Here is a 144,179-nt window from a genome sequence, read left to right as displayed (position 1 = left end):
CTGCATAATTTGTTCTTGCAAACCTTCCAGATAAAAAACAACATTGACCACTACATTAGCATAGCAGTTGACACCAGAACTATTTTCAAACTGATAACCAACAATCTCTTCAACAGTGTCCAATTTCTTTTTACCTGCAATCACAACATTATCTTGCTCTTTTCCCTTCTTGACACCTTCAGAACAGATATTCTCTAACCTTCTTTTTCGACCAACCACACGCTTTTCAAATACAGGATATTGACCTAAATTTGGAGCATACACCCTTCTTAACCTATTATACTCTTTTACACAGTTTGCATCTGCAGTAACCTTTGTCTCATCAAAATCAATCAAAAACAAACCAGATAATATTCTGACTCGCGACAAAGCAACATATGCCATACCCTCTTTAAATACAGTAGATCCAATGTTCACCAATGCACTGTCTACACTTAATCCTTGAGATTTATGAATAGTCACTGCATATACTAGAGAAAATGGAAATTGTTTCCTACGGACATATAAATCTTTAACAAGCAAAAAACGAACTGAACAACGACCAATTTTTTTAACTTCATCAATCTGATCAAATTTTATTTTTAAAAATTCAATTCCTTCTTTTTTCTGATAATTCACAAAATCCACCACTTTACCCATTGCACCAATAACTAAACCTTTCTCTACATCAAAATTACGCCTCAAAATTACCCGACAGTTTACACACGCATATAGTGTCTTTTCTAAACCAGCAGTTTTAGATATTTTTTTTCTAAACAATCCAGTTTTGATCTCAACTTTCCCGTCAAAATAATAGTGATTCCTTCATGCAGTATTTTATCGATGGTTTCCATTTTTACAATTTCTTCATTTTCCAGTTTCAACAATTCTTCGTTGAATATGGAACACTCGCGCAGTGTTGGCATTAAGCAAATCACAGACTTATTTTTAGCAATTTCCACATACACGTTTGCAGGAACTGCATTTTCATTTGGAAAGACATTGCAAAGTAATCGACTCTCCAAAGCTTGTTTGCCTTGTCTTGAAAGAATTCCAATTCTTATATCTTGAAGAATACTTAAATATTCAGCATCATTTGCCTGTCGCATATTTGTTGTCAGTTCTTTGTATTCAAAATTACTCCAAATGTTCACATTACCAACACTGCCAAGAGACTTTCTGGTATGTTCATGGGCAAGTGTTTTAAATACCGGTTGCAGTAGATCTCCAAAAACTATGACGTGTTTTCCTCCAAATAACACGTCATACTCTGTTTTAAGAATTTGCTGCATTCTTAAATGCACAAAGGCAAGCATCAAGTTTGAGACCATGCTCACCTCATCAATAATGAGAAGTTTCATTTTCTTCAGAACTCTTGAAACTTCACAACAAGCTTCTCCAGATAGCTTGTGGTATTCCAATTTGTTTTCATGCTCTACTGGCAGCATTAGTAAACGATGTAAAGTAATTCCTTTAATGTTATGTGCTGCCAACCCAGTTGGAGCAGTGACAACACAAGACAAATGCGAATCAGTTGTTTTCTGCAGATAACTTGTAATTTCTTTAATTAGGAAACTTTTTCCTGTTCCAGCTTGACCACTCACATACATTCGGATAGGTTGAAATGATGTACATGAGCACCCTTTCTTTTCATAAAGTAATCCATGGCCAATCTGCTCTTTCACTTGCTGATATATTTGTTTCTGTTCAACATTTAGTTGTTCTTCCAAGTTTCCTAACTGTATTGCATCTTCTTGAGCTTGATACATTGCTGTTTCCACCTCATTCATTGCAATCACTGCTTCATTTTCAACAATTGGTTGTCCTAGTGGATCTTGACTCAGTGCAGCAGAACTTTTACTGTCTTGAGAACTGTCTCTAGCAATCTCAGCTGCAATTGTAGCTTCTTGATCAATTTCATCATCCAACATTTTGACATAATTTGCGAAAGCACTGCATTGTATGCTATCTTTAGAAGCATTAAATTAATCTAGCTGGGAAAATCTCCAAGCAATTCCAGTTCTGAAAGCCATGGTTTGAACATTTGCAAAAGGGCTAAATAGTAAAATTCCCTTTTGTCAGCAGTGTCGCAACTCAGTTTCTTGTGATTAATTACATTTCCTTTCCTTTGTTTCACCAGACATCCTTCGGAACAGATCACTCCATATTTTCCATCGTTGATGTTCTCTGTAGTATTCCGTTTAAAAGTCTAGTTTTGCAGCACTTCATAGAGACACATGTTCTCAAGATGATGACTTCTATTTGGGTAGTACGTGTCCAACATATTCGTTTTCAAAATATCTGTACTTTCTGGTTCATTTTCTGCTGAATATTCAATTTCTTGAACAGATTTCAGTCCCCGATTTCGCATTCCTGCAAGACCTAGACTCACCCAAATGATTCTTCTACTTTTGGAATATAGACTTGGAGATGATAACCGATCTGAACATTCATATGCTCCAATTTCATGATGCATTAACATCTTCAAACTGAAACTGTATAATTTCTTACTTAGAGTCTTCTCGTGAGAAATCTCTTCCCACATTTCTTTCAATTCAGTCTTTTCTGATTTAGTAATGTAAGATGTTACATATCGAGCAACAGCAATGGAATTGTCCGCAACATACTGAATATCCATGTTAGCGTTCCACATGGATAAAATAACTGGATTGTAGTCATTTATGTATTTCGATTCTTCGCTTCTTCTTAAGTTGTAGGTGTTTTTCGTAGACTTTCTTGTGATGGTATGTCGAATAGCTGACATAAAACTGTTCACTCTTCCTTTGGATAATACAGGACGTGGAAATCCAAAATGACATTTGGTATAGAACTTATCCTTTGACTTGTACTTTCATCGACAGTATTTTCCACACCTGAGGCTTTGAAATCGTAAGACTTGTTTTTTTAAGTTTTTATACTCTCTGCTATTGGGAAGAGCATATGTAGCATAATCTTCACTGAAAGACAAAACAGTTTCATCTGAATCTGTTCCAAATTTGGGGGCGTCCTTGATCCATAACAACATATGTATGTGAGGAGCACCTCTTGCTTGATACTCTTCTGTCCAAAAGAAATCCACAACTTCTCCAAGAGGAGGATTCTTTTTATTGCAGATGAAATACATCATAGCTTCAAATCTATGATTGAAATATCTGCATACACTGACAGGATCCAAAGAGCACAATTCTCCAGGTGTCTTGTATTCAATATTTTTTATATTGGAATTTGCCTCTCGAAAAAATTCAAGTAAATCATCCCAAGCATACTCAGCACAGCTTAGTGTAGCAAACCATGTAGGAGTTCCCAAGTTCCGTAGCATATATTTCAGTTCTCCATGTCGACGGTACCAATATTCATTAGTCCCACGCTGACATGCCATCAGATTAATCAACTGAGATTCTAAATGATCATCTCTCTGATGCACTTTATCCATAAAATCCTTTGCAGTTACATTTTGAAGATGCATTCCAGTTTTTAAAATGTGATTTACTGCATATGAAAGTCCAGACAAGTCACTTTCAAACAGAAGATGAAACATATAAGGGATACATTGTCGAAATCTTGGATCTTCTGCATATAATCTTGTTGTCCGATATTCAGATGCAGGAATCTGCACAGGACGTTCATCATATCGTCCACCTTTTCCAGTTGGAAACAACTGCGGGAAACAACGAGCTTCCAAGCTCTCTTCCCATACACTCATGGGACTTCCTGCTCCTTTTTTCATTTGAAACAACTCAATTGTATTCCCCATCACCTCTTTGGAATGAAGTGGATGTACACTGTAATGTTCATAGATCTCTTCACATCTGGACATGTCCACTTTTTCTATTCGTCCACTTAATGTTTCAGTATCTTCTGCTAAATCTATTTCTTCTTCTCCTACAAACACATTTCTAAAGTACTTATTATTTTTTAACAGATACAATGATGCCTTTTGCACTTTTCTAACATCCACTAACTCTTGCCAAATTTTCTTATTCTTAGTATGAACACCATTAACTAGAATGACTAGTGGCTCATTTTCTGCATGGTCTACACCAATAGTTTCAACATTTTTCCTTAAATCTAACAGTAAATACACAACTCTTCCTTTCCATCCTCTTTGCAACTCTGATGGAGGTAATTTACCTGTTTTGGGCTCCATACGAACAATAGCCTGAAACGGGTGAACACATTGTATGAGAATAGACTCATACGTATTTAAATCTATCAGCTCTGGAGGAATAGCGACCAACTCTAGATTATTATGAACAGCTCTAGCAGGTATTTTATTCTCATCTAATTTGTTATAACAATATTTGCAAATACGCTGCTCACATCCCAAATCAAAACAATCCTCTACCAGCAAATAAGTGGCAAATTCCATCCACTTATCATTATCTTCTATTTCACTTTTTAAATACAGATTGACACCCCTAGTCTGAATTTTATAGTGACTTCACCGACAACAAATACAAGAAACTTTTGGTCTTTCACCTGAAATTACCTTAAACTTTGTGATTTCATCCTCAAATGTTTCTGTAATTACGGTTTGTACATTGTCTTCAACATTCTTTCTACTAATGTGTCAGTTTCTTCACTCTCTTGCTGAGTACCAAAGTAACAAAACTCAATATCATCACAGACCTGCTTCACATCTGATACTGACCCACGCAAAAGAGCACTGTTCAACTCACTTAACTTTAGTGCTGGACTTTTTGCATAATACAACCTTCTCACTAACTTCTGCATTTGAGTATGATGTACTGCCAGCATTCTTAAATGGTGAAAAACACTTTGACAAACTTTCCTAGAAAGACAAGCCAGAGAATGACCTTGCAAACCAGTATGTTTTCTCACTCTGCAAGGGTCTAGTCCTTGCAACAGCTTAATCTTTTGTTTTATACTTTTTTTAGTATAGGCTTGTAAAAAACTACATAATTTTTCAATAGATTCCTGTCGTGCACTGCAAATACTACTGCAATCCCAAGTGTACACAGGGATTTTAGCACGTCACCCTAAAACTTCATCAGCTATCACTCCTGCATTTCTTTCAACCATTTTCTCTTTCTCAATTGGACAACCGTCGCTAACCTCATAACCTCTACCACTGGTGTCAACTGCATACAATAATTTTTCGCTCAGTGAATAACTCTCTTCGTTAAAAAAAGGCTCTGAACTGGAACTGTGTTTCCATTCTCCCAAAAAAACATCACACATTTTTTTTTTATTAATAACTCTTTTCCTCCTACTTTTGGCCTTCATTACATGGATTGGTTTATCTAGTGATCGAAATCTGTTTAATACTAAAATTAACAGTTTCCTTTTTACTTCAAAAGCCTTTTCCACAATTTTTTCAATATGCTTCCTCTTTTTATAAAATAAAGCTCTCTTTTTATATTTCTTCACATCTTTCAGCAAATTATGCACTACTCTCTTGTAAAATATTTTTTTGCGTAATTCCTTATACTGATTTTGCCTTCTATTACCATACTTTATCTCCTTTGACTGACCATTTGCTTTTTTACTTTTCCTCTTATTTTGAATTTTTTTCTTACTTGAAGAATTCTCAGTAGTTCCAGCATTATCTACATTCTGTTTGCTCCTACAAACATTTTTAATAAATTGCTTCGTGATCTTACCAGAAGATTTTTTCCTTTTATCCACATTATCTTGTACATTCAATACTTGTGGTTGATGTTTCTTCAAATAATCCTGCTGTCTCTGTTCTTTTCTTTTTCTTTTTTTTCTGGCATGAGTTCTCTATTTTAACGTTGAAAAACAGTATCTGTAAAAAAGAATCACAAATAAATGTATATTAATAACTTTCAAATTTATACTATTCCATTACTGTACAAACACATTTTATTTAAAAACTGACTAAGAAACTATAGCCCTGAACCACAAGTGTGACGATGGTTAAAACACCATGCATAGTGCATACTACTTTGAAGCAGTTCATGCCCTAAAGCCTACCTCACTAAAAGACTACATGCTAACTGACTGAATTCCCCCAATCTGCCTTCTGCCCGTTACCATAGAAACAGGTCATGGAACACTGTACTGAGCACACAGGTCACAAGTTCAGCACACAATGTTGCTAATCAAGACAGCAAGTGTGCTTGACTTTTCAACATATCAGCTTATCATATATAATGTTCCTTACAATCAATTTTTGTTAACCAATAAGAATCATGCGTTTAAAAAACAGAAATATACACCCTACCTTTCAGTGTAGAAGGTTGTCAAACAACCAATGATTTCTTGTCTTTTTTCAAAACTGCATCTTAGACACCATTTTAGAAACATCTTACTTTCCAAACTGCCATTTCATTTACAGAGACCATCTGAGTGCACCCAGACCTCCTTTAAAGATGCGTTGAGTGTGGATTGTGGGACACAGCTATATTTTCTGGAGCCAAAGGTATGCAGAAAACAAAGGCATTCACAAAGACCTAGGTTTGCCAAATGTAGACATTAAATGGATTGGACAGAGAGGGTTAAAGTGGCACCAATTGATGCCATTGGTGAAATCCTTCATGCATATCCAACGCCCTGACCTCATAATAGTGCACTGTGGTGGCAATGACCTACGCACTTTGACTGGGGTAGGTCTGGAAATCCTTATGAAGGACACCTTTGCAGAACTGATTTCACTTTTCCCCAAAACTACCTTTGTGTATTCTAACATATGCCAAAGGCAGAAACGAAACTGGTCCAATCATTTTTATCCACAAATTGAGAAAGCTAGGAAACATGTGAATAAATCTGTTTCTGCTTTTCTCCTAGACTATAGAATGGGGTCCATTTACAATAACAATCTGCGCTTTCATATGCAAGAGATGTATAGGAGAGATGGAGTACACTTTACTGATGAAGGAAACAGAGTCTTCCTCAACAACTTTAGACTCTGTATAGGTACTTACTTATAAGTACCAAAAACTCTCAATGAACACAACGGCTCTTTTTAGAGCCACTCAAGAACAAAACACTTAAGCTTGATCCCTATCTCCCAAAAATGTCAATTTTTTTTCCCCTGGATCCGCGCACCCAACGCGAGAGAATCCGTGCACCCAACGCGGTAGGATGCGTGCACCCTGCGCGCATTTCGCCGTTTAAAAAAAAAGGGGGCCCCAGGGGTCCTTCTGGGACCCCCTAAGCACCTCTAGAGGGTCAGAGTATTTCCACTCTGCCCCCTTTAGATGTTTTACACACTTATTTCCCGTGCTTCTTTAGCCTTGCTTCTACCAAGGCAGAAAATGGCCGCCAACAGTGCCTGCTTTCGAATGTAGACAGACAATCGACAGCCAATTAGCATTCAGTGCGCGATCGGGAGGGTTCACGCTCGGTTCGGGGAGGGTGCGCTTACGGTGCGGGTAGGGTGCGCGGATCCTCTCCGGCCATTGATATCACTAACTTTTTTACCCTAATTTTCTCAGGAACTACTGAACAGATTCACACCATTTATACAAAAGGCACGAGTCTGAACTGAGGACTACCTCTTTGCCAAATTTGGTGTCATTCCGTTCAGCGGTTCGGGCTGTAGCTGCGACAACAGATCCTATGGGAAATTGCATGGGGAAAACACGTTTAGGGACCCCCCTTTTTTCTCAGCCCCCGCTTGACGAATCACCACAAAACTTTCAGGGTAGTAGCGGAGCGAAGCTGGCCAAAACTTTGGAGAATTTCGGGAAGATTCGTCAACCGGTGCCAGACTTATTGGGAATAGAATGTTGTGGATTTCCTATGGAAAATAGGTCCTAACTATAACTATCTACTGGTGACCGCCAGTAGATAATATATATATATATATTCACTGAAAAAAACATAGGTTTCAGGCACGTTATAGTTAGGAATTATCATTTTAAAAAACTTAGAAATTCACTGAAAAAACCATAGGTTTCAGGGGCGTTATAGTTAGCTGGACTTTTCACTCGTATAAAACCATTGAAATTCCCCAGTTATAGTTAGTTCAGCTAACTATAACTCACGCGCCCGCAATGCACTGCTGATGACGTCACATATTACATCCCTCATGTCATCGGTCAGTGACATCACTGATGACATTCTTAAATGATATCACTGATGACATCATCCTTGTGATAGAGTGGCAGCCCTCCTCTCCCCTAATATAACCTTTGGTACACACATTCAAAAATAGAAACTAACATTTTCAAAACAATGGACATACCAATATCAGTTACAACAACCTATTCAGTAATTCTAAGATCCACATATACAACCACTCATTCACCAACAGTCCTATACTGTCACTCATACATGTACTCACTCATCATATGTACTCATACACCTATACATCCTGTTACACGACGCCACTCATCCATAGAGTTACCCACACACATAGTCACTCATGCTAATAAAGAATCAAACATCCATTTACTTGCATATACAGTTAAACACACACCACCACACTTACTTCTACAGAAACTTACACATACTTAGTCTTTTAAACAATCACTTATAGAAACATTCAAACATACATTCAAACAGGAACTCTTTCAATCTCTCAATCTCACATATACTCACTTATATACACCAATAGTCACATATACTAGTTTAAAACATATGTAGTTACTCATTAAGACACTATTGAGATAGTCATTCACTCACCAACACACCAATGCACACACTCATCCACCCATACAGTCCTGCACACATGCTGTCTTCAACACATACAAACAGTGAGTCACTCATTCATGCACCTATGCACTAAGTAATACCCCCCACCGAACCATACAGACACTCAGACACTCATACTGATATTCAAAAAAACAACTAATAACCTATATAGACACTCACTACTCACCAACCCATGCAGCCACTTATACACAAAGTGAGAGACTGATACAGTTATTTACATTTTTAAACATTACTCACTAAGCCATGTATTCACTAAGATACACTTAATCAGTCAGTTATACAATCAATTTTTCAAAAACAAATCATTCATTTAGACACTTATATACCCATTTATTCTTCCATCGACCTTGAGATATACATATATAAAACATGTAATTTTCAGAAAAACACACATTCACTGGATGATGTCATCAGTGATGTCATTTGAGATGTCATCAGTGATGTCATGAGTGATGTCACTGACCATGTCATGAGTGATGTAATATGTGATGTCATCAGCAGTGCATTGCGGGTGCGCGAGTTATAGTTAGCTGAACTAACTATAACGGGGGAATTTCAATGTTTTTGTACGAGTGAAAAGTCCAGCTAACTATAATGCCCCTGAAACCTATGGTTTTTTCAGTGAATTTCTAAGGTTTTTTAAATGCTAATTCCTAACTATAACGTGCCTGATACTTATGGTTTTTTCAGTGAATTTCAAAGGTTTTTTAAATGCTAATTTCTAACTATGCCTACAGAGATAGGACATGTGAAGAAAGAAGAAAAAACACACAGAAAGAAAAAAAGGAAATGCAGAAAGAAGCTACAGAAGTCCTCAAAGATGAAGAAAAGTGCAGGAAGAAGGATAACGTGCAGAAATAACAAACAGAAGAGAAGAAAGAAGCCTTGTTGCAAAATCATCCTGTACCCTCAACTTTTTCAGATGGATACTGGTGTTAACTGAGTCTGACTAACCAGTCCTAGAGCCAGTGCTATGTTAAAAGACACTCAGAATACAGTGAAAACACCTACATACACTAGGGAACACTATGCATTGGGGTCCCCCTGTGATCAGCATGACCTCCTCTGTAAGCCCCTAGTATATAATAGGGCAGGGGATTAAAACTACCTCTTAAAACGCGCCACAGGGCGTGTTCGCACACGTCACCTCAGGCCCCGTCCCCTCACTTCCCCACTGTGTAAACATGCCCTGTGGCCGTTTTAAGATGGGAGATTAAGTCCCCTTGATCCCGAGGGTCCCTAGGGTCCAACTAGACCACTAGGTACCTCCAGTAAGCGCCACAGAGCTGCGTTGCAGAGAGATGTAAAAAGGGGCACGGCCTAAAACACCTCTCTGCAACGCAGTGCAGAGGCACTTACTGGAAGCACCTGGTGGGCTAGTTGGCCCCCAGGGTCCCTCAGGATTGAAGGGGAATTATTTCCCCAACTTAAAACGCGCCACAGGGCTTGTTTGCACATGTTAACTCAGGCCCTGTCCCCTCACTTCACCACTGTGTAAACACGCCCTGTGGCCATTTTTAGTTGGGAGATTAAGTTTATTTGAATCCTGAGGGTCCCTAGGGCCCAACTAGCCCACTAGGTACCTCCAGTAAGTACCACAGAGCTGCATTGCAGAGAGGTGTAAAAAGTGGCATGGCCTGGACCACCTCTCTGCAACGCAGCTCAGTGGCGCTTACTGGAAGCACCTGGTGGGCTAGTTAGCCCCCAGGGGCCCTCAGGATTAAAGGGGAATTATTTCCCCAACTTACAACGTGCCATAGGGCGTGTTTGCACACGTCACCTCAGGCCCCGTCCCCTCACTTCACCACTGTGTAAACGCGCCCTGTGGCCGTTCTAAGTTGAGAGATTAAGTCCCCTTGAATCCTAAGGGTCCCTAGGGTCAAACTAGCCCACTAGGTACCTCCAGTAAGCGCCACAGAGCTGCGTTGCATAGAGGTGTAAAAAGGGGGTGGCCTCAGAACACCTGTCTGCAACGCAGCTCCCTGGCACATACTGGAGATACCTGTTGGGCTAGTTGGCCCTCAGGGACCCTCAGTATTGAAGGGGAATTAATTCCCCAACATACAACTGGCCAGGGGTCGCGTTTGCAGAGTGCTGCAAGGAGGGGGCGTGGCCTCCGGCACGATGCCGGTCTTTTATTTATTTTATTTTTTTAAGAAGGAGGGCTGTGTGGCCCCCCTTCTTTTTCTAATTTACTGGCCCTGGGCACCCCATCCCCCAGGGCCTGCACCTGAATTTTTTTGTTGAAAAAAATAAATTTGGCCCTCCCAAGGCCTTAATCGGCCCCGGGGACCCCAACCCCCTAGTCAATGCCTTTTTATTTTTTAATTCTTTAGGAGGGGGCTGCGTTGCCCCCCTCCTCAGGCCACTCATGGCCCCGGGGACCCCATCCCCAGGGGCGGGCCTTTGTTTTTTATTATTTTTAAAAAATATATATTTATAGAAACACCTAGGACATGCTGGACAAACCGTATGTACCCGCCGGTGGGTACTCTCCAAGTAGACACCCTTGTCGTTTATTTATACAAACATGGGTAGCTATTGACGGGCACATTTAATATACATGCACACCAAGCCATTCAAAGGGGATTCGACAAAAATTCGACCAAACTATGCGAGAAAACCCCCTCATGGTTAATAAAACACACATCCACCGCCGGATGTGTAATACTTTTTATTTTACTCTCTGGAAAGGAGACAAACCTCACTTGAGGGTCAGAGCGTGTTCCTGGCTGAGCCCAATGCTGTGTTACACCCACCAGTGCCCGCCGAGTGCCTCACACCTCTGTGTTGTATTCCACCAGCTAGTGCGTATGCTATGACACTCTCTAGCCCATGTGCACTGTAACACCACCCCGTGAATATGTCATGCCATACTTGCCTTTGCACGAGTTGTATTTCCCCATCTAACGTGCCTTCCTCGATGCCTATGTTATAACGCACAGCGCTATGCCATACATATTACAATCTGGGATCCATATCTTTGTCACAGTGCATATGCAACATTACACTCCCCAGCACATATTTTATATTACAACTTTAGAGACTAGTTAGGTTACACAACACTGCCCTGTGCATTTTAAACTCCAAGCCGCATATCGCATAGCATGTGCTAGTGCCTGTGCTATCTCGCGCTCTCCAATGAATCTGTCATTGCGCAAAATGTATTGCATATTATATTTCACGCCCCGGTTCATCTTATATCACACTTTTTGGTGCATTTATACCATATACTATATCCAGTTTTCATTTTCAATCGTGCTCTCAGGACTATGTTCTATATAACACTGAGTCCACCTACCCTTTTCACGGGCATTACATTTTGCGATGGGGGTGGAGGGTCAGGGGGTGTTTCTGCCAAGTGAGCCCGGAGTCACAGTCACAAACGTCCTCTTCTTCCTGAATAAAAGTGAGATTATGCTGCATACTTGTTCATATTTTAGGTAGTTCGCACAGACACACATTTTAAAAACAATAAAGTTCCTAATACCCCCCTTCTCTGAACAGTTAGCTTGCTGCCCCATCCACCTCCTCCCTATCCTCTGTTGTCTGAATCCATGGACTAGCCTCCTCTCTCCTGCCATGCATGGTCTGATGTGCTGCCACTGCCCTCCATTTAGCATGATGTACAAGTCCACTCCTCCTGCCCTCCATTGCCCAATTCTAAGGCCCATCATTGACCTCCTGCTTAGCCTCTGTGCTTAGCTTGCTGCCCCTATTCTCCTTCCCCCTGCCCTCCGATGTCTTTGTGCATGCCCCTGCTCCATCCTTTTTGCCCACCATGTTCCATGGACCTGCCACTCCTATCTACTCTGAGTGTTCTGTTGAGCTGCCACTCCCCTCCCGCCTGCCTTGCATTGTCAGATGACTGTAACCTGTCCCTGCCACCTCCACCCTGCCTGTCCACATGCCATGCCCCTATCCCCTTCCTCCTGTCCTCCATGGTCCATTTTACTGCCACACCCTTCTGTCCTCCCTGGTCTGTTGTGCTGCAACTGCTCCTCCTGCCTGCCCCACGCTGTCTGTTATGAGGCCCCTTCTCCTGAACTCTCTTGTCTGTGCCCAGGTCCTGACCCTCCCTTCTATCCTCCATGGTCCTGTGTGCATGCCCCTGCACCCTTCTTCTTGTCCATCATAGCCATTGTGCTGCCACTAACCCTCCCGCTTGCCATGCATGGTCTTCTGTGCTACCATGGCCCCTCCCACCTTCCCTGTGTGGTCAGCTAGCTGCTCCTGACCCCCTCCCACCTTCCCTCCATGGTCTGTGTGTATGCCATCATAGTCTCATTGTTGCTCTCCATGGTGTGTCTTGTTTCTAGTGCCCATCCTGCCTGACCTCCATGGTAATCTTGCTGCTCCTGCCCTGCCCCCTTGCCCCCAGCCCTCTGTTTCCATGTACAGACCCCTATTCCCTCCTTCCTGGCTTGTCTGTTCCATTGTAATGCCCCTGATCCGTCCCTCCTGCCCCTTATGGTCAGTTATGCTGCAGCTTTCTCTCCTGGTTGTCCATTATGGTCAGCTAGCTACCATTGCCTCTTTCCTCTCTGTTCTCTGTTGTCCATGTGCATGGTCCTGTCCCCTCCCTATTGCTTACTATGGATTTTTGTGCTGCACTCCCGTCCCGCATGCGCTGTGTGGTGTATTGTGCTGCTGCAAACCCTGATGCCTGCCCTGTAGGGTCAGTTTGGGGCACCTCTCCATGTGCCTCCTGTCCTCTGTTATCAGAGTCCATGTCCCTACCCCAATTCCTCCTTCCTACCATGATCCAATGTACCATACCTGCGAACATTTTGAGCTTGGTAAGAGGGAGATTTTGAAAAAAGAACTGGGTTATTGATTTTCCCCTTTGAGTTACATTGCAAAAGAGGAGATTGTAGACAGGAGACAGATTAAATAAAGCCCATTTGAGCTTAAAAATATTGGCCGTTTCCTGGCTGAAACGGGTCTGTTGGCATGTATGGTTGTACTACCACAGCCTCTTCCTTCTGCCCACAATGGTCTATTATATTGCCACAGCCTCTCTTGCCAGTCCTGTATTGTTGGTTTGATGCCCCTGTCCCCTTTCCACTGCCCTCCATAGTCTGTTGTGCTGCCTCTGCCCTTCCTGCCTGCCCAGTGTGGTCAAATTGTTGCCTCTGCACTCTCTGACCTGCCTTCAATTTTCAGAGTCCGTGCCCCTGGCCTCTGCCTCTCAACAGTATCCCAATGAACAACTAGATCACTAACATTCTATATTTATTACAAAAATGTGGAACGCCTGACATCATCTTGATGTAATCACAACTGTAATACCTAGAGTATTTCCTTTAGAAATTACATATATGAGAGGGTCTTATTTGCATCAAAATTATGGTTAGTGCTCTAAAAAACAAAAATGAGGACATATTTTCTGAGTTTTCAAATAGCGACAAAGAACTTTTAAATTATTTGTAATCTTTATGTTTTTTTATCCAGTTGACCACTTGATTAAATGTTGCACCTAGGGGAGAGGATATGGTGTTACTTCCAGAGCTGCAGACTTTGCAACTGGGGAACCAGGTTGGAGTTTCTGCTTCAGCTCAACATTCTGTGATTCTGGTCAAATCGCTTAATCTCCCTATGTCTACAACCAAAATGAATTTGATTTTGTGTGATGTAACCAATGCTCATGTAAAGCACTCCAATACCTGACAAGTCTGCACTATATAAAACTGCAAATACACAAAAAATAAGTGTTTTGCACACTTCTGTCATTGGGTTACATGTGGGCTACATCTGGGTGATATTTGTGCTGCATTTGGGCGCTTTTGTCTCTGGTGGCCATCTTGGGAGATTTATTTGTTATGAAGTTTACTAATTTCCTCATTTACTGCAGTCTCCTCAGTAGGAAATGCGTTCAGTTTTTTACTTTGATTCCATCAAGAAGGTATTCAGATATGTCACACATTTGCCATCAATTCTGAATGTTAGCACTCTAGTTGCTCATTAGATCACGGTAGTAAAGCTACTGTTCACCATGGAAGTCTGCTGCTGGTATTAAGAGTGTATGTTTCAGTCTGCATGTCAGAATTTTTTTATGAAATAGAAGAGGATTTGAGAAGTCAAAATGTGCTCTAATTTTTCTTTCTGCAGAACTAATCATAATTTCTATGGGAAAATGAACCCCCTCATTGTGTTCCTTTGTAAATTAAATGTTTTAAGTGTTACCACTTTATTCCAATCAAGATGGCTTCAGGTGTGCCATACTTTTGTCATAAGTAAGATTGTTAACGCTCTAGTTGTTCGTTAGAACACTCTGGGACATTCTGTCATTGGGCTATACTTGGGCTACATCTGGGTGATATTTGGGCTACATTTGGGCTCTTTTGTCTCTAGTGGCCATCTTGGCAGATTTATTTCTTATGAACTTTCCTAATTTCCTCATTTACTGCAGTCTCCTAAGTAGGAAATACGTTCAGTTTTTTACTTTGGTTCCATCAAGAAGGCATTCAGATGTGTCACACATTTGCCATACATTCTGAATGTTAGCACTCTAGTTGCTCATTAGATCACTGTAGTAAAGCTACTGCTCACCAGGGAAGTCTGCTGCTGGTATTCAAAATTCATGTTTCAGTCTGAATGTCAGAATTTTTCTATGAAATAGAAGAGGATTTGAGAAGTCAAAATGTGCCCTAATTTTTCTTTCTGCAGCACTAATCATAATTTCTATGGCAAAAGGAACCCCCTCATTTTGTTCCTTTGTAAATTAAATGTTTTAAGTGTTACCACTTTATTCCAATCAAGATGGCTTCAGGTGTGCCATACTTTTGTCATAAGTAAGATTGTTAGCGCTCTAGTTGTTCGTTAGAACACTCTGGGACATTCTGTCATTGGGCTATACTTGGGCTACATCTGGGTGATATTTGGGCTGCATTTGGGCTCTTTTGTCTCTGGTGGCCATCTTGGGAGATTTATTTCTTATGAAGTTTCCTAATTTCCTCATTTACTGCAGTCTCCTCAGTAGGAAGTACTTTCAGTTTTTTACTTTGATTCCATCAAGAAGGCATTCAGATGTGTCACACATTTGCCATATATTCAGAATGTTAGCACTCTAGTTGCTTATTAGATCACTGTGGTAAAGCTACTGCTCACCAGGGAAGTCTGCTGCAGGTATTGAAAGTGCATGTTTCAGTCTGCATGTCAGAATTTTTTAATGAAATAGAAGAGGATTTGAGAAGTCACTCAAAATGTGCCCTAATTTTTCTTTCTGCAGCACTAATCATACTTTCTATGGGAAAATGAACCCCCTCATTTTGTTCCTTTTTAAATTAAATGTTTTAAGAGTTACCACTTTATTCCAACCAAGATGGCTTCAGGTGTGCCATACGTTTGTCATAAGTAGGACTGTTAGCGCTCTAGTTGTTCTTTAGAACACTCTGGGAAGCTGCAGTAGAACACAAAGGAATCAACTGACAGTCTCTGCCCTTGTTGGATGTACATGTTTTACTGAGAATGTCAGGCTTCATTCTCACATTACTGAAAAAGATAATGTGAATGTACAGAAAATATGCTCTCAGTTTAGCTTATAGATCACCTTCCAAACCTCTGTGGGAAAAGCATGAGAAAATTGTTTTCTCTCAAACATGATTCATGATATCACAGCAGAAGGCTTTTTCACATGGTAAAATCACCTTAGAACACACCACAATTCCTAAAATGAGTATGGTACCATCAACAAATGATTGAGAATGTAACTAAAGTCTTAAAACCTTCTAATAACTGCAATGCTTTTTAATGAGGTGCTATCATGTATATTGGTCCCAAGATGGCTGCCAACACTTCTCGGATGAAGTGCTGACAGCCAATCAGATCTCACGATGAGATGTGTGGTTAGGCTCCGCCCAGATATATATGTGATTTTACTTTTGATTTTCTCAGGAACTACTGAACGGATTTATACCATTTAAGCAAAAGGCACGAGTCTGAACAGAGGACTACCTCTTTGCCAAATTTGGTGTAATTCCGTTCAGTACTTCGAGCTGTAGCTGCGTCAACAGGTCCTATGAGTAAATGCATGGGGAAAATGCGTTTTGGGACCCCCTTTTTTCTCGGCCCCCGCTTGACGAATCACCGTGAAATTTTGAGGATAGGAGCGGACCGGAGCTGGCCAAAAGTTTGGAAAATTTCGCGAAGATTCATCAATCGACGCCAACGTTATTCCAAATAGAATGTCAGGCTTCATTCTCACATTACTGAAAAAGATAATGTGAATGTACAGAAAATATGCTCTCAGTTTAGCTTATAGATCACCTTCTAAACCTCTGTGGGAAAAGCATGAGAAAATAGTTTTCTCTCAAACATGATTCATGATATCACAGCAGAAGGCTTTTTCACATGGTAAAATCACCTTAGAACACACCACAATTCCTAAAATGAGTATGGTACCATCAACAAATGATTGAGAATGTAACTAAAGTCTTAAAACCTTCTAATAACTGCAATGCGTTTTAATGAGGTGCTATCATGTATATTGGTCCCATGATGGCTGCCAACACTTCTTGGATGAAGTGCTGACAGCCAATCAGATCTCACGATGAGATGTGTGGTTAGGCTCCGCCCAGATATATATGTGATTTTACTTTTGATTTTCTCAGGAACTACTGAACGGATTTATACCATTTAAGCAAAAGGCACGAGTCTGAACTGAGGACTACCTCTTTGCCAAATTTGGTGTAATTCCGTTCAGTACTTCGGGCTGTAGCTGCGTCAACAGGTCCTATGAGAAAATGCATGGGGAAAACGCGTTTTGGGACCCCCTTTTTTCTCGGCCCCCGCTTGACGAATCACCGTGAAATTTTGAGGATAGGAGCGGACCGGAGCTGGCCAAAAGTTTGGAAAATTTCGCGAAGATTCATCAATCGACGCCAACGTTATTCCAAATAGAATGTTGCGGATTTCCTATGGAAAATAGGTCCTAACTATAACTACCTACTGGCGACTATATATATATATATAGTCGCCAGTAGGTAGTTATAGTTAGCACCTATTTTCCATAGGAAATCCACAACATTCTATTCCCAATAACTTTGGCGCCGGTTGACGAAACTTCGCAAAATTTTCAAAACTATTGGCCAGCTCTGGTCCGCTCCTATCCTAAAAGTCTCGGGGTGATTTGTCAAGTGGGGACCGAGAAAAAATGGGGGTCCCAAAACATGTTTTCCCCATGCAATTTTCCATAGGAACCTTTAGTCGCAGCTACAGCCCGAACTGCTGAACAGAATTACACCAAATTAGGCAAAAAGGTAGCCCTTGGTTCAGAGTCATGCCTTTTGGTTAAATGGTGTAAATCCGTTCAGTAGTTCTTGAGAAAATCAAAACTAAAATCAGATATATATCTATGGCTGTGCTGGATCCAGTCACCCTCCTGATCACAAGCTTCATGTTAATCGGCTGTCAACACTCCAAACTAGGAAGTGTTGGCAGCCATCTTGTGCCTCGGTAGAACCGAGGCACAAGAAAACAGAAAAAGTAATGCGCAAAATGCAAAAAGGGGGACGGGTAGAAACACTCTGACACCCTAGGCCTGCTCAGGGGGTCCCACAAGAACCCCCAGGGCCCAAAAAGCATTTTCTTTTTTTTTTAAACGCCGAGATTGGTGCACCCAGCGCGAATTTTGGCCGAAATTTTTTTAAAAAACAGAGCGCAGACTCCCACGCTTCGTTAATATTCAGCCCCTGGGGGGCCAAATCCAGAGGGCAATATTTTTATGTAATGGGGGCGCAATATGTACAAATGAGACCCGAGCACACAAGACCCTTGCTGCATGGAGATAGGCAAACAAGGTCTTTGTACTAGGCAATGGTGTGCACGTGTGCAGGTGGGGCTCTGTTAAAATCCATCAATATAAACAGAGGCTGCAGGAGAGCTTGCCCTGCACAAGTGGTGCGACCTGCAGGCAACACACAGGTCACGAGCACGAATCTCGGCACAGCCAGTCATCCTTCGTGGCCTCCAAGTCAATACATTTCGAACCAGTGAACTGGATGTATGCCATTATACCTAAATGAGGTGCATTGTGTTTAAAACAGAGGTACACATGAACCTTCGGGAGGGAGGCACTGCATATATGTGTGCAACATAGGCTATGGTACACGGATTTACATACAGAAAGTTAACGCTCATTCAGATATGTGCGCATGCATGAAAATGTGTGCTGTTTGAAAACTCAGACATGCACATTTAGGAGCTGCACAACGTGAACATCGCATATCGGGAGATGATTTTACGCATTTGTAAACAAATGCAAACATGGGGTACACTCCGTTGATGCGCGTATATAGACATATGTACACAACAAGCCAGAGTGCGTTTATTCATGAATATGCACACACATGTAGATAAGAGTCACTACGTGCACGCGCAGGGTGAATATCGTGCACATGCACATACTTTCAGACGGCATAAAATGTGTAAGTGTAGAAGGGTCGTATTAGAACCCACTACGCCTGACTGGTTGTAAAAACCCGTATGTGGCACACCACTTTTAGACTTACTGGTGCGCGCTGGTGTGTCCGCGAAGTTCACCGTAGGCAAATACGAGCACATACAAAACACAAAGTGCACCACATGCTACTGTGACATTGCCCACTTTCAGGTGCATGCGCATGTGCCGTGCAGTGTGTACACTTTGAACACAGCATAAACACACACACATCTGTGTCAAAAACTATCCGACACCCTCTCCAACATGGAGCACCTGCCAGAAGAAAGGGGGAGTTTGGCTAAACGGGCCTACTGTTATCACCAGAGGAACAAAGTACAACACGGGTGAAATGCGTGTCCAGACTGTGCCAACAAAAATTTAAATGCACGTACTTCATGACAAACACAGCCTTCTTGACTGGCAGGGGGTTTGGGGATGCACTTCCGCTGCTCCGACGGTATGTGACCTGCGCTTGTGATCTGTGGTGCAATTTGATGCATTGATCACAAAACTGTCCTGAGATCGAGGAAGTACGATCGATAATAAAGAAATGTTTCAGAACTGTGGGGAGCAACTTCTGTGGTATAAACGTGAACTCTGTATGCGCCAGGCTGCACCTTCTGTTCAATAAATGTGAGGCAGTAAGCGCCAGGCCTCAACCCTTGTGACATAAATGTGGCCAAGTAAACGCTGGCTCCACCTTCTGTGGAAGAAATGTGAGGTAGTGCGCACAGGGCTGCAACTTCTCAAACTGCAACTCCTGTGCAATGAATGTGAGCGCGGTAAGCGCCAGGTTCCACCTTCAATGGAATAAATGTGAACTAAAGTGACCTCGGTTGGCACCAGGATCTAAATTGTGTGGAATAATTGTGAGCTCAGTAAGCGCCAGACTCCACCTTCTGTGGAATAAATGTGAGCACAGTAAGCGCCAGGCTCCACCTTCTGTGGAATAAATGTGAGCGCAGTAAGCGCCAGGCTCCATCTTCTGTGAAATAAATGTGAGCCAGTAAGCGCCAGGCTCCACATTATATAGAATAAATGTGAGCTAAAGTGAACTCGGTTGGGACCAGTATCCAAATTGTGTGGCATAATTGTGAGCGTAGTAAGCAACAAGCTCCACATTATGTGGAATAAATGTGAGGGAGTAAACGCCAGGCCGCAACCTTTCTGACATAAATGTGAGCAAAGTAAATGCCGGTTCCACCTTTTGTTGAATATATTTAAGATTCCAACTTCTATGGAATTAATGTGAGAGTAGTATAAACTCCAGGCTTGTGTGGAAGAAATGTGAGGTAGTGGGCACCAGGCTCCACCTTCCCAAACTTTAACTCCTGTGCAATGAATGTGATCGCAGTAAGACCCCCACCTTTTGTGAAATAAATGTGAGCTAATGTGAACTCAGTAGGCATGACATTCTGTGAGGCAATAAATGCCATCTCCCCCATGTGTGGCATAAATGTGAGGCCAGTAAGTGCCAGGCTCCACCTTATGTGGCATGAATGTGAGGTTGAATGAATGAATGAATGAATGAAGCGGAACTTGTAACGCGCAAACTTAGCCCAATGGGCGTCAAGGCGCCTAACATAAAAGCTGACTGGAAGAGCACATGAGAGCTTACTGATATGCCTTTATAAAGAACCAGGTTTTAAGCGCTTTTCTAAACAAAGACAAAGAGGGAAGCGCCTTAATCTCTAGAGGAAGGCCATTCCAGAGTAGAGGCGCAACGGTGGAAAAAGCTCTGCTCCCCCATCTGGATTTTTTAGAGCGAGGGACCACAAGCTTGTTGGAGTCTGCAGAACGCAAAGACCTGCCAGGAATATATCGAGTGAGCAGAGACCCCAACGCATTTGAGGGGCCAGCCTGCACGGCTCTATAAGTGAGACAGAGGAGTTTGAATGAAATTCTGAATCTGATAGGGAGCCAATGCAAGTTCCTCCTGGCCATCGTCGCCGAAGAATCCCTGGGGAGTGCTAAAACAAATCTATCGGCAGCGTTCTGTACTACCTGCAGACGTTGTATCAGATATTTATTAGACTCCGCGTATAGTGCATTGCAGTAATCTAATCTGGAGCCCACGAGGGCCGTGACTGTATGTTTTCGTGCCTGCGGGGACAGATAATGAATGATGCGTTTTAGAATTTTAATAATTCCCCAGCAAGTGGCCACGGTCCTGTTAGTCTGGCTATTCATGGCAAGTGAGGTATCGAAAATGACACCGAGATTCCTAGCCGTAGAGGAGGGAATAGGGCAGGTTCCTAAGGAAGGAGGCCACCACTCCTTGGACCAGATGTTTTGATCTTTGCCGAACACAAGAACCTCCGTTTTGTCGGCATTGAGTTTTAATGAAAGGTTAGTAAGTGCCAGGATCCACCTTCTGTGGAATACATTTGATCACACTACCTTCCAAGCTACATTAACAAATACATTGTCTGAATAAAAATCTCTGCACGTGAGTTTTTCTTCCCTGTCAGGGATAACACGTACTTGATCCGTAATTCGCAGACGTGTCTCTTCCCATCTGCATAAATACATCTACTATTTACAATAAGAAATTGTATTAAATTTCTATATTTCTGACTTTGTTTTATTAAATGGAAAGATAAAACATGGACGTTTTAAGCACGTAAGTGGGCAGTAAATCTAATATTGGCATTGATTTTTGGAGTATTAAGTGGCAAGGCCAGTATCTGTGTCTGTCTTCATTGAAAAACAAAGTGCGCTTTGCTTCTCCATGCAGACGTGCTTATCAAAGACAGCTACGAAAAATGCGCTATTAATTGCCCATTTTTGTGGTGAGTGTGATGCATCACACATTAACATTGTAAAACACGGAGGGGCAGATTTACAAGCCCCTTGCGCCACTTTTGCGTCACTTTTCCCATGTTAAAAGTGACGCAAAAGTGGCGCAAGGAGCTTGTAAATCTGCCCCGGATTTTGTAAACTTGGCTCGTGTGACAGAATTCACCAGCTAATTTTAACCTCTTAAACTCGAACTGCAGTAGGTGCTAAATGTTGATTTAATATGATCACATTGAAGTTGTACCACTGCAAATTAAACTAGAAACAAACAATGCATCCGTATCCTGTTCTTGACGATGTTGTTTTAAAACATGCAACTGCTTCGTTACGTGCTCTCAGCATTAAACCCTCACCCTGCAGCCTAAAGGAGAAATCACAAACAGTGGCAGATTTCTATCACATTCCTGGCATTAGCATAGACTTACATTCAAACCTTGGCGATATTTAGAGATCGATGATGGGTGTATCGATTCGTGTGTAAGAACCCTTTCTTTTAATGACATAAACCCCCTTAACGCGAACCGTGCTATTTCACAGAAAACGTTTCAGTGACGTTAGATTTTTGTTAGTCATTGCAGACAAAAAAAATACCTATTTTGCATTCTTAACAATTGCACACAGAATTTCAGAAAACACATTACAAAATGACTGTGAAAGGAAATTAAATAAATAATGGAGGACTAAAATCTGACGAACTTTTAATCGCAGAAAAGTGTCAGCATGAATACAAATGGTGATGTATGTAAACGCTATTTTTTCATGTTCAATTTAAAACAACCCTGATGGATATTTATATGTGTACTACCTACTGGCTGTCGCCAGTAGGTAGTTATAGTTAGGACCTATTTTCCATAGGAAATCCGCAACATTCTATTCCCAATAACTTTGGTGCCGGTTGACGAATCTTCGTGAAATTGTCAAAACTTTTGGCCAGCTCCTGTCCACGCCTATCCTGAAAGTCTCGGGGTGATTCGTCAAGCGGGGGCCGAGAAAAAAGGGGGGTCCCAAAACGTGTTTTCCCCATGCAATTTTCCATAGGAACATTTAGTCGCAGCTACAGCCCGAACTGCTGAACGGAATTACACCAAATTTGGCAAAAAGGTAGCCCTTGGTTCAGAGTCATGCCTTTTGGTTAAATGGTGTGAATCCATTCAGTAGTTCCTGAGAAAATCATAAGTAAAATCACATATATATCTATGGGTGCTGTGGATCTGCGCACCCTGAGCGCACCCTGAAAAAAGTGCGCAAAACGCAAAAAGGGGCCACCAATTTTTTTTTTTAAACTGGAAGATGCGGCTCCTGACATCATAAACCACATGACATCAGTGATGACATCAGTGATGTCATCAGTGATGTCACTGTCCATGTCATGAATGATGTAATATGTGACATCATCAGCAGTGGATTGCGGGCGTGTGAGTTATAGTTAGTTGAACTAACTATAATGGAGGAATTTCAATGGTTTTGTACGAGTGAAATGTCCAGCTAACTATAACACCCATGTAACCTAAGTTGTTTACAGTGAATTCCCAAGGTTTTGTAAATGCTAATTCCTAACTATAACATGTTTGAAACCTATGGTTTTTTCAGTGAATATATATATATATATATATATATATATATATATATATATATATATATATTATATATATATTATCTAGGAAATCTGAAAATTCTATTTTGAATAACTTTGGCGCCGGTTGACTTATCTTCGTGAAATTTTCAAAACTAATGGGGCGCTCCGCTCAGCTCCTACCCTGAAAGTCTCGGGTGATTCGTCAAGCGGGGGCTGAGAAAAAAGGGGGGTCCCAAAACGCGTTTTCCCCATGCATTTTCCCATAGGACCTTTAGTCGAAGGTACAGCCCGAACGGCTGAAGAGAATTACTTGAAATTTGGCAAAGAGGTAGTCCTCAGGTCAGGCATGTGCCTTTTGCATATATGGTGTCAATCTGTTCAGTAGTTCCTGAGAAAATTGCAGTTAAATGTACATAAATATCTATATGCGCACACCGTGCGCGCACGGTGCTCGCACCGGGCGCGCACCAAATGTCCTCGAGCGTAATTTTGATTGGTGGTTAGATGTCAGTCAACATTCGAATCGGTCGAAATCAGGAAATGTCGGACGCTATTTTGTGTGTGACAGTGAAAAAGAAAGGTGGAGAACGTGAAAAGGGGACAGGGTAGAGAGTTCCTGACCCCCTAGCCTTTGTCAGGGGGTCCCTGAAGGACCCCGAAGGGTGAAAAAAACATTGTATTTTTTTTCAAAAAATCGCGGGGTGCGCGCACGGTGAAAAACCCTTAAAAGAAAAAAAAAATGTAAACTGTTTATAAGTTTATAGAAGAAATTAACTATGCTGTTCAACTTTATCCAAATTCAAAATAAAAGAGCTGAGCCATTCCATATTAAAGGATACAGTCAATCTATAACTATTTACATAGGTAGTTTATTGTAAAATAAATATATAAAAAATATAATAATACATACATAAATTAGCATTTAAAAAACCTTACAAATTCACTAAAAAAAAACATAGGTTTCACACATGTTATGGTTAGGAATTAGCATTTAAAAAACCTTGCAAATTCACTGAAAAAAACATAGGTTTCACACATTTTATAGTTAGCTGGACATTTCACTCGTAAAAAAACATTGAAATTCCCCCGTTATAGTTAGTTCAGCTAACTATAACTCACGCGAAGGCAATCCACTGCTGATGACGGTACATATTACATCACTCATGACATGGTCAGTGACATCACTCATGACATCACTGATGACATCTCAAATGACATCACTGATGACATCATCCAGTGAATATGTGTCTTTCTGAAAAATAAATATTTTTTATATATGTATATCTAAAAGTTAATGGAAGAATAAATGGGTAAATAAGTGTCTAAATGGATGGTTTTTTTTTGTAAAATTAATTGTATAACTGACTTATTAACACTATCTTAGTGAATACAGTGAGGTAATATGTGACGTCATCAGCAGTGGATTGAGGTCGCGCGAGTTATAGTTAGCTGAACTAACTATAATGGGGGAATTTCAATGGTTTTTTACGAGTGAAATGTCCAGCTAACTATAACATGTGTGAAACCTATGGTTTTTTCAGTGAATTTGCAAGGTTTTTTAAATGCTAATTCCTAACTATAACGTGTGTGAAACCTATGGTTTTTTTTGTGAATATATATATACATACGCACACAAACATATACAGACACACACACAGTCCAGAGTGTGAACAAACAAGCCCTCCCGTCGAGAAGCAGTGAACCACAGTTGTTTTAATGGCAGCAGGTCCAGGTAACATAACATAATGCGCTTCAACCCATTCTGGGTCTTAATCATATGAACAAAACGAAGGTCAGTTGCTCTCAGGTTTAAATGCATGCAACCTTAGACAGTGAAGAAGGACTCACGATGCAGGCACAGTGTAAATATATATATATAACAGAGTGTTTTTTGGTTTGCTGATAACTTTGGCCTGTTTGATGAATCTTCAAGAAGCTTTTCAAATAAAAAATATATCCACCTCTGCTCTTTCCTGGATGGTTTCAGGGTGATCCGTCCTGCACAGGCCAAGATAAAATGGGGGTCCCAAAACACAAACTACCTGTGCTTTTTTAATAGACTTCTTTAGACAAGGCTGCAACAAAAACTGTTACACAGAATTATGAGATTTGGTGTATATCCATTTAGTATTTTTTTAGATATTAAGGGTAAAAAATAATTGTATGTTTTGGCAATTGGGCTCATGAGAGTCCTGCGGATGTCCAACGAGAGAGCAAAATCAAAAATGGAGCTCTGTGATTCATCAAGAGGTCCATTTATCCCAAGCACCTTTACGCTCTTGAGGAAGCAAGCCTACTGCATACACCCATCATCTCAGAGAGAGAGGACTCAGTGGAGAGGTCAGTCTCTCTCCATACACCCTATTACATGCACCCCATCATCTGGGGGACAGGTCTGACAGGAGATGCTGTTATTCTCCAAGCACTACTATGCACACCCATCATCTGAGACAGATCTCTGAAAGGAAAGGGCAGTCCATCAACACACTCTACTATGTACACCCGTCATCTGAGAGAGAGGTCTCAGTGGAGAGGTCAGTCTCTTGCTCCACACACCGTACAACACACACCTGTCATTTGGGAGAGTGGTCTCAGCGGAGAGCCAGTCTCTCTCCACATACCGTAATATGCACACCCATCATTTGAGAGCAAGATCTGGAAGGTGAGGGCTGTCCGTTCCACTCACTACTATGTACATCTATCATCTCAGAGAGAGGTTTGAGAAAAAAAGGGCAGTCCTTCCTCATACACTACTATGCACACCCATCATCTAAGAGAGAGGTCTCAAACGAGAGTTTACTCCATCCATACACCCTACTACACACACCCATCATCTGAAAGAGAGGTCTGAAATGAGAAGCCAGTCCCGTCGCACTGACTGCTCAGGTGGCTGGAACTCGCAAAGTTTTGCTCTGTAGAATTCCAAAGAGTTACATAAAAACTCTGCAAAATTATGCAGATTTTCAAGAGCGGGTGGAATCTGGAAGGTCATGCTGCTTGCGCTGATCTTTAGCACTGGGAGCATGTTCCTGGCTGCATAATCAGCGGAAAGGACACCACACGGTGCAGCTTTCTCACTGTGAATGGCTGCAATTGCCCATGACCGCCCACGGTGAGAAAATTGAATCGGGCACTCTCCTAGCACCTGAAAATGTTGCTAGGAGAGGGCAATTTTTGCTTGCCAACTTACCCATGGCAAGCCAGGCACAAACAAAACTCAGTCAAGTGGTGGTTGGCAGAGTTTTGCGGGAACTCTGCATTACAAGTGTAACACGGAGCGGGCAAATCTCTTCATTCTCCTCCAGCGTAGCTGAATTTATCATCCACCCCTACTGACTACTATGCACACCCTTTATCTGAGAGATCTGAAACGAGAGGCTAGTCCTATGATACACCCTACTATGTACACCCATTATGTAACCGAAGGGTCTCAATGGAGAGGCCAGACAAGGCGCTCGCCCTACTATACATAGCTGTTATTTGAAAGAGAGATTACAAAGCACAGGGTAGTTCCTTCTCATACTTCAGTATGCACATTCATTATCCAACTAAGGGTATTGAGTGAAGAAGCTAGTTTGTGTTGCAATCCTGTGAGAGTCTATCAGAAGTTGAGGGCAAACTTCCGGGAGTGCGGCTTGCCACATGAGCCTCGTGAAATCCAGCCAGCCTCTCGCAAAACCTGCTTAGAAAATTACTGGGTCTACTCTGAGGCACTTTACAATCCAGTGAACGTCTTTCAAGATTGTATGGGGAGAAGTAAACAAAAGGGCCAAGGATCAACCAATAGTTACCATTCTTATTACATGGTTGGAGGAATTCTGTGCTGTGATTGGGTGGAGAACCAAAGGTAGCTCAGTTTGTCCTTGGTGCTTTGGAGGAGAAGGAAGTCTGTTTGAGTTGTGCTTAGCAGAAGTTAATTTTGTGGAGCTGAAGGAGACTGATGTCTTCAACTGTGTTAAAGAAAGAACTGTCATGTAGTTCCTAATAATACATAGGATCTGCACACTTAGATAACATAAACTATGGGAGTGGTGTCCAGACTGATTACAGACACCCCAAAGGATATGTTAGCATTTAGACCAACTAGCTCACAGTGCCAATATAAGCTCGCTAACCTTACCAAGGAGTGAATAGTTTCTGGCAACTATTAACATGACAACCCTTGATCTTTCAGGGATCATGAAAACAGGGTACTACTTTCCGCTCAGTCATTCGCGCTCACTTGGTCTCAGAGAAGTTCACAGAATAAACGATGGGGACGTGTTCAAGAAGCATTTATTGAAACGGCATCATTCTAGTATAAAATACGTGTGCAGCAACAACCATTAGACAGAAACAGATATATATGATTGCAAGCACCGACAGAGTAAATAAAAGGTATAATTCTACCATGGTGCTAAAACAGTGAATATATGCAGTCATATAGATACATGGCAATAATCATACATACTCCTACAATGCAAACCCTATCTAAGTGTACCTACATGAACCTAGCATGTAGGTGAGTGTAAAGCCAAGAGTCCACTAGGAAAAAGCCAACCTCATTACCTGGTGGGAGAGAATGAAGGACCCCATCATGGTCTCGAGTTGGACACCCTGTAAGGGATGTCAGACCACTGCGCTAAAGCTTCTGCGAGCCAGGACCTCAGCATCTAGTGTCAGTGTGAAAGCTTTTCCTTGGGTTGCCTAGTGAATATGTTGTTCTTTCATACCCCAAAAGTACCCTCAGGGGTTCTACCTAGATATGAAATGGTATTGTGTGTCTGTCGTTCAAGGATGAAGATAGCAGTGACTTTTGTACTGAGTTATTATACAGAAGATGGTAATCCTGCTGTGCATGTCCTAGGCAGAAGATTAAGATATGATACTAAGAATCCTCATGCATAATAAATGAGGCTACTTTTCTAAGAACACCACAGGACATTTATTTGGCAAATAACTAGGTAAAAGGTCAGCACCAGACCTGTTATGTAGAGTAAAGTAGGACAAATGTAGGCAAAAGTCATGCAGCTACCTTGGCCTACATAGGGGTACCATGGGGCTCATAACAGAACTTCAAGTTCAGGTATTTAATTATATATTTTAACATATTTTATAAATGTTGTTGTAAAGTGTCAGTAAGTGTAGTAATGTTGATAAACTTATTCTACATCATGTTTACATATGGAAAAGCTTAGCAAGGTTGCCAGATTGTGTTGAAAAATTAAGTGATTCAAGTGTTTGTACTTGTAAGTAAAGGGAGCAATGTTTCTATGATTCTAGAAGAAAGATTGTGAAATGTGTTAATAAAATCCCTAGTATTTTTGTAAACCTGAGAGTACATATACTTTAGCCCCATGAACTGCTGGAGTTGCGACATTGCTATTTTTTAGTGTGAAACGCTGTGGGGAGTGTTAGCAAAAGTGTGTGCAGATTAATGTGTAACTTTAAAAACTGTTATGAAGCAGATTCATGGTGTGTTATAATTTAATTGAGAAGCTATGAAAATAGAGTGGTTGAGGGTGTGGATTTTTTTCAGGAATAAGGAAGAACAAGTTACTGGTGTATTAGACATAAGTATGTGATTGTGGGTGAAAAATCTAGTAAAGTGTAGACCCTATAGTGATGTATTATTGACAGGTATGTAACTTTTATCTTTGTGATTATTTTGTCTTTTCTTCGGAGGAAAATGGAAACCTGTCTCTGAGGAAATAGTTATCTGCTTACATGAGCAGCAAAAAAGAGCCTCGTTAACACAGGCAGGAATATTTTGCTGTTCAGCAATAACAACCTCTTCAGGCATAGTGTATTCAGATTGAAAGGAAGTGGAAGTGCCTAAACAGTTGTACAGTTCAGCAGCATACGTTAACTCTGCAGGTGCTAGCCTTTGTGAACTGTAATTTGTAGATATGTAGCTTTGCTGAGACTTTCTTGCCACCTAGCCTGCTACGATATACCAAGATAGTAAAGACTCTTTGGCAGGCTAAGGTGGCTAACAGACTGTAAAAAAGGGCTATAAAAATCAACATCCAGTAGGCAAATGAAGCAAAAACGGGGTACACTTTGGTGTCTCCTGATAAGCATTTGAATTTTTTTTTATTTATTTTGTACTTGTTTGTTTTATTTGTTTAATAGTTGTTACATATTTTGTTAATGTCGTTGTTGTAGTTTTGTATTGTTGAATTGTTTTGTTGTAATAAAGTTTAAAGTTATTTTTGATTTCTTTGTTTAAAACTTATTATACATTTCAATTTCATTATACTATTGTAATATGGACTAAAACTAGCAGTTCTAAACAGACTGGATACTTCATTTTCTACTCTGTAATGAACATTCCTCACTATGAAGAGAGGCATGTGTAGAGAGAACAGTCTCTATCCACATCCTAATTTCCACATGTTTTACTCTGGAGAGATGTCTCAGCTGACAGAGTAGTGTAGTTCCATATCATAGTCTGTATAGTTATATGCAAGACAGACTTCTCAGCACAGAGGTAATTTCATCTCCACACCTTACTTATACATTTGTCATCTTGAGGAGAGCTGTGACTAGAGAGGCAAGCCTCTTTTCACACCCTAACTTGCACACCCATCATCCAAGACACAAGTCACAGGTCACAGGAGAGCGGCATGTCCCTCCCCACACTACTAAGCACACTTTTCATGTGAGAGAGATGTGTCAGTAACTGGGACAGTTCCTCCCTACAGCCTACTATACATACCTGTTAGCATGAGAAGAAAAATGTTCAGAGAGATAACTTTATCTGAAGGCCCATTACAGACACCGCTCACCCTGGTAAAATGTGTTAGCGGACTGGTCACCCCCTTCTCAGGCACCACTGCGTATCTTGCTGCTCTAGGAAGAGGTGACAGTAGAAAGGCCACTGCTTGCGCACATCATCATACTGCTGATCGATGCTGTCCTGGAGATAGGTGTTTGTGGAGAGGACACTGTTTCCCTACACACTACTATATATGTTTGTCATGCTGGAGAGGGCTATGAATGGACAGTCAGATTAATTCCCACACCCTAATGCATATGGTTATTTCTCTGGGGAGAGGTCTCAGTGGAGTGATCAGTAATCTTATAATAGAATAGTAAGGTCCTGCCTGTCAGGTGTGTACCTTATCCACCCTACTATGCATACTGCTAAGCCTGGGGAAAGGTGTGAGTGGAGAGTGCCTGTGTACACCCTATTCTACATACTAGTTGCCTTAATGCAAGGTCTCACTGGAGAAGCCTGTCTCTCCACAGTCTGCTATACAAAGTTGTTAGGCTATGGAGAGGGGGCTGTTGGGTCCCAGTGTCTCCTTACATCGTACTATGCACTGTTTTTATACTGTGAAAAGGTCTCATTTGAGTGCCTACTTTCTCCCCACACCCTACTAAGAGGGACTATAAGGCATAATTACTGTAATAAAGAAAAGTGTAAGGGGCATATCAACAAGGGCTTTATCTCTGCTTTTTTGGCTTTAAAAGCCAAAAAAGGAGAGATAAAACTAGCGCCCTATCAACAACAGGGTACTAACACGCAAATTTGCATGTTAGCACCCTTTTACTCTACGCTTCCCCTGCATCTCTAATGAGATGCAAAGGGGGCGTTCCAGAGTAAAATAATAGGAGAAATGTCGCTAAGCGACATTTCTCCTATTATCAAGAATGTCGCTAACCCTGTTGGAGACAAAAAAAGGAGCGCTAACCGCGGTTAACGCTGCTTTTTTACATCTGGTATTTTTCTGACTTAGCCATGATATCCTATGGAAGGAGGATATCATGGCTAAGTTTGCCTGTCCCTATCAACAAGGTAACGTGAGATTATCGCTGGGTTTCCAGCGATAATCTCACGTTCGCCTGTTAGCGTGAGGATTTTTATCGCTATTGAGATAAGCGTTGCTAATAGCACGCTATCTCAGCGATAAAAATTCACGCTAGCCGGCGATAATTATCCTAGCGCTAAGTACGCTTAGAGATAATTATCGCCGGTTGTTGTTGATATGCCCCCAGATTCTTCCTCTAAAATAAATGTACTCTCCTGGAGACACTCACGAGATTGTAACAAAAGTAGTAATTTAACTTTTTCCAATAATAATAAATGGACTTAAAGTAAATAAATGAGCATCAATGTGTGCTATGTACCAATGTTTATTTCATACAGATAATAAAACTAGTAGTCTTTTTTTCATAAATCAAAGTGATTTATTTTACCCCACAATAATATAATGGATTGCATTTCATTAAACTAAACACACTGTTACTATTCTGGTATATACAAATTATACATACTACATAAGGATATATTCAGTGTAAATGCAAAGTCCATTATGAAAAGTACAATCTCAACAGAGTCTTGCAAAAGGAAACCAGGAAGCACTGCCACCTTGAAATGCACATGAAGGGTTGCCTTCTTGGCTCTCGTAGGAGTCTTGCAAAAACTTTGGAAAAGGCAAAAGAGGAAAACATAGTACAAACAACATAGGTCATGAAACTATAGAGTAACTCTGAAAAGGGCCATTTTTGTTAACATTTTTCAACAGCAATCTTTTTTTATGCTTTCAAGTATTTTTGCAATTCTTTTGGTATATTATTTTTTTGAAAAAAGGGTAAAAAGAAAACATCTTGAAATATTGAACAAACAGCATCTCCTTAAAACAAAAAGGAAAAAAAGGAATAAAAAAAACTGTTAGAAGAAACTACTACCTAAGGGGGTACTTTTGCTCTTGGACAAGTTTCTAATGGGCAGACCTGCTGGTCTCTGATGAAAACATCTTTGCGTACATATGCAGCAAAATATCGCTTTAATAAAAAAGCAGGGTTATTGTCCACTTGTGCACTTGAAAGCAGACCAGGATATTGTGCCATAGATTTAAAAAGTCTGTGCACAAAATTGGAAATTTTGCAACATTTGTGCGTCAATTTATTGGACCGATGCACATGAGGGAATCATTTTGCCTCTGCACCTGTGCCGTATTACCGACACGGACATAGGACTAGGTGCGCTGACAGTGCGCTAAAAAACGGTGGTGCACTTTCAGTGTGCCATCTAAATGCAGCCATCCAAAATGATGAAAGGGGGTCCCATGGACCCTCCAGACATCCCCTTACTGACGGGTGCAGTCACTCACTGCACCCACAGGCAAAATGACCTCTAATGCCTTTGAAAATACAGAGAAGATTTTAAACAGCTGCTCTATATTTCTCTTGAATGCACTGCCCTGGGGGGCAGCTCATGGCTTCCCTGATGGCAGTGAATTCTTCCCGATAGGGCGCACTTTCCATGTTTGCACCCGGCGTACCAGCTTTAAGGTGCATCGTAGCGCAAACATGGAACGTGCGCCTTACCTGAAATAAGGGCCCTGGTACTTTGTCAGGCTTTTCTGTGCATGTATATGTGACTGGTCTATGTTGTAGCTAGATTTCATGTACAGTTTGAGAGAAAACCTCTTCCCAATTTTTTTTTTTAAAGATTGTAGGCAATGAATTGTACTCATATTTGGCTTTTTGGCACTAGGACCGCTAGCAGCTCTCTCTCGCTCTCTGTTCCCTTATTCTGTCTCTATCTCACTTCTCCTCACCTGCTGAAAACTGTGACTTCAAGAAATGGCTCTTACCCTCTTTTTCCTCTACTTTACTTCATTTGTTCCCCTGTGAAATGGATCCAAAGTAGAAAAAGAAAAACAGACTGCTGAAAATGTCCTCTTTTTCAGACATTAAGGGGCATATGTATCAAAATCTCCATTTACGATTCTCAAATAGCGATTTTTTGAGAATCGCTATTTGAGAATTGCAAAACGGGATGTATTTAAAAATTCGCACATATTTAGCGAATTCTTAAAATCCTTAATTGCGATTAGCAAATTGCGAAATCGCAATTAAGGAATACCTTCCCATTCATTCCTATGGGCCAGGAGGCCCATAGCAATGAATGGGAAGTCTTTCTCAAATTGCGAATCGCAATTTGCTAATCGCAAATTGAGAATAATTTCAAAGGTGCAAGGGTGTCATGATGACACCCTGATGCACCCCTGAAATTAGCATGTGTGCGCATATGGCGCACATACATGCCCTAAGGGCATGTATGTGGGCCTCATGGCACTTTGAAAAATGTCAAAAAGTGCATTTTTCAAAGAAATCGCAAATTACCACCAACTTGAAGTTGGTGGTAATTTGCGATTTCTTAAGGAGAAATCGCACAACTTGGGTGCGTGTTACATAGCATTTAAGGAATCACAATTTGCGATTCCTTAAATGCTTACGCAAAATTAAGAAATCGCAAAATTAGCGATTTCTTAATAATGCGATGCGAAAATGGCAAATACTTCTCATTTTGCGATTTTGTATTCGCAAACGCTGTTTTTTTGCGAATCGTAGCATTTGCGAATCCAAAATTGTTTGATACATATGCCCCTTTTACCTTCCAAAGTGCAGCCTAGGACAGAGAAAAAAGAAAGGACAAAAAATGCTCTAAATAAATAAATAAAACAAGACAAAGTGGTCAGATTGGTTTTATTCACACCAAACACATTGGCGCCACTTTACAGACTTTGACATTGGAGCGCTACTTTCATTTTCTCATCTTTCTTTCAAAAGCATTATTTTCCCTTTGTTTTGAGAGGCATGCACAGCTCGGGAGCCAAATGCCAGAAAATGCAAACACTGAGCAGAATGAGATTTGACATCTAATTCCCTGAGAGAGCTTGAAGGGTGTTGCATGCTAAATCGTTAGAGGTAGTGAATAACTGAACAAGCCTTATGGATTTTGACGCAGGTCATCCGCATGTTTTCTGGTTGTGTTGTAAAGCATGAATTGGGTAAAGTAATGAAATAAGCTTGGACTCCGAGTACCTTGAATGAGACTTGCTACCCAGACAAGGACTGTTAAAATCAATCACTTCTGTGACTCCTAATGCTGAAGGAGCAACCAGGCAGCTATTGTGGCTGTACTGCGTTACGTAGTGACGTGTGCATGTATAGCCAATCAGCTAATAAGATCTCACAATTTTTTTTTATGCCTGCCGGAGACCTTTTTTTTCAACCAAAAACATGAATATTGCAGTTATCATGCTCCACAGCTGATTTTGTGATTATTTAGCGAACCGTGAAATCAAGATATTCTGGAAGGTCTATAAATCCTGCTCAGGTACAGTATCTCCTGGATCAAATTGTATTAAAGCTCCTGTAGAGTTGTCTAGCTTCACGGCACGAGCCAGCTCTGCCCATGCAAGGCTTTGCAGATGCAGTGGCTTCAGGTCTGCCAACATCCCTGTTGTACTCATGCTATAATGTTTATTTCTGCTACCATGGCTGAACTCTTTACTGCAAAGTTTACAGGTAACATATTTCATAGAAACCTTTATGCTACCTGGCCTCAATTCAAAGAATTGCCACACCAAGGATTCCTTCGGTCAGATGACTTAGCTGGTGCAGAAGCTCCTGCCTTTTCATCTATGTCTGATGAAGACATATTTGTGAAGGGAGGCAAACAGGAATGAAGAACAAGCCAAGTATGTCTACTCTCACCAAAATTAAATAGTGGAACAAAGCAAAAAGGGTTAAATCTTCTTCTTCTAAATAAAGATATCCATATGAACCAATCACAATTCTTCCTTAGGTGTTGCGCTCCCACAACCGTGTTGTGAGATACCTACGAGCATCTCGCTAGAGCGTAAGAATATCATTGTATTATATAGTTCATGGAACAATTCATAATCAATTTTTCCAAGCTAATCAACATCTCTAATGTCTTACTTTGTTCACAATTACAAAAAAATACTTCATTAACCTCTTCCAAATGCATAATCTCTTGGTTAGAGCATGAGATTCTAATAGGAAGTACATCTCCCTCTGAGTCTACGCAGGGGATTGTGACTTCAACTTATGTGATCTTCTCTCAAGATCATACATTTTTTGTTTCTCTACATAATCAATAGAACACATCCTGATCAATTTTACTAACATAATCAATTTCTGTAATCCATTACTTTGTCCAGAATTACAGGAAAACACTGTTCTTAACTTAATTGCAAATGTTCGATCTTATGAGACTCCCGCAAGCATCTCAAGAGAGAGTCACAACCATGTTTTAATGACACTTTTTTTACAGATTAATATTAAATATTAACCTTACACATGAAAAATAACTCTGGAATGTTCATTAAAACTAAATATAGAGCTCTAGTGAGTAATCACACACTTAAAAAATTGATTTATAGAATGAAAATTAAACTATGCAATATTAAAAAAACTTGATTACTCTCTTTCTGAATTATAACTATGAGTTTAACGTAAAATAAAAACAATGGATATGAAAAGTATTCTATTACAATAGTAATGAACTTACTGGGGAAATGTCTCAATATGGCAGTAAAAAGAACTGAGGAGATAGACATTCTCAACACAAATGTTGTAGTAGTAATCTGTTTTATACTCAAACATCATTTTTTACAAACATTTTGCAAAGCTTGCACCCTTTTTTGTTAAGTTACTATACAAAAGCAACTCCTTTTCAGAACAATGTCTGCACGCGGGCTATATTATTCAGTTATTCCACCACACAGACACTTACAACAAAAATGTACTTAAAAAAAAAATAGAAATTCACTGCAAAAGCATAGGTTAAAGTAATGTTATGGTTAGGTGTGAAAAAAGATCTTGTTTTGTTTTTAAAAACCTTAGTAATGCACTGAAAAAAACAAGATTAAAGTTGCATTATAGTTGGGTTAATTTCTTAGAGACAACATGAAAGATTTGAAGAAAAAAAACAAAGAAATTAAGCAGTTATATTTAGCAGCATTAACTATAACGTGTCCCCACCATGTGCTGCCTATGACCTCACATTCAACATCACTAATGACATGTTCTATGACATCATTTATGACACCACTGATGACATCTCAAATGATAATATTGATCATATCACTTATGGCATCACTGATGACATCATCCAAACTTTACTTTCACACATATTGCTCTATAAATTAGTATGACAATAGAGGCCTGACGGTAAGTATAAAATAGCTCAGAAGAAAACAACCCATTGCTACTGCCACCACACAAACAACCCACTTGGATGTTGAAACCAAGCAGTATATGCAACGTTGATCTCATAGCATGCACTGTACAGGTAGCATAGATCAAACAAAAAATTGACCATAGATTTACGAGAAACATTCATTGACTGCTGTGTTCAATATTGATACAATTGTTGACAGAAAGTCAAAATAGTGAGTGCCAGTTAAAAAAATAAATGTCCTACTATGGACAGCTTTTATTTGTATCAACCTCTTGACACTTACCAAACCTAGATTGAGAAATTAGGTTGATATGAACCAAAAAGTACTTACTGTATACAGTTTTTTGACTCTTGAGAGGGTTTATTCTGTATCACGCTGTTTGCAGACAGTGACTCATGAAAAAGGCACCAAAAAGTATTCAATTTAAAAGTATTCTGCTAAGAACAGTGCAACAGTTGTTGAAAAACACTATTTACTCAAAATAACCACAATCTGAAGGTGCTAAAGAACATACTACTAAGCTGAGTCTCCTGTTGTCCACTTTGCTCAGTTTCCTGCAACAGTTGGGTACTATACTGAGACAAACCAATTCAAACTCACTGCTCATCGCAATGATTGCAGTGGCTGCCTCACTGAGAGAGTTGGGCTTAGGCTGGGATGGTTCTGTTGATGTGGAAGTGCTACTCCCAGTTTGTTGCCCATAGGACAGTCTAGCAGTTAGACCATGTTTTCTGAAAAAGGTGGAGGGTGGCATGCCAATGGCGGCAATCTGTTTCTTCTTCTCCTCCTCACTGGCCACTTTCATGGTAGCAGCACGTTTTTTGGGGGCCATCTTCAAGTTCTGTCAGTTGGCACTTAGATGCAGAAGCAGAGGAGGACCGAGGTGGTGTGGTGTGATGTGGTATCACTTTGTGCCAGGCTTCTCTCTGGCAGTACTTGGCTAGATCTCTTATGTACTGTGCACCTAAAAGCAAACAAACAAGAAAAACATTCAGTGAAACATGGCATTTTTGCAGTTTAAATCATTCATACAGAAAATATAACTTTGTGAGGTTATCACAAATAATTAATAACAATAGTGGCGCCGATCACGATCCTGTAAAAACCGGGTACGAACCGTCGGACGGAGCATATTCTCCGTCCGACGCGTACCCGGTCGTCAAAATATACAAACATGGAATTACGATTCGCACGGGAACACCATTTCCGTACGAATCGTAAAAAACCCCGACCGAACAAAATAAACCTACAAATGCGATCCGGGAAAGCGCCGACCTGACGTCGGGACGCTCGCAGGCTGCCATTAACGAACCAGGAATTACGATTCGCACCGACGTCATCCCGCACGGTGAATATTTTCCGGCTGCCAAAAACTGCCGGGAAATCAGGACGACGCGAACAAGGACTACCAGTACGCGACGGACAGACAGGACGACGCGAACAAGGAGGACCAGTACGCGACGGACAGACAGGACGACGCGAACAAGGAGGACCAGTACGCGACGGACAGACAGGACGACGCGAACAAGGAGGACCCGTACGCGACGGACAGACATGGACCCGAACCTACGTGTCATCCCGGCCCTCATAGTAGTCGACCTCCTCTACAGGTTCGGACGCAGACGCCGCAGAAGGTCAGAACAACTAAGGGAGGGGGGAAAGTGGGGGGGGGTGGCAGGACCAGGGCAGGCCACAAACCCCCCACCAAAGTTACACAGCACACATGCCCTGGACATACCTGACTCCCAGGCCCTGGTCACTACGAGGGGGTGGGGGTGTGTCCAGCTAAGCCAGCGACCGCCACAACGGAAGTCCGTCACGACGCGAACCGGCAACACAACCAGACAGGTACGTCCCGTACCCACGCCTGAAGAGCGTGGGTACGAGTCGTACCACGCCCACACCCACGTCACCCCAACAATGGCGGGACGGCTCGTACCCACGTGGCAAAGGCCTGGGTACGGGCCGCACAAGCATCACATAGCATGGGGACGGATATGTACGGACCGTACCCCCACCCCAAATGCATGGAGCGTACCCCCACCCCAACAGTGTAAGTACGACCCGTACCCTCACCTCGAATGCATGGAGCGTACCCCCACCCCAACAGTGTAAGTATGACCCGTACCCCCACCCGCGTACGTATGGAGCGTACCCCCACCCCAACAGTGTAAGTACGACCCGTACCCCCACCCGCGTACGTATGGAGCGTACCCCCACCCCAACAGTGTAAGTACGACCCGTACCCCCACCCACGTACGTATGGAGCGTACCCCCACCCCAACAGTGTAAGTACAACCCGTACCCCCACCCGCGTAGGTATGGAGCGTACCCCCACCCCAACAGTGTAAGTACGACCCGTACCCCCACCCGCGTACGTATGGAGCGTACCCCCACCCCAACAGTGTAAGTACGACCCGTACCCTCACCTCGAATGCATGGAGCGCACCCCCACCCCAACAGTGTAAGTACGACACGTACCCCCACCTCGAATGCATGGAGCGTACCCTCACCCCAACAGTGTAAGTACGACCCGTACCCTCACCTCGAATGCATGGAGCGTACCCCCACTCCAACAGTGTAAGTATGACCCGTACCCCCACCCGCGTACGTATGGAGCGTACCCCCACCCCAACAGTGTAAGTACGACACGTACCCCCACCTCGAATGCATGGAGCGTACCCCCACCCCAACAGTGTAAGTACGACCCGTACCCCCACCCGCGTACGTATGGAGCGTACCCCCACCCCAACAGTGTAAGTACGACCCGTACCCCCACCCGCGTACGTATGGAGCGTACCCCCACCCCAACAGTGAAAGTACGACCCGTACCCTCACCTCGAATGCATGGAGCGTACCCCCACCCCAACAGTGTAAGTACGACACGTACCCCCACCTCGAATGCATGGAGCGTACCCACATCCATGTATGTCATGAGCGTACATATTGTGAAATAGGAGGGGTGTGTGCAGAGTCCTCCCAGCAGTGCCCTGAGACAGGAGGGGTGTGTGCCTATCACTCCCAGCAGTGCCCTGAGACAGGAGGGGTGGGTGCAGAGTCCTCCCAGCAGTGCCCTGAGACAGGAGGGGTGGGGGCCTATCACTCCCAGCAGTGCCCTGAGACAGGAGGGGTGTGTGCAGAGTCCTCCCAGCAGTGCCCAGAGACAGGAGGGGTGTGTGCAGAGTCCTCCCAGCAGTGCCCAGAGACAGGAGGGGTGTGTGCAGAGTCCTCCTAGCAGTGCCCTGAGACAGGAGGGGTGGGTGCAGAGTCCTCCCAGCAGTGCCCTGAGACAGGAGGGGTGGGTGCAGAGTCCTCCCAGCAGTGCCCTGAGACAGGAGGGGTGGGTGCAGAGTCCTCCCAGCAGTGCCCTGAGACAGGAGGGGTGGGTGCAGAGTCCTCCCAGCAGTGCCCTGAGACAGGAGGGGTGGGGGCCTATCACTCCCGGCAGTGCCCTGAGACAGGAGGGGTGGGGGCCTATCACTCCCAGCAGTGCCCTGAGACAGGAGGGGTGGGTGCAGAGTCCTCCCAGCAGTGCCCTGAGACAGGAGGGGTGGGGGCCTATCACTCCCAGCAGTGCCCTGAGACAGGAGGGGTGGGTGCAGAGTCCTCCCAGCAGTGCCCTGAGACAGGAGGGGTGGGTGCAGAGTCCTCCCAGCAGTGCCCTGAGACAGGAGGGGTGGGTGCCGAGTCCTCCCAGCAGTGCCCTGAGACAGGAGGGGTGGGGGCCTATCACTCCCAGCAGTGCCCTGAGACAGGAGGGGTGTGTGCAGAGTCCTCCCAGCAGTGCCCAGAGACAGGAGGGGTGGGTGCAGAGTCCTCCCAGCAGTGCCCTGAGACAGGAGGGGGGGTGCAGAGTCCTCCCAGCAGTGCCCTGAGACAGGAGGGGTGGGTGCAGAGTCCTCCCAGCAGTGCCCTGAGACAGGAGGGGTGGGGGCCTATCACTCCCAGCAGTGCCCTGAGACAGGAGGGGTGGGTGCAGAGTCCTCCCAGCAGTGCCCTGAGACAGGAGAGGTGGGGGCCTATCACTCCCAGCAGTGCCCTGAGACAGGAGGGGTGGGTGCCTATCACTCCCAGCAGTGCCCCGAGACAGGAGGGGTGTGTGCAGAGTCCTCCCAGCAGTGCCCAGAGACAGGAGGGGTGGGTGCAGAGTCCTCCCAGCAGTGCCCTGAGACAGGAGGGGTGGGGGCCTATCACTCCCAGCAGTGCCCTGAGACAGGAGGGGTGGGTGCAGAGTCCTCCCAGCAGTGCCCTGAGACAGGAGGGGTGGGGGCCTATCACTCCCAGCAGTGCCCTGAGACAGGAGGGGTGGGTGCCCATCACTCCCAGCAGTGCCCATGGAACGCAAAGGGTGGAGTAGCCACAGATACCATGCCCACAAATGTCAGTCAGGTGCACAAAGACCCTGCAGTACATGTACCACATGTGTGCGAGGCTGGGAGTATACGCATGCATAGCGCAGAAAAGAAAACATGTACACATGAAGTCATGTCAATAGGCCACATACACAAGTACAATGACTACCAAGGATGCCACGAATGATGCAGGTGGAAAATGGCTCAGCATGCATGTGCAAAGGTGAAGGACTACGTCACACACCCAGCTAATGGACACACAGCTCTGCGCTAAAGTCAGGGGACACCCTGCAGGGAAGAAGTCAGGGTACACAGAGGAAGGAATACACCTTGGGACAATTGCAACATGCAGCAACTGCTTACATGAATGGAGAAAGGTAGCTAACACCGTGTGATGGCACACAGATCCCAGGGTCCCCCCTATGAGCAGCACACTACTACATTTCCCACACACCCAACACATGACCAACACCCACAACCATGTAGCAGCCCCACCAACAGCAATGCCAGCAATGCAGGAGTGTTACAAGGGCAAAAAATAAATAGCTTTATTCAGCATGAGCAAAAAACTAGTATGAAGTAAGTCCAATATTAACAAAGCCCATAGGGCAGTCCAGGAGTCCCAGCTGGATGGGGGACACAGTGGGATGCGTGTCCCCTAGCTTGCCTGCACAGTTACAATCCGTTGTCTTCCACAGGGGTGAGGGCATCATGTGGGGGGAAGAAACAGGCACCGCAGGGACAGGAGGGTGAAGGGTAGGCGTCGTGGGTGCAGGGATGGAGGACTCCACCACAGGGGGTGGGGCAGGGCCAAAGGTGGAGGCCAGGATCTCGCTGCACACCTTAGCAAGGTCCTCCAGGGACTCCCCTGCACCCGAAGGAACCACAGGCCCCAAGGAGGGGGGGGTCAGAGGGATGGGTCGCAGCGCCACTGGGGGAGGGTGTGGACAGGGGGGGGACTCAAGCACCCTGACCGTGGACCTCCTTTACCGCTTGCGGAGTGGTGTCACTGTGGGGCTCAGGGACAGAGCGGCCATGAAGGAGTCTTTGGGGGAGATGTGGCCAGGAGAGCTGAGGGGAGGGGATTTGGAGGGAGTGGATTGGGTGGAATGCGGACTCCCACTCTGGCTGCATGTCACACGTTTGCCCCCGACCCAGTGGGTGTGCCTACTTCACCCTGTGTGTGCGTGTCAGGAGGTGTGCGGCGGACCTTCCCTGCTGGTGTGGTGCCTGTGTCTGTTGTGGTGGGTGCTTGCTTACGTCTGGGTGTATGTGGGACAGGCATGGGAGTGGGAATTGTGGAAGGAGCAGGGGTAGGGGGTGGGACGTAGCGCTGCAGGAGACCCACTGCTGCAGTCAGTGTGGAGTCTATGGACCTCAGCAAGTTGCGTTGGTCAGCCTGCAATGAATGAATGCCCTCCAAGTATGCCTCCATGTTGTTGAGGACCTGGCTGTGGGCATGGAGGACATTAAGGATCGCAGTCTGACCAATCTGCAACTGCCGCTGGATGTCCACAGACTCAGCATTGGCGGCAGCAGTGGAGACAGGGGCAGGGGGTGCGGTGCCTGGCAGGAAGGAGACATGTGGTGACCGGGCACGTTGGGAAGGGACACGAGCACGTGGGAGGCGGCTGATGCCAATGGAGGGGGCGGTGCCAGATGTAGGGCTGCTGTCAGATGGTGGTGCAGCCACCGCCCACTCGGAGAGATCATCCTCGGACCCGTCAGCCTCATACTCTGTTGTGCCAGTCGACAGGTCCCCGGGTTCACTCTCCTCCGCCTCAGTCCCACTCGAAGTGCCAGCCCCGATGTCACCGCTGGCACTGGTGCTCGGTCCCTCCGCGCCGTCTGTGTCCATGTCTCCCTCCGTGTCCCCCGACGATGCTGTGGGCAGGGTGAAGAGAAAGAAATTAATCATACACCTGTATACATATGTCACATGAGTCAAATCTACTTAGGTTACAGTGCATAGCCTGAAATAAAGGATGAGTTACAACTACAAAACAAGGTACATATGTAGGCCCTGCAAGACACAGTTGTGTGACCCACCATGCCATGGAAAAACTATGGAGAGCATGACACAATAGCAAATGAGATGACATGGTATTCTGACTGAGGAGCAAGGCCCTGGGAACAATACAGCACTGCATCTGCACCACACAGCGTGGCAGGAAATTGGGATGAGCAGGGACCATATCCAGGAACTAGAGGCACATGCAGCATAGGTAATACTGATAACATGCCCACCCTGACTGGCACGCTGCACCTTGAGTGTATGTCCAGACAAACATCATACACTGGCCAGTCCGAGCAAGGAGATGACAGGTCTTGACATGTAGGCCATGGTCGCACCACCCACCCCCTACATGAGACAAATCTGTGGAGACACAGGAAGCACTTACATCTCTTAGTCTGGGTGAAATACACATGGGATGCAATAATTCAATATTGCACACCAAATACCCAAGGTGCGCCTGTCCAAATAATCATGTACAAATGGGTATCATCAGATGATTGCTACAAGACACACAGGCAATGGCCACCGTGAGTATGTACTTTGAAAATCAGGTCAGGCTGGACAGTGAACACTTGTAATACATCTCACGTCAATAAACATGGTGCCAGGGGACAATGGCACAGAGCACAACCTATGCTGTAGACACAGAGATAGTAGACATTCTCGGATTACACACATGATACCTAGGAAAAGATGCCCCTGGGGACAGTAGTGGCCACACAACTCCATGCTCCTGAATGGGAATGACTGCAACACACGCTAACATCCCTGCACTATGCGTAACGCACACTCATGCACATCATGTCACAGGCCACCACATGGGACATGCCTGCTGGAAGGCCTCGCACTCAAGAGATTAACTCCCATGTCTGAAATCAGCATTAGTGCCAACTGACATGGAACCCACAAGTCCAGAACTGGACAGGGCACAGGCAAGGTCACTAAACCTGTTACACACCACCCTCACACATGATGCTACAGGCATTGTACACTTGGAGAATGTGTCAGGCTACATGACTTTGTGATGGAGTGACTACACAGAGACCAGTGAACACATTGCAAGGTGGGGAAGGGAGGCAGGAGTGGCCTGCAACACTGTGGGTAACAGGATCTGCACAGCACCATAAACCCTGGAAGTGTATCCATGGAACAGTGCACTTACAAATGCTGGTGAAACACAACAAACACACACATGTACCTACCCCCTTCCGGCTGCTGCATCTCCTGTAGGCGCCTGGCCAAGTCAGGAAAGACCACCGCCAGCACACGTTTCTGGATGTGGGAGAGACGGCGGCGCCCGCGGTTCTTATGGCTCTCAGGTGAGTCCCCCAGCAGGACCCGTGCGATCCTCCGCGTCCAGCACCGGATATCCTGCCAGCGTTTCCTCACCTGGGGCAGGCGCCGCTTCCGACCATCCGCACTCCTCACGGCGCTGACGGCGTCCAGCCATATCTTCTCCTTGGCAGAGGCGTCTACCTGTGAGGATGGACAAGTGACACTACCTTAATACACCTGGCACATGTCACAGGGACACAGATTATAACACATTTGCTGTTTCCAACAAGGCATAGTATGCATCCAACGCATTGCACCTTTGTCATAGGGACATGATCCTCTGGGGGAAGGCCAAAAGCAGTACGTGCCATTTAAAGGACACAGGTGGAATGAGGGCAACTACACAAGCAATGCTCCAGGCTCACACTGTGCATCACACCCACCCCACCTGTCTCAGGGCACTGCTGGGAGGACTCTGCACCCACTCCTCCTGTCTCAGGGCACTGCTGGGAGTGATAGGCCCCCACCCCTCCTGTCTCAGGGCACTGCTGGGAGGACTCTGCACCCACCCCTCCTGTCTCAGGGCACTGCTGGGAGTGATAGGCCCCCACCCCTCCTGTCTCAGGGCACTGCTGGGAGGACTCTGCACCCATCCCTCCTGTCTCAGGGCACTGCTGGGAGGACTCTACACCCACCCCTCCTGTCTCAGGGCACTGCTGGCAGGACTCTGCACCCACCCCTCCTGTCTCAGGGCACTGCTGGGAGGACTCTGCACCCACCCCTCCTGTCTCAGGGCACTGCTGGGAGTGATAGGCCCCCACCCCTCCTGTCTCAGGGCACTGCTGGGAGGACTCTGCACCCACCCCTCCTGTCTCAGAGCACTGCTGGGAGTGATAGGCCCCCACCCCTCCTGTCTCAGGGCACTGCTGGGATTGATAGGCCCCCACCCCTCCTGTCTCAGGGCACTGCTGGGAGGACTCTGCACCCACCCCTCCTGTCTCAGGGCACTGCTGGGAGTGATAGGCCCCCACCCCTCCTGTCTCAGGGCACTGCTGGGAGTGATAGGCCCCCACCCCTCCTGTCTCAGGGCACTGCTGGGAGGACTCTGCACCCACCCCTCCTGTCTCAGGGCACTGCTGGGAGTGATAGGCCCCCACCCCTCCTGTCTCAGGGCACTGCTGGGAGTGATAGGCCCCCACCCCTCCTGTCTCAGGGCACTGCTGGGAGGACTCTGCACCCACCCCTCCTGTCTCAGGGCACTGCTGGGAGTGATAGGCCCCCACCCCTCCTGTCTCAGGGCACTGCTGGGAGTGATAGGCCCCCACCCCTCCTGTCTCAGGGCACTGCTGGGAGGACTCTGCACCCACCCCTCCTGTCTCAGGGCACTGCTGGGAGTGATAGGCCCCCACCCCTCCTGTCTCAGGGCACTGTTGGGAGGACTCTGCACCCACCCCTCCTGTCTCAGGGCACTGCTGGGAGGACTCTGCACCCACCCCTCCTGTCTCAGGGCACTGCTGGGAGTGATAGGCCCCCACCCCTCCTGTCTCAGGGCACTGCTGGAGGACTCTGCACCCACCCCTCCTGTCTCTGGGCACTGCTGGGAGACATCAGGCATTCCCCCCCCTGGGACCCCCCCCCTACAGTACATAGCATGTGTGTCACACCTGGACACAATGGCAGAAGTCACAGTCACAAAAAAGGGACACAGCCTGTGCCAGTGGACACTGAACTCACCTGATAACCTGGTCGCCCATACAGCATGGGGTACCGTGGGAGGATCACATCCACCAAAGCCATGTTCTCCTCCAGGGTGGATGGCTGTGACCTCTCCACAGCCCTTGACATGGTTCCAGGGAATCAGTAGCAGCAGCTGGGTCGTGGAATACAGAGATGTGCAGCCAAGTGCTCCCTCATGGGACCTGGCTGCCTTATATCTGCCTTGCTGGCCCATCTCATGCACAGGAGTACAGAGTGATTGGTCACTCACATTTGCATCCTATGTTTCCTCCAATCCCTTCAAACCTAGCAGTCTGTGGGTTCTCAATCAGTTTTTTTCTCCTGCATGATGTCAGCCCCACAAACACATTGCAACAAAGTACATTCATTCCAACTGACTTCTGCTGTGCACCTTCCTGAGCAAAATCAAAATTTGAACTTGGTCTCCATGACAACCAGCATGCATGTAGGCCTTAATACTTGTCCCTCATGTGTCCCCTATGTAATTTGGAGCTTCACACATAGGTACGGTGTGTTCTGGGGCCCTAGGGCACCCCAAATGCATAGCAACAGCCCGTACACGCGTGCCTATGTTCACTATCACTATGGGTGTCCTCGCGTATGCGTACACGTAGTTGTACGGGCCGTACACATGCCTGTACGCTCACTATCACTATGGGTGTCCTCGCGTATGCGTACTCGTAGTGGTACGGGCCGTACACACGCCTGTACGCTCACTATCACTATGGGTGTCCTCGCGTATGCGTTCTCGTAGTGGTACGGGCCGTACACACGCCTGTACGCTCACTATCACTATGGGTGTCCTCGAGTATGCGTACTCGTAGTGGTACGGGCCGTACACACGCCTGTACGCTCACTATCACTATGGGTGTCCTCGCGTATGCGTACTCGTAGTGGTACGGGCCGTACACACGCCTGTACGCTCACTATCACTACGTGTATGCATACGCGAGGACACCCATAGTGATAGGGAGAGTACAGGCGTGTGTACGGCCCGTACAACTACGTGTACGCATATGCGAGGACACCCATAGTGATAGTGAGCGTACAGGCGTGTGTACGGCCCGTACAACTACGTGTACGCATACGCGTGGACACCCATAGTGATAGGGAGAGCACAGGCGTGTGTACGGCCCGTACAACTACGTGTACGCATACGCGAGGACACCCATAGTGATAGTGAGCGTACAGGCGTGTGTACGGCCCGTACAACTACGTGTACGCATACGCGTGGAAACCCATAGTGATAGGGAGAGCACAGGCGTGTGTACGGCCCGTACAACTACGTGTACGCATACGCGAGGACACCCATAGTGATAGGGAGAGCACAGGCGTGTGTACGGGCCGTACCACAATGGGTGTTCTTGCGTATGCGTACTCGTAGTGGTACGGATCGTACACATGCCTGTACGCTCGCCATCACGATGGGTACACATACGGCAGCACTCCCATAGTGATATGGGAACGTACACAGGCTCTCTTAGCAGCAGTACGGTGGTTTTCACACATCACAGTGGTGACAGGCAGCACACAGGAAGGAATGGGCGGACATACTTGTCCATGGATGGACATACTTGTCCATGAATGGACATCAAGGCATTGTCTGTGCATTACTACATGTGTGGGGCACAGGTGTGACAGGCTGTGATGTGGCACATTACTCCTGAGTCGAGAAGGCACCAGATGTATGATGAGATGTGTACAGATGTAATGTGTGACGGTGCAATGTGTGCCAGGCATGCCCTTGACTCCTTGGACATGTGTGCATGTCGTACTGCACACTTGGGATGACCGACACTGGCATGGCACGGACACCAACACACGGAAGTGTCCCCTGATGCCCGTTACAGGGGTTACCACACCTGACTTGTCACTACCCACGGTGCACAATGTGACTATGTCATGTATGTGTGGGGGCTTCCCATTTGGTTGATGTTGGAGCACCCTCAAAAGCTGCAGCTGTTGCAGCAACCAACATGTGTCTGTGTGTAGATTGACATTGCACACTGTTCCGCACACCATGCCACATGTGGTTTCGGATGTGAGGTGCGCATGTATGCATGGGACACGGAGTAGCGTGACAAGGACATGTCTGCATCCTCTCAATGAATGTGTGGTGAGTCATGACATGTGCACCTTCATGGCAAGGTGTGTGGGCTGTCCCAGTGTAATGTCATGTGACCTGTGGCTCTAGTGTTCCGCTACCAGTCTCTGCAATCGGCCTCCTACTTCTGCTGATGTGTGGGTGTATGTCACTCCTGTCTTGCGTCTGGCTGTTCACTTGCACTGGGACACAGCTAATCCCATGGCATGGCATGGGGAGGTTCTCAATCTCCGTGTGTAGCTGGGTCTTGGTAGGAGTGTCACCTGGCAGGCATACGTGTCCAGGGCATGTGGCACATACCTCACTCTGTATGTAGCATATGTGTATAGACAGAATAACATATGCTCAGTACAAATGATTTGTTGTTGTGGTGCACTCACTCTTACTTGTCACTTCCAAATTACTGCAGAGCGCCGCCTCTTCCCCGAGCAATGCCGGACTTGGCTGCCATGCGGGAGAATGATCGGATCCGGTGCTACCGCTTCCCACGACGGTTGATTCTGGAGTTGACGGCGAGACTGGCACCACACCTGCAACCGCTGCACAGGTATCCTACGGCAGCTGAAGGTAATGGCAGCCCTACATTTTCTAGCCACGGGTACCTTTCAAAATACCATAGCTCATGTTGGTGGCATGTCCCAGAGCATGTTCTGCCGTGTGCTGCATGATTTCTTAGAGGCCATGTTGATTAACCTGGATGACTTCATCAAGTTCCCAACCCCTGAACAGATGACTGGGGTCAAGCGTGGATTCTATGCCCTGGGAGGGATGCCCCATGTCATTGGGTCCATAGATGGGACACATGTAGCTTTGGTACCACCACACACATGGGAGGTAGCGTACCGCAATCGGAAGCACAACCACTCCATCAATGCCCTTGTGGTGTGTCTGTCCAACATGGTGATTTCACATGTCTGTGCTCGTTTTCCAGGATCAGCACACGATGCCTACATCCTGAGGCGTAGCAGGATGCCTGAAATGATGATGCAGCTGCGCAACGAACGAGCATGTGTTGTTGGTGGGTACAGTCTGTCTGTCCTGTATTTTGCATAGCCTACCAGCACGACCGCTTCAACACTTCTAACGATGTCCATGTGCTTCCCATGTAGGGGACGCTGGCTATCCCAACATGCCATGGCTGCTCACACCTCTCCGCAACCCCATCACGCCGGCCCAGCTCCGCTACAACACCGCCCATGGCCGGACAAGGCGAGTGATAGAGAGGACGTTTGGCCTGATGAAGAGCCGATTTCGGTGCCTCCACAAGACCGGCGGCGCACTCCCATATGCCCCGGCGAAGGTCTGCAAAATCTTCATGGTCTGCTGCATGCTGCACAACATGGCAGTTGAGAAAGCTGTGCCACTCATCCTGGATCAACATGACGAGGACCATCCACCAGTGGAGGACGAAGGGCTTGGCAATGGGGATAGTGATGTGGAGGATGTGGAGCCGCAAGAGGACATCTGGACTCGGCTCATACGCGACTTCTTTGCTTAGTGGTGAGTACCAGTGTCTGAGTGTGCACACATTGCTCCACGTGTGGCATGTGTTGTGATGTGTGTCTCCACCTGCATGTATGGCACGTGAGTCAGAGGTGTGTGTGGGTGTGTCACTGGAGTGATGGTGGCAGTGATGGTTGTATTTCCCCAGTCATAATTGTGACCTAGCATGTTGTCATCCATACATGTGTCGAGTAAATGCACATGCAAGTGGCTGTGCTTTTTGTGGCTGACTTCTTGTGTGTCTCTCTTCCCAAGGTACTTGCGCATGCCGTTTGCTGGTTGCATTGTTGTGGCACTGCTATTCCTCATGGACACGTCATCGTGGGCTGACTCAGCGTTACAGGCACGGACACGTTTGGAAGTCTCCATAGGGTAAGGGATGCATCAGGGGTGCATTGGGTGTGGCAGTTGTTCACGATGTATGCACACTGCCCCTGTCGATGTTTGGTTCCTCTGCAGACATGTAGCATCTCCATGGTACACATAACATGCAGCATGCAGCTGGGTACACCTGAATAGATGGTCAGACTTGTTGACAGTCATCAGTGATGGGATAGTGGATTGTGATGATGGCATCAATGTGTGTAACACTGCCCTCGGACACATACGGTTTGCATTGGCTTGACATGGTGTGGGACTTCTACATCAGCGGATCAATGGTGTATGGCAGTCTCTCCATGAGCAGCTGTGGGTGTTTAGCTGTTGGCCGACAATTGTGTGCCAGTTCCATGGCTATCACGCATTTGTGCTGCAGAAGGGGGGTGCCAGTGTTGGACCCACATGTTACTCCACATGATGTGTTCATGGCGTACTTCAAGTTGCCTCTGCAATCCCGAAAACATGACTAATAAAGCTGTCCCTATGCCTCCAAGGTGCCTCTTCTCAGTCAATGCTGGTGTGTTGCCACGGTGCATCCAGCATGTCTGGCATGGTTTTCCCGGATAGTGGCTATGTGTCGATGTGTCGAGTAGCAAGATGCAAGCTGTGTGTGTGGGCTGAGACTGTGTATTGGGCATGATGTCCATGACTGTGTGGGTATTGTGACATGTGCCATCCCCATGCATCCAACGTTGGCCAGGCCCCCATTCTCTGCATCCACCGGACTCAAGCTTGCAGGACATGGTTCTGCCACCTGTCTACACATACCTGGGTGCCCCCCAGGACACTCCACATGATCCCTGACCTCTGCGCATGACTGTTGCTGTACTCAATGTGTCTGTCAGCACGGTTGTGCGGCCACCCCCTCAGCTGGTTGGGCCCATCACGGGTGTGTATGGTGCTCCATGTCTTGCCTAATACACTGTGACCCGTGTGTCCTGTGCCAGACTCAGGCCCCAGGGTGTGGATGGTTGAAGTCAAAAGAGAACTCAGGCATGTTTAGACTTTACAAGACACATGTAAGGTAATAATGCAACCAGCAGGCATCTTCTCTTCATGGTGTGATATTTTATTTTGGGGGGGGGGGGATAAAGTGAGGGGCTTTCCGGGAGTTTGGAATCCAAAGTTCAGTAGGGGAGTTGGTGTCCTTGCCATTGGAAATCCTCATTGTCCATGCCACAGTCTTTGTCAACATTGGTCAGACAGTGACCAGCAGGGCCATGTGGCAGAGAATGTCTCTTGATGCTGTGATGCTGTTGCTCCAGTGGGCCAGGTGCCAGGCCAGGTGTCCTGGGAGATGGTGATGTTGCACCGACCCTCACGGTCTTTTCCGTGGATGACCCGCCCTCCTGCGGGGACCCTCAGAAGCAGGCCGTGACAACGTCTGGGATGCTCCATCGGATGTTTCCTCCTCCTCCTCCTGATCCCTCCCTGTGGGTGGTGATGTTCTCCGCCTTCTGGCACAGGGAGGGTCGGCCATGTTGTCGGCCATCCGACGGAGTGTATCGTGAATTCCCGTGTATGCCGTCACGAGCTCAGCCTGTCCGTCCTCCATCCTCCGTTGGTGTTGCAGTAGACAGGCATGTAGCTCTGCATGTTGCTGGGCCTGCTGGGTCTTGATCCCCTCGAGGACGGACACAACCTGGGCCAGGCCCGTGGTGTCCTGCCGGTATGTGTCCAGGATGTTTTGGACATGGGAATACACCGGTTCCGCAGCCAACTGGTCAGGCTGGCGCCTCCGCCGTCCTCCACTCCCACCACCCCTGCCCACTTGCACCTGGCCTGCCCTTGTGGGCACATCGGGTCTCCGGGACCCCTGAGGGGTGGCATTTGCGTTGTCGCCTGCCTCCGCCTGGGTGCCCGGGACACCGTGTCCCTCCTGGCCAGCCTGGCTGCTTTGTGTTGGTGGGGCAGGGATACTGGGTGTCTCCTGGGATGTGGCAGGAGTGGGGGTGGTGGTTGGCCCCGTTGTTCCTGACGCAGGTGCTGCAGGTGGTTGGACACCAGAGGGGCCAGGTTGGTCGGGGTCGTCCACAGAGTGGTGAGAGTCGTCGCTGCCGGTGGGATCGGCCTCCCGCAGATCCGGGTCCTGTGAGTCTTCCCCCCCAGTGTTGGGGGGTGAACCACGACGTTGACCTGTGTGTGAGAGAGACAATGTTAATTTTGGTCCATGCAACATCCATGTTTCATCAGTTTCAACGTTTGCATATTTCCTCTTGGAATTAGGATCTGTCTTGCATTCCACTCACAGTGCACTTGTGCATGGGTGTGTCCCTTGTGCACCACTTTGGCCCCTTTAACTATGTGTGGCACAGTCGTACTTGCTGCGTCAAGTGTGACTGCAGTCAGCAGTGGAGTGGGCAGGTGTGGCGAGCCATGCATTGGCGCCTTCCGTATAGCACTGTACATGTGCACATGGAGTGGATCCACACACTTATATAATGCAGGTAGCTGTCGTTGTGCTCGTGAACAGGTTGTGAGATGGCCCTGTGTTTGGCCATGGAGAAGAGGGGGGGTTCTGGCACTGGCCACCCTTGGCTACATGCACGCAGTCTACCTGCTGACGAGCAGACATTCCCACACACCACACGGCTGATTTGCTCTCCCTGTGTCTCCCTCCCTCTCTGTCCCCCTCTCCCTCCCTCCGTGTGTCAGCCTCCTCCCTCTGTCCGTGTCCCTGTGTCTCCCTCCCTCTCTGTCCCCCTCTCCCTCCCTCTCTGTCCCCCTCTCCCTCCCTCCGTGTGTCAGCCTCCTCCCTCTGTCCGTGTCCCTGTGTCTCCCTCCCTCTCTGTCCCCCTCTCCCTCCCTCTCTATCCCCCTCTCCCTCCCTCTGTGTGTCACCCTCTGTCACCTCAGCCCAGCTTCCTGGGCACACACTGTTAGCAGATCTTTGAATGGCCCTTGGCTTGTTGATGTGAGTTTGTTTCTGATCTCCAGGCACCCATTGGGTGTAGTGTGTGTCTCAGCGCTGCTGCTGTGGTGGTGTGTGCTGCCACTCTTTCACAATGTTGGCTGTTCATTAGCTGCTGTCATGTGCAAAACAGTGCCTTCACCCCCATGTGTTGATGCAAGGCGTCCGCCATTTGCTGGAGAGTCGTTCCTGTGTGGGGACACAGTGTTTGTATGGCTGTGACCTAGGCCATATGGGCAGAGGGCATTGTTGTCTGCTTCTGAGTTGCACTATGTGCATTTTGGGGCCCACCCTCCTGCCATCCGGGTTACCGTGTCATGTGTTGGTGTCTTCTGTGGCCTGTGACTTGACATTGTCCAGCTGGGTGCATGGGGCATGGTGGCGGCAGTGGCATGTGCGTGTTCATGGAGTGTGGTTGAGTCATGCGATAGCTTGGGGTGGTTTTGTGCCTGTTAGTGATTTTGGTTGTGGATGACGTTCCCCCCATGTGAGGTGCGTTGTTTGTGTACTCACCCGGGTCTCGGAGTCCTCCTAATCCTTCGACTGCCTCCACCGGCTGTATGGCCATCACCCTCTCCTCCCAGGGCTGGTAGTGTACGGGTCTGCGGGAGGGCCCTCCTCCAGTGGCGTTGGCCTGGTTGTGTTCCTCCAGCATTTTGGCTCGGACCCTCCTCCGCAGATCGTACCACCTGGCTTGGCATTCATGCCTGGTCCTTCTGGTGTCCGCAACAGCATTCACAGCATCGACGATGGTCTGCCACATGGCTGTTTTTGCTGCAATGCTGGTCTGTCTGACCAATGTTCCAAAGAGCTGTGGCTCGACTCTGAGGATTTCATCAACAAGGACCTCCAACTCTCGGTTACTGAACTTTAGATTCTTGTTAGTGGGCATGGTGAGGGGTGTGGGTGTGGATGGTGGGGGGGGTGTGGATGGTTGTGGGTGTGTGGGTGTGGTTGTGCAGGTGTGTGTGTGTGAATGTGATGAGGGGGTGTTTGTGAAGGTGGTTGTGTGAAGGTGTGCAAGTGTAAGGTGTGGTGAAGCTTGTAGTATGGTTCTGTGGTGTCTGGCAGCAGTGAGTCTGTTGCAAAGGCTCATGGTTTGTGTGTGTGGGCCCTTTTTATTGGTCCATTGGTGGGTGTGTCTGTGTTTGAAGTTTGGGTGGGTGTGTTATAAGGAGTGGTGGTGTTTTGGGCCTCTGTTTGTTTTTGGCAGTTGCAGGTCAGTGAATGTGTTTTTTTAGTGTTGGTTGGCCATGTTTAGTGGCTTTGTGCCATTCGAATAGTGTATTCTTGTGTTGTTTTGTTTTGTCCTGGTTGTGTACGTGCGTTTTGAGCGTGTCTACGGTGTGTACATGGGCCATTTGGTTGTACGGTGCTGTCCTTGTGTGTGGCTTGGTACGACTCGTACATGCGGTTGTGATGTTGGGGCCTGGGGTGCGCTCCTTACTTAGGAGGTTGTGGTGGGGGTGCGACTCTGACGTACAGGGGTGTACATGCATGGGGGTAGGACATGTACAGGGGTGGGGGTACGACGCGAACGTACTGGGGTGTACATACACGGGGGTACGACACGTACACGGGTGGGGGTATGACGCGAACGTACTGGGGTGTACATGCACGGTGGTACGACACGTACAGGGGTGGGGGTATGACTCGAACGTACTGGGGTGTACATGCACGGTGGTACGACACGTACAGGGGTGGGGGTACGACTTGAACGTACTGGGGTGTACATACACGGTGGTACGACACGTACAGGGGTGGGGGTATGACTCTGACGTACAGGGGTGTACATGCACGGGGGTAGGACACGTACAGGGGTGGGGGTACGACGCAAACGTACTGGGGTGTACATACACGGGGGTACGACACGTACACGGGTGGGGGTACGACGCAAATGTACTGGGGTGTACATGCACGGTGGTACGACACGTACAGGGGTGGGGGTACGACTCGAACGTACTGGGGTGTACATGCACGGTTGTACGACACATACAGGGGTGGGGGTACGACTCGAACGTACTGGGGTGTACATGCACGGTGGTACGACATGTACAGGGGTGGGGGTACGACGCGAACGTACTGGGGTGTACATGCACGGTGGTATGACACGTACAGGGGTGGGGGTACGACTCGAACGTACTGGGGTGTACATACACGGTGGTACGACACGTACAGGGGTGGGGGTACGACTCTGATGTACAGGGGTGTACATGCACGGGGGTACGGCACGTACAGGGGTGGGGGTACGACTCTGACGTACAGGGGTGTACATGCACAGGGGTAGGACACGTACAGGGGTGGGGTACGACGCGAACGTACTGGGGTGTACATGCACGGTGGTACGACACGTACAGGGGTGGGGGTACGACTCTGACGTACAGGGGAGTACATGCACGAGGTAGGACACGTACAGGGGTGGGGGTACGACGCAAACGTACTGGGGTGTATATACACGGGGGTACGACACGGACAGGGGTGGGGGTACGACGCGAACATACTGGGGTGTACATGCACGGTGGTACGACACGTACAGGGGTGGGGGTACGACTCGAACGTACTGGGGTGTACATACACGGTGGTATGACACGTACAGGGGTCGGGGTACGACTCTGACGTACAGGGGTGTACATGCACGGGGATACAACACGTACAGGGGTGGGGGTACGACGCAAACGTACTGGGGTGTACATGCACGGTGGTACGACACGTACAGGGGTGGGGGTATGACGCAAACGTACTGGGGTGTACATACACGGGGGTACGACACGTACAGGGGTGGGGGTACGAGGCGAACGTACTGGGGTGTACATGCACGGTGGTACGACACGTACAGGGGTGGGGGTACGACTCGAACGTACTGGGGTGTACATACACGGTGGTACGACACGTACAGGGGTGGGGGTACGACTCTGACGTACAGGGGTGTACATGCACGGGGATAGGACACGTACAGGGGTGGGGGTACGACACAAACGTACTGGGATGTACATGCACGGTGGTACGACACGTACACGGGTGGGGGTTCGACGCGAACGTACTGGGGTGTACATATACACGGTGGTACGACACGTACAGGGGTGGGGGTACGACTCGAACGTACTGGGGTGTACATGCACGGGTGGGGGTTCGACACGTACACGGGTGTACATACAGGGGGGGGTGTGTACATTAACGGGGAGTGCGACTCGAACATATGGGTGCTGGGGGGAGTGTTGTGCACGTATGCGGGGACATGTCTCCATGGTTGCAATGGGAGTTCGGTGCGGACGGTGTTTTTACCATACGGTTGTGAGATCGGACGCACGGGTTGGATCGTGATTCCTCGGTCGGACTTGACTTTTCACATTTGTACGGTAAATTGTCCGAGGACGTGTCGGACACATTTTCCGACCCGAGGACGTGTGGGGAAATATTCCGACTGCAGTTCGTATGGACTTTTTACCATGCGAATCGTGATTGCCAGTTTGTACGGCACTTGTACGATTCGTACGGTAAAAAGACCGGATACGAGTCGTACAGGGAATTTTTTTACTGGATCGTAATCGGCACCAGTGTGTCCATTCTCATCAAAACCATAACATATCGTTTCAATTAGGATAACAACAGAACGATTTATATGTTTGCTTTATGTGCCTCCAAGGTAAGGCACCGGTGACAGCCAGGGAGGTGCAGGAAAAATTGAATGATCCTTAAAAAATGAATGCTGGGGTGCATCAATAGCCTAACAGACCTATGGCAGGCAAGGGAAAATGGAATAACCCTTAAAAAACGAATGCTGGTGTGAGCCTATGGCAGGCAGGGGCTGCATGGGAAAATGACATAATCCTTAAAAAATGAATGCTGGTGTGCACCTATGGCGTAAGAGTTCTATGGCAGGCAAGGTATGCTGAGGAAAATAGAATACTTCTTGAAATGGAAGGCAGGGTGTGTAGGGGAAAATGACATAGGGCCCAATTATGAGTTTGGTGGTCCAAGGACAGCCAAACCCATGGTGGCACAACAAAGGCGATCCAGCCATTGCTGCACCAGCAGTCCAACCACCGGATACAACTTAGGCAGTCAAACTGCCATGGCACTAATCCCTGGCAGTGGTTGGGTGGTCTGAGGGCCGCAATATGCTGGTGGTGCCCTGCAGCACCGCCAAGTCTAGTACAACTTGACTCATGGCCAGCGGTCTCATGGGGGTTCTTACTCCATGAAACTGCTGGCGGTGAGAAAAGAAAGGGGGCCCTACGCATGGGGGTACATGCAGGAGGGCACATGATGCACCTCCCCTGTGTGTATGCACCCCATTCCTACACAGCATGGACTGCACAATCCATGCCTACACTCCCCTGCACCGCACCGCCGCTGGACCGCCACACCACCCACCTGCCAGACCACAATAATAATCATTATCTGGCGGGAGGGTGGTGGCTTTGTTTAGCAGTTTGGGAGCTGGACGGTGGTGTGGCGGCCCACTCCCACACAGCCAAACTCATAATCGGGTCCATAATCCTTAAAAAAATAATGCTGGTGTGCGTCAATGACCTAAGAGACCTATAGTAGGCAAGAGGTGCAGGGCAATATGGAATAATCTTTAAAATAATTAATACTGGTGTGCGTCTCTGGGAGGCAGCAGGTGCAGGGGAACATGACATAATCCTTAAAAAAATTAATGCTGGTGTGTGCCTATAGCCTAAGCGACTAATGGCTCGGAGGGGATGCAGAGGGAAATTTCATTATCATTAAACAATTTATGCTGTTTTGAGCCTATGGTCCACAATACCTATGACAGGCAAGGGGTGCAAGGGAAAATGAAATAATACTTACAATTAATGCTGGTGTGTGCCTATGGCCTAAGAGACTTATGGCATGTAGGCGGTCAGGAAAAAATTGAATAATCCTTCAAAAAATAAATGAAGGTGCGCACCTATGGCCTAAGAGACTTATGACATGAAGGGGGTGCAAAGAAAAATCAAATGATGTAAAATAAAGTCATTGTTGGTGTCTCGCTAGGGACTATGAGAAACGCTTTGGGAGGCAAGGAGCGGCAGGGGAAAATGGAAAAATTCATATGATACTATGATACCCCTCACTTGCCACCCTGGGAAAGGAAAGACAGCTTGCAGTTCTGCCGCTTATGTGGAGTCAGCAAGAAAGGCATTATTCATGTTGTCTGCATTTGCCCCAATTTAAAGGACATTAGGCACTGCCTATTACGCCCATTTTTTAAGCGGCACGGTATCCGGACCTGTAGGCAGGCAGTAAAGCGGTGCTTCAATCAAGTTGAGACACAGCTAAACTGCTGGCTCACTACATTTTTCAATCTAGTAGCAAAAAGGCACAAAAGCATGTTGCATGTGGGTCACTAAAACATAAATGAACAGGGCTTTGCTTGACGTCAGCTTGAAACATCGAAAGTCGTACCTATGGATTTCTGGCGCCCAATTAACAATGTAACAACATGGAAATGAACAGCCTGTATCCAGACCAACAGTGCTAGAGTTAGCACCATTTTGGTACAGACACTCAAGAAACGTTAGCATTGTTATAGTCCTGTGCAACTGTAAATAAAGTATAAAGAGTAGAGTACTAGCACTTTAAAATCAGCCCAACCTAAGAAACTCCGTCCAGCTTATCAGACCATGAGGCATAAGCACTTTAAGATTAGCAGAAGAACATCATGACGGACTGCGTAACCCAAATAAAACTCAAGAGTGGATTTTTTTAATATTAACTAGTTTGCAAACGGCCATTTAATCCAGGATAACTACAACCAGCCTACTTGATCCAGGAAAATTTGTACCGTAGGACTTCCTAATCCAAGAAATCATGTTTAGCCACCATAGCCCAGACGCAAAATCATCTTAAGAACTAATGATGAACTTAAAACCGAATTGTGCAATGTTATATAATGCTTAGGGAAGGATTTAAAATTGTGTCTTGACTCTGTAAGTCACTGCCCAGATTAGGACAATTACAAACCGTTTACCTGCTTTAGAAGTTCAAGCACCTTACAATCTATTCGATCAAGATCAGCCATAAATTGTTTCCCTGACCTTGATACACTTGCACTTTGATATTTACTGATGAGTAGCAATTGAACCGTGTAATTCTAAAGAAGTAATTTACATGAATTTTAATAATGTTTTATTGTTGCAAAGGTTTTAATTAATCATGCATAATAAACTTACTTACTGCCATATGATACCATGCAAACACTGTACAAACATCCTACATTGATCCTCAAGCACATTCATTTTATATCAGGGAAAGAGTGAGGCATCACCTTCCTCTATCAATATTCTTAGAAAATGGCTTTCAAAACTGGAGAAAAGGATTTAACACACTGGCTGGATATACAAAATGACCTCCAGCCACATTGTCCAAACAACAGCAAGCAAGAAAACATGGAAAATGAAAGAACATACGAAGGTCTATGCAAAAGTATACTGGCTGGTTACACAAAGTGGTCGCCGGACACATTATCAAACAACAACAACAAGGAATGGAAAACAAAGAACACATGTAGGCCTATGGCAAAAGCACATTGGCTGGCTACTAAAAATGGCTGCCGGCCCCATGTTCAAACAACAACAAACAAGAAGGCATAGACAACAATAAACACATGCAGGCCTCTCAGAAAAATACACAGGCTGGGTGCACAAAGTGGTTGCTGGCCACATGTTCAAACAATTTCAAGCAAGAAGGCATGGACAAGATAGAAAACATGCAAGCCTATGGCAAAACCCCACTGCCAACTACCCAAAATGGCTGCCATTCACAACTAAGGAGGCATGGACAGCAAAGAATGCAGACCTATGGACACTGACTACACAAAATAGCTGCCGACCACATGGGATGGAGAACATTGAGAAAATGGTGGCCTATGGCACATACACTACCCAGACAAAAAAATTGCCAATTTGCCAACAAACAAAGGAGGTATGGTAAACAAAGCTGAAAACACTATCATTAATTAAGCAATGCCAAAAACAAAAATGTAGTCAACTATAAAATGTGTCCAATAACATGCATCTTCCATCCTGCCAAGGCAGCATCAGAATATTATCACACCAAAATACACTTTTTGCAGAAAGAAAGCATGAAATACATTTTGCATTTAAACTAATGCCATTTTGGCCTAAATCAAAGATGTTTTCAGACAACATACACTACAGAAACCTTTGTTTCATCTATTTTATAAAATGTACAAACCAGAAAATGTACTTGAATGTGCAACCTTTTTTTTAACCTTATGAAAGCTAAAACATTGAATGCAAGAAAATAGGCCCCTACTGCAACCCTAGGCCAACCACTGCAAGCACAATCAAATTAAAAAAATTATTAAAAGGTGCAAATATATATTAATGCCAGTCAGTAACTTTATTTCGGCCGCTAGGACCATAAAAGTACATCATTACAAAAAATCACAGCCGCGTTAAAAAAGATAAAAAGCAAATGCACTCACAATCATGTATCTACAATCAATACAGATATAAAATAGTATCATTCCATTTCTTGAAATCAGTTAAAACGCTCGTTGAGTTGATTACAAGCTAAAATTATCAGTATAAAAAGCAGTAGATGAAGCGGAAAACTGGGACGAAGATCCCTGTTAGCTAAACCCACGTATTGCCTATTAAAATAGCATTTCATGGTACAACCCACAATATCACTCCGCCTGTGCCACATGCTATTTAGAAAGTGCGATACAGCAAATACGATTGGGGGGTGGATATCATATTTCAGTATTCAATAAGCCTCCAAGCAGTGTCTAAACCCTAGATTTCTGCATATTGAATTAACCAACGTTTGCGCGGCGGGTGGTATGCAGGGCAGAAAAACAATACGTGGATTTCAGACTTTACCCTGTAGTTGCACGCAGGACAATCTTCCTTGTTTTCTGTGGTCCATCTGCTGGTAAAACTCATTAGTGGAAGGTTCCCCAGTCTAAATTGCATACACAATTTCCTGGCCAGGGGGGGTAAATCACATCCAGGAAGGATTCTTTCCTATATACAGCCTTTACTTGGAGGAACTCTGCTGTCATCCGACCGCTGGTAGTACTTTCCGGGAGGGATGATAGATTTAATTGCCTATAGTGCTGCACTAGATCTAGCCTGGCTATTGATAGGCACAATGTTGGGTGTTTTCCAGAGGTCCTGCCTTCCTAGCCTAACAGAGAGATCCCTTATGTGGGAAAGTCACGGTATTTTCTTGTTAGTTGGAATGGAGAGGATCTCCCTGAGCTCTGCTCTGTAGAAGGACAGTTCCGGTGTCACCCATACCCTACGCCAGAATGTAATGGGCCTGAGGGCAATCTCTTCATCAATGGGCCTCATGCCCAGGTCCATACGGAGGGGAACTAGGGGGTGCTACAAGGAAGGCCCAGTAACTGCCTCATGAAGTTGTTCTTTGTTTTCAATAGATTGGAGTAAGAACAGCGCCCCCACAGTTCAGCCCCATATAAGGTGGCCCCCCTTGATTGGACTTTATATATTTCAACAACGGGGGCGACGGGCTTGAACATGGAGGATCTGTACATTTTCATAATCCCCCCCACCGTCTGTGTTAACTTGAGTCTTGCCTTGGCCAGTTGGGAATCCCACTCAAAGTGTTCTGATAGTGTGATACCCAAGTACTCGAATATCCTCACCCTATCTAGAGGTGTACCATTTAGGGAGGGATTTGGGCGGGTGGTTTTAGGGGGATTGAAGACCATATATTTGGTCTTCGTTAAATTGATCTCCAAGCCCCTCATGTTACAGAACTCCGCAAAGCCGTCCAGGGTACTTTGTATACCCGTTGGGGATTTGGACAATAACAAAGTATCGTCCGCAAACATCAACACGGGAACCTTCCCCGAGACTAGCTTTGGGGCATCATTATCTTTGATGTTATTGAGATGTTAAATGAGCCCATTAATATAGAGACAGAATAGAGTGGGGGCGAGCACACACCCCTGGCGTACCCCCTTTTTGACAGGGAAGCTTGCAGAGAGTTCTCCATATTTTCCACATCTTACTTGTGCATAGTTCCCTGCATGTAACCTCACTAGCACATTAAGAAGGTATGGTGGAATCCTGAGGTCAGGTAGTACTTTCCAGAGTTTCTTCCTTGGAACCAAATCAAAGGCTGACTTCAGATCGACGAATATAAGGTAGAGGCTGCCACCCTCTATGGTCACTGTTTTCCAGAAAAGTAGTAGTAATCTGAATATCTGGTCAAAAGTTGATGTATTAATGCATTCCCTCTATCAAACAACACCCTTATCCACCTTATCATCAGAAGCCATGGGCTCAACATCATCTCCTACGACGACAACACCCAACTCATTCTCTCCCTAACAAAAGGCCCTACGACCATTAAAGACAGGTTCCAAAGTTGCATGAAGAATGTGGCCATAGGAATGAATAACAACTGTCTCAACCTCTACACAGACAAGACAGATGCTCCCATCTTAAGGAAAGGAAGGGACACCCTATGGAACAACAAATAGAGGCCACCTGAGCTGGGCCCTACCCCGAACCCACCGAGCATGGCCGCAATCTCTGCATCATCCTCGACAGCCTACAATCCAGAAAGAAGCAGGTCAGTGCTGTCTCCTCCACTTGTTTCCTCACCGCCCAAATGGTAAGGAGGGTCTTTAGATGGCTCCAGTCCAAAACCAGGCAAACTTTCACGCAAGCTCTTGTCACTAGCAGACTCGACTATGTAGGAATCACCGCCCAACTCCTGAACAAACTCCAGACCATCCAGAATACAGCAGCCAAACTTATCCTCAACTTCCCTAGACAAACTCACATCATCCCTCACCTGAAGAAACTCCATTGGCCACCGGTTGGGAAGATATGCCAGTTCAAGCTGTTCACCCATGCTTATAAGGCACTACTTAACGAAGGACTGGCATACCTCAACAAATGAGTGTATTTCCACCAACCTATTAGGGAGATCCATTACAGATCACTCTCCCTAGCAGCTACTTAGCGCATCTGCTAAGCAAATAGCAGAGGCTGCTCCTTTTCCCACCAGGCGTCCAAGACCTGGATCACCCCCCCTGCACCTCTGAGCATCACTGTTGCTCCAACAGTTCGGGAAGGACCTCAAGACCTGAATGTTCAGCCAATAGGAACTGGCTGTGTGATCCCACAGCAGGACCCCACAACACCTTGAGAGCCTCACTGGTAAAGCGGCTGCGGTTTACAAATCTTGATTGAATGATTGATCCAAAAGTTTTTTAACTTACTTGTTGTGGTGTCACAAAAACAAGTCCTTAAAATCCAATGGTATATATTCAGTAGGAATTGCAGACAAAGAGAGTGATCCTTTCACATCAAAATCCAAATGAAGAATGACCAGGAGTTGGACAAAGCACTGGGAGGAGACTTCTGGATATCAAGAGGAAGGTGGAGTCTCTGTAGCACTTCCTTCCTGTTGAAAACAAAAGTAAAAAAAATGCTTTTAGCACTAAAAAACTACCTAAACCATTCATTTGAGTAGAATATTTACTCAAAAAATTATTTTAAAAGTTGATTTGTCTGCTTCTGGAGTAGATAATCTACTTGAGAAGCAGACCCGACTGCTCACGATTGCCGGTGTAACAAATGGAGCCGGAAGGCTCTGTGGTGACTAGAAATCGCACCAAGGGCTAGCAAATCTCACTTCCACTCACAAACGAGTGTTGTTGAAACCTCACATTGTTCCTAGTTATTAATTACGGATCACTGACAAAATATCGAGAAGGAGAATATCGACCTACAAAAATATCGAGGAAAAAATATAGAATGCCAAAATATTGAATCCCTATCTCCAAACAGGTAAGTACAAAGATATAGAATCCATAATATCGTTGTAAAAAATATAGTTAGTCAAAATATCGAATTTTTTAAATGTCTTAAAAGTAATGTAAAATTAATGAAATAATACATATAATTACATAAAACATACTTAAAAATACTTAAATAACTTTAAAATTAATAAATAATTAATGTAAGTAAAAAAAAATTTAAAACCTATATATTAACGTAATATTAATAAAAAAAAATCAATATTTATTGCGTAGGATAGCGGGCGGGTAATATTTACTATTACCACTCCAGTAAGTGCAATAGTAGGGAAAGCGTTGGATTGCTGGAGGGTAAAAATTACTATTCCCACTCAAGAGAGTGCAACAGTAGGGAAAGCGTTGGATAGCAGGACGGTAAAAATTACTAATCCCACTCCAGAGAGTGCAATAATAGGGAAAGCATTAGATAGAAAAATTACTATTCCCACTCCAGAGAGTGCAACAGTAGGGAAAGCGTTGGATAGCGGGATGGTAAAATTTACTATTCCCACTCCAGTGAGTGCAACAGTAGGGAAAGCGTTGGATAGCGTAGGGGTAAAAATTACTATTCCCACTCCAGAGAGTGCAACAGTGGGGAAAGCGTTGGATCGTGTAGGGGTAAAAATTACTATTCCCACTCCAGAGAGTGCAACAGTAGGGAAAGCGTTGGATAGCGGGAGGGCAAAATTTACTATTCCCACTCCAGTGAGTGCAACAGTAGGGAAAACGTCAATGCCGTAGGGGTAAAAATTACTATTCCCACTCCAAAGAGTGCAACAGTAGGGAAAGCGTTGGATAGCGTAGGGGTAAAAATTATTATTCCCACTCCAGTGAGTGCAATAGTAGGGAAAGCGTTGGATAGCGTAGGGGTAAAAATTACTATTCCCACTCCAAAGAGTGCAACAGTAGGGAAAGTGTTGGATAGCGTAGGGGTAAAAATAATTATTCCCAATCCAGTGAGTGCAATAGTAGGGAAAGCGTTGGATAGCGTAGGGGTAAAATTGACTATTCCCACTCCAGTGAGTGCAATAGTAGGGAAAATAATAATTTCATATTTTATTAAAAATAAATTCATTATTAAAACCCAAAAAATATGTATTAAAATTAATTACCAATCACACAATATTTAATAATTAATTTCTTATAAATACAATTTTTTTAAATTAATTACCTATTAATAATTAATTAACAACCAATTACATTTCTATACCAGAAATTAATAAATACAAATAATATCAATTAATAATTAATTATTAATAAATTAATTATCAATATACAAAAATTATTTCAATAATTAATTATTTACAATTAAATTACTCCCCACCATATTCCCCTATAAACCCACAACCCGCTACAAATAATAAATTAATACAATTAACATAATTATCAATTAAACAATTAATACAAATTAATTACCAATTAATACAAATTATTTACCAATTAATAATTAATCAACAACCAATTAATTTTCAATACCAATTAATAATTACCTAATAACAATTAAATTACTTCCCACCCTATTCCCCTATAAACCCACAACCCGCTACAGAAGTAAGACGCAAAATTAAATTAAAAAAAAATAATAATTCCTAAAAATTATTATTTAGGGGCCGATTCCGATCCTGTATTTTTTTTTCCCGTACGACTCGTATCTGTATTTTTTTACGTACGAATAGTACAAGTACCGTACAAACGGTGAAGTACGATTCGTACGGGAAAAATACATACGCTTCGCCTCGGGAAAAGTCTACGAGACGTCCCCGGACAGTTTTACGTACGAGTCGTAAAACTGAAGTCCGAGCGCACAAGTCCAATCCGTACCGGCGTTCCGAATGCACAAAACATCCTGTACGGAGCGAACTGTGTACGACCCCTACCCCGGGTACACTTGTGCCCGGGGTACGAGTCGTATGGCCCTCCTACACCACCCCCGTATGTACGGACTGTACCCCCCACCCCCCGCCGTATGTACGGACCGTACCCCCCACAACTCCCCGTATGTACGCGCCGTACCCCCAGCCCCCTGTATGCATAGCGCTGGGGGTACAGCGCGTACATACGTGGGGGGCTGGGGGTACGGCGCATATACACGGGGGGCTGGGGGTACGGCGCGTACATATGGGGGCTGGGGTTATGGTGTGAACATATGGGGGGCTGGGGGTATGGCACGTACATACGGGGGGCTGGGGGTACGGTGTGTACATATGGGGGCTGGGGGTACGGCACGTACATACGGGGGGCTGGGGGTACGGCACATACATACGGGGGGGCTGGGGGTATGGCGCGTACATACGGGGGGCTGGGGGTACGGCGCGTACATATGCGGGTGGGGGTACGGCGCATACATACAGGGGGCTGGGGGTACGGCGCATACATACGGGGGGCTGGGGGTACGGCACGTACATACGGGGGGCTGGGGGTATGGCGCGTACATACGGGGGAGCTGGGGGTATGGCGCATACATACGCGGGTGGGGTGGGGGTATGGTGCGTACATACGGGTGGGGCTGGGGGTACGGCGCGTACATACGCGGGTGGGGTGGGGGTATGGTGCGTACATACGGGTGGGGCTGGGGGTACGGCGCGTACATACGCGGGTGGGGTGGGGGTACGGTGCGTACATACGCGGGTGGGGTGGGGGTACGGTCCGTACATATGCAATGTTGGGGTAAGCACCGTACATGATGACATGTACGATGTGGGTGATGGCATGTACGGCACGTACCGGGCCCCCTTCTCCTTGTGCATCGTGGCGTACTTAGCTTTTCCAGCACTTTTTGGCTCCCGTAAAAATATAGCCGTGCGGAGTGCTGTGGGTACGAATCGTACTTGCTGGGGGTAAGGCGTGTACATACGGGGGGCTGGGGGTACGGCGCGTACATACGGGGGGGCTGGGGGTACGGCGCATACATACGGGGGGCTGGGGGTATGGCGCGTACATACGGGGGGGCTGGGGGTATGGCGCATACATACGGGGGGCTGGGGGTACGGCGCATACATACACAGGTGGGGTGGGGGTACGGCGCGTACATACGCGGGTGGGGTGGGGGTACGGTCCGTACATATGCAATGTTTGGGTACGCACCGTACATAATGACATGTACGATGTGGGTGATGGTGTGTACGGCGCGTACCGGGCCCCCTTTTCCTCGTGCATCGCGGCGTACTTAGCTTTTCCGGCACTTTTTGGCTCCCGTAAAAATATAGACGTGCGGAGTGCTGTGCTGTCCACCGTACAAACCAGCAAGTACGATTCGTACAGAAATACCATTTCCGTATGAATCGTACTTGCTGGTCTGTAAAAACGCTGCCTGACTCCGTTCGGACGCCGCGTACGCGCTGTCCAGGATCTGAATTGTATGTATTTTTCAGCCGTACAGCGTTTTTTACGATTCGTACGGAAATGGTATTTTTGTACGAATCGTACTTGCTGGTTTGTACGGTGGAATTCCCGGGTACGAGTCGTATTGAGAAAACGCTCCGTACGACCATTTGTACCCGGGTTTTACAGGATTGGAATCGGCACCTTAATGTACTATAATTAAATTACTTCCCACCTTAATCCCCTATAAACCCACAACCCGCTACGGAGTTAAATTACACAAAAATTAAATAACATAAAATTCATTACTTTAAAAATATTCAAACATACATTCCAAAATTAATACATACTTTTAACACATATACTAACACTTAAAACACTATAAAAAAATCGATATTTTTAACAACTATATCATGACTGTCAATATTACTTACTTCTATATTATTTAAATCGATATTTCTTACCTGATTTTCGAAATTCTTCACCACTATATTTTGGCAATTCGATATTCTGTCCATTCTATATTAAAAACTCGATATTCTGTCCAGTCGATATTTTTTTTTCGATATTATGTCTGTTTACCATTAATTACAGGTCCAATATAATTTGGAGACCCTGCACTGTCCTGGAAGCTAAAACAGCATCATCTGCGTATAAAAGTGCTGGAACAGGGTTGTCAACTAATATATGGAAATCATGACCCCCAATTACAAGGATCTGATCTAGTTTTTTGACATAGAGAATAAATAAGAAGGCACCAAAATGCAACATTGCATGAACCCTCTATTAAGTGCAGGGTGCTCAGTGCATTCTCCATTTGGGTCATGTTTAACAGAAGTACTCAAATTAAGGTTTAGCTCATGTTAAAAAAAGAAAAATATTTTTATCAATCCCCATATCTAACATAATAAGCTACAAGCTATCTCTGTTAACCCTGTTAAAGGCAGAGCTTAGATCCATGAAGAGCAAGTATATGGCTCCAGCACAGGCCACAGTATACTTATTGATTAAGAGATTCAGGTTTAGGCATTGATCCACAGAGCCCTTGCATGATCTGAAGCCATACTAGACATCAGATAGCACACTCTGGTCTTTAGACCAAGTTGTTAATCTGGATAGGAGCCCTTTCCCTAAGACTTTGACCTCGGTGTCTATAAAGGAAATCGGACAAAAACACTTAGGATCATCCCTCAAGCCCTTTTAATATACGGGAATGATATCAGAATTTGACCATGTGTTACGGAGGCTATGATTAAATGCTGCATTAAAATAAATAGTAATGATTGGTGACCAAAGATGTACATTGGACCTAAATATGTCCATTGGAACCCCATTGGGACCCAGGGCCTTGATACTAGGAAGAGTAAAAATAGCGCCTCTGAGGTCTTCCCAATCTAAAGAAAGAAAAGAGTCCATCGCAGAAGTCAGTACTGGGTAAAACTCAGTGGGTCTAACATTAGAACAAGGCCTATCGTAAATGGATTTGCAGTGTTTAACCAACATGTCAGTCGAGTTATGTTGCAATAGCGGGCTTCCCAGGTCAGAGGTAAATACTGAGCAGTTCACAATATCCCAAATATTTCTTCTAGATCTGGAGGCACAGGCAGAAATAGTATCCTACCAGGCCCCTAGTTTCAAAGTGCGCTTCCTGCTCCATAAGGTGGTTTTGTGCAAAGTTCTAAGAAAATCAACTTTATATCTGTCTCTTGGCTTTTCCTTGAGAGCTGTCAATAGGTTGCCATTTGTCCTGGTTCAAGAATAGTCAAACCATTTAACATGAATAGGTGGATGCGGTAAAAAAAAGTGAGAAGGACCACCACGTGTCTTTTTATGTAGTCATACAAATTGAGAAGGATCCTGTCTGAGAATGGGGATGTAAAGCCATAAGATAAAGGCATCAGAGCAAAGACCAAGCAGTTACAGTAAAGTCCCTAGTCAAGTGGGGTACACTGCCCTGAGTTAAATTCTTGACGGAGTCCATAGGTCTCCTCGTATGTAGGGTGGCTGCTAATGGATTATGATCACTTCTTGTGTCTCATAGTATGTTATATTTAATCAGTAATAACTCCAAGGCAGTGGAGATGAATCTATGGTGTTAAAAGCAGCTCACTCATTAAATGGAGGGATACAAACGCAAACACCGGACTTTGCCTCACCCTCATGCAGAGCAGACAATTTCTTATTGATCACCAAGGCTTTATGCAACTCATCCTCAGCAGTAGGTACAGAATTTATGTTTAAAGGTGAATGTAAAATCCCATTGGTAAACCTGCAGTCACCACAAAGATGCAAATTAAAATCATCCATCAAAACCACTAGTGTAAAAGCAATGGCAGACTGAAAACATCTATCAAACAAAGATCTAAGTATACTGACATGATCTGCAGTAGATTGGGAGCTACTGGCATGAGAAAAATTAATGACAAGCAGCCTGCACAAACTGGCAAAGGACAACCAAAGAGCTAACAAATTGGGGGAGCCAGTGTCTAATTGTTTAGTTTTACATTTAAGAGCAAGAGAAACGAATTTCAAAAGGCCACCCTTGGCCCTTTCTGACAGAGAACTCCGTTCGGGAACAAAGAAAATGCTGTAACCATCAAGGAAAAAGCTATGGCTAGTTTCCTAGGTCCCCTGAAGACAGATGATTTTAAAACTCCTTAAAAAGGTCAACCAAGAAGGGTCATTCCTAAGACCTGCAATGGCAGCAATATTCCAAGAAAGAACGCCAAGCATTTGGGGAGTGTTCTTAGTGAGGGTCCTGGTCTCTAAATGGGATAGGTCCTGCAACCCAAAATTGTCAGTCAAGAGAGAGAGTGAATCAGACGTGTTCAAGGCACTCAAAGGTTCAAAGGAGTTTGAAGTGGGTACATTGGACAAGCTGCTTTGAAGTTGAGCTGGGCAAACAGAAGAAGTATCAGTGTTACAAGGAGCAACAGCTGCACAATGACCTCTGGAAAATGAATAAATATCTATATAAAACATTCTCCAGAGATACTGGGGTAATGCCTGTATTAGGGCTACACTGCAGGGCTAATACCCTGAAAATGTTCCTTGCACACGTTGCGTTGTTAAAGTTAATGACTATGCATTTACTCAACAAGATTTGAGGACCCTTGCCCAACCAAGAAACAAGTCTGACCATGTTGATGTGATTAAATAAGTACGGTGTGAAGCCCAGCTGACCATAAAGCCAATGAATGACCTTATTTTTGAGTTGGTGACAATCTTCAGTAGAAACAGCCTTCAATTTGAGGATATTGGTAAAAACTACAACAAACAGTGTAGCTGCCAAAGGAAGATCTAAACGCAAACAATCATGGTCGGCATACCCTGTTACCTAAGTTGTTCTCTTCACCAGGCAAATTACTCCACAGATTGGTTTGCAAGAGAACATCAGATGATCCCACACTAGAGAGTGCAGATTGTTTCACATTAGGGAAGTCAGGCATAGGGGCACTAGCCTTAACATTTGGGCCCTAACTGTAATCTGCAAAAGCAGGTTCCTTAGAAGGTGACTTGACGGCCGATTTAGAACATAGATCACGAGTACTTGTACCAACAGAGACTGCTGGAATTTTTGGCAACTAATTGCTAACAGAGGAGGTGAGTGAGGTGGCTGAAAGGCAAATGAGAACCTTTTACATGCAGGATAGTCTATCATGACATTTCCTAAAGAATGTTGTGATTACTTGTTCAATGTTCTTTAATATCCTGCCCAGTTGATAATTGCATGAAAGACAGGAATCACTATCAGCTCCAGCATTATGTTATTGGACCTTGCACGGTGCTCTGGCCTTTAGTCTACTCTTTCTTCTTGGTAGTGCACCAAGGTTTGAGATCGTAATGTCAGATTGCTGGTGGGCAATTGCATTGGTAATAAGCCTGGTACAGGAGGGAGGGGCAATTTGATGCTTGAGGAGTAGGATCTGGTGGTAAGTAAGAAAGGTTCTTTAGTTGAAGATCAATAGATGAAACAAAAGTTTCCAAAACAGGAGGACTGGTAGCTGGACCAAGTTCCTCCTCCATCAAGGTGATCTCCTAAGTAATGGCTCCCTAAACAGAATTTTAAAAAAGTTGAACTATTTTGCCCATTGTGGGGCCCCTTATGAGAGGAATGAGCCGGTGAAGATTTCTGCTTACCCTTGCTGGTAATGAAGGCAAGGATGGCAATCAAAAGAGTTGGCCTGGGTTTGGTCTTACTTGGGTGGGGATGGGCGCAGATGGGCCTGCTCTTGGCTGCAGCGCTTAAGAGAGCATTCTCTGGGCCGTGCACTCTTCTCAGGAAAGGAATGCTGGTGGTTGGAGTCATGCAGGGCAGCAGAGGATCTGTGGTGTCCTACATGTCAGGACAACTTCAGCGCTTAAGAGCCCAACCGAGCAGCAAATGATCTGTTGTATTACAACACATTTTTCACTACAATTTTCAACAGTGTGACCTGCAAAAATGTGTTGAGGGAAGAGTGCAGTGAGCAGTGTTTACTACAAAATTTGAAATTCATGTTTGTGTAGGGATCGAAATTGACATGCCCACTCAATATCAGGAGGCAACATCCATTACAACACAGGCATTACATCGTAATGCCTTTACAACGCATGTGTTATTACAACACATTCCATTACAATGCATGCCATTACAACACATGTGCAATTACATCGCATGCCATTACAATGCATTGTAAGGTGAGTATTGGAGGTAAGTTGGCTATTTTTTTTATACGTGGATATTATATAAGTTAAAAAACTATATTCATTTAAAAATATTTACTTATCTGTTTAAATTAAAAAAGTAATTAAATAGGCTTCACATAAATTTTAATGATCGATTATTAATTATTATTTGTTTATTTTTTTAAAATTAATATATATCAAAGAAATGAATTAAAAGGGATTGGCACCAGTTCCCTGGGACAGGATCCTTGGGAAACAGGGGTTTTGGGTTGGGATGGGGGGGTTGTATGGGAAATAAGGGTTTTGAGTGGGGGTGGGGGGGTTGTATTAATACTCAGATGTCAATTGCAATACTTGCGTATTAATTATTATTTAGTTTATATGTTACTATTTTTTTAATTAATATATATATATAAAAAATCAATTCAAAGGGCTTGGCACCCATCCCCTGGGATGGCATGCTTGGGAAACAGGGGTTTTGGGAGGGGGGGTGTATTAATATGCCTGTATTCATTTTAATAATTGAGTATTGAGTATTATTTATTATTTAGTATAGTTGTTAGTATTTTTAAAAATGAATATATTCCCAAAAAAATAACAAAAACGGCTTGGCACCCATCCCCTATGACGGTATGCTTGGAAACATGGGTTTTGGGTGGAGGAGTGTATTAATAAGCAGGTATTCATTTTAGTACATGAGTATTCATTATTATTTAGTTTTGTTGTTAGTATTTGTACAAATTATTATATATGAAAAAAGTTTTAAAGTGCCTGCCACTCATCTCCGGGGACGGGATAATTGGGAAGCAGGGGGTTTAGGTGAGGGGGTTTATTAATACTCAGGTATTAATTTTAATACACGAGTATTAATTATTAATTATTTTATCTGTTACAAAATTTAAAAAATAAAATAATTCGAAAATTAATTAAAAGGGCTTGCCACCTATCCACTGGGATGGGATGCATGGGAAACAGGGGTTTTGGGTGGGGTAGTGTATTCATACTCTGGTATTAATTTTAATACATGAATATTAGTTATTATTTAATTTTATCATTTATTTAATTATTAAAATAAATATGAGGGATTGGAACCCATAAAATTAGAGTTTATGGTGGGGGAGTGATTTAATATCCAGGTGTAGATAAAAACACAATGTAAAAAAATAATATTTATTTAAAAATTACTTTAAAGGAATTAACAATCCTAAAAAGTATATTCATTTAGTTTTAAAAAGATAAAGATGCATATATGTGCAATATAAGTTTGCAAAAATAGACATAGAAAATGTTTTAAAAAGTTAAACTTACTAATAAATAATATAATATCTTACAAACCAAAAATTGACACATTAAAAGTGTTGTAGCAAACTTTATTCCATTAAGGTGCCGATTCCGATCCGGGTCGGAAAGCACTCCGACCGAGTCGGATCCGGAGTGTTTTCCGACCGAGCGAGCACGATGCACATGTATGCTGTCACACTCGGTTCGGTCGGACTCCCATAGAATTCAATGGGAGCCAGTTGTACGACGCGTACATGTGCTCCCATTGACTGAATGGGTACGTCTCGAACAAGTGTGCCCCCTACAGTGGGTACACGTCGGTGCCATCCGCGCCGTACATGCCCATGTGTCTTCCCCTGTGTGCGAGTCGGGTGGGTGTCGGGGACTCGGACCCCTGAAGTCTGACTCCTGGAGCTTTTGCAAGCTGGACACTCCGGCTCGCACAGGCTGTCCGAAGCGTGCATCGTACTGGCTCGGTCGTGAATCGCATCCATTGCACGCCACGGTTAGCTTACGACTGAGACGTACGGAGCGGTTCGGACCTGGAAATGACTCGGCCGGTAAAGCTCGCATCGTACTGGCTTGCTTGTACAGCTGTACAAGTTGGGCGGAAAATACACATACGGCTCGTAGTTTTTCCGGCCGGATCGCGTTCGGTGTCCTTCCGATCTGGATCGGAATCGGCCCCTAAAAGTTTTATAAAGCGTTATTAAAGGTAATATTTTTTTAAAACTACATATGATTTTTTTAACTGTATTGTAACATATAGTTTTTAATAGGTTTTCCAACGGTTTCCCATTAGAATGACACGGAGAAATTGTCTTTTTTCCTTTTTACAAAAAAATGATGTTGCCACTTGTACCTAAGTTTCGTAATTGGGAGTAACGTCGCGGTCAGGATAGGAAGCAAGGAAGAGCAGCCTACAGGTAATGCAAATTTAATTTTTTTTAAATAAATTAAGGGTGGCATAGTTTATTGTAAGGAGAGAGGAGAGAGGAGAGAGGTAGTAAGAACTAGCATAGTTTTTTTTATTATAGTTTTGTATGTTTTAACCAAAAAATGTATTCCCATGTAGGTAGCAGTTGTAGGCCCATATCGGGTTGATTGCTTTTGTAACACTTTTGGTTTTAGAGAATAATTTTAAAAGAATGATTACCTTTCTTTTAAACCAAAGTCATGTGTAAAGGAAAGAGTATGCAGTTCCTCAAAAAGAAAGGGGGGGGTTTGCAAAAGAAAAGAAGAGACCGTAAGGCAGAGGAATACCTCTATTCGGAACTAGGGTCCTCACACACCCAGCAAGCTAGGTGTCATGCTTCATCATATGGACCTGCTCCTCGTCGGGCCGGTGCTGCAATGCCCGACGGGCACCCTAAAAGGGGCTCTTTGGCGGAGATCTTCAGTTCCTGGCCGTATGATGCAGTGTGTGTGAGAGGGACCTAGTGGTGTAGATGTGAGTGCAGGTAAGTGAATTAAAACAAGTTAGAGAGTCCAAAAATAATTTTATTGGGGATGGCTCTCTACCTGAATAAAAAGTGGGAGCAGAATGGCAGCTAGCTGATGTTAAGATTCAGTTTGGCTAAGCTCATCTGCGCTGGTCGACATGTTTCTTGCCTGATGGTCCTAGTGATCCGTGGCAATTCCTCAGGACCTAAATAAGCTGTCAATAATCTACACTAGGCGGTAAGTACAGCTGTTACCTACTACCTGTTGTTAGGAAACGGTCTCGCCATATGCCTAGGGAAACCTAAAAGGAGAGAAGATCATAAGTAAAGCATCCCAAGCAAAGGCAATATAAGAAGTGGATACTATACAGGTCTAGATCACATAGTGGTATTAACCCCCTATTGACTAAATGGTCTCACTTAACGTCCTTATTCACCATGTGTCAGTGACTCTATACAGTAAGTAGTGATACTCCTACAGCTAGTGAAATTAAAATCTAAAAACAATTAAAACAGAAGACTGTAAGTGTCATGGCATCCAAATCGATACTAGGATAGGGTGACTAAGGTATTCTAGAGGCTCGAGGTGAAACTCATGGGACACTCACCTAATATGGTTTAGTACCATACTCCTATCCGTGGCCGTGGCGCCACCTGGACACCAAGACTCTGGTGTCCTAGTGAGAAACAAAGTAATACATGGGATGACAACAACAAGTCCGACAAGTATTGTCAGCAAATATAAACTCTAAAGCCCATGTGCGGTCCTGTCACATGAGCAGCTGTGATGCGAGTCTCAGGCCGCAGGGGGTAATCAGATGATAAGATAGCACCACAGAGCGAACTTAAAAATAAAGAAGAAGTCACAGAAATTGTAAATGCCAAGCCGGTAAGGGTATCAGCCAGTAAAAACCGCGTGACCGTAGACTACTGGCACCAATTCACACTCGCTCGTACCACATGGAGAGTCCGGGGCAAGTCCGGATCTGCCGTGAATGTTAATCGGCAAAATATCAGGGAACCGCCAGCTCTCCCTGAGTATCGAGCGAGACGCGTAATTCTGCCCAAAGCATGTGTCTCGTGTCACTCACTGGCAAAATATGGTGACAGAAACTAAAATGAAGCAGGCACTGACAACATTGCGTCTAAGTCATGTTTTGTCAGTTCGGCGGCGGAGATATGATCACCAGCAAATATCCCAACCGATGCAGAGAGCACACAAACAACACTCACCTGACCAGTCAAGCACCTCAGGGCGCGCAGTCATATCGCTGATATACTTACTTTGAGGTTGTTGCCGGAAAGGGCTATCAACCTACCCTCGCGCCACTCGACCCGGGAATACTGATGGCCAGTGTGGTGCCAAAACAGATATACCGGCCGAATCGTTTAGCAGGGGGCGTGTCAATTACCCGGAAGTGTGTAATATGCGTGAGTGTAGACCAAGCCTTGCATGGGAATGTCAAAAAACAGCGGCCATCTTGGAATGGTATCTATGTACATTCAAATCTAAGAAACCCTTAGATTACGAGTATGGTAATTAAGTTGAACAGCATGGCCGGAACCCAGCATAGGGTGTCAAATACGGCGGCCATCATGGAACGGTGTCTGTATACACTGGAATCTAAGGGACCCTCTAAATATGGGGGTAGTGGTTACCAAGTAAAGACGCGGAAAGTGTAAACCGCTAATAACGTGGAAGACTGCTTTATCTGTCCATAAGCGCTGCCCACGGGATCTGATCATTCAAGCCTTCTCGGTCTGTCTTGAGACGGTGCACCCATCGCTGTTCGATCTTGAATAGTGCTCTCTGTGTAATCCTAGGGTGTGCCTCAAGGATTAACCATCTAAGGGAGTCTGGTGTGTGATTGTTTTCTTTGCAGTGGGTGTACAGTTTAGTAGTAACTCTCTGACATCTCACATTGCTCTTGTGCTCAGTTATGCGTGTTTTTACTGTTCGCATGGTCATGCCTATATATCTCTGTTCACAGGGGCAGGTAATTAAGTAAATACACTGCGTGGTGTTGCAATTGGTATGACGTTGTAGCCTCCATGTGAATGAGTCTGAAAAAACCACCTCCTTAGTCACCGCAGTTTGATGGCATACAGCACAGGAACCACAAGGGTAGTGTCCTCTCACTGGGGGGAGACCCCAGAGGGTGCTTTGGTCATGGTGGTTAGTCTGTCTAGGCCTCGTGTTGATAAGAATATCTTTCAGATTTTGTGTGCGCTTGAATGCAAAGCGAGGGGGCGGGATAGTGAGGTCACCCGCAGTGAGTATTCCCCAATGCTTCTTAATTATACCCTTGATGGTAGTGGAATTGGGAGTAAATGATGTAACACAGGTTAAAGTTTCTGTCCTTTCCTTATTGTTAGGTTGTAGTAAAACTTCTCGCGGGTTATTGCGAGCCCTTTTCAATGAGTTTTTTACTTGGCGCTCAGGGTAGCCTCTTTGCCTAAGGTTTGTGCTCAACTGGTCAGCTTCAATTAAGTAGTCATTGGTGTTAGAGCAGTTCCTCCTCAGGCGGAGGAATTGCCCAAAGGGTAAATTATCCCTAAGGGCCTTGGGGTGATGGCTACTGTATAAGAGTAAACTATTCCTATCAGTAGGCTTTTTGTAAAGCGTGGTGCTCAGGCTTGTGTCCCCTAATGTGATCATGAGATCCAAGAAAGGTACATTAGAGTCAGAGATAGTGTGTGTAAATTTCAGGAATGGATTCTGGGCATTGATCCAATCGCAAAATGCTAGGCATGTCTGTTGGTCTCCTTTCCAGAAGATCAAAATGTCATCAATAAAACGCCTCCACAAAGTTAGATTGTTGATAAAGGGATTACTGGGGTGCATGATGACTTCCTCCTCAAAGCTGGCCATGTAGATACAGGCCACACTAGGGGCAAAGGTACTCCCCATCGACGTACCCTGTGATTGGTGGAATAACTGTGTATTATACTCAAAATAGTTTTCAGTTAGAGCCAGTGTGGCGCACTCCATCACAAAGGGAATGGGAGTAGGTGATGTCCACTCCTCTTTCATAAGGGCATTCTCGATTGCCACCAAGGTGGCACGTTGGGGGATATTCGTGTACAATGCCTCCACATCCAACGTTACCAGGAGGTCGATATTGCTTGTGTCATGTGTCTCCTCTATGATTTGTAAGATATCCGTAGTGTCACGGATATAAGATGGAGTTTTTTTAACCAGAGGCTGTAAGAAATGATCAACAAATCTAGAGAGGGGTTCCAGGAGTGAACCTATACCCGATACAATAGGTCGTCCCGGGACTGGTGTGGTGCCCTTATGTATTTTGGGTAGAGTGTAGAAGTACGGGGTCCTAGGCTCCCTGGTATTAAGGAATTCAGCTTCCTTTTTGCTGATCCAACCATTACTCTCAGCTTCAAAAGTGATGGTCGCGATCCTAGTGGTAAGCCTCGGTGTGGGGTCAACGGAGATGGGGGTGTAGTACTTAGTATTGTCAAGTTGGCGTCTACACTCTCGGTCATAGTCAGTGGTATTCTGTATCACCGTAGCCCCTCCCTTGTCTGCCTGTTTGATAATAATGCTATTATCATTGGCTAAGGTTTTAGCTGCTGACAACTCCGCATTAGACATGTTGTGATAAAATCCCCTAGAAGGAATTGACCCCAAGTCACGAAGCACAGCTTTCTCAAATGTGAGTACTTCGGGGGGCACCATGTTGTTAGTGGGGGTAAATCTAGATGGATTACGTAACCCCGTGTCCATGGACTCAGTGGTTGGTTGGTCTTGAAAGAATGCCTTAAGACGTATTTTTCTAAGGAAATCATGAATCTCACAATTATCCCTGAAATTGTCAGTTCTCGGTGTGGGGACATAGCCGAGTCCTTTCTCGAGGACTTCCTCCTCCAAAGGACTCAAGGGTCTGTCTGACAGGTTCACCACTAATTCTTTTTCCCTCTGTTTCTGCCCCTGGGTGCTGACGGGAATTGTTCCTGGTCCTGCCACTGAACTCCTTTGGTTGGCCCTCTTTTTCGACCTCTTCCTCTGCCCCAACCTCGAGAAAGGACTCGGCTATGTCCCCACACCGAGAACTGACAATTTCAGGGATAATTGTGAGATTCATGATTTCCTTAGAAAAATACGTCTTAAGGCATTCTTTCAAGACCAACCAACCACTGAGTCCATGGACACGGGGTTACGTAATCCATCTAGATTTACCCCCACTAACAACATGGTGCCCCCCGAAGTACTCACATTTGAGAAAGCTGTGCTTCGTGACTTGGGGTCAATTCCTTCTAGGGGATTTTATCACAACATGTCTAATGCGGAGTTGTCAGCAGCTAAAACCTTAGCCAATGATAATAGCATTATTATCAAACAGGCAGACAAGGGAGGGGCTACGGTGATACAGAATACCACTGACTATGACCGAGAGTGTAGACGCCAACTTGACAATACTAAGTACTACACCCCCATCTCCGTTGACCCCACACCGAGGCTTACCACTAGGATCGCGACCATCACTTTTGAAGCTGAGAGTAATGGTTGGATCAGCAAAAAGGAAGCTGAATTCCTTAATACCAGGGAGCCTAGGACCCCGTACTTCTACACTCTACCCAAAATACATAAGGGCACCACACCAGTCCCGGGACGACCTATTGTATCGGGTATAGGTTCACTCCTGGAACCCCTCTCTAGATTTGTTGATCATTTCTTACAGCCTCTGGTTAAAAAAACTCCATCTTATATCCGTGACACTACGGATATCTTACAAATCATAGAGGAGACGCATGACACAAGCAATATCGACCTCCTGGTAACGTTGGATGTGGAGGCATTGTACACGAATATCCCCCAACGTGCCACCTTGGTGGCAATCGAGAATGCCCTTATGAAAGAGGAGTGGACATCACCTACTCCCATTCCCTTTGTGATGGAGTTCGCCACACTGGCTCTAACTGAAAACTATTTTGAGTATAATACACAGTTATTCCACCAATCACAGGGTACGTCGATGGGGAGTACCTTTGCCCCTAGTGTGGCCTGTATCTACATGGCCAGCTTTGAGGAGGAAGTCATCATGCACCCCAGTAATCCCTTTATCAACGATCTAACTTTGTGGAGGCGTTTTATTGATGACATTTTGATCTTCTGGAAAGGAGACCAACAGACATGCCTAGCATTTTGCGATTGGATCAATGCCCAGAATCCATTCCTGAAATTTACACACACTATCTCTGACTCTAATGTACCTTTCTTGGATCTCATGATCACATTAGGGGACACAAGCCTGAGCACCACGCTTTACAAAAAGCCTACTGATAGGAATAGTTTACTCTTATACAGTAGCCATCACCCCAAGGCCCTTAGGGATAATTTACCCTTTGGGCAATTCCTCCGCCTGAGGAGGAACTGCTCTAACACCAATGACTACTTAATTGAAGCTGACCAGTTGAGCACAAACCTTAGGCAAAGAGGCTACCCTGAGCGCCAAGTAAAAAACTCATTGAAAAGGGCTCGCAATAACCCGCGAGAAGTTTTACTACAACCTAACAATAAGGAAAGGACAGAAACTTTAACCTGTGTTACATCATTTACTCCCAATTCCACTACCATCAAGGGTATAATTAAGAAGCATTGGGGAATACTCACTGCGGGTGACCTCACTATCCCGCCCCCTCGCTTTGCATTCAAGCGCACACAAAATCTGAAAGATATTCTTATCAACACGAGGCCTAGACAGACTAACCACCATGACCAAAGCACCCTCTGGGGTCTCCCCCCAGTGAGAGGACACTACCCTTGTGGTTCCTGTGCTGTATGCCATCAAACTGCGGTGACTAAGGAGGTGGTTTTTTCAGACTCATTCACATGGAGGCTACAACGTCATACCAATTGCAACACCACGCAGTGTATTTACTTAATTACCTGCCCCTGTGAACAGAGATATATAGGCATGACCATGCGAACAGTAAAAACACGCATAACTGAGCACAAGAGCAATGTGAGATGTCAGAGAGTTACTACTAAACTGTACACCCACTGCAAAGAAAACAATCACACACCAGACTCCCTTAGATGGTTAATCCTTGAGGCACACCCTAGGATTACACAGAGAGCACTATTCAAGATCGAACAGCGATGGGTGCACCGTCTCAAGACAGACCGAGAAGGCTTGAATGATCAGATCCCGTGGGCAGCGCTTATGGACAGATAAAGCAGTCTTCCACGTTATTAGCGGTTTACACTTTCCGCGTCTTTACTTGGTAACCACTACCCCCATATTTAGAGGGTCCCTTAGATTCCAGTGTATACAGACACCGTTCCATGATGGCCGCCGTATTTGACACCCTATGCTGGGTTCCGGCCATGCTGTTCAACTTAATTACCATACTCGTAATCTAAGGGTTTCTTAGATTTGAATGTACATAGATACCATTCCAAGATGGCCGCTGTTTTTTGACATTCCCATGCAAGGCTTGGTCTACACTCACGCATATTACACACTTCCGGGTAATTGACACGCCCCCTGCTAAACGATTCGGCCGGTATATCTGTTTTGGCACCACACTGGCCATCAGTATTCCCGGGTCGAGTGGCGCGAGGGTAGGTTGATAGCCCTTTCCGGCAACAACCTCAAAGTAAGTATATCAGCGATATGACTGCGCGCCCTGAGGTGCTTGACTGGTCAGGTGAGTGTTGTTTGTGTGCTCTCTGCATCGGTTGGGATATTTGCTGGTGATCATATCTCCGCCGCCGAACTGACAAAACATGACTTAGACGCAATGTTGTCAGTGCCTGCTTCATTTTAGTTTCTGTCACCATATTTTGCCAGTGAGTGACACGAGACACATGCTTTGGGCAGAATTACGCGTCTCGCTCGATACTCGGGGAGAGCTGGCGGTTCCCTGATATTTTGCCGATTAACATTCACGGCAGATCCGGACTTGCCCCGGACTCTCCATGTGGTACGAGCGAGTGTGAATTGGTGCCAGTAGTCTACGGTCACGCGGTTTTTACTGGCTGATACCCTTACCGGCTTGGCATTTACAATTTCTGTGACTTCTTCTTTATTTTTAAGTTCGCTCTGTGGTGCTATCTTATCATCTGATTACCCCCTGCGGCCTGAGACTCGCATCACAGCTGCTCATGTGACAGGACCGCACATGGGCTTTAGAGTTTATATTTGCTGACAATACTTGTCGGACTTGTTGTTGTCATCCCATGTATTACTTTGTTTCTCACTAGGACACCAGAGTCTTGGTGTCCAGGTGGCGCCACGGCCACGGATAGGAGTATGGTACTAAACCATATTAGGTGAGTGTCCCATGAGTTTCACCTCGAGCCTCTAGAATACCTTAGTCACCCTATCCTAGTATCGATTTGGATGCCATGACACTTACAGTCTTCTGTTTTAATTGTTTTTAGATTTTAATTTCACTAGCTGTAGGAGTATCACTACTTACTGTATAGAGTCACTGACACATGGTGAATAAGGACGTTAAGTGAGACCATTTAGTCAATAGGGGGTTAATACCACTATGTGATCTAGACCTGTATAGTATCCACTTCTTATATTGCCTTTGCTTGGGATGCTTTACTTATGATCTTCTCTCCTTTTAGGTTTCCCTAGGCATATGGCGAGACCGTTTCCTAACAACAGGTAGTAGGTAACAGCTGTACTTACCGCCTAGTGTAGATTATTGACAGCTTATTTAGGTCCTGAGGAATTGCCACGGATCACTAGGACCATCAGGCAAGAAACATGTCGACCAGCGCAGATGAGCTTAGCCAAACTGAATCTTAACATCAGCTAGCTGCCATTCTGCTCCCACTTTTTATTCAGGTAGAGAGCCATCCCCAATAAAATTATTTTTGGACTCTCTAACTTGTTTTAATTCACTTACCTGCACTCACATCTACACCACTAGGTCCCTCTCACACACACTGCATCATACGGCCAGGAACTGAAGATCTCCGCCAAAGAGCCCCTTTTAGGGTGCCCGTCGGGCATTGCAGCGCCGGCCCGACGAGGAGCAGGTCCATATGATGAAGCATGACACCTAGCTTGCTGGGTGTGTGAGGACCCTAGTTCCGAATAGAGGTATTCCTCTGCCTTACGGTCTCTTCTTTTCTTTTGCAAACCCCCCCCTTTCTTTTTGAGGAACTGCATACTCTTTCCTTTACACATGACTAACTGGGCATGTATGCTGGACCTCCTTGAATAGAAGCCCATCAGTCCCTCCTTTGTTTACATATTTTAAACCAAAGTATCATGAAAGCAATAATTTTAAAATATGTTTGATGTGACGGATTTTGAAATTAATGTATTGCGTCTTCGTGGATTTTTGGGAAGAAGGAGGGACATGGACACAGATGCCATGGATCGCATAATTAATTTTTGGGGCAATTTTACATTTTGATACATGGTTTTTAAAATTAGGCTGGATTTCAGTCAAGAGAGGATTGCAATGGATTTCTACTTGCGATTTTTGCCAAAAAATCTTTTATTATTCAGGTTTTTTTGCTCTGCCAAGAGTGAATTGCAGCAATGGATTTCTTGTTGCGAATTTTGCCAACATTTTTGGGGGAATGCGGTTTTTGTAAGTGAGCACAGTACATGTTTAAGGTCCTTTTTTGCTGTAAAAATTGGCTTTGCTGAACTGTGTTTATTTTGGTTAGTTTGACTCCGGATTTGGTTTACATCACGGATTATGGATTGTTTACTATGGATTAATGGACTGCACAAGACTCTTGGTGAAATGTAGGATGGTTCGCATGTCCAAGAGTTGAAAAAAGAAGTCAACTGAAGGTAAGAAACCCGACTTTAAATTTATATTTGTTAAAAATCTAGAGAAATGCCAATTGAATTAGGGAAATTCATTTTCAAGCAAGTAAGGTGGTTTAGGGGTTAGTGTAGATTAGAAATGTAGGATGTGTGCAATATTGTCTAGGTAGTCTGGAGCAATCATCAACGAAAATTGTTGAATTGCACCCAATAGTTTCTCGGACATTTCTCTTGGTGTTTTGAAATTCGTGGGTTCAGACTACCAGTCAAAGATTGAGCAATTCTCATTTCTTGGAAATTTTGCTCTTTCTTAAATATTTCCCAAAAATTATAGAAGTTAGGATGTGGTTTACCTATTGATTTGTTGAATCAGTTGTGCCATCCCTCTATGGCATTATTTGTTTTTTCTCCTTCCTCTAAGCAGGTTGTGTAGCAGTTCCACCACTTGACATGGAAACATGGCTTCCAATTGTGACTTGACCTGCTTAGATGGCCAATCCATGTGACTTCAAAGTAATTTAGAAGGAGTGCCAATTTGTCCTCGTTTAAAGAAAAATAGTCAAATTCAGTAATAGATGTGTAGTATTCATCTACTCTGTCAGGAGGAACCACGCTAAGTGCTATTAGTTTATTCAATTCAAATTGCTGTTTACTGTCTGATATGTAATCCTCAACTAAGGAATCTTTTGAATTTTTCTCCAATAAGCCTGTGAAAAGAACATCGCTGAAATTGGGTATCTGTGTACATTTTGGGAATTGTGTTAATCATAGGTAATTTAAAGTCACTTAACACTTTTCTAGGACTTTTGCTCATGATTTTAGCTTTTATCGCTGACAAAAATTCAGTCTGAGTTGAGGTTTGTTTATCAGGGAGTAAACTGTACACTAAGGGCACCACTGTATGATTAATGTATGAATAGTGAATATTTGGGTGAATGGGTGGGGTGTGGATTTAACAGTCCCATACATCTTCCAAATATCATTAGTCTCTAACTTAAGAGTATGAGGTGTGCTAAAGATTGGAATTCTTTTAAGAGGGTTTTTGTTGTCATGCAAAAGAAAGGTTTTATTAGTAACAGCTACAGTAAGCTCAGGAGGAATTTTAATATCAGAGAAGGTTTGGGGCACATAGGAGGTTACTAGCCTGTTTTTTACGCTGTATTATTCTGTGATGGTTGGGGATTGTGGGCATACAACTTGCTACATGGATAGGAATGTTTTGTGATACCTCCCTCAAAACTGAGCCACAGGGTTCATTGGAGGTGGATGCCAGCCAGGTCTTTCATTTCATTTATATTTTCTCTTACCTCTTTCTCCATTGCAGAGGCAGAGTGGTTATGCTCGGTGGTCCTTTGAACAGTGTCACCAAGAATAACCGCTCTGCCTGTGCAATGGTATGATTAATAATGCACACACCTCCAATGACACCTGGGCTCAGTTAATCTTTCCTTGCAATAAACATAGCCACTGTAACTTAACAGTCTACTTTCCCTGCTTGATTTCAAATATTTGGTTTGGTTTCTTGCTGCCTTTCTCTGGAGAAAGAAGAAAAAAAGAAAACATTTTTTTAGTGATTTTGGTGCCGATCACGATCCTGCAAAAACCGGGTACGAACCGTCGGACGGAGCACAATCTCCGCCCGACGCGTACCCGGTCGTCAATTTTCACAAACAAGGAATTACGATTCGCACGGGTACACCATTACCGTACGAATCGTAAAAAAGCCCGACCGAACAAAAAAACTCCTACCAATGCGATCCGGGAAAGCGCCGACCTGACGTCGGGACGCTCGCAGCCAGCCATTCACGACCCAGGAATCACGATTCGCACCGACGTCACCCCGCACGGTGAATATTTTGCGGCAGCCAAAAACTGCCGGGAAATCAGGACGACGCGAACAAGGACCACCAGTACGCGACGGACAGACGACGACGCGAACAAGGAGGACCAGTACGTGACGGACACACAGGACGACGCCACCAAGGAGGACCCGTACGCGACAGGACGACGCGATCAAGGAGGACCCGTACGCGACAGGACGACGCGAGCAAGGAGCACCAGTACGCGACGGACAGACATGGACCCGAACCTACGAGTCATCCCTGCCCTCATAGCAGTACACCTCCTCTACAGGTTACGACGCAGACGCCGCAGAAGGTCAGAATAACTAAGGGAGGGGGGAAAGTGGGGTGGGGTGGGGGTGGCACGACCAGGGCAGGCCACAAAACAACCACATAAGTCACACACCACACATGGCCTGGACATACCTGACTCCCATGCCCTGGTCACCACGAGGGGGTGGGGGCGTGTCCTGATAAGCCAGCGACCGCCACAACGGAAGTCCGTCACCACGCGAACCGGCAACACAACCAGACAGGTACGTCCCGTACCCACGCCTGAAGAGCGTGGGTACGAGTCGGACCACGCCCACACACGTCACCCCAACAATGGCGGGACGGATCGCACCCACGTGGCAAAGGCCTGGGTACGGGCCGCACAAACATCACATAGCGTGGGGACGGGTATGTACGGACCCTACCCCCACCCCGTATGCAAGGAGCGTACCCCCCAGCCCAACAGTGCAAGTACGACCCGTACCCCCACCCGCGAATGCAAGGAGCGTACCCCCCAGCCCAACAGTGTAAGTAAGACCCGTACCCCCACCCGCGAATGCAAGGAGCGTACCCCCCAGCCCAACAGTGTAAGTACGACCCGTACCCCCACCCGCGGACGTACGGAGCGTACCCCCACCCCAACAGTGTAAGTTCGACCCGTACCCCCACCCGCGAATGCAAGGAGCGTACCCCCCAGCCCAACAGTGTAAGTACGACCCGTACCCCCACCCGCGTATGCAAGGAGCGTACCCCCCAGCCCAACAGTGTAAGTACGACCCGTACCCCCACCCGCGGACGTACGGAGCGTACCCCCACCCCAACAGTGTAAGTTCGACCCGTACCCCCACCCGCGAATGCAAGGAGCGTACCCCCCAGCCCAACAGTGTAAGTACGACCCGTACCCCCACCCGCGTATGCAAGGAGCGTACCCCCATGCCAACAGTGTCAGTATGACCCGTACCCCACCCGCGGGCGTACGGAGCGTACCCCCACCCCAACAGTGTAAGTTCGACCCGTACCCCCACCCGCGAATGCAAGGAGCGTACCCCCCAGCCCAACAGTGTCAGTACGACCCGTACCCCCACCCGCGGACGTACGGAGCGTACCCCCACCACACCAGTGTCAGTAGACTCGTACCCTCACCTCGAATGCATTGAGCGTACCCCCACCGTGTATGTGCCAAGCGTACATATCCTGAAATCGGAGGTGTGTGTGCAGAGTCCACCCAGCAGTGCCCTGAGACAGGAGGGGTGGGTGCCTATCACTCCCAGCAGTGCCCTGAGACAGGAGGGGTGTGTGCAGAGTCCTCCCAGCAGTGCCCTGAGACAGGAGGGGTGGGTGCAGAGTCCTCCCAGCAGTGCCCTGAGACAGGAGGGGTGGGTGCCTATCACTCCCAGCAGTGCCCTGAGACAGGAGGGGTGTGTGCAGAGTCCTCCCAGCAGTGCCCTGAGACAGGAGGGGTGGGTGCCTATCACTCCCAGCAGTGCCCTGAGACAGGAGGGGTGTGTGCAGAGTCCTCCCAGCAGTGCCCTGAGACAGGAGGGGTGTGTGCAGAGTCCTCCCAGCAGTGCCCTGAGACAGGAGGGGTGGGTGCCTATCACTCCCAGCAGTGCCCTGAGACAGGAGGGGTGTGTGCAGAGTCCTCCCAGCAGTGCCCTGAGACAGGAGGGGTGTGTGCAGAGTCCTCCCAGCAGTGTCCTGAGACAGGAGGGGTGGGTGTGGAGTCCTCCCAGCAGTGCCCTGAGACAGGAGGGGTGTAACACATGTGTGTGAGGCCAGAATTATCCACATGCATACTGGCTACAAGGGAACATGTCCCCATGAACTCATGTCAACAGACTCCACACACAAGTACAGTGATCACCAAGGATGCCACGATTGTTGCAGGTGGAGACATGGCCCTGCATGCATGGCCAAAGTAGAAGGGCTCCGTCACACACACAGCTCATGTAGACACAGCTCTGCGCTAAACATTGGGAACACCCTGCAGGGAAGAAAGCTGGGTACACAGAGGAAGGAATACACCCTGGGACAAGTGCACCATGCAGTAACTGCTTACATGAACAAAGAAAGTTAGCCAACACCTTGTGATGGCACACAGATCACAGGGTCCCACCAATGAGCAGTACACTACTACATATCCCACACACCCAAACCCTTACACACCACCCAAAACCATGTAGCAGCCCCACCAACACCAATACCAGCATAGCAGTAGTGTGATAATGAAAACAAAAGTAAGCTTTATTCAGCATGAGCACAATGTCCGTGGATCGCAGGCAGTTCAATCTTCACAAAGCCCATAGGGCAGTCAATGATTCTCAGCTGGATGGGGGACACAGTGGGATGCGTGTCCCCTACCTTGCCTGCACAGTCAAATGGCATTGTCTTCCACACTGGTGAGGGCATCAGGGGGGGGGGAAGCAACAGGCACCGCAGGGACATCAGGGCAAAGGGGCGGCGTTGTGGGTGCAGGGATGGAGGACTCCACCACAGGGGGTGGGTCAGTGCCAAAGGCGGAGGCCAGGATGGCACTACACACCTTTGCAAGGTCCTCCAGGGAGTCCCCTGCACCCGAAGGGACCTCAGGCCCCAAGGAGGGGGGGGGGTCAGAGGGATGGGTCGCAGCGCCACCGGGGGAGGGTGGAGACAGGGGGGGAGACTCAACCACCCTGACCGGGGACCTCCTTGACCGCTTGCGTGGTGGTGTAACTGTGGGGCTCAGGGACAGAGCGGCCATGAAGGAGTCCTTGGGGGAGATGTGGCCAGGAGAGCTGAGGGGAGGGGATTTGGAGGGAGTGGACTGGGTAGAATGCGGACTCCCACTATGGCTGCGTGTCACACGTTTGCCCCCCGACCCAGTGGGTGTGCCTACCTCACCCTGTGTGTGCGTGTCAGGAGGAGTGCGGTGGACCTTCCCTGCTGGTGTGGTGCCCGTGTCCGTTGATGTGGGTGCATGCCGACGTCTGGGTGTACGTGGGACAGGCATGGGAGTGGGAAGTGTGGATGGGGCAGGGGTAGGTGGGGGGAGGTCGCGCTGCAGGAGACCCACTGCTGCAGTCAGTGTGGAGTCTATGGACCTCAGCAAGTTGCGTTGGTCAGCCTGCGATGAATGAATGCCCTCCAAGAAAGCCTCGATGTTGGTGAGGGTTTTGCCGTGGGCATGGAGGACATTAAGGATCGCAGCCTGACCAACCTGCAGTTGCCGCTGGATGTCCACAGACTCTGCATTGGCGGCAGCAGTGGAGACAGGGGCAGGGGGTGCGGTGCCTGGCAGGAAGGAGACATGCTGTGACCGGGCACGCTGGGAAGGGACACGAGCAAGTGGGAGGCGGCTGGTGGAAACTGAGGGGGCGGTGCGAGGTGTTGTTCCGCTGTCAGCTGCTGGTGCAGCCTCCGCCCACTCGGAGACATCGTCCTCGGACCTGTCAGCTTCGTAGTCTGATGTGCCAGTCGACAGGTCCTCGGCCACACTCTCCTCCGCCTCTGTCCCACTCGATGTGCCAGACCCGATGTCACGGCTGGCACTGGTGCTCGGTCCCTCCACCTGGTCTGTGTCCATGTCTCCCTCTGTGTCCCCCGACGATGCTGTGGGCAGGGTGGAGAGACAGAAGTTAATCAGACACCTGTACACATCTGTCACATGAGTCCAATCTACATAGGTAACATTGCATGGCCTGAAAAGGAAGATCCCTAACATCTACTGAACAGGGTACCGATGTAGGGCATGAAACACACAGTTGGTTGAGCCACCATGCCACTGAAATACCATGGAGAGCATGAGACAATAGCTAAACACAGGAAACGGAGTCTGACATAGCACCCAGGCCCTGGGGACAATCCAGCACTGCATCTGCACCACACAGCGTTGGCGAAAATACCGATGACCAGGGACCATATCCATGAACTTGAGACACATGCTGCATAGGTAATGCTGAAAACATGCACAACATGACTCGGTCACTGCACATTGCGTGTGTGTCCAGACACATCACACACTGCCCAGACCCAGCAAGTGGAAATCAGGATTTAACACATAGGCATTGCCCGCCCCAACAAGACCCTACACGAGGCAAATTGTTGAGACACAGGTGGCACCAACATTCCATAGTCTGGGTGATACACACAGGGGCAGGCAAAAAGCAAGATTGGACGCCAAACAGCCAAGGTGCGCCTGTACAAATAATGAGGTACCAGTGCCCATCCTCAGATGAGTATAACAAGACACACAGGCACTGGCAACTGTGAGTATGAAGAAGGACAATCAGGTCAGGCTGCACAGTGGACACCTGTACAAAATAGCACGTCTATATACATGGTGACAGGGGACAATGGCACAGAGCACAACCTACGCTGTAGACACTGAGATTGGCCACGTTTATGATGACACATACACCAATGAGGAAAAGGTGCCCCAGGGGACAGTAGTGGGCACGCAACTACATGCTACTGAATGGTAATGACTGCAACACACGTCACCATCCCTGCACTATGTGTATCGCACACTCATGCACATCATGTCACAGGCCACTACATAGGACATGCGCGCTGTAAGGCATGACACATGAGAGACCAACTCCCATGTCTGGAGTCAGCATCAGTGCCAACTGACATGGAACCCACATGCAGTGAACTTGACAGTGCACAGGCAAGGTCCCACAACCTGTTACACACCACCCCCACACATGATGCTACAGTCATTGTTCTCGTGGACAAAGCGCCAGCCTACATTACCTTGTGAAGGAGTGACTACACACAGACCAGGGTACACATTGCAAGGAGGGGAAGGGTGGCAGGGGCGCAGCGCTATACTGGGGCAAACAGGATCTGCACAGCACCTTTAAACCCTGCCAGTGAATTCATGCTACTGTGCCCTTACAAATGCCGGTGACACACAACAAACACACATGTACCTACCCCCTTCCGGCTGCTGCATCACCTGTAAGCGCCTCTCCAGGTCTGGAAAGACCACCGGCAGCACACGCCTGTGGAGGTGGCTCAGACGGTGGCGGCCGCGGTTCTTGTTGCTCTCAGGTGAGTCCCCCAGCAGGAGCCGTGCAATCCTCCGCGTCCAGCACCGGATATCCTGCCAGCGTTTCCTCACCTGGGGCAGGCTCCGCCTCCGACCATCCACACCCCTCACGGCACTGACGGCGGTCAGCCAGATCTGCTCCTTGGCAGTGGCGCCTACCTGGGAGGAGGAACAAGTGACACCACATCAATACACCAGCCACATGTCACAGAGAGACATATGGGTACAAATTAGCTGGTTACAACAAGGCATGTCATGCAGCCAACGCATTGCACCTTTGTCATAGGGACATCATCCCCTGGTGAGGGAAGAAGCAGTACGTGCCACAGTGGGTACACAGGTGGAATGATGGCAATGTCACAATCAATGATCAAGTCTCACACTGTGCATCACACCCACCCCTCCTGTCTCAGGGCACTGCTGTGAGTGATAGGCCCCCACCCCTCCTGTCTCAGGGCACTGCTGGGAGGACTCTGCACACACCCCTCCTGTCTCAGGGCACTGCTGGGAGTGATAGGCCCCCACCCCTCCTGTCTCAGGGCACTGCTGTGAGTGATAGGCCCCCACCCCTCCTGTCTCAGGGTACTGCTGGGAGGACTCTGCACACACCCCTCCTGTCTCAGGGCACTGCTGTGAGTGATAGGCCCCCACCCCTCCTGTCTCAGGGCACTGCTGTGAGTGATAGGCCCCCACCCCTCCTGTCTCAGGGCACTGCTGGGAGACATCAGGCACCCCCCCCCTGGGACCCCCCCGACAGTACATGGCATGTGTGTTACACCTGGACGCAATGGCAGAAGTCACAGTCACAACATGGGGACAGTCTGTGGCAGTGGCCTATGCACTCACCTGATACCCTGGTCGCCCATACAGCATGGAGTACTGTGGGAGGATCACATCCAGCAGAGCCATGTTCTCCTCCAGGGTGAATGGCTGTGTCCTCTCCACAGCCCTTGACATGGTTCCAGGGAATCAGTAGCAGCAGCTGGGTCGACGAATGCAAAGATGTGCAGGCAAGTGCTCCCTCATGGGACCTGGCTGCCTTATATGTGCCCTTCTGCCCAGTCTCATGCACAGGAGTACAGAGTGATTGGTCACTCACATTTGCATCCTATGTTTCCACCAATCCCTTCAAACCTAGCAGTCTGTGGGTTCTCTATCGGTTTCATTCTCCTGCATGATGTCAGCCCCACATACACATTGCAACAAAGTAGAAGAATTCCAACTGACTTCTGCTGTGCACCTTCCAGAACAATTTCGAAATTTGAACTTGGTCTCCATGACAACCAGCATGCATGTAGGCCTTAATACTTGTCCCCTATGTAATTTGGAGCATCACACACAGGTACGTTGCATTTGGGGGCCCTAGGGCACCCCAAATGCATGGCAACGGCCCGTACATGCATGCCTACGCTCTCTATCACTATGGGTCTGCACGCGTATGCGTACCCGTAGTGGTACGGACCGTACACTCGCATCTACGCTCTCTATCACTATGGGTCTGCACGCGTATGCGTACCCGTAGTGGTACGGAACGTACACTCGCATCTACGCTCTCTATCACTATGGGTCTGCACGCGTATGCGTACCCGTAGTGGTACGGAACGTACACACGCATCTACGCTCACTATCACTATGGGTACACATACGGCAGCACTCCCACAGTGATTTGGGAACATGCACAGGCCCTCTCAGCAGCAGTACGGCGGTTTTTACACATCACTGTGGTGATAGGCGACACACATGTAGGAATAGGGCGGACATACTTGTCCATGGATGGACATACTTGTCCAGGAATGGACATCAAGGCATTGTCTGTGCATTACTACATGTGTGGGGCACAGGTGTCACAGGCTGTGATGTGGAACATGCCTCCTGAGTGGAGAAGGCACCAGATGTATGATGAGATGTGTACATGTGTACTGTGTGAGGGTGCAATGTGTGCCAGGCATGCCCTTGACTCCTTTGACATGTGTGCATGTGGGACTGCGCACTTGGGGTGAGCGTCACTGGCATGGCACGGACACCAACACACGGAAGTGTCCCATGATGCCCGGTACAGGGGTCATGACACATGACTTGTCACTACCCACAGTGCACAATGTGACTATGCCATATATGTGTCCGGGATTTACATCAGGTTGATGTTGTAGCACCCTCAAAAGCTGCAGCCGTTGCAGCAACCAACATGTGGCTGTGTGTAGATTGTCATTGCACACTGTTCCCAACACCATGCCACATGTGTTATTGGATGTGAGGTGCACATGTATGCATGGGACACGGAGTGGCGTGACAAGGCCATGTCAGCAAACTCACAAGGAATGTGTGGTGAGTCATGACATGTGCACCTTCATGGCAAGGTGTGTGGGCTGGACTAGTGTAATGTCATGTGACCTGTGGCTCAAGTGTTCCGCTACCAGTCTCTGCAATCGGCATCACACTTCTGCTGATGTGTGGGTGTATGTCACTCCTGTCTTGCGTCGGGCAGTGCACTTGCACTGGGACACAGCTATTTCCATGGCGTGGCATGGGGAGGTTCTCAATCACCGTGTGTAGCTGGGTCTTGGAAGGAGTGTCACCTTGCATCCATACGTGTCCTGGGCATGTAGCACATGCCTGACTCCCTATGTGGCATGTGTGTATTGCCAGATTTACATGTGCTCATTAGACATGAGTTGTTCTCGTAGTGCACTCACTCTTCCTTGTCACTTCCAAATTACTGCAGAGCGCCTCCTGTTGCCCGAAGAATTCCAGACTTGGCCACCATGCAGGAGAATGACAGGATCCGGCTCTACCGCTTCACCCAACCGTTGATTCTGGAGCTGACGGCGAGACTGGCACCACACCTGCAACCGCAGCACAGGTATCCTACGGCACTGACACCCCAGCTGAAGGTAATGGCTGCCCTACATTTCCTTGCCACGGGTACCTTCCAAAATACCATAGCTCATGTTGGTGGCATGTCCCAGAGCATGTTCAGCGGTGTGCTGCATGATTTCTTGGAGGCCATGTTGATTCACCTGGATGACTTCATCAAGTTCCCAACCCCTGAACAGATGACTGAGGTCAAGCGTGGATTCTATGCCCTGGGAGGGATGCCCCATGTCATTGGGTCCATAGATGGGACACATGTAGGTTTGGTACCACCACACGCACGGGAGGTGGCGTACCGCAATCGGAAGCACTACCACTCCATCAATGCCCTTGTGGTGTGTCTGTCCAATATGGTGATTTCACATGTCTGTGCTCGTTTCCCAGGATCAGCACACGATGCCTACATCATGAGGCGTAGCGGGATGCCTGATATGATGATGCAGCTGCGCAACGAACGGGCATGTGTTGTTGGTGGGTACAGTCTGTCTGTCCTGTATTCTGTATAGCCGACCAGCACGACCGCTACACCAGTTCTAACGATGTCCATGTGCTTCCCATGTAGGGGACGCTGGCTATCCCAACATGCCTTGGCTGCTCACACCTCTCCGCAACCCCATCACGCCGGCCCAGCTCCGCTACAACACCGCACATGGCCGGACAAGGCGAGTGATAGAGAGGACGTTTGGCATGCTGAAGAGCCGATTCAGGTGCCTCCACAAGACCGGCGGTGCACTCCCTTATGCCCCGGCGAAGGTCTGCAAGATCTTCATGGTCTGCTGCATGCTGCACAACATGGCAGTTGAAAGAGCTGTGCCACTCATCCTGAATCAACATGACGAGGACCATCCACCCGTGGAGGACGAAGGGCTTGGCAATGGGGCTAGTGATGTGGAGGATGTGGAGCCGCAAGAGGACATCCGGACTCGGCTCATACGCGACTTCTTTGCTTAGTGGTGAGTACCAGGGTCTGAGTGTGCACGCATTGGTCCCCGTGTGGCATGCGTTGTGATGTGTGTCTCCACCTGCATGTATGGCACGTGGGTCAGAGGTGTGTGTGGGTGTGTCACTGGAGTGATGGTGGCAGTGATGGTAGTATTTCCCCAGTCATAATTGTGACCTAGCATGTTGTCATCCATACATGTGTCGAGTAACTGCACATGCAAGTGGCTGTGCTTTTTGTGGCTGACTTCTTGTGTGTCTCTCTTCCCCAGGTACCTGCGCATGCCGTTTGCTGGTTGCATTGTTGTGGCACTGCTATTCCTCATGGACATGACATCGTGGGCTGACTCAGCGTTACAGGCACGGACACGTTTGGAAGTCTCCATGGGGTAAGGGATGCATCTGGGGTGTATTGGGTGTGGCAGTTGTTCACGATGTGTGCACACTGCCCCGGTCGGGGTTTGGTTCCTCTGCAGACATGTGGCATCCCCATGGGACACGACATGCAGCTGGGTACACCTGAATAGATGGGCTGCCTGGTTGTCAGTCATCAGTGATGGGATAGTGGATTGTGATGATGGCATCAATGTGTGTGACACTGCCCTCGGACACATACGGTTAACATTGTCTTGACATGGCGTGGGACTTCCACATCAGCGGATGTATGGTGTATGGCAGTCTCTCCGTGAGCAGCTGTGGGTATTTAGCTGTTAGCCGACACTTGTGTGCCAGTTCCATGGCTATCACGCATTTGTGCTGCAGAAGGGGGGTGCCAGTGTTGGAGCCACATGTTACTCCACATGATGTGTTCATGTGTACTTCAAGTTGCCTCTGCAATCCCAAAAACATGACTATTAAAGGTGTCCCTATGCCTCCAAGGTGCCTCTTCTCAGTCAATGCTGGTGTGTTGGCACGGTGCATCCTGCATGTCTGGCATGGTATTCCCTGATTGTGGCTATGTGTCAATGTGTCGAGTGGCAAGATGCAAGCTGTGTGTGTGTGCTGAGACTGTGTATTGGGCATGATGTCCATGACTGTGTGGGTATTGTGACATGTGCCATCCCCATGCATCCAACGTTGTCCATGACCCCATTCTCTGCATCCACCGGACTCAAGCTTGCAGGACATGGTTCTGCCACCTGTCTACACATACCTGGGTGCCCCCCAGGACACGGGCCAGGATCCCTGACCTCTGCGCATGACTGTTGCTGTACTCAATGTGTCTGTCAGCACGGTTGTTCGGCCACCCCCTCAGCTGGTTCTGACCATCACGGGTGTGTATGGTGCTCCATGTATGTCTTGCCTAATGAACTGTGACCCATGTGTCCTGTGCCAGACTCAGGCCCCAGGGTGTGGATGGTTGAAGTGAACAGATGACTCAGGCATGTTTAGACTGTACAAGACACATGTTAGGTAATAATGCTACCAGCAGGCATCTACTCTTAATAGTGTGATTTATTATTGGGGGGGGGGGCAAAGTGAGGGGCTTTCCGGGATTAGGGAATCCAAAGTTCAGTAGGGGAGTTGGTGTCCTTGCCATTGGAAATCCTCAGAGTCCATGCCACAGTCTTTGTCAACATTGGTCAGCCAGTGACCAGCAGGGCCATGTGGCAGAGAATGTCTCTTGATGCTGTGATGCTGTTGCTCCAGTGGGCCAGGTGCCAGGCCAGGTGTCCTGGGAGATGGTGATGTAGCAGCCACCCTCACGGTCCTTTCCGTGGACGACCCAGCTTCCTGCGGGGAACCTCAGCAGCAGGCCGTGACGACGTCTGGGATGCTCCGTCGGATGTTTCCTCCTCCTCCTCATGATCCCTCCCTGTGGGTGGTGATGTTCTCCGCCTTCTGGCACAGGGAGGGTCGGCCATGGTGTCGGCCATCCGACGGAGTTCAGCGTGAATCCCCTGGGACGCCGTCACTTGCTCAGCCTGTCTGTCCTCCATCCTCCGTTGGTGTACCTGTAGACAGGCTATTAGCTCCGCATGTTGCTGGGCCTGCTGGACCTTGATCCCCTCGAGGACGGACACAACCTGGGCCATGCCCGTGGTGTCCTGCCGGTATGAGTCCAGGATGTTACGGACATGGGAAAATACCGGATCCCCAGCCAACTGGTCAGGCTCGCGCCTCCGCCGTCCTCCACTCCCACCACCCCTGCCCACTTGCGTCTGGCCTGCACTTGTGGGCACATCGGGTCTCCGGGACCCCTGAGGGGTGGCATTGGCGTTGTCGCCTGCCTCCTCCTGGGTGCCCGGGACACCGTGTCCCTCCTGGCGAGCCTGGCTGCATTGTGGTGTTGGGGCAGGGATCCTGGGTGTCTCCTGGGATGTGGCAGGAGTGGGGGTGGTGGTTGGCACGGTTGTACCTGACGCAGGTGCTGCAGGTGGTTGGACACCAGAGGGGCCAGGTCGGTCGGGGTCGTCCGCAGAGTGGTGAGAGTGGTCGCTGCCGGTGGGATCGGTCTCCTGCAGATCCGGGTCCTGTGAGTGTTCCCCCCCAGTGTTGGGGGGTGCAGCACGACGTTGACCTGTGTGTGAGAGAGAAAATGTTAATTTTGATCCATGCAACATCCATGTTTCATCCGTTACAAAGTTGGCACATTTCCTCTTGGAATTAGGATCTGTCTTGCATTCCACTCACAGTGCACTTGTGCATGTGTGTGTCCCTTGGGCACCAATTTGGCCCCTTTAACTATGTGTGGCACAGTCTTACTTGCTGCGTCAAGTGTGACTGCAGTCAGCAGTGGAGTGTGCATGTGTGGCGAGCCATGCATTTGCGCCATCCTTGTAGCACTGTACATGTGCACATGGAGTGGATCCACACACTTATATGATGCAGGTGGCTGTCCTTGTGCTCGTGTACAGGTTGTGACATGGCCCTGCGTTTTGCCATGATGAAGAGGGGGGGTTCTGGCACTGGCCACCCTTGTCTACATGCACGCAGTCCACCTGCTGACGAGCAGACATTCCCACACACCACAGGACTGATTTGCTCTCCCTGTGTCTCCCTCCTTCTCTGTCCCCCTCTCCCTCCCTCTCTGTCCCCCTCTCCCTCCCTCTGTGTGTCAGCCTCCTCCCTGTGTCCATCTTCCTGTGTCTCCCTCCCTCTCTGTCCCCCTCTCCCTCCCTCTCTGTCCCCCTCTCCCTCCCTCTGTGTGTCAGCCTCCTCCCTCTGTCCGTCTCCCTCCCTCTCTGTCCCCCTCTCCCTCCCTCTCTGTCCCCCTCTCCCTCCCTCTGTGTGTCGGCCTCCTCCCTGTGTCCATCTTCCTGTGTCTCCCTCTCTCTCTGTCCCCCTCTCCCTCCCTCTCTGTCCCCCTCTCCCTCCCTCTGTGTGTCAGCCTCCTCCCTCTGTTCGTCTCCCTCCCTCTCTGTCCCCCTCTCCCTCCCTCTCTGTCCCCCTCTCCCTCCCTCTGTGTGTCAGCCTCCTCCCTGTGTCCATCTTCCTGTGTCTCCCTCCCTCTCTGTCCCCCTCTCCCTCCCTCTCAGTCCCCCTCTCCCTCCCTCTGTGTCCCCCTCTCCCTCCCTCCGTGTGTCACCCTCTGTCACCTTGGCCCAGCTTCCTGGGCACACACTGTTAGCAGATCTTTGAGTGGCCCTTGGCCTGTTGATGTGAGTTTGTTTCTGATCTCCAGGCACCCATTTTGTCTGCTGTGTGTCTGTGCGCTGCTGCTGTGGTAGTGTGTGCTGCCACTCTTTCACACTGTTGGCTGTTCATTAGCTGCTGGCATGTGCAAAACAGTGCCTTCACCCCCATGTGTTGATGCAAGGCATCCGCCATTTGCTGGCAAGTCATTCCTGTGTTGGGACACAGTGTTTGTCTGGCTGTGACCTAGGCCATATGGGCAGAGGGCATTGTTGTCTGCTTTGGAGTCGCACTATGTGATTCTTGGTGCCCAGCCTCCCGCCATCCGGGTTACCGTGTCATGTGTTGTTGTCTTCTGTGGCCTGTGACTTGACATTGTCCAGCTGGGTGCATGGGGCATGGTGGCAGCAGTGGCATGTGCCTGCTCATGGAGTGTGGTTGAGTAATGCGATGGCTTGTGGTGGTTGCGTGCCTGTTATTAATTTTGGTTGTGGTTGCAGTTCCCCCCATGTGAGGTGCGTTGTTTGTGTACTCACCCGGGTCTCAGAGTCCTTCTACTCCTTCAACTGCCTCCACCGGCAGTATGGCCATCACCCTCTCCTCCCAGGGATGGTACTGTACGGCTCTGCGGGAGGGCCCTCCTCCGGTGGCGTTGGCCTGGTCGTGTTCCTCCTGTCTCTTGGCTCTGACCCTCCTCCGCAGATCGTACCACCTGTTCTGGCAATCCTGCTTGGTCCTCCTGGTGTCCGCAACAGCATTCACAGCATCGACGATGGTCTGCCACATGGCTGTTTTGGCTGCCTGGCTGGTGCTTCTGACCAATGTTCCAAAGATCTGTGGCTCGACTCTGAGGATTTGATCAACAAGGACCTCCAACTCTCGGTGACTGAACTTTGGATTCTTGGTAGTGGGCATGGTGAGGGGTGTGGGTGGGGATGGTGTGGGTGTGGGGGGGGTGTGGATGTTGGGGGGGGGTGTGGATGGTTGTGTGTGTGTGTGAATGTGATGAGAGGGTGTTTGTGAGGGTGGTCGTGTGAAGGTGTGCAAGTGTAAGATGTGGTGTAGCTTGTAGTCTGGTTCTGTGGTGTCTGGCAGCAGTGGGTCTGTTGCAAAGGCTCATGGTTTGTGTGTGTGGGCCCTTTTCATTGGTCCATGGGTGGGTGTGGCAGTGTTTGAATTTAGGGTGGGTGTGTTATAAGGAGTGGTGGTGTATTGGGCCTCTGTTTGTTTTTGACAGTTGCAGGTCAGTGATTGTGTTCTTTTAGTGGTTGTTGGCCATGTTTAGTGGCTGTGTGCCTTTCGAATGGTGTATTCTTGTGTTGTTTTGTTTTGTCCTTGTTGTGTACGTGCGTTTTGAGCGTGTGTACGGTGTGTACATGGGCCATTTGGTTGTACGATTATGTCCTTGTGTGTGGCTTTGTACGACTCGTACATGCGGTTGTGATGTTGGGGCATGGGGTGCGCTCCGTACTTAGGAGGTTGTGTTGGGGGTGCGCCAGGAACGTACTGGGGTGGGGGTACGACTGGAACGTACTGGGGTGTACATGGACGGTGGTACGACACGTACAGGGGTGGGGGGGTGTACATGGACGGTGGTACGACACGTACTGGGGTGGGGGGGTGTACATTGACGGTGGTACGACACGTACTGGGGTGGGGGTACGACTGGAACGTACTGGGGTGTACATGGACGGTGGTACGACACGTACAGGGGTGGGGGGGTGTACATGGACGGTGGTACGACACGTACTGGGGTGGGGGGGTGTACATTGACGGTGGTACGACACGTACTGGGGTGGGGGTACGACTGGAACGTACTGGGGTGTACATGGACGGTGGTACGACACGTACTGGGGTGGGGGGGTGTACATTGACGGTGGTACGACACGTACTGGGGTGGGGGTACGACTGGAACGTACTGGGGTGTACATGGACGGTGGTACGACACGTACAGGGGTGGGGGGGTGTACATGGACGGTGGTACGACACGTACTGGGGTGGGGGGGTGTACATTGACGGTGGTACGACACGTACTGGGGTGGGGGTACGACTGGAACGTACTGGGGTGTACATGGACGGTGGTACGACACGTACTGGGGTGGGGGGGTGTACATTGACGGTGGTACGACACGTACTGGGGTGGGGGGGTGTACATTGACGGTGGTACGACACGTACTGGGGTGGGGGTACGACTGGAACGTACTGGGGTGTACATGGACGGTGGTACGACACGTACTGGGGTGGGGGGGTGTACATTGACGGTGGTACGACACGTACTGGGGTGGGGGTACGACTGGAACGTACTGGGGTGTACATGGACGGTGGTACGACACGTACAGGGGTGGGGGGGTGTACATGGACGGTGGTACGACACGTACTGGGGTGGGGGGGTGTACATTGACGGTCGTACGACACGTACTGGGGTGGGGGTACGACTGGAACGTACTGGGGTGTACATGGACGGTGGTACGACACGTACTGGGGTGGGGGGGTGTACATTGACGGTGGTACGACACGTACTGGGGTGGGGGTGTGGCTCGCACGTACTGGGGTGTAGGTACACGGGGGTACGACACGTACTGGGGTGGGGGTTCGACTGGAACGTACTGGGGTGTGGGTTGACGGGGCTATGACACGTACTGGGGTGGGGGTGTGGCTCGCACGTACTGGGGTGTAGGTACACGGGGGGTACGACACGTACTGGGGTGGGGGTTCGACTGGAACGTACTGGGGTGTGGGTAGACGGGGCTATGACACGTACTGGGGTGGGGGTGTGGCTCGCACGTACTGGGGTGTAGGTACACGGGGGGTACGACACGTACTGGGGTGGGGGTACGACTGGAACGTACTGGGGTGTACATGGACGGTGGTACGACACGTACAGGGGTGGGGGGGTGTACATTGACGGTGGTACGACACGTACTGGGGTGGGGGTTCGACTGGAACGTACTGGGGTGTACCTAGACGGGTGGGGGTATACATATACGGGGGGTACGTGTCGGACGTACGGGGGCTGGGGGGAGTGTTGGGCGCGTATGCGGGCACATGTCTCCATGGTTGCTGTAGGAGTTCGGTGCGGACGGTGTTTTTTCCTTACGGTTGTAACCTCGGACGCACGGGATGGATCGTGATTCCTCGGTCGGACTTGGTTTTTCACGTTTGTAAGGTAAATCGTCCGAGGACGTGTCGGACACATTTTCCGACCCGAGGACGTGTGGGGAATGATTCCCAGTGCGGTTCGTATGGACTTTTTACCATGCGAATCGTGATTGCCAGTTCGTACGGCACTTGTACGATTCGTACGGTAAAAAGACCCGATACGAGTCGCACGGGGGAATTTTTTACCGGATCGCGATCGGCACCTTTGTGTATGATTGCTTTAAAAAATAATTTCCCTGCAACTGAAAAATTATTGTTTATTAATTATTTTAGAGCTTATTTTTACAAAATTAAAGCAAGATTTAATAGTGTTGTCTTGCCATTGTTGGTTTGGAATTGTTTGCTGCCTTGATACCTTTGATGAAAAAAGGTTATTTTTGGAGAGGCAGAGTGAAACAGGTTACCTTTATTAGGTTTTTCTGTTGTGGGGCCAGAAAGTCCTGGAGTTGAATGCTGTGTGAGATGGTATCAAATGTGGCAGACAAGTCGAGCAAAATTAATACTGCCTTCCTGCCTTTGTCAGCTATAGATTTTAGTGTGTCCCATATTTCCAGAAGTGCAGATTCTATTGAATGCTTGGAACGGAAACCTGATTGCCGCGGGTGGAGGATCCTGGAGGTTTCAAGGACTTTTGATAAATCTTTGTTGACTAATCTTCCTGTGATTTTTCCCAGAATCGGTAGGAGTGATATTGGACAGAGGTTGGAGAGATTAGATGAGTTTATATTTTTCTTTTTTTCAATGGTTTCACTATGGCTAGTTTCCATTCATCTGGGACTGTGCCTGTAAGTAACGAGGAGTTTACTATCTGGTTGATCGCCGGATTGACAGTGTTTATAATTTGGTGAAGAATCATGGGGGAGCAGGCATCCAAGGGAGAGCCTGATTTGCAGTCAGAGATTGCAGCATGTGTGTGCTCAAGCGAGACTGGTTCAAAAACCTGGAGGGAGGGACCACTGCTAGTAGGGTCAGGCTTCAGGTTAGAGTTAGGTTCCTGTGCATAGTGTGTTGCAAAGTCCTTTTGAATATTCTTGATTTTTTTCTCGAAGAAGATGGAGATCTGGTCACATAGAGTCTGAAAAGGGGGAATTTCTCTACTCACTGCTTATTGGTCGGTAAAGGACTTTATAATTGAGAAGATAGATTTTTGATCTTTGTTGGACTTGAGTATTTTAATGGAGTAGTACTCTTTTTTTGCTAATTTAATATGGGTATGATATTGTCTCCTACTTGTTTTGAAGGCTTTTTGATCTACTGGGTCATAGGCCCTTCTCCACTTGCGTTCTAATTGCTTACATTGCTAATATATTTGTGAAATTAATAAAGTATATTTTTTTTGTTCGGATCATATTTTACAGTTAACTTACAGGTGTTTTTGTAAAGGTTTGTTTGTCCAAGGGTAGTAATTGGTGTTTCTGTATGTCCAGTATGTGTTCATATTTAAAGGCAAATTTTAATAACTTATTTTTTTGCTAGTGGGCTTTTTACTTCAAATACATTTTGTTCATTTATTCACTTACTCTCCAAAGGAAAGATAATTTTAGGAATGTCTGCAGTGGACTAGCGGCTGTTTTTCAAATGCTGTAAATGTTGTAAATAATTTAGAAATATATTATAAGTACTTGTGAATTAGTGGTAATCATTTAGAAGGTGTTTACTTATAAACAGACGCTTACTTCTGTCTGCAGATGGCAGTGTTCAACTGGAAAGTCAGATCAATTATTGTGCTACACCTGCTGCCTGTGGTCACCATGGATGTCAGTGTACCACTGAGCACAGAATGTTAGACGGTTTCTTTTATATTTTTTTCGGTGGTAAATAACAATTTAAATGAAAATTTGCAATGGAAATGATTTTTTTGTACGATTCACAACCTGACAGAATGTATATTTATTTTTTCTTGTATAAAAATGTTTGTTTATACTTTACTTCTCGGAATGTCAGCCATTAGTAGCTGATGGGTCAGGGGCTGTAATAAAAATAGTTGAAGGACTGCCGCTTTATGTGTTTCAAGTTGATTCTGTGTATAATCTCTTTTTGTGTCTGACAGTAGTGCGTATTTTATAAAAAAGGTTGTAAATATATGTGTTAATTGCGCTATTTTTTTAAAAATATTTTTTTATTTTGTTATTAATACCCAGGCATTTTAATGGTTAGGTAGTATAAAAATACCTGAGTGTTAAAAGTAATACCTGGGTATTAGTATTCTCCCCCACCCAAAACCCAATTTCCCATGTATCCTGTCCCAGGGATGTGTCGTAAAATTTAGTCTTTATTAAATTGTGGTTATTAGCAGGGAAAAAATATTATGTGTTTTAATGGTATACGTTGTAATAGTATGCATTGTAATGGAATGTGTTGTAATGGTAGTTTTATTATATCTCAATGAACATGTGTTGTAATGTTGTGTGTTGAAAAAAAACATGCATTGTAATGGCTTTGACATTGAAAAAAAGTGAAGTAAAAGTATGCATTGTAATGGTTTTCTTTGTAACGTCATAGAGTCAATATCAGGACATCAAAGGTTTGTACAAAAGAAAAAGCTACACAATGCTTCCCAGTCCCATGTCTAAATGTATGTCCTGTTTTTGAGTACTCAATTGATAGGAGATTTTAATTGCCAATTTGAGCCCCTTGAGAGTTTAGACAAGGGAGAGTTAGACGATGAGGATCAGTTTTGGCATGTTCAGGATCCTCAAATTCCCTTCATTAGAGCCTGGACTCCTCTGGCTCTTCAACTCAAGTCCTTCTCCCTTGTAATGTCTTTAAGGGCCTGTAACGGGAGGTTGAATCCAGATGGCCCGGGGTCAGCTACGTTCAATAGACCCGGGCAAACTTCCATCATTGACTATATATTGATGGAGACTAGACACTGGGACAAGTTGTTGGAGTTTATGATATATCCCAGACAAGATAGTGACCATAATGCCCTTGTCTTAACTCTTAAACCGGGAAGTTTTGGGCTAACAAATCCTGTCCCTGATCCCACTGGTCCGCCGCTTCCTCTGTCGATATCTAACAATAGGCGGAGGGTTAAGTGTCCCCATTTCCAGAACTCCCCCTCCAAACTTGCTAAAACATACCAGATAGTCATACCATTTCTCTCTGATATGGGGGATGTTAGTATAGGAAATTTGGGTGTGGATTCCCAGGGCATTCCCGTCGAAATCCATAAGCAGTTGGTTGTCATGGTGACGGATGTGTAAAACCCAGTGGGGAAGGCAAAATGCCAGGCGGATCGGACACATCCTTGGTATGATGCCTCTTGTAGAAAAGCAAAAAAAGCCTTGCTCTCCGCAATCAAAGATGAAGATCGAGCTAATATTAAGAAATCCCATTTAGAGTACAAAAAGGCAATCCTCAAGGGAAAGAAGGACTGGGAGGAATTTAGATGGGAGGAACTTAGATTAGCTCTCTCTCGAAGGGATTCTAAGGCGTTTTGGGCCACTGTGAGTTCTGGTGCGGGAGGCTTGACCCCAGTTGTAAACATAGCATCCCAATTGTGGGAATCCCATTTTGGAGCACTATATGCTGACTTGGGTGAAGATTCTGCACTACTTTGTAACCCGACCAACTTTTGGAGGATGGATCGGTGAGTGAGATATATTTGGCTTCTGGTGAATCTATGACTCATCCTCTGCTGACCGTCCCAGAGCCCCAGCAGGAGTATCGATCGCTGGGGTTTTTCGACGGCGGACGGAGTGAGGATTACCCGGTGGATGGGGGTGGGTCCCGTTTGGGCCAGCCCGAGGCCATCACCCTTAAGGAAGTCGAGTTGGCAATAGTAAGGCTACTCCCCAATAAAGCTCCTGGATTGGATAAGATGCCCGGAGACTTATTTCGTTCTCAACCCAAAATATGGGCACCGTATCTGGTGGTTTTATTTAATTCAATACTTATGGGGGCAGATCCACCTGATACCTGGCTGGGTGCAGAGATTGTCCCCATTTTTAAGAAAGGTTGTCCGCTAACCCCAGCAAATTATCGGCCCATCAGCCTTATAGATACTTCCCAGAAACTAATGGGTCGAATCATCTTAGATAGAATTCAAGGGAGGATGGAAGAAAATGAAATACTTACCACACTACAGGCTGGGTTTAGGTCAGGTATTTCAACTATAGATCAAATTTTTCGGCTTCAGGTCCTATTTTGGAAAACGTGAGTGTGGAGGGTGGTAGCCTCTACCTCATTTTCGTTGACCTGCGTGCCGCCTTTGATCTTGTCCCAAGGGAAAAGTTGTGGAAGGTCTTAGTTAATATGGGTATCCCTTCGTATTTACTGAATATTTTAATGAGACTCCATAAAGGTAATTATGCCCAGGTTAGGTGCGGGAGGCATGGTGATTTGTCTGCACGCTTTCCAGTTGGGAAGGGTGTACGCCAAGGGTGTGTTCTGGCCCCGACATTGTTTAGTCTCTATATCAATGGTTTCGTGGACCACTTAGCTGAGGTAATTGATAGTGATGCCCCTAGGCTGGCTTCTGGCCGAGTGCCCGCTCTGATGTTTGCAGATGACACTTTGTTGTTATCCAAATCATCATTGGGCATTCAGCGTATCTTGAACGGCTTTGCAGCATTTTGCACTGCTCGAGGATTGGAGATAAACTTGAGCAAAACCAAGTTCATGATTTTTAACCCCCCGAAGCAGACCAGCCAAAATCCTACTCTCAACGGGTCTGCGCTTGAGAGAGTTAAGACCTTTGTCTATCTTGGGATTAGCCTAACGGAGAATTTTGATTGGGACTCCCAGATTTTGAAATCAACACTTAGGCTGTCCCAGATTATGGGGGGGATTAACCAAGTCCAACGAACTTCGGATTTCAAGCCGGCAGCTCCGGCTATAGAGATATACCGATCACAAGCCAGAATGGCCTCATTGTATGGAGCTGAACTTTGGGGCCATAAAAATATATCTAAACTTGTCAGGGTGGAGCATGGTTTTATGAGAAGCCTCTTGGGTTTGCCGCAAAGTACACCACTTATTCCTTTGCGATTTGACTTGGGGCTGGAACCAATTGAAGATCTAGCAGCTGTACGGCCCATGCTCTATTGGAAGAGACTCTGTCAGTGCCTGAACTGGCGGTATACAGAGAGGAATTCCGAGAGGTCTGAGCTCTTATAAAAAATAAGAATATCTTGTGGCTACACCACATTAAGAACCTCAGCATAAAGATTGGTCGGATTGACATCTGGGAGTCCCCGGAGGTGTCATGTTTAGGGTTACCGAAACAGGTACTTATAAGTCAGCTGAGGGAACAGAAATTACTCGCCCTACATCAATCAAGCACCCTGGGGAGACTTTCTAAAGAGTATCTCCTAGTAAAAGCTGACCCGCAAGCAGAAGTCTTTTTAGACATAATCTATCCACCGCTTGCGAGGAAGCTTTATGTACAGCTAAGACATGGTACCTTACCACTTAGGGAATTTACCTACACATGGGCACAATCAGAAAACATTGCTTGCCTGGCATGCAACTACAACCGAGAAGATGTACGCCATGTTATGTTTTTCTGCCCTGCCTATCAATCAATAAGAAAACACTGGCTGATCCCGCTATGTAGGAATCTTGGGTTTAGACACTGCACACAGGCATGTAGGGTTTTAACATATGATACCCATCCCCCTATTGTTTTTGCTGTCTCCCGTTTTTTACTGGGTATGTGACGAAGGAAGAAAAGTTTCGAGTAAATATAGTCTTTTTCTTATTATTCACTATTTGATAACTTCACAGTTTAATCCTTTTTAAACTCTGTATCAACTTGTTGTTATTTATTGTTTTAATGATCTGTGCACTTCTGTATGTATTTTACTTGCACTTTTATGGTCTATGACCGAAATAAAGTTATCGATTGATTGATTGATTGATAGCAGATGTCCTTGGAGTTACCTAGACATACGGCATGCTGTCCATATCTAAGTAAGACCTGGAATTTCTTTTTATTCACTGAATATTTCTCAAGCTGAATAGAAACTTTTCCAATGGTAGAATACACAGTAGGAAAGTAATACCATTATGCCTTTTCCTCACTGTGTAATATGAAATTCCAACCAGAATAAAAGGGAATTTCATTCTTTAGCTAAAAGGTAAAAACTACAATCAGATAACACTGTTGCAAATGTGTTGTGTGGCATGGGTATATGGTACTAACTAAAGTTATTTCTTCAGAAATGTAATCTTTTCATACTGCTGCAGAGAAAGTTACATCCTAATCACCTTTAATCAAAAACATTGAGATGTTGGAGAGCTATGACCACATACAACTCTTCAAATGCAGTGCTTAATTTCTGTCAGGGTTTGCATTGCTCAGGACCAACACTTATGTCTCAACATCAGCATTTATTTTTACCAGTCGACCACCTGGTGGTGCTTTTTCTCAATTTTTGAGCAATGTATTGAGCAGAGGGTTTAAACATGAACTATGCATTACAATTAAAATAACTAATTTGCATCTATGCCATTCTGACAGCTTTAATGATGTAAATTATCCAAATTGAGGCATTTGTTGGGGTGTGATGAGAGGTTGGTAACAGCGTCACTGGCATTTGACAGTAATGTCCGGATTTTCAAGCTGTAGTGGACTCCTGTTATATATTGTGGGATGAGGGACTTTTGCGACATAAAAAGCACGGCAAAAAGAAACTTTGTAGGTTCTTAAAACATTAACAACAGTGTGATACATAATATGTTATTTTACCCCTCCAAACGCAATGTAATGATATCCCATCTGTCAATAAATATAAAATAAGATTGGTCGGTTGTCTGCTAAGAGCGATAAAATAATACAAGTCTATTTCGTAAGACGCCTTCTCATAGCGGTTGGAATATTCGGAAGCATACTGTAATCTTCAGAGCTTAATTTGTAAAAAAAAAATAAGTGCCAGGGCTCTCCTCAGGAGACCACTGCAGCTTGCACCACACATTGCCCCTGCCATGCTGAAATGATACTAACAACTACTAACCATCCCACTCCTACAAGTGTAACAATTCAGACTATTTCAGGCCCCCGGAGCTCTAAAGGGCTTGGGCAGCAAGTAATAGTCATTCTAAAGTATATTGGTTTAATAATTAGCTGTTGTTGTGGTCGTCTCTAAATTAGCCAGACAGCACCACCTTGTGGCAGGATGTCACAAGCGCCGTTCTGAAAATTGTGTGCCGGTGCCAAGCACCAGAAACCACCAACTCAAAGTTCAAAAAGTACTTTATTCGGTTAAAAAACAGTAACCATAAAAGCATCAATAATACATATACAATTAAGAAGAAGAAATAGTTCAATACATAGTTATTATTACAAGTGAAAATGTCAGGATTTCTATGTCAAATTTTTAAAAAATTATCTGTCCATTGATTTACGTAGTTTAAAAACATTTTTAAAAAATTCTATCAAGGAAATAACAATAAATACAGTGTCCATTCTTTGCAATACTAAAAATGCTGGGCGACATCTGTTTACCTTCAACTCTTTAAGAAGTGGGACTATAAATTTCCTGCGGGGCAGGGTATAGAATCTACAAAAGAACAGTACATGAATATCAGATTGCGTGGATAATTCGTCACATGGGCATAAACACAATTCATTAGACCAAGAGTTCATTACTGGGAATGTTAGTAATCTAAAAACAATATTAAACCTAAAACGTGTAAGGCAGAATCTGTCATAGGATGGCATGGAAAGGCATAAGTATGGTTGTAGACTAGCGCCACTTAATATCAACTGGTGGGAACACACTGTCTTTTTGTTTTTTTCCACACACAGTCTTTTTTCCCTAAGATGTTCCATACAGGCTTTTTTCAATGACTTTCTTGTGATGTGTACCATGGATAGTGGATCCTCAAAATATTGTTGAAAGCACATTTCTATTAAGGAGGTCTTCACATAATTTAACCATTTAAATGTATTTACATTTTCAAGTGATAACACATCCCGAAGTGTGGCACGATTTATAACACACTCATTAGCAGTCCAGACCCTATGCCATAGTAATATGGGCTGAATTCTTATAATGTCTGAAATGTACGGCTGCCCCAATTCCTCATGGCAATTAACGGTTGAAGTGCTATCGGGCACAGACAGCATGTACCGCATAAATTTATTTTCAATTATTTGGATAGCATCAATATTTGCATACCCCCAAAGTCCTGCTCCATAGACAGCCACCGATATACATGTTGCGTTATAAACAGTTAAAATTTCCCTAAAAGGCTTTTTTCCCAGTTTCTGTATAAAACTCTTTAAGGCCATTATTGTCTTTGAGAACAAAAGAGTTCTTGCCTTGATCGCGTTTGTCCATGAACCAGTCTCATGAAATAGGATGCCTAAATAAGAGAAGGCAGGCGTGTTTTCTAAACTAACATTATTTATTAAAATAGTTTTCATCTTGTTTTTAGATCGTGTTCCACAGTTCATGGTGAAAGTTTTACTACAGTTGATTTTTAAATCCAGAGTGTACATGAACTTATTGAAGGATGTTAATAGATTTTGGAGGGCATTCGGTGTTCGCGCCATTAAAACAGCGTCGTCCGCATAAAGGAGCGCAGGGATACGCCTATTACCAACAACCGGGACATCCCTGCCCTCCTGCAGTAGACGATCTTCCAGCCCATTTATGTAAATCAGGAATAGGAAGGGGGCCAGGACACATCCCTGGCGTACTCCACGCCCTATCCCAAAAGGTCTACTGCATTCCCCCCCTTTTCCATAACGAACAGTTGCTGTAGCCCCTGAATACAACTCCTTCAAAAAACAAAGAATCGAATCGTCCACGCCCAACCTTTGCATCAATTTCCATAATTTGCTATGAGACACGCAATCAAAAGCAGAAGTTAGATCGACAAATACGAAGTATAAGCGCTCTTTTTTTATCGTTATATACTTCTGCTGAATTAAAAATAGGTTTAGGCATTGCTCTATAGTTCCTAAACCCCTTTGAAAACCAAACTGAAGGTCACTTATTACCCCGTTGTCCTCCGCCCAGTTTTGCAGTTTAACTAAAATAACTCTACCCAGGATTTTTATAGTTGAATCAAGTAGGGATATTGGTCTGTAACATGCGCAATTTTGTCTGTCTCCCTTTTTATAGATGGGAACAATGATGGATGTAAACCAGGACGGGCTTAGGCCCTTGGCCAATGCTGCGTTAAAAAGCTGAACCAGAATGGGGCCCCAGAGGTCGATGTTAGCTTTATACAGGTCGGCTGGGATCCCATCCGGTCCTGGTGCTTTTCCACCCTTTGTGGCTTTTAAGCTCAATAAAACTTCAGGCAGCGTAACCACTATTTTTTCACGGACCCCCCCTTTCTCACTAGAATCCTCCGATGGTATAACCGATACATTTTGTATATTTATCTCGTTCTCGCATAAAGACTGGGAAACCTTTTGTGGAGACTGTTCTAGACACATATATAAGGTGGAAAAATGTGTAACCCAGTCATCCTCATTTATAGCAATTTCTATGCGAGCCTTAGTATTATCAAAAAGGAGGGGGGCATTAACCACCCTCCAAAATGACGATAAATCTTTAGCCTGTGAGGCATCGCATAGTTGTTCCCAGGCCAAATTCTTTATGTTTTTCTTTCTTTCTTGGAGTGCAAGATTATAACGGTTCCTTAAATCTCTTATTTGGGTGGGGTTCCGTGGTTCCCGGTGTATAGCGTGTTTAAGCTCAGTCAGGGCTTTAGTACATGCATTATCGAACCATCTTCTACCATTTTTGAGTCTTTTTCTAGAAGCCACCCTCAAGTTTTCTTTAATGGTGGCTGCTATGATATAAAAATGTTCAATTATATTATCACTCTTTGAGTTTTCATCTAAACAGACTCTAAAACTATCTGTGCATATATCAACTAGTTTAGCTAAGAATTCATTCGGGACCACCTTGCTCCACTTGAGGGAATACCCATTTTGTCTCCCCATCAGCACATCCGGGGCTACCTGTCTCTGCAAGCTATTTTGTTGGCATGCTGAGAATGGGATATCGATTTCAAGGACTTGTGGGTAATGATCGCTCAGTGGTAATTCAAGAATCTTATAGTTAGAGTCCCTAAAACCAGAGGTATTTGAACAGATAATAAAATCAATGGTGGTCGATGCACCCCTCCCAATAAAGGTTGGGACAAAAGGTGTTGGGCGCGTGGCCAGTTCGTTAGCATATCCCAAATCGCAGTTGAACAGTATTTCGTTCAGCGAATCACCTGTTAGAGTATGGTCAAAATGCGTAAGGTTAATGTCTTGCTCTAACATCAAACCACAGAAACCTTTTTGACCCTTTTTGCAAAGATGACAATTAAAATCCCCCCCCCATAAAACCATTACTTCTCTTGTCTTACTGACTATCTCCCCTTGTAGATCCTCATTTAGGCTTTTCATAATCTTCTGAACAGCAGTGCATGGGATATTATTATAAAAATTAATAATGACCAAGCTGATCCCCGATTTAGTATCTATAACTACTTTATGATAGAAACTGCAGTTTTGATAAAAACGGACCCTCTCATATGTTAAGGTGTTTGAAAGGTAGGTGATTATACCACCTTTAGGTCTCCCATATGTCCCTCCTACTGCAGGAGTACAGTAAGTTTTATAGCCAGTTAGATGTATTGGGTCTATGGTCCAAGTTTCTTGCACGGCCATAATATCCATGCTATCCGTGGCCGTTTTCCATGATGGGTTAGAAATTCTATTCTTTAAACCTGCCACATTCCAGAACATCACAGAACAATTTTTGTTTTGGCTAAATATTATTGCGTCGTCTATGGGTGCATAACCTCTATCCGTCTTAGCTATTTCAACTATGGGTTCGCCCATAAGTTCTTTTCTATCATTAGTTAAGTTTTGATTACTATGATAGGGTAATCCCTTTTTACCTTTTACGTCCCCGTGCACCATAGGTTTAATCAGACTATTCGATTCTTGGTTTAGTGGTATAATCTTATCAGGCTCATTACCATTAATCAGGTCAAAATTTTCCTTGGAAATACTGAATGCTAATAGGTTTGAAGTAGTATTTACAGATGACGACAAGTCGGGAAATTCTTCAATCCCTAGGCGTCAGTCAACCATATCCAGTGGACTGAATCTATTATAGCATGGGAGGGAGGAAGGAGCAAACTGTGTCATTTGCCAATTTCCCCAGTGTTGCAAGCCTCCCTTTTGATTTCTCCCAGCTCTTCGCTGTACTAATGTCCAGTGGTCTTCTTCCCTCCATCCTTGCCTTTTGTAGGTTGGATCTCCGTAATATGTCCTCCCTTCCCTAGCACAGTTTTCATTCCTAATCCAACTCCATCTATCCTCTAGTTGTTCAGTTGGAGTATAAAAATAAGATAAGGATCTTGCTGTGATCGACAAATCCTGATTCCTGGGGGACCCCTGGCAGATATAGTCTACTGTTTGCGGGTCTTCAAAAGTTATAACCACACAATCACCCTTTAGTTTCTTTCTATTATAACCTACCCATGGAACCCTCTGGACCATTAAGATTCTACTGGCCAGACTTGAAGATATAGGGTAATTAAAGTTTAACCAGTGAATCACCTTATTTCTAAGTGCTTCAAAGGGTTCCATGATATGGGGAGCCAATTCAGGGACCCCAGTTAATACTATCACGTAGGGACTTGCATCTGGGGGCAAATTTAAAATTCTGCGCTTTCCAATTTTCTCCTGTTGTATTTTAACTGAATTAGGAGTGAGTACAGGAGGCGGAATTGTAATAGGTGTGGTTACTTCAGGAACAGGGATTAGTGTGGGAGTATTTATGCACACTGCGGTGCCATTTGTATTTAATATAGGTTGAGATGAGGGATTCATAGGAGTGCCTTTCTTCCCTTCCAGCCGGGTATCTTTTAAAATCGGCAATTTATCCACCAATATGGTCTCATTATTGGCCTTTTTTTCCAGGGTAGGAGGATAAGTCTTTATATCCTTCTGCAATTTTTGAAGTAGCCTTTCTATACCAAATAGCCTATCTTGTATAGGGGCGAGTAAAGATTTTATTAATGTTGTCAAGGTATATATCATGGAATCCTCCCTATCTGCATGACCATCTATACCATTAGCTATCATGCTCTCATGAAGGATATCAACTAATGATTCATCTGATATAGTAACATCCATCATGGGCAGGGAGACTTTCTTTTGGTTAACTGCTTCATTTTCAAGACTATTCCCAATTTCTCTTATCATAGGATCTTTCCTACCACCCTTCTCAGACACTTTTACTTTCATCTTGGCTTTTTTGCAGGTTGAGTTTTTATTTTTAGTACACTTTTTTGGGATTGCTCCCTGCTTTTTTCCCGTATGAGTTGGGTTTGCGATCTCAATCGCAGTATCCGAGTGAGCCGCTGGTATAGATTCTCCCAGGGGATTAGATGGTTCAAGACCCATAATGGTAGAGTTCTGAGAAGCAGAATCAGTATCAACACTGTCATGTAATTGCGGATGTACTTGTAGTACAGAAGAAACAGGCAGAGTATTTTCAGGGCTACGTGCCATAGCTATGTTACCCATCGATGATCTCCTGGCAAGGGCTAGATCTTGGGATACCCTTCTCTCCATTAGTACTATCCCTTGATCTATTAAGGTATTAGTACGTACAATGAAATCATCTAATGTTCCCGTCAGCTTGTTCCCCCCCGTCACGATTTTACTTCTGGTCTCCCTCATACTCATGCTGTACAGGCTATATGTAAGACAGGATTATCCTGGCTAATACGAAATACAATACCCAAAATGTCTAGTACGCATATATCAGGATCAAAATCATTTATGTAAAACTTATGTATTGAATATAACAGTTAAGAAAAAATAAGAAATCATATGGGGAATATATCAGCAAAATTCCACCACACTAACCAAGGTGCACAATATATATTGTGTGCCAAACTGTCAATTGCCGGTCCTTACTCTATGGCCCGTCCCGTCCTCTTCCGTCCACTGAGGGCCACAGAGGGCCCGCCCTTTGCCCGGGCTTAGCCCGGCGTGTCCCGCGCGCGTCCCGCGACGCGGGGGAAGACCTCTCAACTTTAAACGCCTCCTGGCGCGAAAAGGGATCCCCCGATGACGGCTTCCTGCCGCAAAGGTTTGTGGGTAGTGTAGTTTAGATCTCCCTCCCTCCCTCACTGCGGCCGCGCTGCTGGAAATGGACGCGGCAGCGGGGAGAGACCTTCGGCGGGACCAGAGCGGGACCCGAGCTATCAGCAGTCAGGTATGATTCCTCAGAACAATGTCAAACAAGCGCCCACTCCACCGGGGAAGACCTCTCAACTTTAAACGCCTCCTGGCGCGAAAAGGGATCCCCCGATGACGGCTTCCTGCCGCAAAGGTTTGTGGGTAGTGTAGTTTAGATCTCCCTCCCTCCCTCACTGCGGCCGCGCTGCTGGAAATGGACGCGGCAGCGGGGAGAGACCTTCGGCGGGACCAGAGCGGGACCCGAGCTATCAGCAGTCAGGTATGATTCCTCAGAACAATGTCAAACAAGCGCCCACTCCACCGGGGAAGACCTCTCAACTTTAAACGCCTCCTGGCGCGAAAAGGGATCCCCCGATGACGGCTTCCTGCCGCAAAGGTTTGTGGGTAGTGTAGTTTAGATCTCCCTCCCTCCCTCACTGCGGCCGCGCTGCTGGAAATGGACGCGGCAGCGGGGAGAGACCTTCGGCGGGACCAGAGCGGGACCCGAGCTATCAGCAGTCAGGTATGATTCCTCAGAACAATGTCAAACAAGCGCCAACTCAAATTAAACTATAGTAATCTTATGCCTTAGAAAACCAACATACAGTAATTGAAACGCTGTAACGTGCTTCCTCTCAAAGTAAAAATACAGCATAAAATAAGAATTTTAGATCTTTCTCAATCAACTTGACAATCTTCCAGTAAAGTACACTAACTAAAACAGTAAACTGTCTTGTAAGCGAGACTATGAGATCATATTATTAAGCTAATACATGTTTTAGATTTACCCCATCTGTGCAAAATTACCAGCATGCTAAATTGCATAGCTGGCTCTACCATGATATCATACTCGTGTCTCTCTTTTGTGGTTGGAATTACAGCCCAGGAAAGGGGAAAGAAAAAGCATTTTGTTTGCCACAGAAACATTCCCTTTCTTTTAAGAACAGTCAGTTTTCGCAGTGTTAGTGAGGCAGAAAAACACTGGAGCAAATCTGTATCATTTCGAACTCGCTGGTTGGAAGCCTGTCAGTATCCCCTGAGATGGTTTGTCACAGCTTCTTTTTGATCATGAAAGATGTTCTGTTCTTTCATCCCAGTAGTCGACTACACCCACCGCAATGCCATCTTGCGGCCCATAAATATCCATACGATTGAATTAGATGAAAACATGCTGGCAGTGGTTGTCTCTATCCTGGGTCTGTGCCATTGCTGTTGTGTATTGAGATACACAGGGCACCGCCATGATAATGATACATAAGGTCAATGTAGATGAACCCCGTCGATACAAGGCTGCATATGTTCGATGGAGTCTGTTTCCAGCTTCAGTCCAAGGTAAGTAGGATCTAAGTAGACGAATCCAAATATTCCCGAAATCCTTCTCCTCTGCTCTTGAGTAGGAAGTAATTGTTAAGAATTAGGGGGCAGATTTACAAGCCCCGTATGCCACATTTGCACCGCCGTCGAGTCACTTTTGTGACTCAGCGGCGGCACAAAGCCAGCGCCATTCTGCGGGGTATTTACAATGTGACGCATCTAGGGAGACGCGTCACGTTGTAAAGCCTGCACCACATGTGGGAGTTCAGGCACAGGGAGGGGGGGGCGCTCCGGCGCAGGAACGCATCCTACAAGATTTCACTCAGTCACTCTTTATGGCCATGCTGCGTCAAAACCCTGCACCTGCTTGAAGCAGGCGTAAGAATTGACGCAGCATGTTAGGGATAGGGGCACCCCGAGCCTTGCTGGAGCTGCGTCGCGCTTGCGACGCAACTCCAGCAATGCGCCACCTTTCCGCCGGGGGATGCAAAACACATCTGCCCATGCGTGCGCCACGGTGCGCCGCATTGTAAATGCAGCGCATCAGTGGTGGCGCACGGGTGGGCAGATGCGTCGCAACTCTTCTGGCGCATCCCTGCTGATTAGCAGATATGCGCCAGAAGTTGTAAATCTGCCCCTAGATTTTGGGAAACAAGGAGGGACGTGTAGTAAAGGGGGAAACACTGTACGGCTGGATTGCTGGACCCCTGATGGAAATATCCTCTATACTCTAAACAAGTAAGGCCTATATGTCATTAAATCATAGATACAATGTGGCAATGGCACAGACAAAACCAATACTGTGTAGGGGCGCACACCCTTGAATTTGAAGAAGCTTTTCACCCTCGGATGGACTACATGAGCCTAAACGTCAAGTCTCTAGATGAAAATGCAAAGTCAGTGGCCAAATGGTAGCGGCCTAAAGTGGATCTAATATGGTATGAGAAAAAGTCAAACATGCAGCAGGGGAGTGCCTGACCGAAATTTGCCATTGTGGAGAAAGCTGCCAACATGTGCAGTTGCCAGGAACTCAGGAACACATCCGCAGTTTCTTTGTGCTACTTCTGTTACTGCCTAAAACTGGAAATGAAAGGTAATTTATTGAATGGGATCGCCATTCATCTGTAGACTACTGTCAGAAATCTTCAATTTGAACCAGAGATCCCCAAGGTGACATACACTTAAAAGGCCTCCCATTGCAATCTACAGGAAGACCACAATGCCATACCTACCATGAATCCGAAACTCACGGTGGTGCCAGACGTAGATGCATTCCTAACCTCCAGACCTGCTCCAACTCCTTTTAAACTATTGGGTAAACTGATGGTCATAGATTGTTCACCGAGAACCCAGTGCAACGTGGTGAGTCCTAACACCTCTCAAATCATAAGACATGATTTTTTAGATTGGCAAAGGCAGATATCAGTGTAGTGGGCACTTGTCTCTCCTATAAGGTAGTAACAAATAATAATAAATATTAATAAAAGGCACTTACAAAGCGCAGAGCTACCTCAGCTAAGGTGTACCGGCGCTAGGGCGGAAAACAACAGAGCTGAGCGAGCGAGGTTCTAATCCCTACGCTTGAACACCCAGGTCTTGAAAGCCTTTCTGAACTCCAGTTCAGAGTTCAGCATGCGTAGATGAAGAGGCAAGTCATTATAGTGTTTGGAGGCTCCAACCTCAAATGATCTGCCTCCTAGGCTTGTTTTGGCAAAGCGAGGAATGGCCCGGTAGCGCTTTTGTTTGGATCTTAAGGACCTACCCTGCTGGTAAGGGCGAAGTCTCTTCCTCAGGTAGCTAGGACCCCTGCCCTGGTAGGCCTGAAATGCGAACGTGAGGGCCTTGAATTCAATTCTCTTGACGACTGGGAACCAATGTAGTTGTTTAAGGGGAGGAGAGATATGCTGGCGGTGTGGAACCTTACAGACTATCCTTGCGGCAGCATTCTGCACTATCTGCAGCCTTCTGATCAAGCCACTTGGCAGGCCCAGGTAGAGTCCGTTGGCATAGTCGAGGTGCGAGGTGACCAAGGCATGCATAACAGTTCTTTGGCATTCCTCCGGTAGAAAGTCAATGAATTTTCTAATAGTTTTCATCTTTCCAAATCAGGCCGCCGGCACTTGGTGGACATGGGCCAAACGTGACAAGTCTTTGTCCCAATGGACACCAAGGTTCTTAACCGAATCCTTAGGCACCGGAGGAGAAGCAAGTTCTACAGGCCAATACAAGACTGCAGGGGGGGCGCAGCTTGATTAAAAAATAGGACCTCCGTTTTATCGCGTTGAGCTTTAAAAAGTTATTGTTCATCCAGATGACAATGTTTTTAAAAGAGTCTCTGAAAGAGTCAAAGACATCTCTGAAAGAAAACAACAGCTGGGTGTCATCCGCGTAGGATATCCCCTTGACCCCCGTTTTCGTGACGAGATCCGCCAATGGTGTCAGATAGATGTAGTGGGCTTAAAGCAGAGCACTGAGGCACCCCCCATCTGAGTGGTTTCACAGCGGAGAGGGGGTGGAGAAAGACTGGTTGGTCTCGGCCATGGGGGTAGTAAGCGATCCATTCCAGTGCGGTCCTACGGATACCAATTTGATTAAGTCTGTCAAGCAGGATGGAGTGGGACACTGTGTCAAACGCTACAGACAGATAGATGAGTACCAGCATGGCCGCAGAACCCCCGTCAACCGCCCAACAGTGGAAATCAGCAACCTCAATCAGTGTTGATTCCGTGCTGTATCCTGTGCGGAATCCAGACTGAGAGTCATGCAGCAGCTCATTGGTTTCTACACAGGCGGCCAACTGCTGATTGGCCAGTTTCTCCAGTATTTTTGCAGGGGCTGAAAGTAAAGAGATGGGCCTAAAATTTCTGGCTACTTCGGGGTCAGCATTAGGCATCTTCAGGATAGGAAGTGGGAAAGCATATTTCCAGGCGTAGGGAACAATCCCTAACCTAAGTGAGGAATTCCAGATAGAACTGAGGATTGGGTTGAGCCACTTGGCTAGTAAGCTATACTGTCAAGCAGGTCAGGGATTGCAGGTGACCCGGATTTGCATTTCCGAAGTTCCACAAGCGATGCCTTGACGGGGACCATGGAATATTCGGTGAATTGGTTCTGGGCAAGGCAGAGAGAGTCATCCTCTGCACTGCGGCAGGGAGACGCAGGGAAGGAGGCATAGATCTGTGAGATTTTATCCTCAAAAAAGCTTGAAAGGCTGTTTTACAGTTCCAGAGAAGGAATAGCTGGGTGCATAAGTGCAGTGGGGTTAGTGAAGGATTTCACAATCCTAAATACTTCCCTGGAGAAGTTGCTTTCACCTGCGATGCGGGCAGCCAGGAAATCTTTTCTTTTGTTGTTGAGTAGTTTATGATATTTACTTTCAGAGCTACTCTGTAAATAATTTTGGCCTCAAGTGCGTATGACTTTCTCCACTCACGCACCGGATTTTTATAGTCACTTTTTTTGAGCTCTGATATCCTCGGAGAACGAAGGAGCGGAGGGGGTAGCTCTAGAAGAGCTGGCGGGTCTCTGTGGGGCGATTTTGTCGAGGGCCTCTGTAAAACAAAGTGATTAGCGCCCATTTGTAACACATTTTTAGACCTGGCCCTTTCTGCAGGGTCACCCCCAAACCTTTTACCTTCCACCTCTTTTTGGTAAATTCATTTTTGTTGGCCTTAGGACTCTGGGAACTTTACCACTGCTAACCAATGCTAAATTGCATGAGTTCTATACTTGAAACATGGAATGTTGGCTTAGAAACAATTGACAAATTTAATTTACTCATAGGTCCCTAGTAAAGTGCTCTGCATGTGCCCATGGCCTGTAAATCAATGGCTTGCAATTTTCAACACTCTGTCCATCATCCCCTTTGGTTTTGCTTTGTTCGCCCTAAGTTGGCAGGGTATGCCCAGATGTGGGTCCCTTGCTCACTTTGCCACTGGATTCAAGCTAGCCTGGCTGATGAACGCTGATTAGCCAGAAACCGGTCCCAGGATGCTTGTTTCTGGTCCAGGGAAGACAGGGCTTGGCAGTTCGGACTGGACTTTTCCCATGAGGCACAGGGTCAGACTGATTTGTATATGGCCATGTCTGAACTGGGGTGGCGGAGTGAGCCAAAGAATGATGATGGATTAAACCCAGATCAGTTGACAGGGGGTGAGTGCTTGCAATGTTCAACACTCCGTCCATCATCCCCTTTGGTTTTGCTTTGTTCGCCCTAAGTTGACAGGTTATGCCCAGACGTTGGTCCCTTGCTCACTTTGCCACTGGATTCAAGCTAGCCTGGCTGATGACGGCTGATTAGCCAGAAACCGGTCCCAGGATGCTTGTTTCCGGTACAGGAAAGACATGGCTTGGCAGTTCGGGCTGGACTGTTCCCATGAGGCACAGGGTCAGACTGATTTGCATATGGCCATGTCTGAACTGGGGTGGCCTAGTGAGCTAAAGAGTGGTGATGGACTAAACCCAGATCAGTTGACTGGGGGGTGAGTGTTTGCAATGTTCAACACTTCGTCCATCATCCCCTTTGGTTTTGCTTTGTTCGCCCTAAGTTGGCAGGGTATGCCCAGACGTGGGTCCCTTGCTCACTTTGCCACTGGATTCAAGCTAGCCTGGCTGATGAACGCTGATTAGCCAGAAACCGGTCCCAGGATGCTTGTTTCCGGTCCAGGGAAGACATGGCTTGGCAGTTCGGACTGGACTTTTCCCATGAGACACTGGGTCATTCCCTTTGGTTTTGCCCAGTAAATCAAATGCTACTAGTGGGCCTGCAGGACTGATTTTGCCACCCACTTGAGTAGCCCTGCCACTGCAGAGCCTGGTTGTGCAGTTTTTAAACTGCCATGTCAACCTGGCCAGTTAACTTACTTGCCAGCCCCAAAGCTTCCTTTTTATTACATATAGGTCACCCCTATGGTAGGCCCTTGACAGCTCATGGGCAGGGTGCAGTATATTTAAAAAGTAAGAGATTAGGGCCAGATGTACGACTGTTTTTATGCAGTTCCAAACTGGAAATTGGACCGTTTGCGACCGCAAAATAGGTCTGTGCAATGTGCATACCCTATTTTGTGAGTCGGAAACCTATTACCAACTCACAAAATAGGTTTGTGACTCACTAATAGGAAGGGGTGTATCAAGGGTGTCCCTTCCTAATAGCTAGTCGCACTTCCATGTACAATTGTTTTGTGACCACAATTGCGGTTGCAAAACACTTGCAGTTTACCAACTATTTCAAAATGGTGGTAAGCCACTCACAAATGAGAACAGGTCCCCAGGGGACCCCTTCCCCTTTGCGACTGTTAGCGAAAATATTTTTTAAGAGCAGACAGTGGTCCTACAGACCACTGCCTACTATTAAGAAATAAAACAGAAATGTTTAATTTTTCTTTTTGAAATGCCTCCCGTTTTCCTTTAAGGAGAATGGGTTGCATTTAAAACAAAAACTGCTTTATTTAAAAAGCAGTCACAGACATGGTGGTCTGCTGACCTCAGCAGGCAACCATCCCTGTGAGTGCTGGCCATCCCCAATGGGGTTGCAAATTGCAACCTGCCTCATGAATATTAACAAGGCAGGTTGTTTGAGACCCCATTGGGAATTGGAAACAGTGTCAGAGACACTGTTGTGCATTCCATTTTGCGAGTCGCAAATTACGGGTCGCAAAACATCGCAAATTGCGATTCACAAAATTGAAGGGTCGAACATCTGGCCCATACATATGAGTTTTTCCTGTTCTAGTAGTGAAATACTTTTAAATTTGCTTTCCACTACTGCAAGGCCTTCCTCTCCCATAGAATAACATTGGGTTTGCCTTATTACATTTTATAAGTGTAGTTCCAATTGGGAAGCGATACATCCCCTAGATTTGATATACATGGAATCACAATTTAAAATCACAATTTAGGGTGCAGTTGGATTTTAAATTGCAATTCTAAAAATGGCACATTTATAAAGTTGGCATTTTCTTACTGTAACCATTTGGTGCCTTCTGCCTGTCTCTGAAAACACATCTGGGGTGAATGACATTTGGATTTGTGCATTCCTTCTAGATAGTCACACACAAAGGGAGCTTAGGTTTGGCTGATGAGCCATCCAGGGCAGGATGGGTGGAAGGAGATGACACTTACTCCTGAAAGGGTTGTGTCCTAGTCCCCACACAAAGGGTTGGGAATGTTTACAGACCTGTGTGAATATTTTGTTACACTAACATACTTTTTCATAGCATGAACATTTGTATGATTGCAGCTCTGAGAGGATGGTTTGAGTAGATGTTCCCTGCTCCGGTTAAAGGCTATTCAGTACATCATATAAAACAGAAAGCCATTGAAAAAACACTTTGAAAGTATAGTTATGCATCAGCATAAAATACGTCTATAACATAAATGCAAAAACTCATGAAATGCAACATTTATTTTATGCATCGCACATCAAACATCATAACTCATGTTCTCCACCAAATACCAGGAGGCACCAGGCAAGATTGCCTACTTCTACCCATTTTCCTCTCAATGTTTATTGAACCACCAACAGAAGTGCTGAAAAAAAGGCAAACAAATCCCAGGGATATCCAAATTGGTAATATTATCTACAAGGTCAATTTGTATGCATATGATTTACCACTCAGCATATTTAGGGCCAGATGTATGACCATTTTGCATGCACAAAATCGTTCGCAAAACAATTTTAAAATATAACCAGAGATATTCATTTGTACATATTTATGACACAAGAGGGTCAAAAAGTACAAAGTATCAACTGTGGATATCTGGTTGTGCCAGATTGGGGCAAAGTCACAAGTTGAGGCCGACTGCGAAGGAGCACAGGCCAGCTACTGAGATACAATTAGGCACGCTGAACAAAGTACCTTGAACCCTGGTTTGTGGAGCTCTGCGAGTATCCGTGTAAAAGATGCACTGGACAGCTGAAGTAATGCGCTGGTTCCGAGATGCAACAAGGCTGTGATGCAAGCGCCTGCACCATCAAGGAGGATCTCTTCGACAGGACTTGCAATGCGCAGTCTGGCATTGAGGATGTGGTTCACAGTCATGGTGATGTGTCAAGTATGAGGAGCTATGAGGCTGTGATGCGGAGTCTGGGGTCGCCGTTGAGGTTAATGTCAATGAAGGATGCAAGGTGCCTGCATCGAGGATGTGTCACACAGTTGGGGCGATGTGGCAGTCTCAAAGAACTGCAATACGATGTGGGCCTTTGCTGCGGGTCCAATCCATGCAGCAGCAGCAATGCATCGGTTCTGCTCTGGTTTGGGCATGCAGCAGAGTAATGTGTTGGTTCTGCTGGATACACAGAGACTGGTAGAGCACCTTATGCCCACTTCCAAGGGTGGCACCAATTGGCCGGGTAGACTCACAGATGTCCAGGTGCAGATGTAAGGTAGTTGGAAGCCTATTATGTCCATTAGGCTTCAGATCAGGAGGCCAGTGAACAAACCCATGGAGTTACTCTGGGTTCTGTATTCAGTTCTTCCCACTCAGGAAAGAGGGCTGCAGGTCAGCACAGTAGGGCAGCAGTGCAACAGAGTGGCAGTCCTTGTAGCAGCACAGCAGTTCTTCTTCCTGACAGAGTATCCACAGGTCCAGAAGTGTACTAAAGAGTTGGTGTCTGGGTTCCTCTTTTTATATCATGGGGCCCTGGTTCTGGAGGGTGGTAGAAGCTTTTAGAATGTGGCTTCAAAGTGCATGAAATATCCTGCCTCCCCTGCCCTGGCTTGAAGCCGGCTGCAGTAACAATGCAGCGTCATTAGGCCCTTTGTGTGAAGACAGAGCACAGGCTATTCAGTTGTAAGTTGGGCTGTCCTCATCTCTGCCCCCCATCCTGTCAGAAAATGGCCCATCCAGGCACATCTACTCCCTCTATTGTGTGACTGGCTGGGAGGAATTTACAAAGTCTGTCAGTTATACCCAGTGATTTGAATCAAGGAAGGCTACAGGTACAAAGGTGCTAAGGGCAGGAAAATTGCAACCTTCTAACTTTTAAAATTATAGTTTAAAATCCAACTTCGCCATAAGTTAGAATTTTAAATTCCAAATCCAGAGGTACCAAACATGAAACGGTAACCTGGTCCGATTTGGAAATTACACCTATATAATATAATAAGGTAACTCCAATGTTATCCTATGGGAGAGGTAGGCCTCACAGTACTGAAAAATGAATTTGAGAGGTTTTCACTACCAAGACGTGTAAAACTTAAAAGTATATGCCCAACCTTTAACCCAGAGGTCTTCAAACTTTTGGATGCCGAGACCCCCTTGTCAACATTTTGAGGTGAAAGGACCCCCTTCTGACAAAAATGTCTAAACCTGTAGGCAGGGCTACTGGAATTATGAGGCAGGTGAGGACCAAATTACGCGACAGGCTTGACTAAATTGTGTGGGAAGAAAATGTAAATGATGTTATGTGATGCAGCGTATTTTGGGATAGCATTGCTTCATTATTATGAAATTATTTTTTTGCACACAGTAACACAGAGGAAAGATTCCACCCCATCAGTACCTGTTTATAACCAAAATACAGCAATTAACATCAGAAAGATTTCTAGTCAACCTTTGTGAAGGGGCTTCCACTCCGCAGGAATACGTGCTGCCACATTTAGAAGCTCACCTGGCCTAGGCCGGGAGAAGCATGGGTCCCTTAAAACCCTGGCGGTTTTGTGCAGAGTTAGGCAGTTTATCCATACAGCTTTCCTCTCACTCACTCACTCCCTCCCTTCCATCCCTCTCTCCTCTTCCAAACCCGGATCCCTCTCTCACTTTGCAGCCCATTTTCTTTCACCCCTTTTTACAACTTCTGAACTCTCCCCATTCAACCTCTCACTTCACCTTTAATCGCCTCTTGCCATTCTGTCTTTCACTGCCCTCATCTCGAACAGTCTCTCGCATTTATCTCATGGCCTCTCTGGCCCCGTCACCCCCCGTGCCCCTCAGCACTTCTCATTCACCTCGTCTCTCCAATCAAATTTTTGTCTATTTGTATCTTACACCTCTCCAGTCCCACCATTCATCTTTCACATCTACCCTTTGTTCTAACAGAAGCACTCACCTTTGGCTCACACTCACTTTTTGCGTGTCCACACTTCTCTTCGACACTTCACATTTCTCCTCATCCCTGACCTCTTCAATCTAACTCTCTCACTCCCTTGCTGTCCTCTCTCATCGCTCCTCACCAAGCATATGGGTCGGGCCCGTATGCTCCTCTCAGCCTGTACCAATCTGCTTTTTGTTCCCTAATTCAAGAAGGCATGAGTTGTCTGTCACACTGTTTTGGTGCAGGCCACGCAGTTATGGAACTTGCACCCTCCTCTGCTTCGCTCCACCAAGAATCTATTATCCTTTAGGAAGATATAAAAACCTGGCTCTATGCTCTGTAGGTCACCCCATTTGGCTGGTTCTCCTTCTCCTTCTGTGTGTTTCTCATTGTCCTTCCGGCAGCAGATGGTTATTAGCCGCAGGACATCTTTTGGTAACAGTAGCGCATTACAAATGTAAATAATAATAATAGGTAGAAGCAGGGGAGCCACTAGACCAGAACTTCGGGGTGTGGGGGCTAACACTCCTAGCCATGGCTGGACCTAACACAGGTTACACACTGTGCAACAGTCTTTTTTGGTGTCCCACCCAGTTTCCTTCTTCTCCATGAATTCCCTCACTACCACTCACCAACAATGCACTTCATCTCTCTATAGCAGCTTTCTGACAAACATTTCATTTTTTATAGCGCTACTCATACTTTAGTCACACTCATTTCTGTGATCGGCATGGTACATATTCTTTGTAGCAGGCACATTAACCCTCTGCACTGTGTGGGTGACAAGAGTGCCCATGTGAGTGCACGGTGAGAGATGCAACAGTGTGAAAGTAGGGTGAGAGACTGCTGGGTGAGTGAGGTGGCCGTACGAATTTGAGTGTGGATGCAAGTTCAGAATGGGACGAATGAATGTATGATTACTGATGGGCTTGTTTGAGTGAGTTGCATATTGAGCAGTGAGGGGGACAGGTGAGTGAAGTGTCACATGAGTGCAGGGTGAGTAGTGTGCTTGTGTGACTGCAGGGTGAGGTATAGGGTGAACAGCGCAAGTGCATTGTGAGTGCAAAGTGATCACTGTGAGTGCAGGGTGAGCAGGTGAATGGTGTGAGTGCATGGTAATCAGTGTGAGTGCATTGTGAATGCTGTGAGTACAGGGTAAGCGTGAAAGAGAAGGGCAAGAATGATGAGTGAGTTGTCTGAATGCAGGGTTTATTCCTAGGCACTTGAAGTAACTCAGCATGTTATTGGAGGCAGTGTAGGGTTTAAGATCTAAGTTAAACTATTGCTATTATGGCATCAATCTGGGATCGAGGGTGGAGGAAATAAATAATGTGCTGATCCTGCAACAAACTTCCAGTCCTATGGTTAGGGTAGCCAGCAGATTATTTTGATGGCCCAGTTGGTACAAAAATAAGCAATCACCTAAAGCAGTATTTTAAGCACGTATCTGTGCATACTTTGAACAGCAAATATAAATAGAAAGCACTTTTAATTGTGTTCTAGGGCTGCCGCAATGATCCATGACTGATAATTAAAGAGAACAAAGACAGAAAAGTCACATAATGAATGAATACATACTTTTTTATTTATAAGTCTATTTAGTGTCAAGAGAAGGTCTTTGTAGGCTCTTTAATTAACACATGGCTCACATTTTTCTTTTGGCAACCCTACTTTATATTCCTTTTTATTAAATGCATTCTCACACTACAGCAGTAAATCTAAAATACAAATGTAAAGAATAGGCAGAGTGAGGACCCAGGGGGTACTGGAAGGGGAGGGACACTAAGACTTTGTAACCAGTTCACAAAGGGATGCAAATATGCAAATGGTCTTTAAAGACCTGTGAAAAACTCGGACGGGCGTGCCGGAGATAAGACTCCAGACACTGCCCAGCTAAGCCTCCAGCAGCTCAAATTGCACTGCAGCAGCCTGGGCTGAGACACAGGATGAAGGAAGAGGGGGGCTGAATCCCTTGGGCCTCGGCAGAAGTGTGCTTGGGAATGCGCGACCCCCTTTGCATCGCTCCACGCCCCCCCTGGGGGTCGCGCCCCACTGTTTGAAGACCCCTGCTTTAACCTAAACAGCACCCTGCCCTATGGGCTACCAAGGGGTGACTTCTATCTATTAAAAGGGGATTTAAGGCTTGGCAAGGTGGTTTAAAAGCCTAGTCGACATGGCAGGGTAAAACTGCATTCAGGGTGCAATGGCTGACCTGGGACAATGTTTTACAGTGCTACTTAAATGGGTGGCAAAAAGGGAGCTGCAAGCCCACTTGTAGCATTTAATTTATAGATGCTGGGAATAGGGTAAACCACTCTACAAGGATAGTACAAATTAATTACATATGCCAATTAATTATAAGCCAATTTAACTATGTTTTTGGGGAGTGAGGGCAAGCATTTTAGCACTGGTTAGCAGTGGTAAAGTGCACAGAATCCTAAGGCCAACAAAAATAGGCTCAGCAAAATGGAGGAGCTGAGGCAAAAATTGTGGGGCAAAGACCACCCTAAGTCTGACAGGGCTAACACCCTTCATCACTTTATCTTCAAAAGGGAGGTTAAGTCATCCCACATAAGCTTCTTGCATTGCCCAGTTCTCTGCACTGTTAAACAATTTGTCACAACCTATATGCTTTATTAAATGATGCTGTATAAAGTTGTTTACATGCTTTTTCCACATTTATTTGCTATGTAGTAGCCTTGTGGTTTAGCACTTTGAAACAACATGCATAGGGTCTTCATTACGCTATGCCAAAATCTCCAACAAATACATAAATCCCAGAAAACAAGTGTGTCACCACCAGAGAAGTGCTGCCGGACACACTTAGGGGCTTATTTACAAGTAGGAGCCTATTTACAAGACCCTTGCGCCACTGATGCGTCACTTTTAATATGAGAAAAAGTGGTGTACCAGCGACACAAGGGGCCTATAAATAAGTCCCTTAGTGTCACTGCCTAGGGCAAGAAAGCTTCCACTGGGTCAACAACCGCTGCATAAGAGCTTGTAAATCTCAGTTACAAACTTGATGTCTATTGAGCCCCACAACGTTTAATTCACACCCTGTGTTCTGTGGGGCATTAGACATGGATTGATGTTATTGATCCCATAGAACCTATGCTGTTAGTAAGAATGGAGTTGAACCATTATAGGCAGGAAATGAAAAGATGATGTCAATATGACATGATGATGGGTGTCAACTCCAGCTACAGCTCTGGCAGAGCTCATATATTACCCAATGACATGCATGAGTAGTCATGCAGTCTGTGGATTTTCTCTCAGTCCTGGGTCTTTTAGTCATGATTGCCCTTTAAATTATTTGTAAGTTCAGGAATGTACATATGTACCACAATGCAAATAAATGACTGGACTGAATAAGTTACACGTGGGTTTGGTGGAAACTCAACTAGAGAGCTCTGCACCAAATGCACCTGTTACTGATACTGTTCATGCAAACACCCCCACTGCTGAGCCTGAGGCACTCCTACAGAGCCAACACTGTGCAATCCACACCTCTCCTGAGCTTGAAATTGCCTGGCTGTTTAGAAATCCCTGCTGAGACTGCACCATGTCTCGCTGCTCAGTCTGCAACTAACCACTGCAATATGTGAACTTTACAATGCTCTCTCTCATGCACTCAAACTGAATCTTTCCACCTCAGTCAACATATATTAACATGCACACTCACTATGAAAAATCTGCAGCTAACTCCCTACTATACCTCACAGACACATTGCTGACATGCATTCTACTACCACAGTATCAGCAAGCCATGACCTCTGAACCTCACACTACCTATGCAGACCTGTATACTAACTGTTAGACCTGTCTGCCTTAGTGTGGTCTTCCCCAAACCTTATGCCTACTCCCCCCCTGTTCCTGTGAATTTGTTTTTGTTGGCCTTAGAACTCCATGCACTTTACCACCACTAACCAGTTGTACGGTGCTTGTGCTCACTCCATAAAAGTTTGTAAAATTGGCTTACACCTGACTTTTACATTTAATTTGCCTATAAAGTAAAGTGGAATAACATATACCCAGGGCTGGTAAATTAAATGCTACTAGTGGGCCTGCAGCACTTATTGTGCCACAAACCTAAGTAGCCCGTTAGATATGTCTCAAAGCTTCCATTTGCAGCCTGTAGTGAAGTGTAAACTGCCAATTCGACTTGGCAAACTAAATATTTTGCAAAGTCTAAAACTTCCTTTTTAATACCTATAAGTTACCCCTAGGGTAGTCACTAAACAGTCCAAAGGGCAGCATGCAATGCAATAAAAAAAATGGTGTATGTACTTTTAAGTTTTACATGTCCTGGTAGTGAAAAACTCACAAACCAATGTTTTACTACTATAAGGCCACCCTCTCCTATAGGATAACATTGGGTTAAGTTAATACATTTATAAAGTAACAACTTGTGTTTGGGAAACAGGTAGAAAAATCATGTTTGCTGTCTAATGAATTCTAATAAAAAAAATACCCTTTTTTAATGGTAAAGTCGGAATATAAGTTACAATTTTTTAAATGTCACTTTTAGAACATTGGCATTTTCTTGTGCTAACCATTTGGTGCTTGCAGCCTGCTCCTGGCTCTCATGACTAGGTGCAGGTGGCTGTTGGCCTTTGTGTACCCCTCCCAGACAGCCAAATAATAGAGGAACTGGATGGTAGAAATAAGGGACATCTAGGCATGATGGCCAAGGCGGAACTGTGCAGAACCCCACTTGCACCTCAAAGACACTGTCTCAGCACACACACAAAAAACTTCACATTAGGTTATTGTGCCCCAGATAACATAGGTAGGAAGGTAGGAAATTCCAAACACATCTGTTAGGGGAAAACTCCAGAAGCTTCTCCCACTTTAAAGGGGGCACCAGGTAAACAAAATAGGACCCTTAAACGCACACTTCAGTACACCCCTGAACCTGTGGAAGAATCAGGACTGCTTGTTGCCCTGCTGTAAGAAGGGCTGCCCTACAGCCCTGTTGGTTGAAGAAGTGACTTGCTGCCCTGCTGACTAAAGAAAGACTGGACCTGCACCTGGAACCAAGGACCACCAGGGTGACTGCAAGGCTAGTTAGCTGGCCTCATGTTATGAGTTGGATGTATGACGTTACAACGCATGCTGTTACAACGAAAGTTTTACAACGCGAGTGCATTGACAACGCAGGACATTACAACGCAAGTCTTTACATCGACTTGCACTAGATGGCGTGCTAACATTAAAAAAGTGTAATTTACTATTCCAACTCCAGTCCACGTAACAGTAGGGAAGGTTTTGGGATAGTAAGCTACACTTTTTTTAATGTTAGCACGCCATCTAGTGCAAGTCGATGTAAAGACTTGCGTTGTAATGTCCTGCGTTGTCAATGCACTCGCGTTGTAACAGTTTCGTTGTAATGGTAGTGCGTTGTAAAAGTTGTGTTGTAAAGGTTGTTCCCCTTATGAGTTATAGGGACATAACAAACTCCAACACCCTTGAAGCTTACACATGGACTCTGCCTGCAGTCAATTCTGCCCCCAAGTGGTGCACCAGTTCTGGACCCTTGGAAGTGGGGCAAAAGGAGTTGAACCAGTACAATTGTGGGCTCCAACACATCTGATGCAGAGTGCTGTAACCCAATGCATGAGCTTGCACCACAGCCTTCACAGCTCCTGATTGTCACCATCATTGACACAGATGCAGCTCAGCACAACTCGATGTAGAATCTCGCATTGCAGCCCTCACAGATCCTCATTAGAACCAATGCAGCATGACTCAACACGCAGCAGGACTGAGCATTGCAGCCATCTCATTGGAACTGACACAGTGCAACACAACTCAATGCCGGACCTCGCATCACAGTTGTCACAGTTCCTGAAAGGAACCGATGCAACACAACAGCTTGCATCAAGGACATATGGTACAAATCTTAGGGAGAATAGCTTGGCCCCAGTAGCCAGCTCACGCTCCATCGTGGTCAGTCTAAACTTGTGAGTCTGTCCTGGTTGGGCACAACCAGATAACCACAGTTGGCACTTTGTCCTTTTTGACTTTATTTTCCCTTTAAACTTTCAAAATTCATTACTCCAGTTCTACTGCTTGGACTTTTGTCAGTTTGTGTCAAATAATTTATAAAGTATTACTCTGTATTTCTAAATTAGTGTGGGGTTTTTTCATGGGTTGTGTTTTCACTTTATTACTGTTTGAGTGCTGCAAAAATACTTTACACATTGCCTCTAAGCTAAGCCTGACTGCATTGTGCCGAGGTAACAGAGGGTTAAGCACAGATTAATTTAGTAACTTTCTGTATTTAACCCTGAAAGAGATTGTGGTTGGTGCCTGATAAAGGTTTGACCCCCCTCAACCAATAACCCAATGTCTCACACTAACCATGCTGGACCTGCAGCCCATTCACTGCTCACTTATGCTAATTTCACTGATGAAGCTGTAGCATTTCCAAGGAGGTGCCAATATGTGCCAGCGCCCACCCTCTGGTTCACTTTGGGTTCCCCAGCTTATCCAGCAGAAACTGAGGCAATCATGTTGGAGAGTAGAGGAGGCTGTTGAGCATTACAGCATCTTTCTCCACCCACCCTTATTCAGACTCAACTCCTTGGCATGCCTCCTGGAGCCCAAAACAGACATGCTAGGGTAGTTGTGTGCATCAAGGCCATCTTCATTCAAACAGAAAGAGCAGATTTGAGGATGGACATATTAAAAAGGGAATGGCCCTTTTTTGTTGTGGGAATCAGTAAAACCAGATTTAGGTAATTTGTGGACGGGTGGTGTGAGCAGGACAAACATAAAGTAATGCATAAATGATGCAAAAACACAATTGTGTGTCTCAAAATTTCCATTTTTGGTGCAGAAAATGTGCCAATCCTTTTAACAAAATTAATGAGGACTGATTGATAGTCAACCAGTCACAAAAAGAGAATTATTTTAGCAAATGAATGCTGCAGGAACAATGGCTGGGCATGTTCTCCCTGGCATCAGTAATGGAATCTCCTCTTGGTGTCCCTGCCAGTCTTAACAATCTGTATACAGCTTGTGGGACTTCTCACTTTTCTGTAGCAGCAGTTAAATGAAATGAACCAAAATCATGCAGGCAGCGGACACATACACATTTCTGTGCTTAATGCATACCGTCATACAAACAATGTTAATCTATACAAACATACTGTTGCAAAACGGTTTATTAGTAGTGATAAGTATGGACCTATGACTAGTAATAAGGCCACAAACACAATAAAAGGGTCAGTCAATGTCTCAATAAATTATTCCCTTGCTCAACCCTTTGTAGCTGGCAACAGGCAGGCAGGTGCAACTTAGCAGACAGGTGTGTAAAGCCTTTAAAAACACCAATCCATTAAATAAGTAAAATACAATACACAATAAAAAATAAACAGCCATTGATAGAAATAGGTTCTATGTCTATGAACAAATAGGCATAGAAATTTAAAAAATCCAAATTAGAGAAACATAGAAATTATTTTTTCTAGTGCTATAGAAACTAATAGCGATACTTTAGGACATCTTGACCCAGACAAAGTCTGTGATGGAGTGGTGGTTGGATACACAAAGCGGAAGGCCTTTGTCAAAATGTTACCTTTGCACTTAAACACTTTTCTGGAGGACTTTATCTCGATGTCGAGCTGGCCTCTCCAGCAGACCGGATTTGCAGTGGCTTCGTCAGATTGGTCTAGAGCAAACCCTCAGTCAACTCCTGGAAGTCTGGAGCTATGGAGCTTTCAGCAGAATGAACTTGAAATCCTGACCCGGTCACAGTTTAACGTAGTTGGCATGACTCTCAACGTCTAGTCACTCACCTTATAGAGCTTTTTCCAAAAGTTGTTCTAAGCTTCTCCAAACTTTTGGAACTTTTTCCTGAAGATCCTCTTGTGAGTTTAAAGCACTATTCTTCCAAAATCCAAAATTGGAGAAAGTTTCTCTTGAAGAGTTAGATGTTGCTAAGCCAACCCACTGGAGTGGCTAAGATGCTCTAACAATCCCTTCCAGCCCCTTCACTAATCTAATTACAGGGGCTCCTATGTGTCTGGGAGTACAGGATGTGGGGCTGAGTCTGTGCTGTCTCAAAGAGTCATTCTTCCTTTGAAGACCATCCTGCCTTCTGCTTCTGCAGTTTCAGTTCTCCTCCCACAGGAAATCATTTGTTTCTGTAGCGGGTCACTTCACACCTCATTAAGACAGCTTTGCTCAGCTTGGCATAGGCTGGCCAATCAGGAGAGGGCAGCTGTAAGGCTGGAATGTGGCTTATAGTAAAGAAAGTTCCATAACTTCTTCTTTGTAATAGTTAATATAAATGTAACAATGCAAGTTCTAGGATTCTACATAAATATCATGTAGAGTCTGTGAAAGACATGTCTAGCTCACTCCTGTCACTATTTATTCTTATATAAAATGTTCTCATGTTAGCCTATGGAGCTAGTTTTATACAATGGGGGGGGGGGGGGACAAAATTGCCAGTTCTTCCTTTACCAATGCTTACAAAAATATTTTATAAAGTCCCTACTTATACTTACAAGATACCCTACCCCTGAGACACCTAGGGGAAACCTTAGGGGGGTACTTATATGTAAAAATAATTGTGTTTGAGACTTTGGAAGTACCTTTAATTCCAAAGTCGAATTTGCATATATCTGTTATGTAAAAGCAGCCTGAAGGGCAGGACTGCCTTTAAAATGACAGCAGGCAGAGCAGTAGTGCACACCTAAGTGCATTAAGTCTACTGGGCCTCTAAACCTACAGGTCCTATTATATACTAATGACTTACAGCTAGGCTGTCAGTACCAACTGTAATTAACCCCTTCGCTGCCAGGCCTTTTCCCCCTCCTGTGCCAAGCCTTTTTTTGGCTATTTGGGGTAGTGCGCGATGAGGACCCTGTAACCTTTTGACCACATAAGATATCCATGCCAAATTTGCGTCCTTTTCTTCCAACATCATGGGGATTCTAAAGGTACTCAAGGTTTGTGGATTTCCCTGGAGGGGTCACAGAAATGAGCCAAAATACAGCAAAATGTTGTTTTTTTTCGGAAAAATTGGCAAAACTGGCTGCAAATGAAAGCATCTGGGTTTTTCCCTGTAAATGTTATCAAAAAATGGTTTGTGGGGTTGAAATAACCATTTTCCCAGCTTTTAGGGGATACCAGACTTTTGTCAGAAACCCAACATTTTTTACACAGTTTTGGCATTTTTCTGGGACTATTTTTGCTATTTTTTGTGCTTTCGACCTCCTTCCAGTTAATGGTAGAAATGGTAGAAATGGGTACAAAAGCAATAATGGATACTGGAAAGCTATACATTTTAGAGAAGTAGACACAATTCTGAATTCAGCAAGGGGTCATTTGTGTAGATCCATCAAGGTTTCTTTATAGAAACTAACAGTTAAATATCGGATAAATTGAAAATTAATTGAAAAAAACAGCATTACCGGCAACGTTTTCACCTGTAACTTCTTCTAATTATGACAGCTCTTTGAAAGCAATATACCGTTACATCCACTGGACATTACTGGTTGCGGGGATATATAGGACTTGTAGACAAGAACCCGACGAACCCAGAGCCAAAAACTGAGCAGCAACTTGCAATGTTTTTTTGTTATTTACCGGGTATATAGTAATTATTCTGTAAAAATGTGTACATGGAAAAATCGGTATGAAAGACACCTATGTATTTCTGAAATGGGAACAAAATATAGAGTTTAGAAACAGTAGATATTTGCACATTTCCGAAATTGGGAATACTCATACTAGCATGAGAATTATCAGTCATTTTTTAGAATGACTTCTTTTTTACACAATGTCTTTCATTTGGAAGGCAGAAATGCATCGAAAGTCAATAGGTAATAACAGTTCCTTTACAAATCTGAATTACCCTAAGTCTCCCGATAAAAATGGTACCTCACTTGTGTGGGTAGGCATAGTGCGGCACCATTTTTACCGGGAGACCCGGGGGAACGCTGGGTGGTGGGAAATTTGAGTGAGCCCGGTGATGCCACAACTTTCCCATACAAAAATGTGTGAAAAAAGTGATTTTTTTCAGCTAAAATTGAGGTTTGCAGGGGATTCTGGGTAAGGAAACGTTGGGGGATCCATGCAAGCCATACCTCCCTGGAAGCCCCCAGGTGTCTAGTTTTTGCAAATGTATGGGTTTGGTAGGTTTCCCTAGATGGCCGCCGAGCAGCGGGCCAAAAACCCAAGTGACCCCCCTTGCAAAACCAGGTGGTTTTGAGATAGGCAATTTTGATGTCGCCTCACTACGTTTTGGGCCCTTGCCTGTCGCGGGTACTTGGGCCTCCCACACAAGTGAGGCACCATTTTTACTGGGAGACCCGGGGGAACGCTGGGTGGTGGGAAATTTGAGTTAGCCCGGTGCTGCCACAACTTTCCCACACAAAAATGTGTGAAAAAAGTGATTTTTTCAGCTAAAATTGAGGTTTGCAGGGGATTCTGGTTAAGGAAACGTTGGGGGATCCACGCAAGCCATACCTCCCTGGAAGCCCCCGGATGTCTAGTTTTCAGAAATGTATGGGTTTGGTAGGTTTCCCTAGATGGCCGCCGAGCACGGGCCAAAAAGACAGTTGACCCCCTTGCAAAACCAGATCGTTTTGACATAATTAGTTGTTTGTTTCTACAGCGTGAGAATTTCGGCACAATATTGCAAGGAAAATGTGAAAGACATTTGGTTCACCGATGCCCTCAAACACTCAAAGAAATCCTGCTGAACTCTTGAAAAAACCTGGCGCCACGAGCGGACGACAGAAAACATGACAGCCCTCAAGAACGCCACTCGCAATCACCACCAGCTGATCCGCACCACCAAAAGGACATCGTTCAAAGAGCGGCTGGACAACAACACCCACAACAGCAAGGAACTCTTCAACATCATAAAAGAGCTCTCCAACCCCAGCACCAGCACCAGCAACAACGACATCACACCATCGCAAGACCTTTGCAACTCCCTCGCCACGTTCTTCAACAGCAAGATCGCAGACATACACAACAGCTTTGACACCCAGACTCCGCCTCCGATCACCGAACCAATGACCCCAACCACCACCCTCAACACCTGGACCCCGATCAGCATGGAAGACACCACCCACGTCATGAACACCATCCACTCTGGCTCTCCCTCTGACCCATGCCCCCATCACATCTACAACAAAGCAGACACCATCATCGCACCCCACCTCCAGAACGTCATTAACAACTCCTTCACATCAGCCACCTTCCCAGAGAGCTGGGAGCACGCAGAAATCAACGCCCTTCTGAAGAAACCCACAGCTGACCCTAAGGACCTCAAAAACTTCTGCCCCATCTCTCTTCTTCCCTTCCCGGCAAAAGTCATCGAGAAGATCGTCAACAAACAGCTGACTGCATTCCTCGAGGCAAACAACTCGCTCGACCCATCCCAGTCCGGATTTCAAGCCAACCACAGCACCGAGACCGCCCTCATCGCAGCCACTGATGACATCAGGTCCCTGTTGGACAAAGGGGAAACAACCGCCCTCATCCTCCTAGACCTCTCAGCCGCATTTGATACCATCTGCCACTGCACCCTATTAACCCACCTCTACAACACTGGGATCCAAGGAAGAGCACTCGACTGGATCACCTCGTTCCTCTCCAACAGAACCCAGAGAGTCCGCCTCTTGCCGTTCCGCTCCGTAGCCACCAAGATCATCTGCGGCGTACCCCAAGGCTCCTCGCTCAGCCCAACCCTCTTCAACATCTACATGAGCCCCCTCGCTGCCATCGCACCCAAACACAACCTCAACATCATCTCCTACGCCGACAAGACCCAGCTGATACTCTCCCTCACCAAAGACCCTGCCACCGCCAAGACTAACCTTCAGGAAGGAATGAAACACGTCACGGAATGGATGAAGCTCAGCCGTCTGAACAAGACGGAGGGCCTCATCCTCGGACAAACCCCATCCGCCTGGGATGACTCATGGTGGCCCGCAGCGCTGGGCACCGCACCTACACCCACGGATCACGCACGCAACCTAGGATTCATCCTGGACTCCTCCCTCACGATGACCAAACAAGTCAACGCCATCTCATCCTCATGCTTCAACACCCTGCGCATGCTCCGTAAGATATTCCGGTGGATCCCCACCGAAACCAGAAAAACAGTCACCCAGGCCCTCGTCACCAGCCGACTGGACTACGGGAACGCCCTATACGCAGGAACCACAGCCAAACTTCAGAAACAACTTCAGCGCATACAGAACGCCTCCGCACGACTCATCCTCAACATCCCTCGCCACAGCCACATATCTGCCCACCTGAGAAACCTGCACTGGCTCCCCGTCAGAAAGAGGATCACGTTCAGGCTCCTCACCCACGCACAAAGCGCTCCACAACACGGGCCCCAAATACCTCAACACCCGCCTCTCATTCTACACTCCTACCCATCAGCTCTGCTCCGCCAGCCTCGCTCTCGCCACCGTCCCACGGATTCGCAGAACCACCACCGGGGGAAGATCTTTCTCCTACCTGACAGCCAAGACATGGAACTCCCTCCCCGCACACCTACGGCTGACACAGGACCATCTCACCTTCAGGAAACACCTCAAGACCTGGCTTTTCGAGCAGTAGCGCCACCCCAGCGCCTTGAGACCTTCGCGGGTGAGTAGTGCGCTCTATGAATGTATTGATTGATTGATTGAGGTTTGCAGGACAATGTGGATAAAATAACTTTTTGGAATTCACAAGAGAGACAACACCATGAACTCCCATGGGTTTACGACAATATCTACAGTTGGTGGGTTATTCTTACATGGAACATACACCTTGGCAGAGAAACTAAAAAGACAAAGATTCCTGCACAGCCATCTATTCCTCAAACACACACACATACTGGTTGGATTTGGCATGAGGGTGAGTGATGGTTCGGTATATTAAATTTAATTAACAAGAGATTTCACAAAAATGAAATGCACTGTCAATAATTAAATGGACAAAAAACTGAACCAATAACTCGCAGCTCGTGAGCTGTAAAGCCACAGCAATGCACCAACCGCTTTACAGGCCATTCACATACCTTTCATACATGATACACACAAGACCATTTACACCACCAGGCACAAAACCAACACATCACAACATTCACAAAAAGGGACAAGGTACACCCTGCTTCAGGTAGACAAAAAAGACAAATACTGCACAGCCATCTAATCCTAAAGCACACACACATACTGGTTGGATTTGGCACGAGGGTGAGTAATGGTTCAGTATATACAATTGTATTAGCAAGTGATTTCACAAAAATGAAATGCACTATTAATAATTGAAAGGACAAGAAACTGAACCATTGACTCACAGCTCGTGAGCTGTAAAGCCACGACAAGGCACCAACCTCTTTACAGGCCATTCATACACCTTTCATACGTGTGACACATACAAAACATTCATGCCGCCAGCCGCGGGCCCATCACATTACAACACTCGCACCAGCAGACAGCGCCATTCAAGGGCCCATCACTTCCACACGCCCACATTCCTGACACAGCAACTACACAAACTGATGGATTGCGTGGAGTGGCGCTCAGCTAGCAGTGTGTGTAGTGACCAGCAGCAAGTCACTACTGACACACCGCCAGCCGAGCGCCAGTCCACGCACACCTCCAGCCAAGCGCCAGTCCACGCACACCACCAGCCAAGCACCAGTCCACGCACATCTCCAGCCAAGCACCAGTCCACGCACACCTCCAGCCAAGCGCCACTCCACGCACACCGCCAGCCAAGTGCCACTCCACGCACACCACCAGCCAAGCGCCAGAACACACACACCACCAGCCAAGCGCCAGTCCACGCACACCTCCAGCCAAGCGCCAACCTACACACACCACCATCACATTTAGGATTTTATATACAATAAAACACAAACAAATTGCAAATAGATACAAATCTTCTAACACAAAATCTGAAACTAAATACATTGCACTAATACCAACCTTGAAACAGAAAAGAATACAGACCAGGCAGGTCACTTTACCACTCATGGAAGCTCCCAAAATGTATTTTGCGTGTGGTACGCTCTAAAACAAGCAGGCATACACAGCCCAGGGTTAGAAGGACACCCGGGACAGAAATAACGAGACTCCTTCCGCTTATCTCTTCGGCAACAGACTCTACAACTCCTAGTGGGAAAATCTTTTGAAGGTGTGGGAGGGATGTAACCAGGAAAGTGGCAATCTTTCAAACGAGCCACATCCTCCACCACTCCAAATCTAGGAACACTTGCCTGTTCCACAACAACAAGGCTAGCTATAACAGAGTGCTGAAACTGAAGAAATGTCAACTTTGACGCAGGAGAACACTCCTTGAACACAATAGAAGCATTGAAATTTGCTAATTCGAAGAAATGGATGGCCAACTTCTTATACCAAACATAAACCTTCCGAATCGCAGAGTAAGGTTCCAACCTCTGATCTACTCTGTCAACACCACCCATGTGCTTATTGTGGTCTAGAAGGCACACAGGTTTGCACACTTCAGCAACCTGACCCCAAACAGCCACAGGTGAAGTACTCTCATCATGGATGGTAGTCAGCATGTACACATCCCTCCTGTCCACAAATTTTACAGCTAGTAGTTCATCACTACGCAAGGAACTGCACTGCCCCCTCTGAAGTTTTTTGCAAACAATCTCTTTCGGATAACCTTTACGGTTAGAGCGGATTGTGCCACATGCAAAAGTGTCCACTTTATACAATTCCTTAAATAATTGCACAGCAGTATAGAAGTTATCAAGGTACAAATGGTGGCCTCTGTTAACAGCAAGATCCCACACAATTTTCTCTGAAACTCCAAAAGTGGACAGACAACCTGGGGGGTCAATAGTAAAATCTCTACCAGTGTACACACGAAAATTAAAAACATATCCTGTCCTACTCTCAGACAAAATATACAGCTTAATTCCATAGTGTGCCCTCTTGCTAGGGATGTACTGCCTAAAAACCAAACGGCCCTTGAACAAGACCAAAGACTCATCAATAGATATTTCTTTCCCTGGAGTATAGATCTCAGAAAATCGATGTGTGTGCTTTAGGATTAGATGGCTGTGCAGTATTTGTCTTTTTTGTCTACCTGAAGCAGGGTGTACCTTGTCCCTTTTTGTGAATGTTGTGATCGATCTACAAAGTGATCAAGAACGGGCCGAATCTTAAAAAGACGGTCACAGTCAGGGTGATCTCGTGGCAACGCCATAGAATTATCAACAAAATGCAGCATACGTAGCAAAAGTAAATACCGATTACGAGTCATAACTGCAGGAAATATGTCAGTTGCCAACAAGGGGCTAGTAGACCAATATGAAACCAAGGTTGGCTTCCTTACTACACCCATCAATAAAGTCAAACCCAAAAACTTCTTAATCTCTTCCAGATATGTGGGAGTCCACCGGGTAGCTCTAGACTGGGGCCTTAGTTTGTCACTGTTGTCCCTCAAAAACTGTTCAGCATACAAATTCGTCTGCTCAACAATCTCACCCAAAAATACATCATCCATAAACAACTGAAAAAACTGTATCGGTAAAAAGTGTTCACAATCCACTCTACACCCTGCATCACCGCTAAAGGCAGGCAACACCGGCTGCACCCTGTTTGGATCAACCCAAAGTCCAGCACTTCCAGTAGGAAGCCTAGCAGCCTCAGACTGCAATCCAGATGCCTCTTGCACCATCGGCACAGCAGTTTCCTCCTCTAAGACAGGCACTTCGTCCGCACTGAGGGTTGCTTCACCCACACCAAGAGTACCTTCATCTGCACTAAGAGTACCTTCATCATCTGATGATTCCATGTGGAGAGAAAACTCACTGCCAGAATCTTCCCCTCCCTCCTCTCCCTCAGACGCACTGTCAGTCTCATAATCATGCTCAGAGGAACATTCAAGAAGCATACCAACCACCTGTTGAGAAACATTCTACGGCTAGCCATAATGCTTATTAATAAAGGTAACTTGTCAAACAAGTCAACAACAACAAACACTTTGTAAAATAAGTAATAAACAAAAAGCACCTTTATCAAAAACACATATATACTCCAAATATATACTCCAAAACAATACCACTCACTTGCCAGAGGCAGCGAAACTTCTCACCACCACCTACTCTGCACAGACACAGTATGGATCAACAATATCCCACTAAAAAAGAAAGAGAAAAGAAATTACACATAAGACTATGCAAAACACATCACAAAGAATTTCATGCTCAAACCACTAACTAAATATGCTGCCATTATGACATCACTTATAAAAAAATTCATTCAAACATTACAATATTACTCATTTGGAGTAAATAAAAAAAAAAAATTCTTACCAAAAAAATGCAACAACCACTGGCGAAACCGGAAACAGGAATCAAAAGCTTTAGACTAGAATAAAAAGGAGAAAAAAACATTAATGTCACATATGCATATAATGCTCTAGACCATCACGTACTGCGCAAAATGTATTGCTTGAACCTCCCACTTTCAAGAAGGAAAGATTGATGGCCCAATCCTTTACAGGCAACGCGGCGAGAATCTGGAACTCAGCCTCAGCTCCGGACCACCCCCTCTTCCCAGTCCTTCAAAACTGACCTCAAAGTTCTCCTGCAAAGACACCTCCTAACTTAATTCACGCCGTCTCTATTGTCTGAAGGAAGTCTTTACATTATAGGAAATTCTGTTCTCCATGCCTATAGAAGTGCCTTCCCAGTGTGTTCCTTTGTTTTGAGTGTCTGCCAGTTATTGCACTTTTATACCTCTACTTGTACTTTGTACTCTTTTGTAACTTTCATACATGTCACTTTTCCTCTTGTAACGTATTGTTTGCTACCTCTTGTATTTTGTTTGCTTTTGATACATGCACAATTACCACCATTGCCTCATGTAACGTAACGTTTGCTCTTGTTTTCTGAGTGTCTGCCATTTATTGCAGTATTTTACCTCTACTTGTATTTTGTACTCTTTTGTAACATGCACACATCACTTTTTTCTCTTGTAACGTATCGTCTGCTACCTCTTTGATTTTGTTTGCACTTTAAAATATTAAAAAAATAATGTGGCCATAAGGGGAGCGGCCCTTGCCTTAGGTGCCGCTCCCACAAACAACCCCAAACCTAAAAAAAAAAAAACCCTGGCACTAGTGGCCATTCCTGCTGCACAGGAATGCATAAAAGAGACATCAGGGCAGAGGCGTAGCTAGAGCTTGTGGCGCCCGGGGCTATCTCTCAGATTGCCGCCCCTGGGGAGGGGGGGGGTTTGCTGGGGAAAAAGGACGGCGTCCACTTGAAAGAGGTCCGAGAGACACGTAGTATCACCGCTAATAGTTACCTCGATCATGCAAGTTACATGCACATACATGACACGGTCCAAGGCTACACAGTTGAATACACCGGTGACTGGCAGTACAAAAGAGAACACACAGACTGCATGATCTATCTGGGGACTCAGAAAAACCGCATGTGACATCCATCAGAGAGCTGCGTGAATAATTACCTGGTAATCCCCTCCGCACAATGCAAACATGCACATACATGACACTGTTCAGGGGTCCATCATCTACAGCTGACATTAAATGACCATTCATCATGGTCCCCCCATTAAAGCAGTGCTGTAGGAAGGTGGAATCTGACTAATGGTTGCCCCCAACTTTTTGCCTGGTATTTGAGTGGCTTTTGACTAGTCTGGCTGGGATCCTGCTATCCAGGACCCCAACCTATCTGCATTCTCCTTAAAACTGATGTGAGTACCCTAGGTACAAACCAATTGGATGCTGAGGATGCCCTGACATTCCCTTGTAGATGGTACCCTAGGTACCCAGGGCATGGGTCCCTCAGTAGGCCTACCAGGGCTGCAGCACTTATTGTGCCACCCTGGGACAGCCATACAAACTGACACCACCAGACCACTACTGTAGTCTGGGTAAGGTGGTGCTAGCACCCCTTACAGGGATATAGGTACCCTATATCCCACCCCATTACAACACATATACTCTCATAGGTCACCCCTATAGCAGGCCTTGCTAATCCTACAAGGCAGGGTGCTGAGGTATGTGTGAGGGGGGACCCCTACCTGAGTAGGGCCTCTCTGCAACCTTCGTAAAATCATTGCTGGGTCGTTTGTAGTGTAGCCATACCATATACTCTTAACCGCATTATAAGTCTATCGCGATAGCGTGATAACTTGAGAATGGCTACACAGAACCATATCGTGTTTGGTGTCAAACATGTAGGAATCCTACCCCCAGTCCAGCCATGGGCATGAGGACACGATTCCCCCCTGCTAGAGGGGCGATATGGGAAAAGCAGCAGAATTTAGACACCAATTTAAAAGTGCACACGTAGTACAAAATGGCTACTACCCGCCACCTACGCGACTCTGGCTGGCTGTTGCTGGAGAAAATCCCAGCCTCGCCAGCTGGACAATAGGGCTCCTGTGGCCGGGAGGTGCTAGCATCTCCCCAGACAGGATATGTGAATTGGAACTGGGTGGGTGCACCATATGTTGCCTTTCAGAGTTGCACGTGGGCAGCTACAGTGCCTACATTCTGCATACACCGCCTGGAACCGGTTCAGGGGCATCCTGCCCATCGCCCAGGCGGGAAGCACACAAAGGGGAGAGGGTGTAGCCACCCTTTCCCACCTCACCTCCCATTGGTGGACACTACTCTGGACACTCCCCTAATCTTGGGGATAAAAATGAATAACGTGGCCCCAGAGCCTCAGATTAATCTTGGAATTCACAGACTTGACCTTCGACAAGCTGCTGCCCAGCTGACTGAAGAAATCTCCCTTGGGGTAAAGGAGTTACCCCCCTGCTTGGCAGGCACCTGAAACACTGCAAGTGACCCAGTTGGAACTTTGCTGCTCCTATGGACTTCGTCGACTTCCAGCAACCTCGAGGTGGGTTTCCTCAGCATCCCAGAGGCCAGTGAGCGTGCACAGCAAGTCTGAGTACCGTGGAACGCGTGGGTGCCGAGATTCCCTATACCCCAGGACACCAGTCACCTCTTGCATAGCACACGACCCTGACCAGTGGGGAAGTTGTGCTTTGGCCCATTTTTGAGCCAACTACCAAGCAGTATTTGTGCTAAAGATCAGCGCCCTAGCCCCCTCCGGTGGCCCGTGGGCTCCCTTTTACGCACTCCATTTTGCTGCCTTCCATGGTCCCTTGTCTCTCGACTTGTGGGCCCGAGCGGAGGACAATCTCAACATTTAAGAGTTCCCCTGGTTGCTCCAGGCCTGCTCTACAGTCTCCCCAAAGGAGACCTCTCACAGACTTCGTGGGTCTGCACCAGTAGCTGATTTGTTTGTCTTGCGTGGGTTGCGGTTGCCAAGGCTTAGTGGATCCAATTCAGACACTAACACCGCAGCAACCCTCATCCAACGTGGGACAGCCGTCCTCCTGAAGCTGGCTTTCCTTGAAGCCTCCCGGAGCCCGTGGCTGCAGATCCAAGCTACACATCTCTCCACTTGAAGCACCCGACATTGAAGGGCTCTTTCCTTTGAGCTCCCTGGTCACTGTGCCGTGACCCAGACTCTGTCCCCTCTGCTTTCAGGTTCTTCTCTGCAAGATCTATAATTTCAATCTTCACGGCATCATCGACACTTTTGGCTAGCAGCAGTTTTGTACATTTTCCCATTGAAAATCAGCCCGCGACCCGACATCGAAAACGACCTATGCACCCGGCTTCCCTGGGGCAGGTAACAGTGGTACCTCGGTACTCTCGTGGTAGTGGGCTCCTCAAAAGCTTAACTCTAAAGTTTTGACTTTGAACTCTTGCTAGAAGGGACTTTAATCTGTTTAAATCAAACCGCGACATTCTCCATGGGCTTTAATAGAGATCCCGATAGCAGCTATTTCCACTGCACGCGCCTCCCGTGGGTCCCCTTCCTCATAACCTGGGGTGGATTCTTAAGGGGCCAGCGATCCTAAATGCCCTAGGCATTGTCTGTAGAATTGTCGTGGTTCTTATACCACTTTTTTAATATATGGTT

The sequence above is a fragment of the Triturus cristatus genome, chromosome 10 (assembly GCF_964204655.1).
Source record: "Triturus cristatus chromosome 10, aTriCri1.1, whole genome shotgun sequence".
NCBI lineage: Eukaryota > Metazoa > Chordata > Amphibia > Caudata > Salamandridae > Triturus > Triturus cristatus.
This window is presented reverse-complemented; position numbering follows the sequence as displayed.